Source organism: Bos indicus x Bos taurus, chromosome 5 (genome assembly GCF_003369695.1).
Source record: "Bos indicus x Bos taurus breed Angus x Brahman F1 hybrid chromosome 5, Bos_hybrid_MaternalHap_v2.0, whole genome shotgun sequence".
Lineage (NCBI taxonomy): Eukaryota > Metazoa > Chordata > Mammalia > Artiodactyla > Bovidae > Bos > Bos indicus x Bos taurus.
Genome location: NC_040080.1, coordinates 10,462,769 through 10,599,576, shown reverse-complemented (window position 1 = coordinate 10,599,576; position 136,808 = coordinate 10,462,769). Strand labels below are relative to the sequence as shown.

The 136,808-nt window shown below is 55.2% G+C and overlaps 6 protein-coding genes and 3 long non-coding RNA genes across 15 annotated transcripts in view; 6 read left to right on the top strand and 3 right to left on the bottom strand.

Annotated features, from left to right (window-relative positions):
- GGA1 (golgi associated, gamma adaptin ear containing, ARF binding protein 1) overlaps window positions 1-15,759 on the top strand; it is a 19,648-nt gene extending 3,889 nt beyond the window's left edge. The window contains exons 2-17 of one of the 3 annotated variants that reach the window (XM_027540851.1): window positions 631-715; window positions 1,990-2,065; window positions 2,964-3,062; window positions 4,063-4,186; window positions 4,598-4,698; window positions 5,544-5,624; window positions 6,704-6,844; window positions 6,925-7,006; window positions 8,187-8,294; window positions 8,990-9,091; window positions 11,887-11,945; window positions 12,361-12,566; window positions 12,995-13,188; window positions 14,196-14,365; window positions 14,573-14,683; window positions 14,779-15,759. In XM_027540851.1, coding sequence (XP_027396652.1) covers window positions 631-715; window positions 1,990-2,065; window positions 2,964-3,062; window positions 4,063-4,186; window positions 4,598-4,698; window positions 5,544-5,624; window positions 6,704-6,844; window positions 6,925-7,006; window positions 8,187-8,294; window positions 8,990-9,091; window positions 11,887-11,945; window positions 12,361-12,566; window positions 12,995-13,188; window positions 14,196-14,365; window positions 14,573-14,683; window positions 14,779-14,889 — 1,850 coding nt within the window. In that variant the 3' untranslated portion in view covers window positions 14,890-15,759. Of the gene's footprint in view, window positions 1-630; window positions 716-1,989; window positions 2,066-2,963; window positions 3,063-4,062; window positions 4,187-4,597; window positions 4,699-5,543; window positions 5,625-6,703; window positions 6,845-6,924; window positions 7,007-8,186; window positions 8,295-8,938; window positions 9,092-11,886; window positions 11,946-12,360; window positions 12,567-12,994; window positions 13,189-14,195; window positions 14,366-14,572; window positions 14,684-14,778 lie in introns of all 3 variants that reach the window. The other 2 variants (XM_027540849.1, XM_027540850.1) reach the window with 2 other exon arrangements.
- Window positions 15,760-18,775: 3,016 nt separating this feature from the next.
- Window positions 18,776-21,763, bottom strand: LOC113892256. Its single transcript, XR_003511002.1, has 2 exons — window positions 21,599-21,763; window positions 18,776-19,777 (listed from the first exon to the last, which is right to left on the bottom strand). It is a non-coding gene; the product is annotated as an uncharacterized LOC113892256 (long non-coding RNA).
- SH3BP1 (SH3 domain binding protein 1) lies at window positions 21,673-34,432 on the top strand. The gene is made up of 18 exons (XM_027540848.1): window positions 21,673-22,037; window positions 23,113-23,155; window positions 23,420-23,524; window positions 24,666-24,742; window positions 25,188-25,299; window positions 25,396-25,472; window positions 25,961-26,099; window positions 26,608-26,676; window positions 26,829-26,919; window positions 27,301-27,446; window positions 28,243-28,354; window positions 28,959-29,040; window positions 29,126-29,206; window positions 29,761-29,877; window positions 30,424-30,521; window positions 30,835-31,000; window positions 32,183-32,277; window positions 33,678-34,432. Exons 1-18 carry the CDS (start codon window positions 21,979-21,981, stop codon window positions 34,088-34,090), a joined length of 2,082 nt encoding a protein of 693 aa, XP_027396649.1. The 5' UTR covers window positions 21,673-21,978; the 3' UTR covers window positions 34,091-34,432.
- Window positions 34,433-36,222: 1,790 nt separating this feature from the next.
- Window positions 36,223-41,998, top strand: PDXP (pyridoxal phosphatase). The gene is made up of 2 exons (XM_027540845.1): window positions 36,223-36,866; window positions 40,687-41,998. The coding sequence occupies exons 1-2, from the start codon at window positions 36,293-36,295 to the stop codon at window positions 41,001-41,003; spliced, it is 891 nt and encodes a 296-aa protein (XP_027396646.1). The 5' UTR covers window positions 36,223-36,292; the 3' UTR covers window positions 41,004-41,998.
- A 2,227-nt stretch (window positions 41,999-44,225) lies between these two features.
- Window positions 44,226-51,259, bottom strand: LOC113892252. The gene is made up of 2 exons (XR_003511000.1): window positions 49,901-51,259; window positions 44,226-45,065 (listed from the first exon to the last, which is right to left on the bottom strand). It is a non-coding gene; the product is annotated as an uncharacterized LOC113892252 (long non-coding RNA).
- Window positions 49,936-53,264, top strand: LGALS1 (galectin 1). Its single transcript, XM_027540847.1, has 4 exons — window positions 49,936-50,018; window positions 51,344-51,423; window positions 52,552-52,723; window positions 53,061-53,264. Exons 1-4 carry the CDS (start codon window positions 50,010-50,012, stop codon window positions 53,205-53,207), a joined length of 408 nt encoding a protein of 135 aa, XP_027396648.1. The 5' UTR covers window positions 49,936-50,009; the 3' UTR covers window positions 53,208-53,264.
- Window positions 51,481-55,093, bottom strand: LOC113892253. The gene is made up of 3 exons (XR_003511001.1): window positions 54,917-55,093; window positions 52,133-52,249; window positions 51,481-51,735 (listed from the first exon to the last, which is right to left on the bottom strand). It is a non-coding gene; the product is annotated as an uncharacterized LOC113892253 (long non-coding RNA).
- A 1,591-nt stretch (window positions 55,094-56,684) lies between these two features.
- NOL12 (nucleolar protein 12) lies at window positions 56,685-63,194 on the top strand. Of its 2 annotated transcripts, none has more exons than XM_027540843.1 (6): window positions 56,685-56,857; window positions 58,152-58,257; window positions 58,532-58,580; window positions 59,096-59,238; window positions 60,523-60,620; window positions 60,929-63,194. In XM_027540843.1, exons 1-6 carry the CDS (start codon window positions 56,775-56,777, stop codon window positions 61,092-61,094), a joined length of 645 nt encoding a protein of 214 aa, XP_027396644.1. In that variant the 5' UTR covers window positions 56,685-56,774; the 3' UTR covers window positions 61,095-63,194. The 2 variants fall into 2 exon arrangements, with proteins under 2 accessions (XP_027396644.1, XP_027396645.1); XM_027540844.1 differs by lacking the exon at window positions 56,685-56,857 and adding an exon at window positions 56,971-58,062.
- A 7,033-nt stretch (window positions 63,195-70,227) lies between these two features.
- On the top strand, window positions 70,228-129,328 carry TRIOBP (TRIO and F-actin binding protein). 4 transcript variants are annotated; one of them, XM_027540839.1, is made up of 24 exons: window positions 70,237-70,320; window positions 70,814-70,943; window positions 71,871-72,031; window positions 77,163-77,302; window positions 78,598-78,772; window positions 79,854-80,025; window positions 85,672-88,252; window positions 92,637-92,751; window positions 93,436-94,530; window positions 97,579-97,656; window positions 100,006-100,143; window positions 109,778-109,834; window positions 112,475-112,543; window positions 112,668-112,757; window positions 113,128-113,237; window positions 114,870-115,395; window positions 116,039-116,149; window positions 121,759-121,906; window positions 123,657-123,759; window positions 124,560-124,719; window positions 124,800-124,913; window positions 125,903-125,989; window positions 126,830-126,993; window positions 128,613-129,328. In XM_027540839.1, exons 3-23 carry the CDS (start codon window positions 71,918-71,920, stop codon window positions 126,989-126,991), a joined length of 6,345 nt encoding a protein of 2,114 aa, XP_027396640.1. In that variant the 5' UTR covers window positions 70,237-70,320; window positions 70,814-70,943; window positions 71,871-71,917; the 3' UTR covers window positions 126,992-126,993; window positions 128,613-129,328. The 4 variants fall into 4 exon arrangements, with proteins under 4 accessions (XP_027396642.1, XP_027396640.1, XP_027396641.1 ...); XM_027540840.1 differs by lacking the exon at window positions 100,006-100,143; XM_027540841.1 differs by lacking the exons at window positions 121,759-121,906; window positions 123,657-123,759; window positions 124,560-124,719; ... (2 more) ...; window positions 126,830-126,993; window positions 128,613-129,328 and adding an exon at window positions 116,706-117,657 and having other exon boundaries at window positions 70,228-70,320.
- Window positions 129,329-136,808: the final 7,480 nt, after the last annotated feature.

The window sequence follows — 136,808 nt, the reverse complement described above, 5'->3', positions numbered from 1 at the left end:
CCTTATCACGCCCCTCATGCCTTGCCCTGGGCTATTATCCACGGCTCTTCTCACATGCAGCCCTTGAGCTGTTCCAAGTCATGTCCTCCCCAGCCTGGTACTCCCTCTTGTGCTGCCCCTCCGGGCAGCCTCCCCTGAGTCCCCTCCCCTGGTTCCCAGTTCCCATGACCCTTTTGCCTCCCTCTGTCGCCTTGTACTGAGAACCTAGCTGCCCTTGGCCCACTTCCCAGCTGCGAAGCTCCTTGCGTTTGGAACTACGGCTGTTTTTCCCATACCTCTAGATCTCCTCTGAGAGTGAATTCCGTGAGAATTATGGGGACATTTTAGGAGCAGAATCAGAGGAGGTGTGGTTAGACAGGCGGAGAGGCTTACAGCAGAAGTGACAGTAAGGGAGCAGCCCCTGAGCACTCTCTCGACATGGGGCCCTTTGGGGAGAGGCTGTGAGGGGAAGCCAGCGGCCAGCAGGCCCTCTGTGCTCTGACCTGATGGACGTCAGTGCTGGGGTCTTGGGGCTGTTGGGGCAGGGAGTCAAGGAGAGGCCTTTCCGTGTGCTCAGTCGTACCCCAGGGCAGGAGCTGAAAGAGGCAGGGGTATCCTTTCACCAGGTCACACTAGCCCTCTGTTCTCCAGACAGAGCCACAAACCCCCTGAACAAGGAGCTGAACTGGGCCAGCATCAACGGCTTCTGTGAGCAGCTCAACGAGGACTTTGAGGGGTAGGTGACTTCCCTGTCCTTTGCTCACGTGCTCAGCACCTGCCATGCACCCTCCAGACCCAGCCTTGGGCAGACATGAGGGTGGCTTGAGACTCGGTTTGCATTCTTAATGAGCTCCCAGATTAATGATGGCATCAGGCACTCTGTGCCTGGACCCATTTTACTGGACCCATTTTACAGGTGAAGAAACTGAGGCTCAGGGAACTCAGCAGTTGCCCTAAGATCTCACAGACCTGACGAGGCTCCAGGCTGCCTGACTCGTGCCCAGGCTTGTTTGGGGAGAAACTGCCGGAGAACTGCATGCTCCCCAGTTGGGGTACCCTTTGCTCAAGGCAGAGCCTGAACTGCCCGCATGAAACCCACATGGTGTGCTTGTCAGAACTGTCCGTTGGTGGTGCGTCCAGGCTTGGACTAGACCACTCAGCAGGGACCTTGAGGGGGGACGTTGTTAGCGGGTTCCCAGGCAGTGCTGAAGTTGGGAGCACAGCCCAGCGTGCTTCACCTCCGCTGCACCCCCACAAGTGCAGGCGCTCCACTCAGGATGCCATGTGGACCCTGACGTGCGTGGTCCCCACACCAGCTGCTCGGGCCCGAGTCCCATCCCTTCAGTTAGGGGGTTGCCTGGGTGAGTACTGGATGCCTCTGAGCCTCCATCTCTGCGACTGTAAAGTGGGGGTGATAGTGCTGCCTGCTTCAGGGGGCTCTTAGGGGCTTAGGCAGGAAAATGGAGGTGAGTCGCCTTGCACATTAACCACTCAGTACGTGTTAGCTGTTGCTGTCACTGGTGACAGTTAGGATCTGGTAGGTGATGTCACATTCTCCCAGCAGAATGTTCTGGGCACATTGTCGCGTCCTGCTCCCTGGCTGGGCCCCTGTAGACCGTGGGCATGTCTGTGTTAGGATCGGGTAGGTGATGTCACATTCTCCCGGCAGAATGTTCTGGGCACATTGTTGTGTTCTGCTCCCTGGCTGGGCCCCTGCCTCAGTACTTGTCTGTACAGCCACCCAAGGATATGCAGGTCATAGTTCTCAGTAAAGCCAGCCAAGGAGCTGAGCTCGTCCCTTTCAAAGGTTGCCGCCCTGCGCGCCCTGCCTGGCCCTGCTCTGTTGTGCCAGAGTCTCTGGCCCTAGTCAGTCCGAAGAGGGAGCTGGGCCTTTTCGCATGCCCTGCAGGAGCCTCTGCAGACTCCAGGGCCAGGGGGAAGAGTGGCAGCACTCTCAGGGTGCCTGGGGCTCTGTGACTAGTCTGGCTCTTTGCTCTTCCTTTCCCGCAGGCCTCCACTTGCCACCCGGCTGTTGGCCCACAAGATCCAGTCCCCGCAGGAGTGGGAGGCAGTCCAGGCCCTGACGGTGAGGAGAAGGAGAAACACAGTGCCATCTGTCTCCTGACCATGTGGATGGCACCAGGGGTGGGGTGGGGGGGGAGACTGAGGTTTTTGGGGTCCCATCAGGCTCCTCTTTAGAGCCCAAGGGAATTGAGCCAAGATGGCCTAAATAAGGGTGTGTGCCAGCCTTTGAGCGCCCTATGGCAACCAGTGAACCAATGGGCTGGCCTCCCACCCCAGACCCTGCACAGTTAGGCCTCTTGCAGGGAGGAAGCCCTCGGTCACCTGGTCCGGGGATTCCCAGCTCCGGCTGTCCCTCAGATCTTCTGGAGGCTGAATCCGGGCCCCACTCCAGCCCTGCTGACAGAACACCTGTAGTACATGCATCCAGGAGTCTCCGTGTTTATAGAGCTCCCGGATCATTGCGGAGCCCGACAAGGCCAGCCTGTTGATGGCCTCCAGACACAGGACCCCAGGCACCCTTTTAATAGTCCGGTGTTTGTTTTAACATGTTAGGGTTTCGGTGTTTTTTTTTCCTCTCCTCACGTGTTAGTTCTCACATATGTATGGCTTAGGATGAGGCTGAGGTTGATGGTGCCTATTTACATTTCCAAAAAACCATCAAAGGAAAATAGTGAGAAAGTAATTTACAAGTGGTACTCAGATGTGGCCAGGCCATGGAGGGACTAAGTTAGTGATGTGAGTTGGGTGTCACCAGGCTCTCAGAGTGGCCCGGCCCTGTGTTCCAGGGGTGGTGATCAATCTCAGGGGTCTCTGAACCTCAGAATCCTTTTTTTTCTCAAGTCATTTTCTCCCTTCTCACTGCTGGTCTCTGGACTTTTGGGCCCTGGCTGAGGTGTGGGAGAGAGGCTGCCTCCTCTGACCCACCCAGGGGCCCCCGTACCTCACACCTTCCCCCCCAGGTGCTGGAAACATGCATGAAGAGCTGCGGCAAAAGGTTCCACGACGAGGTGGGCAAGTTCCGCTTCCTCAACGAGCTTATCAAGGTCGTGTCTCCCAAGGTGGGTGCCTCTATCATATGCTCAGACCTGTGCTGTCATGGGGGGTTGAACAGCGAGGATCCCAGATCGAGAGAGGAGGGTGACTGCCCTCCTCCTGACCCAGCACACACAGACCCTTTCTCAAGGTCTCCTTCACACAGCTGAATCCAGGACAGCTGGGCTTCTAGGAAGAATGTTCCAGGCTGCCCGGTGGCTGGCTGACTCTGGAGCAGCTCGGCACATAGGGAGAAATGACTGCAATGAAAGAACAGCTTCCCCAGTGTGGGCTGCTCAGGTCTGAGCTCTCTCCCTGCAGACCTAGCCGTGGCAGGTCTGGGCACCAGGGTGGGGTGCCCTGGTGCCCCCACTAGGTGTCTAGTGGAGGGTGTCCCTGTCCCCACTTACAAAAGTGGCCTCCTGAAGCCTCAGATCTGAGGCCCCAGAGTCCTCCCGTAGGGCACGAACAGGTTTGGTGCCTCTTCTTGGGTGTGTGAGAGCCCACCCCTTTCGCCCGTCCTCACCCAGGCCCGTCCCTTGGCCCGAGCAGCTGAATGACCCAGTAGCTGTTCTCAGGAGTTGATCAGTGTGAAAGCTAGTTCCCTCAGCCGAGTGTACTGCTGGGAAACTGAATGGGGCCTGGGGCCAAACGGTCCCACACCTGCTCCTTCCCTGGTCAGCCAGAAGCCTGGTAGCTCCTCCTCCCTGAGGTCACAATGTTAGGGGTTCCATGAGCCAACCGTGAGTAGATGCTGGGCTCTGGGCCTTTCAGCTCTGCGTCCCCAGTGCTGTCTCTCTGCTGTCACCTTACTGAACAGGTAGGGGACTGGGACGCCCAGGGCCATCTCAGCTTGGGAGCGGCAGGGCCTGGAGCTCTGCCGGGCTGGTCAGGTGGGACATGAGGGTCCTGTAGGCTGAGGTTTTGGAGGGAGTCCTGGGAAGGCAGCCAGGTTTGGGCTGGGGTTGGGGCTGCAGTGAGTGAGGCCAGCCAATGCAAAGCTTCCTCTCCCCCCGGTCCCTGAAGTACCTAGGTTCTCGGACATCAGAGAAGGTGAAGAACAAGATCCTGGAGCTTCTCTACAGCTGGACGGTTGGCCTCCCCGAGGAGGTGAAGATTGCAGAAGCCTACCAGATGCTGAAGAAGCAGGGTGAGGCCCCAGAGGTGGGGGTGACCACCGTCTCTGCTCTGCCCTGGGGCTCCAGCAGCTTCAGGGCCCTGTCAGCAAGATCATGGGTGTGCCTTTTAACTGCTCAAGACCACAGAGTCAGTGGGGCCTCATTATGGCTCTGACTGAGGCCAGATGGGCTGCAGAGAAGATGGGTTTGAGTCAGCCTTCCCCTCAGAGAGTGGCCCCCCATGGAATGGTCTCAAAATAGAGGCTCCTAAGTACACCCTGTGCCGGCTGCTGCTTGGCGTGGTAGTTCAGGAGCAGGCCTTGACCCGGAAAGGCAGCACCAGCGTGCTGGAGAAAGCCTGCCTCCACGCTCCCTCCTACCCTTGCCTGCCCCCCATACCCCGCCCCGCCCTAGCCCCGAGACAGACAGTCTCCCCACTGCAGGGATTGTGAAGGCCGACCCCAAGCTGCCAGATGATGCCACCTTTCCCGTTCCTCCACCACGGCCGAAGAATGTGATCTTTGAAGATGAGGAGAAATCCAAGGTGAGGCTTCAGGGAGGGCCAGAGGAGGACCCCAGGCCCCTTGAGGGTCAGCGGATCCCAGCCCATGGTGGCACTGTCCTTGGATCAGAGGCTTGCACTAAGCACGGCTGTGTGGCGGGTGCAGGCGCCAGGTGTTAAGCCCTTACGCGTGGTGATGCTGCCCGCGCGGTGCCCTGCGCTTAGTACACACAGGCCTGAGCCTGGCGGCCGGGGGTTGGTCTGAGGGCATTTCACAGGCTGATCAGCAGGTTGCCTGTCTTTATGTCTGTGACTCTCAGCAGTAATTTTGCTAGCTTTTTGTTAAAGAAGCATGTGCTCATGGGCAAGAACTTAAAACAGCCCAGAGGTAAGATAAAAAAAAGCTCCTCTCTACCCAGTCTAGTCCCAGAGGGTACCTGCTGTTGAGTTTCCTGTACTTCCTTCCAGAAGAATTCTCTAGCAACATTAATGTAATTTTTCACAGCATTTGTGGAGAACTTATTTCTGCTGGGCACTGTGGAAAGCACTTACATGCAGTGTGGCACTTGTCCCACGGCCACCACGTAAGATTAAGATGTTAGTAGATTCTTTAAAAAAAACAACATAGGATTCATTTATTTTATTTCATCGGCCTCTACAGCATGTGGCATCTTAGCTCCCTGACCAGGGATCGAACCCACACCCCATGCAGCAGGAGAGTGGAGTCTTAACCCCTGGACGGCCAGGGAAGTCCCCACTGTCAGTAGGTCCTTGCCACCCCATCGAGAGCTTAGTGACTTACTCACGTCCCACCTCCAGGAAAAGGAGCCAGCACAGGACCCCAGGCCCAGAGAGTGCCGTCACAGCGGGTCCCTCTCTCTCCGCAGATGCTGGCCCGCCTGCTGAAGAGCTCCCACCCCGAGGACCTCCGAGCAGCCAACAAACTCATCAAGGAGATGGTGCAGGAGGTAATAGCCGAGCCCAGGGCTCAAGGAGGTGGCGGGAGGGGATGTTGAGCTGGGCCACCGAGGGGAGCTGTGTATATGTGTGGAACTCTGCAGTGACCCAGCTAAAGGGCCGTGACAGCACAGAAAGGGCTGACTGAGTCAGGGGACCCTGTGGGCAGAGCCAGGGTCAGTAAGTGCAGAAGAAAGCATTTCCCAGCAGCCGAGCTGACCTGCGCTGGCTTCTGTGAGACTGACTACCTCTTCTATAAAAGTTAGAAGGAAATTAGCTCTTACTGTACTTAAGATAGAGTATGTAAACAGAGAAGGAAGAATATACATGTATTTCATAAGGACGTGTACCTGTGTTGGGGGTGCATGCTGAAATCTTTTTTATTGATAAGAGTAAGTCATCAAAAGAATGCAGTCCAGACACACAGAGGCAGACATTCTGGGCTATCTTAGGGTAAGCTATGTGCTCTGACAACCCAGAGAAAGTCAGGGCAGCCCCTTTCAAGGAGGGCGACCGTATCAGACAGCACAGCACAAGCCCACCTTTCATTCCACAAGGAAGAAGCGTGTGGGGTGAGCAGAGTGGGTGCAGGATAGCAGGGTCCCTTCTGCAGCAGCCTTTCAAGGCCATGAGCTCCCCCCACTTGCCACACACCGACAGACACCTCACGGGGTCCTGGCACTAGTTTCTCTGTTGGTGACCACTCAGGTTCCCTTTCCCTCTCAAGTACAGGCACCTCCTTTCAAGGGACAGACGGAGCGGGAGGGTCTTGTAGAACCACAGGTGTGGATCTAGACCCCAGGCCTCCAGCATCACCTGGCAAATGTGTTGGACTCAAAGATCCCTGGGCCACCCCTGGAGATTCTGATGAGCTTGTGCGTCTAGAGCCTTGGCGAGAGGAGAGGAAAAGTGAACACAGGGTGGGCCAAGGGCTTCTTGGACCAGAGTGCCCTGTCCAGGGCCCAAGGGGCTCTTTGCAGGGGCTGATCCCACACCCATCGGGCGCCTCCAGGGTGGTGGGGGGCAGCATCCTGGCTCAGGTCCGGGCCTGACCCGGGCTCTCCGGGGCTGTTTGCCAATGCCTCCCCAGGACCAGAAGCGAATGGAGAAGATCTCGAAGCGGGCGAGCGCCATCGAGGAGGTGAACAACAACGTGAAGCTGCTGACCGAGATGGTGATGAACCACAGCCAGGGTGGCGCGGCGGCCCGGAGCAGCGAGGACCTCATGAAGGTGCGCCGCCCCCCCCCCGGCCCCCCCCCCCCCGCCCCAGTGCCCCCGCCGGCCTGACCTGCTCGCCCTGCTGCCCCCAGGAATTGTACCAGCGCTGTGAGCGCATGCGGCCCACCCTTTTCCGACTGGCCAGTGACACGGAGGACAACGACGAGGCCTTAGGTGAGCTGCAGTTAGAAGGAGCTACCACTAGGGGGCCCCCCCTCCCTTCTCCAGCAGTGATCTTGGGTTTCTCCACTTTGAGGAAGAAGGAAGCGAAGCTGAGGGGCTGACCCTGAGAAACTATGGGCCAAGCCCCCCCTTGGCAGACATCTCGTTTACTGCCTGTAAGCTGCACAGGAGGGGGAATTGTTCCTTTTTCACAGCTGGGGTTCAGGGAGGGAAGTGGCCTGTCCAGATCATCAGAGTGGTGGCAGAGCCAGGGAGGACTGGAGGCTCTCCCTCCAGACGCTGCCTCCTGGTAAGGGTGAGCTTGAAACCAAGAGCAAGTCCCTCAGGCCTGAGCACCTCCACAGCTGGGCCCCGCGGCCACACGTAAGGGTCTCATCCTTGTTCTGTGCCCCCACACGAGCCGTGCCTCCCGGCAGTGGTCTGCTACCATCTCAGCCCCATTCATGGCCTTCCCTGAGCGCCTCCATGGCTGGGCCCCGTGGCCACATGTAAGGGTCTCATCCTTGTTCTGTGCCCCCACACGAGCCGTGCCTCCCGGCAGTGGTCTGCTACCATCTCAGCCCCATTCATAGCCTCCCCTGAGCGCCCCCCGCATGCCAAGTCCCTGGTGCAGCCAGGAGGCTCGGCCCTCAGCCCCCCTCAGCCCTGCCCCGGAGGACCCGGCTTGCGGCAGACGCGGTTCTAGGCCCGGGGCTATGGCAGTGACCCAAGTAAACAGCCAAATCCCCCAGGAGCTCTTATCCCATGACACAGGAGCCTGAGGGTGTGAGCCCGGCAGTTTGTTGGGCGGTGGTAAGGGGCATGGAGAAGAGCAGGGAAGGAACTGGGGTGTGGGGCCGGGGGTGAGGGAGGGCCTCCCTGAGGTGACGTGGGTAAAGACTGGAAAGCAGGAAAGGGTGAAGCCGTGTGGAGATCCAGGGGTTTCCAGACAGCAGGGCCAGTGTGGGGGCCTGGAGACCAGGGCCTGCGTCTGTGTTGAGGGGCTGGCAGGGGGCAGCCCGGAGGCTGGATGAGAGTCACGGGGTGCCTGAGGCAGAGGAGTCAGGATGGGCTGTCCCCAAGCCCCACGCCCCTCCCACTAGGCTTGGGATGCATGTGGGGCATCCTCCCCACCTCCCCCAGAGGCCCCCACAGTCCTTCAGCCCAGCCCCTCCCCTTCTGCCTGTTCCAGCGGAGATCCTGCAAGCCAACGACAACCTTACCCAGGTCATCAACCTGTACAAGCAGCTGGTGCGGGGCGAGGAGGTCAACGGCGAAGCCACCGCTGCCTCTATCCCCGGTGAGGAGGTGGCGGGAGAGCTGGGAGGGCCCACCGGCCAGAATCCAGGGTGGGGCACTGGTCCCAGAGCTCAGTGGCCCCTTAAGATGAGGGAGGCCCCCACTGGGAGAGCTGGGGGAGGAGTCTGTGCCAAGCCTGCAGCTGCAGGGGAGGAAGTCTGGATGCGGGGCAGAGGGGAGGGGGCTGAGGGTCTGGCAAGGACAGGCTGGGGAAAGAGGGCCTCCCTTTCATTTGACAAATCTGACGCCTCTTGTATGGGCCTGGATGACATCCCAAGGCTTAGTTTGATTATCAGAAGTGCACAGGGAGGGCTTGACACATAAGCATTGCAGCTCAGCTCCACTCCGGGTAAAGCGACAGCCAGGGGAGGCTAGAACGGGCCCTGCTGGGAGAGGCTGGGGGGCACTGCCCAGAAACAGTGGAGTCTAAGAAGGGCTTTAAAGGACGAGAGGCAATCCGCCAACTATGAGGGAAGCAGGAAGTACGTTCTGTGCAGAAGGGACACCACGTGCCAAAGAAGGGGCCTGGCAAGCAGATCCCAGGCAAGGGTAATGTGGCCAGGAGGGGAGCTTGCTGCTCCCCGACCCCAGGGACTCTGCATGTCCTCCACCCGGGGCTGGCCTGACTCTCCTTCCCCACCCCAGGGAGCACCTCGGCCCTTCTGGACCTCTCAGGCCTGGATCTCCCTCCGACAGGCGCCACCTACCCAGCTGTGCCCACCCGCCCTGGCGACCAGGCCAGCCCGGAGCAGCCCAGCACCTCAGTGTCCCTGCTTGATGATGAGCTCATGTCTCTGGGTGAGGAAGGGGCTGGGGCCGGGCCCGGAGTAGGGCAGGCTCAGCTGCAGGTCGGGGGTGATACCCCGGCACATAAGGCAGCTTTCAGAGTGTGGTCAGGTCAGCCTGTTCCTCCTCCTCCTGAGTCCTCTGGAGAATGGGGGAGGGGCATCAGGCCCATTTCACAGCTGAGGAGGCTGAGGCTCAGAGAAAGGAAGGAGATCCCGCCAGGTCCTACTGTCTGGGGTGAGGCTGGCCCCACCTCTGATAAGCCAGCCACACCTAGGCTCTGGCAGCCTAAGGGAAAACAAAGGGACTTCCCTACAGCAGGTTAGAGCCTAGAATTGGGAGCTACCCAGGCAAAAATCAGCAATCTCTTCACCCCTGAGAGGAAGAGGAGGGGAGCTCTAGGCTCTGAGCACTAGAAGCTCCAGGAAAGCTGAGCTCTGTGACCCCCACTGGTCCCAGACCAGGCCTGCAGTCACTACAGGAGGGGTTGGGGCTCCTGAGCCTGGCGGGGAAACGGGCTCAACCCTGGGGCAGAGCAGGGGCACCCAGCCGGGCACACAGTTTTCAAGTTCCCAACTTTCAGGGGCAGCCGCCCCATCTGAGAGCACTGAAGCACGAGAGCCTAGTAGCCATCTCCTCACAGTGGCCCTGATGTTGTGACAAAATAGAGGTAGGTGGTCGGGCTCTGTCACAGGAGACCTTACCCTGTCACAGGGGTCTCAGAGGATATGTTAGGAAAGTGACTTGGAAGCCGAGTCAGACTGAGTTCTCCTGAATTGGTTCTGAGGTAAAACCCACACCTGACGGACTCCAAGAAGCGATGGAGGGCCGGGGTCCCAGTGGGGGCACCCCTGACACACCACGCTGCTGTCTTAGCCCCGCTCCCCTCAGCCCAGGACACAGTGAGGCCAGCACCCCTGGTTTACAGATGCCAGAGCCAGGCTCCCAAAGCTGAGCCTCTTGTCCAAAGGGCCACGGGCTTTGGGTGAGACCCTCCGATTCTGAAGCCTCCCCGGGAGCCTCTCTGCTGCTCTGGCTCGGCCATCAGCCAGGACAGGGAAGCGAGGACTTAGAGTGCGGAGGGGGACAGCAGACCAGGTCGAAGTCTCCTCTGCGGGCCGGTCAGCCAGCACCCCTTCCCTGGGAGGCTCTGACCACAGGGCGTCCTGAGGCCTGCATCAGAATCCCACCACCCGCCCCCTTTGCCTTCGGAGCTGGGGGAGACTCTGAGAGAACTGAGCAGCACTGGGCGGCAGCTACCTGACCTGGTGGTGGGTGTGTGAGCCCAGCCCCCACCCCACCCCTAGCCAGCGGCTTTGGGGAAGCCACCTCCGGGTGAGAGGCTGTGTGTGTGCTCGGCACTTCCTGTCCCCGCTGTCACGGCAGAGCCCTGAGCCTCCAGCTTCCTCTGCTTGCTGCTCAAAGTGAAGAAAATGTGGGAACCAGAACCCGACGTGGCAGGGCAGCAGCCGCCCAGCTCCCCCCTGCTCGGGGCAGTGGAGGAAGCCTGGGACCACAAAGGGGGCTCGTCCTGAACGGTTTTCTGTGGCAGGAAGGGTGCGGGGTGGGGGTGGGGCAGGCAGCACAGGCTTCCCGTCTGCCAGGGAGGGTGTCCCAGCTCCTTTGCATCTGAATTGTCCGATTCGTTAGCGACAGCAGTCCTCAGAGGCAGATGCTGCTGTTGTCTCCTGAGGCGCAGGAAGGTTGTCACCAGCCCGGGGTCACAGCTGAGTGGCAGAGCTCTGTCTGAACGCCAGTCTTCAGGCCTTGCTCTGGTCACATCCACACTCTGGGCTTTCCAGTGGTGTGACCGTGGGCAGGTTGCTTAACCCCTCTGAGCACCTGCTTCCTCATCCCTAAGGGAGGCGTGAGAAGCCTACACCCACCTTTTAAGGTCGCCTGAGGATTGAGGCCCATGTCTGCAGTGCCTGCCTCAAGGGTGTGGGAGCTGATAGTCTCCACTGTTGGCCTTGGTCTCAGGCGTGTCCAGACGAGGAGGCCCAGCAGTTGCGGCCTCCCTTACTTCTGCCCATCAGGTAGCGCATCAGCCCGTTGTTCCATCACTTGAGTCATGTCCAACTCTGTGACTGCCCTTGGACTGCAGCACACCAAGCCTCACTGTCTTATTCACGCTTTGCTACAAACAAGACAGAGGTCAGACTGCCTGGTGACCTACTCCCCTCTACTGACCAGCAGGCAATGAGCAGGCCTTTCCAGAGGGACCACTGCCTTCTTTGCCCCCATCAGCCAACCTTTTGGCACATGCCAGGGCAGACAAGGCCTTTTATGTCTGCCCTGGCCATCATCTGCATGCTGTGCCCAGGGCCCCTGCGGCCCAGCCCAGGGTTGCTCAGAGTCGGTCAGGCTTGGGCCCAGCGCCCTTCTGATGCTCAGAGGGTATCTATCCATCAAGTCAGTCATTGGACGGGCACAGGATGCTGACTCCTGCCACCTGGATCTGTGAGAAAACGGACCTCACATAGTGTCTCCCACCCCCCACGCCAGCTCCCACCTGCCCACTGTCAAACAAAGGCAACCTCAACCCTGACCTTAGCGGTTGAGTCGGCCTCTGAGCAGCAAGAGAGGAAGTGTGTTTGGGCCAGAGAATGGGCCCTTGGGATCTTCAGTTTCTGCTTCTCTCTGCTGAGACAGGGAGGGGGTTGTCCCCTTTGAGCTGAACCTCTTGGAAGAGAGGGCGCAGGGGGAAGGTGGAAGCCAGGAAACCCTGACCTGACACAGAGTCCCCCCAGCCCTCTTGCCTCTGCTCACAAATCCAGCTCCTTTACCTCTCTCTCACTTCTTTGTAGGCCTCAGCGACCCCACACCCCTCTCTGGCTTGGATGGTGCTGGGTGGAACAGCTTCCAGGTAGGAGGGGTTGGGCAGGGCAGCTGGGACAGGCATCCTGAGGGGGCAGGGACGGGAGAGGTGGGCAGGAGGGCCCAGGGCAGGGGCGGTGGGGGTAGGGGGCAGCCATCTCCGGATGGAGGGAGGTGGGTGGGCCCCTCCTCAACTTTCATCGCTTTTCCCTGAGGTCTCAGCCTTGGGTTCCCTTGGGTTGAGCTAGAGGCTTCCCGTTCCTTTCTTGTGACTCTGAGGTCCTTGAAATGGGATGTTTTCTTGAGTAGAACCCCAGATCAGACTTGGCCACCAGTGGCCCTGGAGTCAGGGGCTCAGGCCTGTGGGGATGTTGTCTGTTCCTCTGCTGCTGCTTCCCCAGATGTCACCTGCCAGGAGGGAAGGGGGCCTCAGGGCAGCGCCAGGTGACCCGACACCTTTTCAGCGCAGCCTCACCGCCCTGCATCCTTTGTACACCCAACAGTCGTCCGATAGCATGGAAGCCCCAGCCCCGACTCCGGCCCCCAGTGTGGACATTCGGCCCCCAGCGCAGACACCCCCGCCCGCGAGCAGTGGCCTGGATGACCTCGACCTCCTGGGGAAGACCCTCCTGCAGCAGTCACTGCCCCCGGAGTCCCAGCAAGTGCGGTGGTGAGGGTCCGCCCTACCCAGACCCTCCCCTACCCCGGGCCCAGCAAAAAGAGGCCCAGTGCCGGTTTGGTCAGTGAACGGCATGGCCAGAGCACCACCGCACGCCAAGTGCTGCCCGGGGCTCGGGGACACAGAAGTGACCAGGGCAGGCGTGGAACATATGAGAGCGGGGTCCATGCCCCATTCACACACCCTCCCCCAGGCCTGCCGGCCCCTGAGAAAGACCCAGAGGGCTGCCAGGAAGGAGGGCTCTGAACCCAGGTGGGTGGGGGAGCTTGAGTTGCCTTCTCCAAGGCAAGGAGACCAAGGCCAGAGAGACAGGGTATCTGAGCCAGCCGTCAGGGACCACGAGGACCCCAGCCGTTCCTGTGCCCCTCATCTTCTGGGCCCTGAAGATTCACCTCTCAATGTACCATCCCCCCAATAAGGGAGAAGCAGCAGCCAGCCCCCCGGCTCACACTCCGGGACCTGCAGAATAAAAGCAGCTGCAGCTTGCCCAGCTCCAGTGCCACCGGCCTGCTCCACACCGTGTCCCCTGAGCCCCCCGGGCCTCCGCAGCAGCCCACGCCCACCGAGGTCTCGCTGGCCAACATCACTGTGCCTCTGGAGTCCATCAAACCCAGTGAGTAGGGCAGTGGCGTGGCTTCCTGCCTGCGCCCCACTCCTCCCCCCACCTTGTGCTGTTGGAAGATAGATCGGGGGCAGCAGGTGGGAAGATGGGCTCCCCTCCCAGCCCTGCCCAACTCGGTGGGGGGCTCTGGGTAAGACGCTTCGCCTTCCTAGGACTCAGTTTCCTCATCAGTCCTGGAGTGTCACAGAACTGCATTCCAAACTCCAGGATGGGGAATTCCTTGGCAGTCCAGTGGTTACTGGACTTTGACTGCCAAGGGCCCAGGTTTGATCTAAGATCCCACCAGCCATGCAGTATGGCCAAAAGAATAAATAAACTCCAGGGGACTTCTCATGGGTGGCCCCTGCATCGCTTCCCAGGAAGGGCAGGGCCAGGACACAGCGAGGTCTGGGGGGGGTTTCCCCAAGACCATAGGGATAAAGACTCAGGTCCAAGCCTGTGCTTCTGCCCACGAGCAAAAGAGGGGCCACTTACAGCACCAGACTATGACCAGACAGGAAGACCGGCCAGGCTTCTCAGCGCTGTCCATCTTGTAAGCTCACGATGACAAGGGCAGGCCTTGGGAGCTGGTTAGTGGTGCCAGCGTCTTAGCAGCCTGGAGGACCCTGAACTCAGAGACACAGAGTGACTGTGCCTGGGCTACACAGCGAGAACGTGCCCTCAGCTCCTGCATAGCCCTTCTACTCCAGCATGCCAGGAGCAGCCACGCGGCACTGCGTGAGCCCGACTAGGACTCAGTTCCAGGGTGGGCGTCCTGCCTCCACCATCGTGCTAGAAGTCCACCTGCCCATCTTGGCCCCAGACTATACCCCTGACTGCACTGCTGCCCAGGGTCAAGGCAGCACGCTGGGTCTGGGTCTTTTCATTCATTTCCAGCAGAGCAGTGAGCACCTGAGGTCAGCTGGGTGTGAGGGGCTGATCGGATGTGCTTGGGCTCAGGCTTGGCACCCCGCCTCCGCCCCCTGCCCCCATCAATCTCTCCCCGTCTCCCCTGCCAGGCAGCATCTTGCCAGTGACCGTGTATGACCAGCATGGCTTCCGGGTCCTCTTCCACTTTGCACGAGACCCGCTGCCTGGGCGCTCCGACGTGCTGGTGGTGGTGGTTTCCATGCTGAGCACCGCCCCCCAGCCCATCCGCAACATCGTTTTCCAGTCAGCTGTCCCCAAGGTGACATGGATGTGCCTATCCTCAAAGCAGGGTGATGTGGGGTTGGATGTGGAGTCAGCTCTCCAGAGCAGGGGGTAGAAGGGAACCCAAGGGCAGGGCCCTGGGGCCCTCAGGGTGGAGCTCACAGGAGGTTGGCTTTGTTCCTGAGGGACTGGGGACAAGAAGCCAGGGCTGGCTGTCCCCAATCTGCCCTCCGACCCTCCACAGGTCATGAAGGTGAAGCTTCAGCCACCCTCAGGCACGGAGCTGCCAGCGTTTAACCCTATCGTTCACCCCTCAGCCATCACGCAGGTCCTGCTCCTTGCCAACCCCCAGAAGGTGATGAGGGGCCCGGCTGTGACAGGGTGTGGCCATGGGGTGGGGGCAGCCTCTTCTCCCGCTCTGACCCTCTGCCTTCGCCATCTCTGCTTCAGGAGAAGGTTCGCCTCCGCTACAAGCTCCTCTTCACCATGGGCGACCAGACCTACAACGAGATGGGGGACGTGGACCAGTTCCCCCCACCAGAGACCTGGGGGAGCCTCTAGAACCGAGAAGGCTGGGGAGAGGAGGGGCCACTGGACTGGCTGCTGCCGAGCCTAGGTGGAGGCCGTGGCCGCCTGGGTGTGTTCCCACGGCTATATTCCCCTGGGTCTGGTGCTTCTCCCCTCACCCCTGCAGCCCCCACCATCCTTGCCCCCTCCCCTACGGAGCCAAACCCAGCAGGAGGCTGGGCCTGGGTTTGCACTGGTGGGGACTGTCATCACAGGTGGGAGCCTGGAGCAGGGAGGGCCTACACGGCCCCAGAAGGACTTGGGGTCGTGGGGGAGAAGCATGGCTGTCGGGCAAGGGCCAGGGCCTCAGGCCTAGCCCGGACCCCAGCCTGGGGAGGGGTCCTCCCTGCCTGTCTCTTATGCCTTATGGGAAGGCCCAGCCATAACTTGGGGCCGGGCTGGAGCCGGGACCAGCTCAGGCCTCCTCCATAGGAACCGGGTGACTGTGGGGGTGACGCCTGCACCCCCAGCCCTTTGCACTCTCGGGTTTGTGGTTTGATTCTCTTAGCTTTTCTCTCTGAGTGGCCCTGTGGTCACCATCTCAGGGGGCCCAGTGCGGGGAGCCCCCCACCTGTCCCCCACTCCTGGGGATCTCACTCTACCCGCCTGGCCCCTTTGCTGTCAGGCCTCTGGGTGGGGGGACTATGGGGGTCATGTGACGGCTGGCCCAAAGGTAATGCCCCAGGCGGTGCCCACAGCTGGGGGCTCCCGGGCTCCTGGCCAAGGGAGGTCCTACACTGGAGTTCTTGCGTGTCTCTTTCATTCACTGGGCTTTGTTCACCCACCTATCCATGGGCAGAAGTGGGGTCGGTGCGTGAGTGAGAGCAGGAGTATTTATGGAAATAAAACGTCCATTTTCCTGGACCAGCTGCTCTTCTGGCCCTTCTGAGAGAGAGGGAGTCAGGAAGGATCCAGGCATGCAAGGTCCCCGGGGGCTGCCCCGCAGACTCCTCTGCCTCTCCTGGGAAATAAGGCCACGGTTCCCCTCCTCTCCGCTCCGGATCCCGGCACCGGAAGAGGCCCTGCTCGGGGGCCTGTGGCCACTGCTGAGTCACCAGAGAGAACCCGGGGGGCTGTGGGGGGCCCAGAGCCATCCCAGCTGGAAGCGAGTGGCTGCCTGGGCCTGCTAGGAGCCCCAGCTGCTGCAGACACTGAAGGGGAGGCCCCTGGCCACTCACGACTTCCTCTTGGTGCGTTCAGCCCTGAAAGCACAGCTGCAGTGCAGCACCACCCGAGGCCCCTGCCTCAGCTTCTCCCTCTCGCCAGAGGCTGCTCCCAGGGCGCAGGCGCCACCAACCGCAGCCTCTTCCCTGCAGGGGCCTCCTGCCATTGCCCGGGATAGCACACTCCCCCTGTGTTTTCGGGGTGTTTCTCTTCACTGGGAAGCTGGGGTCCCGGCCTGGGGCGTGGCTTAGAGACTGGCAGCTGAGGGAGCCAACCAACGTGCAGCGGAGCCATTGCAAGGCACCCCGTGGTAGGGAGCCCTCCGCGCTCTGCTCGCAGACATCTGGGGCAGCCTGCTCGCCACTTCTCTTTCCTAGAAGATGGTAGGAGTTCTGCTTTGAAGACTCGAGTTTTCACTTTTGTGTAACCCAGTGTTTCCCAAGTCTGAATTTGGGCGCTGAACACCGTCCTGTGGATACTGCTGGGAAGGGCTGGAGGCCAGTCCAGCCTGTGTGCTCTTTTCCATCCAGCGAATGAGGGCTCTTCTCTGCGCCAGCCAACACTAATCGCGCAGGGCAAGGGTTTCTCCACGGGGAGGGCGTGCTGTCGGCACAGGAGAGGGAGCAAGGCCTCTGAGTCCGCATCTCCAGCTCCTCACAATCAGGAGCCTCCTGTCAGATCTGCTCGATGTGACCACCATCCCACCTCTGGGCCTGCAGACACCCTGATCTCAGGCTCCTGGCTTCCTTCCCGTTCGCCTCCCTACACTCTGGGCAGGAGTCTGCCTAAACACTTAAATGATGCCTCGGAAAGATAATCTCTCCTTGGAATGTTCTTATAAGAAGAATGTTATTCTTTTACATGAGACAAAACCCTGCTCCCTGTAGCATGCCCCTAGGGTCCCAGAAACTCACTCTAGGAGCATGTGTTCCCCAGGCCGTGGAAGGGTTGTTGTGGGCCTGGGCGCCAGCGTGACTGCCAGCTGGGAGCCTGGGAGCTCTGGCTGGCTGTGTGACTTTGAAGAAGGTGCTTCCCTCTCTGGCCTTTAGGTTCCTTGTTTGAAAAGGTGGGAGGGACCCAGTGAGCTGTAAGTCCCCTCTGAAGAATCCTTGGGCCAAAGGGCCCCCCGGCTGTCGACTTGCAGTGACCACAGGGACAAGATCTGTTCAGTCTTTTAGACCACCCTTCCCTGATCCAGTCTACCCATCCAGCTGTCCGTCTGTCCATCCCGCCAAGTGCCTCCTGAACAGCCCTGTCCTCAGACCCCTGAGCCAGGAGCATGGCCACCAGAAGCTGGAGGTGGATGGGAGGTGCTCCACGAGCTTGCATCTGTCTGAGGGGCCAGCAGGGGTGCTCTAATCAGAGGAGAGGACCCTTTGCCTCCACCACCTGTTGCATCATCCTCAAATACAGGGTGTCAATCTAGACAGATCCAGAGCCTCTGGAGCCTTCGGGCTGGGAGAGAGGGACACAAGAAAGTGTTCTTTGTCTCCTCAAGGATGACCCCCACCTCCACCCCAGGAGCAGTGGGACTTCCCAGGCCTCGAAGCCACACTTCCATTTCTGTTTGTGCCGCTGGAGGCAGCTGCTTTCCTAAGAGCAAGCACAGGACACTGCTCATCCCTTCATAGCAGCCAAGAGAGACAGAGGCCGCCACTCGCCCAGAGAGCGTGTTTCTGCTGTTCCTGATGCCCCTGCCCCCATCCTCCACAGGCCTCCTGGCAGGGTTCCAGGCCAGCAAGGTAGATAAGAGGGGAGCTGGCCTAACCTGGTGCTGCCTGAGGCCTGGAGCAAGCAGTCCCTCCCTCCAGCACCGTGAAAATAAGAAACTTGAGGCTCGGGGAGCTTATCCAGTGCCTGAGGGCACATGTTAGGGCCCAAGTGTGACCAGCAGTCCTGGGAAGTGACCACCCTGACTGCACATTACCACCCTCCTCACCCCCCGGCAGGTGCTGTCCCCCAGGGCCAGGGTTGAGGGCACACGCTCTCCAGGGCTGTCAGGACTGTGGTGTGTCCCTGCCCCAGCTCCACCCAGGATTTCCTGGTAAGTCCTTTTGGCTTGAGGGCGTTTTTGGAGCCACAGAAAGACTGCCACCCGCCTAGCTGCTTCGGGCAGAAGCCTCCACATGAAGGGCAGCACCAATCCGGCCACAAACACTTTGTCAAGTGTCTAAAAGGGGATGTTTTTGCTCGGTTCTGCGGCCCCACCACTGACCCCTGCTACCACCACCTCGACGCCAGCCGCTGGCCTCCCTGCCCACATCCTGCTGGAGCTTCAGCAGTGGGCGCTTCCCAGGCCGTTGCAGGTTTTTGCAGACAATCTGCACTGAAGCTGCTGGGCCTCCTGAAGCAGCCACGGGGATTAAGGCGGGAGGCGGGGGCGGGCAGGGCCCAGCATTTCTGGAGTCCAGGCAGTGCCATCTGGCGCAGCAGGAGAGCACGTGGCTGTTTTGGAGCCTGTCAGATTTGCTTCCTAACTTGGCTTCTACCATTTAGCCGGCCAGAGACGTGGGCCAGGAGCCTGGGTCTACTCACCTATAAAACCCCACGATCCCAACCTCACTGGAGAAGGTGCTAGAGTATCTGACAATAAGTGCCATTGTCCCCATGTAGCAGGACACAGAGGGCAAGGGGCAGCTGAGGCAGGAATGGGGGTTAAAGGATCTTTCCGTTCCTGACTTTGCAGGCTGAATAATAAACAGGGTCAGGCACTGTCTTAAGCATTTTACATATCAATTTATTTAACACAACACCCTATCAGGTAGATGCTATTGTTATCCTCAAGTGAGCAAGTGAACTGCCTCAGCTCAGGTCACCCTGCTAGTGAGAGGCTGAGCCCAGCTAGCCAGCTCTGTCTACACCAGTAAGCTCTGTTCCTGCTGTCTCTTCGGGCTGGAAATAAATGTCCATTGATGCAATGTCTTCACTTGCCATTCACGTTAACTGTTTGTTGAGCTCCTGTGACTGTGGCACATTGTTCAGCCCCTGAATTCAGCGTGACCCAGACAAGACGCAGGCCCCCATCGGGAGGACACTCAGCAAGTCATTGGCTGGTGACCTCTTTGGTCCCACATATGCAGTTCTAAAACTATGATCTCAACATTCACTGATTGAGATCTCTGTGTCTGAAAGTCTCTGATGACAACATCCTTCAAAGGAACAGCTTATGCTCCAACTACAAGGGCTTCAAACCTTTATATGAGTGTTGATGATCTGAGTGTGCTCAGGCTTAATTATATCCTAAAATATACCCCTTACCCAGCTAAAAGGTATGGCAGTGCCACCCAGGCTGGACACAGAGGACCCAGGTGCCCTTCCTGCAAAGGCTCTTGGGTTTGGTTGGAGGGAAGTCTGAAGCCCAGAGGGGCGGCCCAGAGTTCAGGTGGCCTGATTATGTGGCTCAGTTGTCTCCACAGCAGCTGCTGCTACAGTCCACATGGACTGAACCCTCCTTAAGCTGGAGCTGGGGGCTCAGGCTCAGGCAAAACTAGGAAGGACAGAGGTACAAGCCAGGACTTGCCCTCAAGGCCCTTCAGAACAGCTGGGGAAGTGATCAAGTCCAGGCCAGTATGGTCTGGGCCAAAGGCAAGGCTGGAGCAGGGTGGGGACCCCACGTAGCCTGGAAATTTCCCAGATGCCAGGACAGTGGCACCTGGTGTCACGGTGCTGCCTCAGGAGTCTTCTGTTTCCTAATTCTGCACACAGCTGGTTGCGACAACTGCAGAGACAGGGGAAACTGAGTCACCATGAAGTCCAGTGGCGAAGGTGGAGAGGCTAGAACTAGAACCCAGACATTGCAAAAAGCAGCCCCACATCTTAAGAAGCCAAGTCTACATTGGACCCTGATGTCTCTTTCCATCAAGGCATTCATCAAGCCCCGCCTTCCTCAAGAATCCCCTCCTGGGGGCCTTCCAGCTGGGAGAAGGGAAGTGGGCAAGGAAACCTAGCCTGGGATTGATCCCGTCATCCTGGCCTGAGCCTTTGATCCAACAACCTCCCAACTTCTGGCCAGGATTCCACATTCAGCTTCCCTTTGCAGCCCCTCCACACCCCGCTAGGGCCTGCCTGCTCTCCCTTCGAAGAGTGGAGGGGCAGCCAGTGTCCAGCGCACGCCCACTGTGTGCCAGGGCCCATGCTGGGCACTGGGAATGTGTTAAGATGTCCAAATCGGAGGCTCTACTCTAGAAGTCCCCTGTCTGCCGACTCATACACAGCAGTGGGTGCTCGAGTAACCCTCGAAGTGAACTGGAGCTCTAACGAGGCAAAGAGCAGTGAGTGAACCAGGACTCTATCTCAGGCCCCCCCGCCCCCCACCCTCGGAGCTCCTGATGCCCAAGGGGTGCAGAGGTTCAGAGTAAGGAGAGCCTGCTGCTACTGCTGCTAAGTCGCTTCAGTCGTGTCTGACCCTGTGCGACCCCATAGACAGCAGCCCATCAGGCTCCCCCGTCCCTGGGATTATCCAGGCAAGAACATTGGAGTGGGTTGCCATTTCCTCCTCCAATGCATGAAAGTGAAAAGTGAAAGTGAAGTCGCTCAGTCATGTCCGACTCTTAGCGACCCCATGGACTGTAGCCTACCAGGCTCCTCTGTTCATGGGATTTTCCAGGCAAGAGTACTGGAGTGGGTTGCCATTGCCTTCTCCGAAGGAGAGCCTACTGTTTCCCAAAGACTCTCATCTTGAGTTTACTAGCAGTTATGGAGCATCTCGCTGGAGAAGGACACGGCAACCCACTCCAGTATTCTTGCCTGGAGAATCTCATGGACAGAGGAGCCTGGTGGGCTACAGTCCATTGGGTCGCAAACAGTTGGACACGACTGAAAAGTGACTGAGCACGCACGCATGGAGCATCTACTATATGTCCAAGTCTGTTTTGGGTGGAGGCTCAAAGAAATAACTACTACTGAGTTTGGGGAGGTCAGAGCATCAGCCACATCACTGCCTCACAAGAAGTTAGGGCAGGGACTGAGGAAGTCCTCCCAGTGAAGGGACTTCATAGATGGAGAAAACTCCATGTGAGGCCGGAAGAGAGCAGGGTGGTAGGGAGCTGCTCTGGGAAGGTCTGCCATGGCTGAAGGAAGGTGAGTACCCCCATGAAAGGGGTGATGCGAGCAGAAACAAGTGCTACAGGAGCAGGCAGGGGTATCTCGTCCACTCTTCCAGGTGGGCAGGGTCGGGACAGCTGACCCACAGGCCTTTAGAGGCAGTGAGGCCAGAGTTCCAGGGACTTGTCCCAAGGCACACTGGCAGCCAGGTGGCCCAGGACGCCAAAGCAGCCAGCCAATCATCTTCCAGCAGGGCCGAGGAGGCTGACCTTTGGCTCCAGGTGGCCAGGGGGTCCTTTGGGAAATGAGGGGCAGGACAGCATCCTTCTGGGAAGCCCGGATGGACCTGTTCTTGGCCTCTGACTCCTAAGTATGGAAGCCTGTGTCTCCTTTAAGAGGGTGCTGAGGTTATTTATACCTTGGCCCGCAGGCCAGTGGGTGGGGCAGGAACCCAGGAAGCCAAGCCGGGCAGGCGCTGTGGCTGGAACGGGCTTACCTGCTTCCCGCCACCGGGGCTGGGCGGGGCGGAGCGGGGAGGAGGGGCCGCGCACACAACCTGTGAATCGCCGGACGGCCGGCGGACCCACACTCGCCGGCACCGGCGCAGGGCGAGGCGGGGGCTGCAGGGGCCCGGAAGACGCGAAAAGAGCGAGAAAACAAACTTGGGAGAGAGGAGTGACCTGGGGGCCGGGGGCGGAGTCGCCAGCGGGGGAGGAGAGAGCGAGCCGCAGCGAGAGCGCGGCTGGCCCAGGAAGCGAGGAGCGCCGCCCACCCATCCGGGGCGAGAGAGGCGCCGCGGGCCGAGGCAGGCTGGGCCGGGGGCTGCCCGGCCCTCGACCCCCACCGTGACCCCGCGGCCTCCAGCCTGCCCCCAAGATGATGAAGAGGCAGCTGCATCGCATGCGGCAGCTGGCCCACACGGGCAGCCTGGGACGGTGAGTGTCAACTCCTTCCTCCCAGCCCCATCCTCACCCTGGCAGGACCCTGGGGAGGCCAAGGACAGCTGGACAGCCACCTTAAGACTGGCCACCTCTCCTCCTTCCCCGGAAAGCCACCCCCACCTCCAAAGCAGGAGGAGCAGGCCCTGGCCTTTGGGGCAGGGGAACCCCCAGCTCTCATTGGAGGGTGGGTGGAGGATCAAGGATATTGGGCCTTCTCTGTCTCTAGGAGCCCCCGAGTGGATGGTCCTCCCCCACCTCACTTGTCCCCTCTGTACAATGGGGGTGTTAACCATCCCTGGTTGCCTGGGGGAGGTGATGGTCGCTTAGGGACCCAGACCTCGGGGGAGCAGAAGACACGGGGTCCAGGCAGCGATGGAAGGAGGGGCTTGCCCTTGTCGTGCCCCTCACCTCTTCCTGCCACCGCCAGCCCCAAGGCCTCCTGCTTCTCTGTCTTGCTTCTGCTTTTCGTAGCCTCAGGTGGAAACATCCCCAAGTCCACAAACCTCTGGGCTGGTGGGGTGGAGGCCGGAAATATAGGGAGCTCCCGGAGCCTGCCTTCTCTCCTCTTACCCCTGCGCTGGGCCCAGGGAAGGGGTCTAGGTGTCCACAGACCCCCACCTATGCAAGCGTGGGCAGCTAGACCACCTTTCTCTGAGCCTCAGTGTCCACCCATGTCCTGGGCCCCTGCCGGCCACCACAGTCCAGAATCCTGTGTGACCAGCAGCTTGGGAGTCTGAGCTTGCACACTTCCCGTTCTTGGGGCCAGCCCAACCCTCCTTTCCCTGGGTCAGCAGAAGACAGAGACTCCTGAAGTCACCACTTCAGTTTCGTCCGCCCTGTCTCAGGACACAGCCCTGGGTGGAGGAGGAAAAGGCCCAGTATCCCATTCCCGCCCCCACGGAATGTGTTCCGACTGGGATTGAGCAGGCGGGCCACCCAGGGCGGCCTGACTGGGAGGGGCATTGGGAGGAACTGGGGTTCAGGTGCCCTGATTGGGGAGGGGCAGCAGGAGGAGGCAGGGGGTTTCCTAACTTGGTCCTGCTCAGCAGAAGCTCTCTCCCCCCCACAGCACCCCGGAGACTGCAGAGTTCCTGGGTGAGGACCTGCAGCAGGTACGTGCCTGGGCCGGCAGCGGGTGGCAGGGCAGGTCCGTACAGGCTGTCCGTGGAGGCCCGGGCGGGGATGCCAGTGGGGGCCCTGAGTTGAGTCATTCCCACGCTGTTGGCCATGGGGTCCCCAGGAGTAGCGAGAGAAAGATAGTTTCTGCTCTGGGGGAGAAGAGGGCAGTGGGGCATGGGGGATGACAACCCCCCATGATCTACAGATTATAGATCTATAGATAGGTTATAGGTTATAACCCCTGGACCCCCTCCCAGGTGGAGCAGCGGCTGGAGCCAGCTAAGCGAGCAGCCCACAATGTCCACAAACGGCTGCAGGCCTGTCTGCAGGGCCAGAGCGGGGCAGACATGGACAAACGGGTGGTAAGTGGGGATCCCAGGGAGGAGGGGCCTGGGCAGGACATCTCGGTCCAGTGGGACAGTGAGGTCGGGGCTGGGGTCTCCCTGCTAGTCTGAGTCTCTGGCACCAAGGGGGTGGAGGTTGCTCCGTCCCAAGGCCCTTCCGGACCCTCATTCATGAGGTCCTATTTCTTCCCCTCCCCTTCTTGACCCCGCCCCCTCAGCACCAATCCTCTGCACCAAAGCCAGGCCCCTGACCACCTGAACATCTCTGTCCAGTCAGCACCCAGAGCAGGTGCTTTCAACTCGGCAGCCTGTGAGGGCTTCCTGAAGGAAGCGGCATTTGAACTGGATTTTGTGTTACTCACTAGTATTAATCTGCAGCCAGTATTTATGGACTGATTACGGCTAGTCTGTTGCTAAGATATGTCTATGCCTTGCCTCAGTGAATGCTGACAACAGCCGTGGGAGGAGGCTGCCTTTATTAGCACTGTCTGCAGCAGGAAATGGAGATGGAGAGGTAGAGTGACTCGTTCAAGGTCACACAGCTAGTATGTGGCAAAACCGAAATTTGAATTCTGGTCTCCCTGACCTAAACTGGTGCTCTCCACAGCACTAGCTAGGGACGTGGGAGGCATGTTTTATAATCAGACAACCGTTCAGGACGGCCAGAGCAATAGGGAGCCACAGGGGGTTTTGAATTCTTCAGAAGCTAGGTCAGCTACAGAGGCCCTGCGGCAGGGGTAAGGGTCTACTCCAAGGCTGTCTTCCTGGCTCCCCACTCTCCCTCTAACTGTGCACGGACCTCAGGCAAGCTCCATGCACCCTGTTTTTAGTGTTCCATTCAGTGATGGTCTTTCCTTTCTGCCCATTCAAGTGGCTTCTGGGAGAGGGCAAGGGAGCCTCGGATGGGTCGGGGCTCTGTGCATGGTCACGCCGAGATGTCACCTCCACTGTGCCTTGTCTTATCTCGCTTCTACTCTCACCTGTGACCGTGGCCCTCCTGGGTTCCTGCCACTCGTGTCCAAGCCCAAGGCCTTGTTGGGGTTCTGCCACCAAGAGACTGGCCATGTGCTCAGACCAGTGGGGTGGGGAAGGGTTGAGGGAAACCCAGCAGGCAGATGTGCACACCCATGCTCATGGCCACCCCTGCCCCTCCCTGCAGAAGAAGCTTCCCCTCATGGCTCTGTCCACCACGATGGCCGAGAGTTTTAAGGAGTTGGACCCCGATTCCAGCATGGGGTGAGCATGGACAGGGCCCTCAGCCCTCACCTGGAGATGCCGAGGAGGGATCTGGGCTGGGAGAGGGTCCCGATCAGAGAGGGCACCCACTGTGGAAGGATGACCAGGCTGGGAAGAAGGCCTGGGCTGGGAACAGTGTCCAGAGGTCAGTGAGGGCAGCCAGGCCTGGGAGGGCATTGGGCTCGGTGAAGATGAAGGAGAGACAGAACAGACAGGAGGTCGGGACTTCCCTGATAGTCCAGTAGTTAAGACTCCATACTGCCCATGCAGGAGATGCGGGTTCGATCCCTGGTCTGAGAACTAAGATCCTGTCATGCACATAGTCAAAAGAACTTTGGAAAAAAGAAGAGACAGGAGGTGATAGGGAGGGAGGAGGCCCTCAGTCTCTCCAGAGAGGGGGTGAGGGGCTGTGGGAGCCCGGGCCCACTGGGTGCTGTGTCCACAGGAAGGCCCTGGAGATGAGCTGTGCCATTCAGAACCAGCTGGCCCGCATCCTGGCCGAGTTTGAGATGACTCTGGAGAGGGATGTACTGCAACCGCTCAACCGGCTGAGCGAGGTGACCCCCCCCCACCTTCTGCCCCCAGCTCCCCCAGCCCCCACCTCTGCAGCCCGCTGACCCCCACCCCCACCTCCTACCCACGCCTACCCCCAGGAGGAGCTGCCAGCCATCCTCAAGCACAAGAAAAGCCTGCAGAAGCTGGTGTCTGACTGGAACACGCTCAAGAGCAGGTGGGAGCCACAGCCTCTAGGGGGGTGGTTCACACCTAGGTCAGCCCATGGATGTGGCCACAGAGCTTCGAGACCCCTGCCCCACTAGGAGGATGCTGCAGGGTTCTTAGGGGTATAGTGTGTGTGCTTGTGCACACACCTGGGGCTTAGGAAGACCTATGGTAATGGTGCATACGACGGGGCCTCTGTGCACATGCTTGTGCCAGCTGGAGGTAACCCCAAAACCTGGGAGAGCCATCAACAACCCTCCAAGAACCCTGGAGGGCCCCCACCCTCCACTCTGGAGGTGGATGGCTAGGATCACCGAGCCCGCCACCAGGGGGGCGCCCCAAAGCACTGCCCCCGCCAAGCCGAGACCCCAGACCTGTGCTGCCCTGGGATTTATGTCTATCAACCCCAGAATCCTATGGGGTCAGGCCGATGGAGGGGCAGTTGGCTCTGGACACGCCATGGGGACAGTGACCACCCCACCTTGGGACGATCCTCAGGCTCAGTCAGGCAGCTAAGAACTCCGGCAGCGGTCAGGGCCTGGGCGGCGGCCCGGGCAGCCACACCGCCACAGCCAACAAGGTGGAGACGCTGAAGGAGGAGGAGGAGGAGCTGAAGAGGAAGGTGGAGCAGTGCAAGGTGAGGGGCACTGGCGGCTTCCTGGGGGCAGGGGTGGCGGGGGTGGGCGCCGTCCCCACTGCACAGGCCACGTGGCTAGGAAGCAGCCGAGCCAGGATTTGAATCCGGGCTGCCAGGCTCCGGGGTCTGTGTACTCAGCCGTTACCTGGTAGCTGCTTCTGTCTGTATCATACCCGTAACACCTGGGCAGGAGGGGACCGGGAGGAGGGCGGGAGGGGAGAATCTTGGTGTGTCGGCTGAGTGAATGAATGAAGGGTGAGTGAATGAAAGAGTGGTGAGTGATACAGAGCACTGGGTTGAGGATATGTGGACACAGAGGAGAGGAACAGAAGAGCCCCTCAAGAGCTTGGAGGGGTTCCCGTGGGCTGGCCCAGGAGCAAACCCTGGCAGAGTGAGAGCAGAGTGGACTCCGGCCCTCCCATACCACTTGGGCAGACCTCTCCCCGCTCCAAGCCTCCCAGCAGGCCGCAGCCTCCCTGGTGCAAGCCCTGCTCTGTTTGTCCCCAAGGACGAGTACTTGGCCGACCTGTACCACTTTGCCACTAAGGAGGACACCTATGCCAACTACTTCATCCACGTGAGTCCAGGAGCGGGCTCCGCCACCCGGAGCTCGGGGGCCACTGAGGTCCCCTGCAAGGTGGTGGGAGGGAAGGGTCTGCGTGTGGCCCTGGGGGAGACTCAACTGCCCTCACTTTCCGCCCCCCGGGGGGTGCTCCCTTGTCCCCACAGCTCATGGAGATTCAGGCCGATTACCATCGCAAGTCTCTGAGCTCGCTGGACACAGCCCTGGCTGAGCTAAGGGAGAACCACAGCCAAACAGGTGGGGACCTGACCCCCACCCCTGTCCCCCACCCTGCTCAGGGCCTGTTAAGAAGCTTGCACTCCATCCCGAAAGGCACTGGGGAGCCCGGGACGAGTTCTGTCCAGGGGAGGGCTCAATGAGATTTGTGATGGAGAGAGTGCTCTGGCAGCTGCAGGCAGGATAGAATTAAGGGGCAGGATAGAGACCTGTTAGGAGGCAGAAGGGAAGTGACGGAGGCCCGGGCTGGGGTGGAGGCAGTGGAGGTGGGCGGATTGGAGACATGTGTGGGATGGTTTCAGGATGTGTCCTGTGGGTGGTCAGGAGGGAGGTGGAAGCCCCCTGACCTGGCTGCTCAGAGGTGGGAGGACCCCGGGCCGCTGATCTGTCTCATCCCTGCAGACCCCTCCCCCTCGATGACGGCCGCCCCCTTCTCCAGGGTGTATGGGGTGCCTCTGGGAATCCACCTGCGAGAGCTGGGCCGGGACATCGCCCTGCCCATCGAGGCGTGCGTCATGATGCTGCTCTCTGAGGGCATGAAGGAAGAGGTGGGGCTCGCTGGGGCAGGTGGGGCAGGAGCACGGGCCTCTCATCCGGTCCCACCCCTCCCACCCATGCCTGTGCTGGGGTGTAATCCCACCATTAGTGCCCAGGTGCCAAGAGAAGGCGTGGCCTCCTGCGGTTGAACTGATGCCACCTCCCCCTTAGTGATGCTCACGTGGACCAGGCCCTGTGCTATCAACCCTTTGTACTCCTTGCTCCGTTGCATTACCCCAGGAAACCTTGCAGGGAGCCCTCCATTTTTGCAAGCCTCACCTCTTGCAAAATCGGCTCCATTTTGCAAGAGGTAGACAGAGGCCAGTGGGTAGGTGTGCCCAGTGGCAGGTGAGAAGGTTGGTGGAGAAGCTGTGGAAGCCACGTGAGGCACGGCCCACGCTGCCCTCATCCATCCTGTGCACCTCGGTCCTGCTAGCACATCGGCTGCTTTCCTGAGGACAGGCCTTTAGGAGGTGGATCACACTTCAAAGACAGACCTAGGCTTCGGGACAGTCCTGCGGGGCCTCTTGTCTCTCCTCCACTCCTGTCCAGACTCCAGTCTCCTCATGACTTTTCCCAGCTCCTCCCAGGCTTCTCGTTTTGCTCAGAATCCTAGACCTTGAGAGTCGAGAGGAGCCATGGACACGGTGGTATTCACTCTGCCCACCAGCCCCGAAGCCTCCCTTCCCCTGGGCTCATGAGTGGGCCAGGGCCTCCCAGGCAGGGGGTCCTTCCCCCACCCCGACCCCTCCATGGCCCCCACCCTGACCCCTCCGTGACCCCCACTCGCCCCCTCTTGCCCCTCAGGGCCTCTTCCGTTTGGCCGCCGGAGCGTCAGTGCTGAAGCGCCTCAAGCAGACCATGGCCTCAGACCCCCGCAGCCTGCAGGAGTTCTGCTCTGACCCCCACGCTGTGGCAGGTACCTGCACCGAGGAGCCCTGGGTGGAGGGCCTTCCCCCAGGGCCCTAGCCTGAAGCTGCCTGAAATGGTCCCACAGTAGTTTAGCTTAAGGCCTGATACTCTGCCAAGAAGACACTTGAGGAGGCATAGGGGTCCTGAACATGGGGTCCATTGTCAGCCCCCCCAAACATGTACGTTTTTCTGGGGACAAGATCACTAGTCTTCATCGTTTTCTCAACAGCTTGTGACCCAAAGAAACGATTCAGTTCAGTTCAGTTCAGTCGCTCAGTCATGTCCGATTCCTGTGACCCCATAGACTGCAGCACGCCAGGCCTCCCTATCCATTGCCAACTCCCGGAGTTTACTCAAACTCATGTCCATTGAGTCGGTGATGCCATCCAACCATCTCATCCTCTGTTGTCCCCTTCTCCTGCCTTCAGTCTTTCCCAGCATCAGGGTCTTTTCAAATGAGTCAGTTCTCTGCATCAGGTGGCCAAAGTATTGGACACCTAGACATGTTAATATGAACAAGAGCTACAGGTTCGTAACATGGAGAGAGCCAGGCACTGGGGGTAAAGGTGGCGGCCCTGGTGGCTGAGTCTAATTCCCTGCCAACATTCCAGGTGCCCTTAAGTCCTACCTGCGGGAGCTGCCAGAGCCCCTGATGACCTTTGACCTCTATGACGATTGGATGAGGGCAGCCAGGTGAGGATGAGGGGCCTGTGCTGGGGAGGACTAGGCTGCAGATAGGCCGCCCAGGACAGCTCACCCGGTCTTTCCTCCTCCCCAGCCTGAAGGAGCCGGGAGCCCGACTGGAGGCCCTCCAGGAGGTGTGCAGCCGTCTGCCCCACGAGAACCTCAGCAACCTCAGGTAAGCACCCAGCCCACCCCCCACCCCACCACCCCCACCACCCCCTCTGCCCTGGCCTCCCCAGCCAAAGCCCAGCTGGCCCTTCAGGGCCCTGGGCTGGAGTCCTCCCACCTTGTACTAGGCAGTATTTCTGAAAATACCTCTTTGATGTATTAGCCATGTGTTTCTAATACTAGACGTTAAATTGAATATATAGCTTGAACCCTGAAGCCATTCCACCCAGTGGCTTTAGATCGCTCCTCTGCCACTCTGTGGTCCCCAGCTAGCAATTTAACTCTCTGTGCCTTGGCGCCCTCACGTGGAAGACATGGAACATAACAGTCCCAGTCCTGTAGGGCAGCTGGGGGGTTCGCAACTTAGTGCCCGCCATGGAGGTGGCGTTCAGTAGGTCAGCTAATGTAACTAGTGAAAAAAATGTTTAAATGTCCCATGTGGTGTTTTTGGTGCTCTTTGGAAACCCTGGGCTGGGAAGGTCTCAGGTCTTGGGGGCATCCATGGGTATTCATGGCCTAAGATATCCGGCCGCTGGTCCAAACCTCCTTCCCACCCCCCAGGTATCTGATGAAGTTCCTAGCGCAGCTGGCCGAGGAGCAGGAGGTGAACAAGATGACACCCAGCAACATTGCCATTGTCCTGGGTCCCAACCTGCTGTGGCCCCCTGAGAAAGACGGGTGAGGGTCTGTGGGTTAGGGGAAGGTGGCAGTCTTGCCCCCCATTTCAACATCTGCTTATTTTCCCCCTGGGCCCCAGTTTCTCCATCCTTGGAATGGGTTGAGCAGCTTCTATTGTCGAGGCTGCTATGAGGATCATGGGATCATGGACCCCACAGGGCTTCAAAGATAGACATTCTGGGTAACGGCTTTAATGGGATGCTTGGTGGCCTGTTGCAGGAGCCAGAAATCTGGTTCCAGCCTCACCCCTCCAACCTTCCAGGGATGAACCTTATAAAGTCACTCTGGACCTTCATTTCTTTATTTGTAAGTTGGAGAGAAACTAGACAGACATTGAGAATTTTGCTTTGGGCATTTGATGAGCTAATAAATAGAGAAATGTGTTATAAACTGTAAAATGAGATGATATGTGAGGGGTTGTAATTCACCTGGCCACGGATGACAGAAGGATTGATCCTTGTGTCCCCAGCACCCAGCAGAGGCCCAGGGAGCTGGGGTCACTAGACTTTGCTAAATGATGACTCACTTTGGCTCTTTTTGTCCCAGGGACCTGGCCCAGCTGGACGCAGCCTCGGTCTCATCCATCCAGGTGGTAGGCGTGGTCGAGGCTCTGATACAGAACACTGACACCCTCTTTCCTGGAGGTAAAACTCCTGTCTTTATGAACGATCCACCCAACTTGGTGCCCTCCAGACTCAGTTTCAGTCCCTGGTAGCCCCGCAAACTCACCAGGAGGCCTGGAGGAAATGGCTTCTCCCCGCTAGCCTCAGTTTCTCATCTGTTAAACGGGGATGATTGTGCCTGCTTTGTGGGATTGCCGTGAGGCCCACCTGGGAGTGGGAAGGTGAAACACAGCCTAGATAACGTCAGGAGAAAGGGAAAGTGGTCCTGACGCCTGGTGAGGCGGGGAGGCCGGTGGAAGCTCTGAAAGTTCATACCTGCGCCCTCTGTCTGCAGATATCAACTTCAACGTGTCGGGCCTGTTCTCAGCACCTGCCCCCCAGGACAAGGTCAGCGACAGGCCGGCTTCTGAGGAGCTTCCATCGATTCCCACACCTACCCCGGCCACTGTCCCGGCTCTCGGTCTGGCCCCTGCCCCGGCCTCAGTGGCTACCAAGGAAAGGTAAGGACTGATAGGTATGAAGGGCCCCTCCCTGGCCCCAAGATGCCCAGCCAGAGGCACTATCTCTCAGGGCATCCAAGAGCATTTTAGGAAATTTATTATATTTTCCTCCAAATACCAGATTTCCCAGTTGGGAGTGGGTGGGACTCAGGCATATTCTTCTCAGCTTTTGATATGTTCCCTGCTGTGTTCTATAGCTCTTTACTGAGCACCTACTCTGTGCCAGGCACTGATTCAGGCCCTGGAGATTTAGGGAACTGAGCATTTTGGAATTTGTAAATACTGTACTTTCCAGCCTTCTCTTTGATCCTTTAAACTGAAAGAAGGGCTGCGTGGTACCATACCGTCTCCTTAGCTAGTGGGTGTTGTTCAGTTATCATAGACTGCTGGGGCCCAGAACATGAATTTCCTTAGATGAAGAAGACAGACACATGCTGCCCTTAGGGCTTACATTCCACAGGGTGGGAGACAGAATCAACCGGAACACCAGTATAATGTCAGCCAGTTATGTGTGCTATGAAGAACAGAACAGGGCTGGGTGGTCGAGTAGGGAACAGGGATCAAGAAAGTGGGGGTCAGGAAGGGCCTACCCAAGGAGTAGCCAATAAAGCAGAGCCAGGAATGAGCCATGGCTTCCTCCTCTGCTTCTCATCCGCTCTGTGGCTTCTAGTGGTCGAAACATCCCATAAAGATCACATGGAGGCTGGGACTTCCCTAGTAGTCCAGTGGTTAAGAATCCACCTTGAAATGCATGGGACATGGGTTCAATCCCTGGTCAGGGAACTAAGATCCCACATGCCACAGACTGAGCCTGTGAGCCACAACTCGAGAGTCTGTGCACCACCACGAAAGACCCCGAGTGCCACAACTAAGATCCGACCCAGCCAAATTAATTACTTTAAAAGCAGGTCGCATGGAGGCTGAGAGCTGAGACTTTCTGCCCCCATCCTGGCCACGTGGGGGACCATGGACACTCACAGTAGCACACAGCAGCCAGGGCTCAGTGGATGCAAACTCTGGCCAATGCTAGAGGGTCTTGTCAGACCCCAGGCCCGGCCACAAGGTGGTGGGGAACAGCTCCAGGAGGACCCAGACTCAGCCTGTTGGCTGCGAGTCTCCCCAGATGCCTGGAGACCTCTGGGAGATGCCATGGCTGACCCTGACCCTCTCCTTCCCTTGCAGGGCAGAGTCCGAGGCACCCCACAGACCAACCTCCCCCAGGGTCAGTCGGAGCCCCCCGGAGGCAGCCGCCCCAGCAGAGGAGACGGCTCGGAGGAGTGAGTTGGCTGTGGGAGGAGAAGGGGCAGAGGGTGGGCAGGGAGAGGGATCAATAATCCCATACTGCCCCATGTTTTCAGACACCCAGGGGAGGCATGGAATCCAGGGGGCTAAGGGCCTGGGTTTGCTGCCTGACACTCTGGGATCAGATTCCAGCTCTGTGACCTTGGACAGGCGACTTCCCCTGTCTGTGCCTCAGCTTCTTCCTCTGTGTAATGGGACAATAACCGCACCCACCATGAAGCTATTTAGATAATTAAATAGGGCTGCCTGGCCCATACTCAGCACCCAGTAAATGCTCCATAAAAGTCAGTGACTGTGAGTGTTGAGGGCAGTGGAGTCCAGTCCCTCAGGAAGCCCCGGAATCACGAAGTAGAGAGGGAGGTGGGGTCTTCAAAGCACAGTGAATGAAGGGGTGGCAGTGGTGGTGGTTAGGTGGTCTCCTTCTGTGCCTCTTTGGTACAATTACACGTTGAAGTGGCCTAAAGTCAGGCAGGTGAGAAGGTCAAGGGTTCAAGTGGAGAATCTGCCAGGATGACTAGGACACTTGAAAGGCCCAGCCCAGGAGGCGCTAGAGTTTTCCACCTGGATGGCAGTGGATGGAGCAGGAAGCTCTGGACCGGCCAGAGCTGGCAGGTCGCACAGGGACCTTCTTACAGGAGGGGGCGTCTAGCTACTTCTCCTGGAAGGGGTGGGGACAGATGGGATGTTAGCTCACCAGAGGACAAGATAAAGGACTGTCACCTGGGCTCATCCTCACGGCAGCCCTGGGAAGTCAAAGCTGTCGCCCCATCTCAGCGATGAAGCAACTGAGGCTCCAGGGGCCAAGTCCCCCAGTGGGTGGAGGCAGAGCTTGGAGCAGAGCCCAGCTGTCCTGGCCCCACCCAGGCCCTCGGCTGCCTTGTGAGGCTGGACTGTGCAGACGACTCCGAGGTGGAGCAGCCCTAGTGGGCTTCTGAGCGGGGGGTGAGAAGGACCCAGCTGGCCGGTGGGACAGGTGGCATTTCTTTATTCAAGAAATATGTATTGAGTGCCTACTCTGTGCCACCCATGTGCTATGCCAGCCAGCTGGACGGAAAATGGCCTCACTTAGTTTGCGTTCTAGTCAGGGAGACAAGAAGTAAGGGAGCAAAATTGAAACTGACAAGATCACTTCAGAGAACATGAAGTCCCCCATGAAGAAAATATGACTGGAAGATATGACAGTAACTGGGGCCGGGTCAGGGAGGGGCCCTCGAGCTGAGGACAAATGTGGACAGAGGCCTAAATGGTGAGCAGCCCGTGTGGACCCTGTTCCCGGCAGAAGGGACAGCAGATAAAAGTTCTTGCGGTGGCATCAAGCTTGGGGGTTTGCCCCAGGCAGTACAGACACCTAACCACCCCTTTCCTTCCTCCACAGCCAAGCGCCCAGCACCCGCCAGGCCCACCATGCCGCCCCCCCAGGTCTCCGGCACCCGCAGCTCCCCTCCAGCACCACTGCCGCCCCCTGGCTCTGGCAGCCCTGTGACCCCTCGGGCTCTGCCCCGCCGTCTGGTTGGCAGCAGCCTCCGGGCCCCCACGGTGCCACCCCCGTTGCCTCCCACTGCCCCCCAGCCTGCCCGGCGTCAGAGCCGCCACTCACCAGCTTCCCCCAGCCCGGCCTCCCCAGGTCTGGCCTCTCTCAGCCCAGTCACTCTGAGCTCACCTACACATGTGGACCTGGGGGCGGCCACTGAGGAGGGAGAGGGCCCTGAGGCTGCAGGCAGGGCCCCCACTGCCCCAGTCATCCCCCCTCAGGCCCGGCCCAGGAGCCTCGCCTCAGAGACCAACTGAGCCCATAGCTCCTCCCCGACACCCCTCAGCACCCCTTCCCTCCCGCCTCGTCCTCCCAGGACACAGCCCTCACCCCTCCCAAGGGGGCGGGAGCCTCCAGCCTTTGCCTAAAGTGCCTTGGTGCCCGCTGGGTCGGCCCCCACGGCAAGAAGGACTCAGGACAGTCCTCCACTTCCAGACCTTTTCCTCTTGGATCACCCTGGGCCTCAGGGGCCCCTCAGCCACCTCTCTGCTCTCTGGCAGGATCCCAGGGGAGCTGCCAGAAGGAAGCAGAGGCTTGCCTGCTCCCACAGGACTTTTTTTTTTTTCTCTTGCCAACATTTTTTTTTTTTTGTAAGGCTAGCAAATAAATTATTTTGGACAAAACTGGAGCAGCTACCCAAATGATAGTTTTCTTTTCTATCCTTGAAATAAAGAAGCCACTTTGATAAAAGGGGAAAAAATTACTTATTCTTTGCCTTTTTTTTTTTTTGTCTTATCTGAAATAGTAACAGCCAACATTTTTAGCGCTTACTCTTTGCTACACGTTGTACTTTTCTATGCATGAGTTCCATTTAATCCTCTTTCAGGGAAGTAAATCCCATTACCTCTTACAGGTGAGGAGACTGAAACTCAGAAAGTGACCAAGGTCACATGGCGAGTGAGACATGGACCTGGCCCACATCTGCTTGATTCCAGAGTCTGTCCCTCACATCCTGAGCAATTGGAGTTTCCTTTTCTTCAAATGTGAAATCACTTTAACAGCTTTCACCACGGAAATGTTGTTGTGAGGATGAAATGAGACACTTGTAAAGACCAAAGCACTGCCCTTGCACACAGAAGTAAGTGTGCAAGGGCAGTGTGAGTGATGGCTGCTGTTGCTGTGTTCCCCCACCTGTGGTCTCTGTTCCCAGGGAAGGCTCCCCGGGGAGCAAGGATGAACTGTCTTCAAACATTCTCTGACCATACTCTGTACCAGACTCTGAGCGAGGTCCCCACTCAGCCCTAGGCCCAGGGAGCTCCTGGGGAAGGGCAGGAGAACTGACAGAATCATGTATCATGGGAGTTTCCTGGTCCAGTGGTTAGGACTCCTATTTCACTGCCAAGGGTGCAGGTTCAATCCCTGGTCGGGGAACTAAGATCCTGCAAGCTGTGTGACGGGGGAAAAAAAAAAGGTCAGGAGCAAAAGCCCAGGGCAATGAGAAGCAGAAAATATAAGCCCCAGAGGCCGAGGGTGTGCCTTTTCTCAGGTCTCTGAAGCTCCAGTTGCTCCTGGGGGTCAGACCAGTCTTCAGAGTCTTCTCAGAGGTTGGCAGACAACCTTAGATTTGGGACACATGCCTCACCAAGTAGGCACCAAGCTGCCTCTAGCCCAGTGTCTCTACATTCTGGCCTCACAGTAGAATCCCTGGGTGATTAAAAAACAAATCAAAAAAGTCAGGACTCACCCAAAGGAATTAAAATCAGAATTTCTGGGGTCCTATCACACGTTTTAAAAAACGTTTATCGAAGTATACACTTAAGATCCACACATCTTACTGTATATAAATTATATAATTTTAAAAATCTGTCTCCTTGGGAACTCTACTGCGCAGACAGGGTGGAAAACCACTGGTCCAGGCCAAGGGCTCCAGCGTCTCAGGGGACACCCTGTGCCTCTCTCCCCAGTCACAACCACACTGCATCCCAGAACTTCTTCCCAGGACTCCGCTCGAAACTGGAGTGTCTAGGGTTAGGAAGGCAGTGAGATTTGACCCAAAGATAACATCTCCTTTAATATTTGTTTTCCTCCTAGCAACCATCTGTCTTAAGCTTGTGATTGGCTGGGGAACGAGGAACGGGCCTTGTTGTTCCATTCGTAACTCCTTATTGGTCAAAAAGGTCAGTCCCTCTCCCGGCAGGCCGCTGAAGCTCTGCGGCTACTGGTCCAGAGGAGCTGAGAGGCGGGACAAAGGACCAGGCTAGGTCTTCATTGGTCCCCCTTCCCTTGGTGGAGCTCGAGATTCTACCCTTTTCGCCAGGCTCCTGTAGCTCCCAGCCCCGCCGCCGCTCCTCTCCGAGACTCTCCCTCCCATTGGCTGCAGGTCAGGCCGTGGCCCCGCCCCCTAGCCCTTCAGGCGCGCCGATTGGTCGCTGCCCGCGACAGGCCTTCTGCGGGCGAGCGCGCTGTGCCCGCGGGAAGAGAGCGGCGCGGCTCCGGTGTGCGGGCAGCCAGCCGGCTGCATGGCGCGCTGCGAGCGGCTGCGCGGCGCGGCCCTGCGCGACGTGGTGGGCCGGGCGCAGGGGGTCCTGTTCGACTGCGACGGGGTGCTGTGGAACGGCGAGCGCGCAGTGCCGGGCGCCCCCGAGCTCCTGGAGAGACTGGCTCAGGCTGGCAAGGCGACGCTCTTCGTGAGCAACAACAGCCGGCGCGCGCGGCCCGAGCTGGCCCTCCGCTTCGCGCGTCTTGGCTTCGGGGGGCTGCGCTCCGAGCAGCTCTTCAGCTCCGCGCTGTGCGCCGCGCGCTTGCTGCGCCAGCGCCTGCTCGGACCTCCGGACACTCAGGGCGCGGTGTTCGTGCTGGGCGGTGAAGGGCTGCGGGCCGAGCTGCGCGCCGCCGGGCTGCGCCTGGCGGGGGACCCCAGCGAGGACCCGGGCGCGGCCCCGCGCGTGCGCGCCGTGCTTGTGGGCTACGACGAGCACTTCTCCTTCGCCAAGCTGAGCGAGGCCTGCGCGCACTTGCGCGACCCCGACTGCCTGCTGGTAGCCACCGACCGCGACCCGTGGCACCCTCTCAGCGACGGCAGCCGGACCCCCGGTGAGCGCGGGGAAACAGCTGGCGGGAGGGGGGGGGGCGGCCTGCGCTTTCAGCTCCATGCCTGGGGGTGAAGGCTGGGGAAGGGGCGTCTCCAGGCGATAGGAGGGGTACTGGAGGGATGTACGGGCGGTTCCCACCCAGCAACAGCCCAGCATGTCTTCATGGCGACATCTGGTATTTCTTGCAGCTTTCTTGCAGCTGCCACCCTGTGAGGGGCAGAAGTAGGGTCCGGTTGGACAGATGAGGACACTGTGGCTCGGGGAGTCACAGGTGCAATCCAGGGCCCTGACTCCCAACCCTAGCCTTCCTGAACCAGCCTGCATGACTCCTGTCATTTTCCCCACCCGCCATCGGAGTGAGGTGGGAGAGTTGGGGACAAAGCCTGCTCCCCTGCCCCGAGGGTTGGAACAGGCGTTTCTGGCGGCAGATTGAAGGCAGGTGTGCGGAGAGAACGGGCGGTGGATGGAGTTTGACCTGAGTTCCAGCTGCAGGGCTCTGTAATCTTGTTAAATTACATAACCGTGGAGCATCTCCTCCCTGGGGGTAAAATGGGAATACTAACCATGTCAGTTTAAGTTTCGCTGAGGAGAGAGTGATCAGGGCAAGTGCTTGCTCTGTAATAGGTGCTCAGATGATGTAAATTGTATCTGAGCCCTCTCCTGTTACAGAGCTTTATGAAGCACCTTGGTGTGTTATTTAGTTTCAGAATTATTCTGGAGATGGAAGTTATTGTTCCATTTCCAAGTTAAAGCAACTGAGGCTAAGAGAAGGGACATGAGCTACCCAAAAGCAAGAAGACCTGAACTTGGCACTTGAGACCACCTTATCCCCAGCCTCTAAACCCCACCCCTGCCATCCAGGGCACTCTTTGCTGCTGTCATTTAGGAATTTCACATCTGCAGAGGAGGCAGGAGCAAAGGAGGCTCCTATATCTTGGAGGGTTCGCATTAGACAAGAGCAGAGGGTAGCAAAGGCTAACCGACAGCAGGGACAACCCGTCAGTCGGCTGAGGGAGGGACAGATCTCCATCACTTTCTCCCTGCTGGCCACTGACTGTATTGATTCCAGATCCTAGGAGGGCAGGGTGAAACTGATGGAGTAGACAGAGTATTATGATGGGTGACAGGGAGGGCCTAGAGCTGAGGAGACCTGGGAAGGCTTCCTGGAGGAGGCATCTTGCAGGACAGGGCTCTCAGGAATGGAACAGGGCTTGGGCCATGGGAGAATCAGTTCCAAGCTGGGAATCTTAATAGTTCTAGGCCTATCTTGGCTTTGCCGCAGACCTACTTGCTGCATGACCACTTCAGTGTCCCCATAAATCCAAGGGGAAAGCGCTGCTCAGGGCTCCCAGCTGCCAGTGGCTCCTGCCTGCCTGAGGCCGTGCTGTGAAAAGTGAGTTTCTCCAGAAGCCTCACAGCTCAGGTGAAGGCTGTGGGTTCCGAAGCTCGCCCAAGGGCTCAGGAGAGATGGAGTGGAGCTGCTGGGGAGAGACCAGGCCCTGCCCAGGTGTGCCCCTTGAATCTCAGCACCCACTTGGCTTTGCCCACCAGCTCTGCTGGTCATTCCCACAGCCAAGAGGGGGAGACAGAGCTCAGCAAATACACCACTGCTGTCCTGTTTGAATCGTGCAGCTTTGTAAGAGGAATAACATTTTAAGTAAAGACCCCAGTATGCATAAAATCTGAAATAATGTGAATTTCACCCCAGTTCCCCTCCCATCCCTATGGGTCTGCTTAATTGTGTGTTTATCTTGTTACCACGTGGCAGTCACTTGAGTCGGCAAATAGAAAGGCCTGCTGTCTTAGGAATACGTCACCAGCAGAATATTCAGGACTCTTGGATTACAGGATGTGGAGAAAACTGGGATATGAAGGTCTGAGGGCAGAGTTGCGTTCAGACTCCCCTGCTGGGATGTTTGCTCCCCCAGAATACGATCTCAGTTTCCTTCACTGCTCTATCCCTGGTGCCTGGCACATAGTTGGGCCTCAGTAATACTGGCTGAGTGAGGTGGGACACGAGGGGCCAAGAGTGATAGGCTCAGACCTGGTAGGAAAGGAAGACGCTGACAGAGCGATGGTCCTAGAGCCGAGACAATCCCTTTGGGATGACTCAGTTGAGCCCTTTCCATTCTGGAAGGAATTCCTAAACAAAGGGTAAATGGCTTTTCCTTCTGACTCAGTTCTTAGGAAACCGAGTGGGCAAGTTCTAGGTCAGAAGTCAGGGAGACCTGCCCCACTGGGTCACTCTGGGCCGGCTCTGCCTTGATCCCAGGGAAGTTCCTCCTCCTCATCTCGGGGCTGCAAGGCTGAAGACACTTGCTGTTTGTGCACCTTCTGTGCCTTTGGCTTAATCATGTTGAATGTCATTCATTGTGAGAAGGGAGACAGGAGGCCCGGAGTGTTTGGAGTCAGACCAGTGGTATACTGATACATCTTTAAGAACCGGAAGAGCCTTGATTTACACTTTTGCCAGTTTCTGTGGTGGTAGTACTCTCCCTGGTGGCCGATTTCAGCCTACCAACATGAGGTCACTTCCCATCGTGGGCTTGGGAAGGAAAGTAAGTACACACCATTCTGTAATATTTCCATCATTGCAGATATAAATAACCTCAAGAGCATAGATAATGGTAAAATAATTAGGCAGCGATGAGTTTTGAGAATTTATTACCTTTGTTTTAAACATTTTATTTAAGTTCATATGAGTTGACTTTAAACAGTGGCTTTGTTTAACTACCAGCTCACAGAATTCCTGAAAAGGAAACATTCAGCACTCTGGAGCCAGTACAGACCGGCCCTCGTGTGTCTGAGTCAGACTTACTTGAATGCATATCCTTTATCTGCCACTTCCTAAGCTGTGCAACCCTGGACAAGTTACTTAACAACACTGAACATCGTCTGTAAAATGGGTATTCACGAGCTCCCGCACAACCCCTGGCACTTTAGAATGTGCTTAGTAAATTGTGATTATCATCATCATCTGTTCAAGGACATTAGTGTGAAGGTAGAACATTCTGGCACAAAGACATACCGATGGGACGGGCACAGTGGACTCATTGTATGGGGCAGGATGGTACTGGGCTGAGAATCAGAACCGTCCTTTTCTCAACAGCCCTCCTATTGTTCAATACTTGGGTGCATTCCACAATTCTGCTTATTATAGTTACTGCAGCCACGGACATCTTCAAGCATGTAGCTTTTGTCTCCAGTTTGAATTCTCGCCTTGTGATCACTCCCAGCGGAGGCAGACTGGGTCAGAGGTGCAAACATTTCTGTGCCCTGCTGTGTTCCAAAAGAGCTGGTGCCAGTTTCCGACAGAACACATTCTTGTCGCAATAACCACAACTGCTGTTGGTTAAGTGCTTTTCCATTTCCAAAGCACTTGCCCCTGTGGTGCCCACAGCGCCTCTTTGAAGGCAGGCATCACTTGGACCCCCCTTTCCAGTGAGTCCAAGGAAACTCAGAGAGATTGGCTTGCCCAGAGATGTACGGCTGCCAGGGTGAAATGGTGAACCACAGGCAGGACTGACTGAGCCAGGCCTGGTCATGTGCAGTGGCTCCATATTCGAGATGGGAAAACCGAGGCACAGGGAGGTTAATAGCTTGCCCAAGAAAAGTGGAGACGGAATGTGAATGCAGGCAGCTGGTTGCAGAATCTATGCCCTTAAGGCCCACACTAAGACTGGGAAGCAGGCGGCCTTTTCACTCACTTCAGCCTGATTTAACCCCCGTGCCAAGCTGCCTCTGAGGATTCCAGTTCCCAGGCCTGGATGGATGCCTTCCCCGCTGCCTCCCGCACTGACCAAGTGTCCATGTCCCTGCAGGCACCGGGAGCTTGGCTGCTGCTGTGGAGACAGCCTCGGGCCGCCAGGCCCTGGTGGTGGGCAAGCCCAGCCCCTACATGTTCGAGTGCATCACAGAGCACTTCAGCGTGGACCCCGGCCGCACGCTGATGGTGGGCGACCGCCTGGAGACTGACATCCTCTTCGGCCACCGCTGTGGTATGACCACCGTGCTCACGCTCACGGGCGTCTCCCGCCTGGAGGAGGCCCAGGCCTACCTGGCGGCCGGCCAGCACGACCTCGTGCCCCATTACTACGTGGAGAGCATCGCAGACTTGATGGAGGGGTTGGAGGACTGACCCACTGATGCAAGCGCAGCCACAACCCTCCCTTAGCCTGTTCCCGTAGGTGGAGGTGATGGGCCAAGAGCTGCATTAAGGGCTACTGGCTCCCGCACCCCAGTTTCTACCCGGGTGGGACTGGAACCCAGGGAAGGAGTCAAGGTCCCCACACCCACTCCTAGCAGTGGCTGGGCACTCTTTGCTATCCCAGAAGCTGCCCCCTCCCCTCTTACTGGTTCACCCCGGCCTGACCCAGCCAGGTAGCCTTATATCCTGCCCTGTGACCTCCCCTTGTTTCAGTCTGGGCCCTGCTGCCTTGTGATCTCCCCAACCCTGAGCACTTCCACCCTGGGGCCGCTAGAGCTTTTCCTGGGTCCTGGCGTGGGGTGCCTGTTGACCAATCAGAGGTCTAGGTAACCAGGAATCATTATTGCCCTGAGCCCTGAATGGACCAATCAGAAGGCTAAGTGATAGTGATGCATTGCTGTTGGGTCCTGAGTGGACCAGTTGGGAGCCTAAGTGACAGTGACCTTCTCAGTTCCTAGGTCCTGGGTAGACCAATCAGGACCCCAGCTAGTAATGAGCCATTAGTCTCTTGGATCCTAAATAGAACAATCTAGAAGTCTGGGAGACAGTGGCCTCTCGACTATCTGGGTCTGACTGGACCAGCCAGGGGTCCAGATTTCTGTTCATAAATAAGGGTCCAAGTGCTGAAGACACCGCTCCTCCACAAAGGGGGCCCTTAGTGACTCTGGAGGCTTCTGTAGTGAGGGCCCCACCCCTCCCTGATCATGGTATCAGACCAGTGCTGATGGTGGCCACAGCTTGGGAGTGGGGCTTTTGTGCCCCCGCCTTGCTATCAGTGTTTGCTGTGCCACCTCTCCCGTGCCCACCCCAGTTATTTATTATCGTGTGCCACTGATGGTGGGGGTGGGGGCTGAGCCTTCCCCCGCCACCTCCACCCCTGTTGTAACTGGTCCTCCCGTACTTAATAAAGTGCGAGTAGGAGTGTCTGTGTGGGTTCAAGTCTGTGTCCAGGGTGGGGTGGGGGCAAGAGCCCCTGCCTGAGCCTGTTCTCCCCAAAACTGGCCCATTCCCTCTGTGAAATGATCCACCCCAGTTCCAGCGTGTTCTCTGTGTAGAGTGGTACCTTAGCTTAATAGCACTTTATGCCTCACCGAGTCTTTTTTTAAAAACATTTTTGGCCATGCCACATAGCATGTGGAATCTAGTTCCCCAACCAGGGGTTGAACTTCCGCCCCCTGCACTGGAAGTGCAGAGTCTTAACCACTGGACCACCAGGGAGGGTCCTCCTCACTGAGTCTTTATATAATAATATGTTTCAGTCCTTCAGGAAATCCAGCAAGCTTGCATTACTCATTCCCCTTTACTCCTTGCGGAACGAGGATCAAAAAGGTGATGTTAGCTTACACAAGGGCACACACCTAGAAAGTGTGACCCCCTGAGTGGGGCCGAAACTTGTGTTGACTCTGGGAGGCTGCAGCCCCGCTTTGTAGAGACTGAAGGGGGAGACAGGTCCTCGCCCTCCTCTAGGAGCTCAGGAGAGATACAGTGCCCACCCCTCCACTGGATTTCAGGCATCCTTCACACCTGGGCTGCTGCTGTGACTGCCCTGCTGGCCTCGAGCTTCCCCAGGGCCTCCTGCAGAGCAGGTGCCCAGCTGGAAGCTGGTTGATGGGCAGGCCTGACTCACTGATGCACTTGTCACTTGAGCTTGCACAAGCCCCTGCCTGCTCAGCCTGTTTCCTCATCTGTAAAGTGAGGGATGGGACTCCAAGGTCTGGAAAATTCTCTTCAGTGTGGTTCTTGGGAAGATGGAGTGCTTGACTGAGTCTGGCTGCATCAGGAGGTAGGAGCAAATGTGCTTTTCTGGTGACTTTTGGTTAAGGCATAAAGGAGTTTATTGGCTGCCCCATGAAGTGGTCCAACACCCTCCAGGTGCATCTCTCTCATCCTGTCACTCTTATGGGCTTTGGATGTGGAAGTGGTTGCAGCCATTATGTGATCACAAGGCATGGCCTGGTATATTTCTCTGCTCTGTGACTCTGCTTCAGAAAAATGGGAAGCACTTGGGGGTATTTTCCCTAGACCTCTAAAAGTTGCAAACCATCAGAAAAAGTCTAAGAACAGCACAATGAATACCATATGGTCTTCACTAGATTTCTAGCTAATATTTCAGGCAACCGATGACACCAATTGACGAAACAACTCCTTCACATTATACCTCCTGATTTCAATAGGTTCCTAGTTTTGCCTCACCCCACCCCCACCCCTGCCTGTTGACTACTTTCTTGGTGAACAGAAACCTGAGAGGTACTTTCTGTTGTTCCTGCCATAATTTTTCCCTCTGGGAGTGGCTTTGAGTTAGGGGCCAAAGCTTAGACTTGCTGAAATAAATCTGAGCTTAGTCTAGCATCAGAGTCCCACAGAGCACTCCCTTTTGATTTCATTTTATCTATTACAGATAATCATAACTACAGGTCTGTAAATTTTACTTTTTTCGCAATTCCTTATGCATCCATTTAGCCAACTCCCCAGGACTTGGAGCCATGTCTAAATTCCACTGGTAACATTTACCTTTATTTAATTAAATTTTTTTTCAGAATGCACATAATTTTTTTGCTTTTTGCCAAGCTGCGTAGCTGGCAGGACCTTAGTTACTCAGTCAGGGACTGAACCCAGGCCCTGGGCCATGAAATTGTGCGTCCTAACCACTGCAGCACCAGAGAATTCTCCTAGGTCTACCTTTAGAGGCAATGCAGCACTGCTGCTCGACCATGGGTGACCACGTGACCACCTAGGACTCAAAGGTTCCTCACCCCTGCCCTTTCATACTTTCTCTTTTCAACCCACACATTTCTATGAGCCAGGGCCTTTGTAGCAAATCCCACTTCTCTGACACACACTGAAAGGGGAAACTGTTTACCCACAGGATACAGTACTTCTGACACCAAAATGTGCGAGGTTTCTACATCAAGCAATTCTCCAGTTTTCTGCGAATACCACCTGGGTGTCCTACAACCTAATTCAATTTTGACACTACCTGGAGTCAGTGCAGACCCCACAGGTTAAGGGCTCAGCCCCCCTAGACTTTCCCCTACTTCAGTGCCAGGCCCAAATGCCAGGTCGTTACCTGTACTCTGATCCACTGGCTATAAATCAGAGGTTCCCACAACCCCCTTCTCAGGTTTGATCATTTGTTACAACGGTTCACAAAACTCAGGGAAACTATGATTATGGGTTTATTCTACAACAAAGGATACGACAAAGCATACCGGTGAACAGCAAGATGAAGACATACACAGGGCGAGGCCCTGGAGGGTACTAAGAGAAGAGTTGCTGTCCCAGTGGGCTTAGGCTGTGCCACCCTGCCAACATGTGGGCGTGTTCACCAACCTGGGTGATCTCCAAACTGTGTAGCTTGGGGATTCCAGTGGAGGGGGTTTATCACGTTGGCATGATAGATCATTAGTCTCTAGCTCCTCTCCCCTTCTTGGAAGATGGGTGGCAGAGCCGAAAGTTCCAAGCTTCTGATCACTGCTTGATCTTTCTGGTGACCAGCCCCCACCTTGAAGCCATCCAAGTGCCCACCAAGAGTTACCTCATCAGAACAAAAAATGCTCCTATCACTCAGGAAATTCCACAGGATTTAGAAGCTCTATGTCAGGAACCAGGGTCATAAACCAGATACACATTTCTTACTATGTCACACTCCCTCAGTTATTTATTTTTATGTTTTGACTGCACCAGCTCTTACTTGCGGCATGCAGGATCTTAAGTTCAGCATGTGAACTCTTAGTTGTGGCACGTGGGATCTAGTTCCCTGACCAGGGATAGAACCCAGGCTCCCGGCATTGGGAGTGCAGAGTCTTAGCCACTGGACCACCAGGAAAGTCCCTAATTTATAAAAGTTTCAAACCAACAGAAAAGGTGTAAGTGAAAGTGAAGTCACTCAGTCGTGTCCGGCTCTTCGAGACCCCATGGACTGCAGCCTACCAGGCTCCTCCGTCCATGGGATTTTCCAGGCGAGAGTACTGGAGTGGGGTGCCATTGCTTCTCCTAGAAAAGGTGTAAGAATGGCACAATGAACACTCATGCCCTTCATCTACATTCCCAGTTGTTTTCTATTTGTCCAATTTGCTTAGTTGCTCTGTATGTATACTGACATTTTTAAACTGGCTTGTTTGAGAGTATGTTACAGGTATGAAGACTGCTGCTGCTGCTGCTGCTAAGTCGCTTCAGTCGTGTCCGACTCTGTGTGACCCCATAGATGGCAGCCCACCAGGCTCCCCCGTCCCTGAGATTCTCCAGGCAAGAACATTGGCGTGGGTTGCCATTTCCTTCTCCAATGCATGAAAGTGAAAAGTGAAAGTGAAGTCGCTCAGTCGTGTCCGACTCTTAGCGACCCCATGGACTGCAGCCTACCAGGCTCCTCTGTCCATGGGATTTTCCAGGCAAGAATACTGGAGTGGGGTGCCATTGCCTTCTCCAGGTATGAAGACAGTTCATCTCAAATCGTTTACACTGTCTGTCCTAAAAGCAGGGGCTAACCGTGGATTGTGGTTGTGCAGAAGAGTGAGGACTGTCTATCTGGCCATAATCCATGATCATACAGGAACCCAGATCTTTTATGATTTCATTGAGCCACTGAATCAATCTGCTATGGAAACCTCCTAGCTCCAGACTGCTTGGTATGTGAATTTTTCTTAATTTTAAAGCAGTTTTTCTTGAGTTTTCTGTTACTTGCAGCCCCAAACTCTCCTGATACACAGGTCCCAAGCACATTATAGAAAACATTAAAATGCATCCACAGCCCCCATTAAATATATTTATGGGGGGGTACTATACATATCTCCAAGGATTTTTATACTTTCATTTTAGACATTATTTAGCTATGGGGATCTAATGTAAGAGTGACCAATCTCTAGGAAGGCTTGGACATGCTTTTGAAGAAGAAAATTCCACCCACAAAATTGCTTTCAAAGGCAATAGTTTTTATGACTAGCAAGGGTTAGGTTTGACCAAAGTAAACATTTATTAACTTCAGTTCTGCAGTCTTAGTATTTGGGGGCCAACACATTTTTTTTCCTTCAAGTCTCAAATATTTTCTAAGCTCTTAAAAAGCTCTTAGCTTCCTCTGAGTCTATAATTATGTCACCCCCCTCCCCACGTACACACACATACCAGAGAACCATTAAAAAAAAATAAAGACTCATGCCTGAGCCCTGGAGGATAATGAAGGACAGGGTCTGGACCTCACCTAGACCTCATGAGAGGAGTGGTGATTCTCCAAAGGCAAGCTGGGGCCTGTGTTCAGAGAGGGACAAACACTAGGTGGGAAGGCAAAGTGACAGAGGCCCCTGTGTTTGGGGAGACGGCTGGCTGAGCACATGCAGCAGCGCAAGCAAAGGCAGGGAGGTGAGAAAGGATGAGCAGGTAAATGAGGAGGTGGGCTCCAGCACAATCTGCTTGGGAAAGTATCTGAAGTTGGGGGCATCCTCCCACTAGTCCTTTCCGACCCTTCATGGAACAGGGGGAAAAGATCACTTCTGAGGTCCAAGAATCCCAGCATCACACTGTTCTTCCCTTGGCTCAGCAGATGAAAGCACTGCAGCCCAAGCTCCCCGTGTGACCCTGGCCAAATGGCCACCCTCCCTGGGTGGTCTCCACATTATTAAATGAAGGAGCTCTGGAGCTGGCTCTGGCCACGCCCACCTTCTGGGGGTGCAGAGGGTACCTCAGGGGGTCTGGTAGCCCTCCCCACCACGGCCAGCTGGAGGAACCACAGCCTTCCTGGGGGCTGGGTGGGAGCCGGCAGCCTGGGAAGAGCCATGCTGGCCTGGATCTCATGTCTGGACAAGCTCAACTCATTTCTCACAGCAGCAGCCAAGGTCCAGCCCGTAGGGCCAGCCTGCAGGATGGAGGAATTCCAGACAGCTGGCTGCCTCCACTGCAGTGAGGCACAGGAGAGTCTCTGGGTGGGGAGGGGCTTGGCTTTGAGGAGTGCAGGAGAGAAAGCTGACTTTCAGCCCCTCTCACCTCACTCCTATAACCCTCCAGGCAGATGGGTAACATCCCCACTTTCCAGGCCTGGATACAGGTTCAGGGAGGACAAGGATCTTGGCTGGAGTTACAGCCCGGTAGCCCCCAAATCAGGACTTGCCCCTCCTCTCCGATTCTGATGTCAGCTTGGCTTCAGGGCCCCAGAGCAGCTTCCCTGTGCAGAAGTTCGACCCAGGTGGCTGCTTCAGGAGGGAGGTGAAGATGAAATGAGATAATGGATGAAAGCGAGGCGCTGGGCACAGGGCCTGACAGGTAAGTGCCGCCACCAGCAGAAGGCCCTGAGACTGTGTGTGGGGGGGGTTTAATGCAGCTTGTCCTTGCCCTCCACCTCCAGAAAAACACGGTCCTTCTTATTTATAGGGGACACTGGACTCTGTAGAGACTCCCCACCAGAGCCTGGGGATGGGGGGACTACCTAGGGATGACGTGGGGGTGAGAGGGTGGCCTCCCAGAAGTGTTGACCCAGGAAGGTGCACTCAGTCTGGAAGAAGATAAAAGAAGACAGCAAAAACCTTCTGAGACTCTATGAACAAAAGAATCATCTATTAAGGATATACAACAGACCTGAACTCTACCTTGCGCTAAGCTTGTGCAAGAGAGCAGGCCTGCTCATGCCCAATTCACAGACAGGCCAACCGAGGCAATCAGGCAGGCCAAATGCCACAGAGGAGTAAAGCAGCCCTCATCCAACAACATACACTTCCTGGTGCCAAACTCCATCTTCCAGGATGTGGGGGAAATGAAGGAGCAGCTCCTGAGGCTCTAAGAGCCCCACCACTGGGGAGTAGCCAGCCAGGCCCACCTGATGGCCGTCACAGCAGGGACTGCATCTGAAGCATCTCTGGCTTTGGTCCAGGGCTCCTCCTGAAATAGCCTCATTCCTTGTCCAGGCAGAGAGGATGTCTGTGGGCCTCAGAGGGCAAGCGCAGAGGAGAGGCAGTGGAACTGGGCACCACCCACCCCTCCCTAATGCGGAGGTTTGGAGGGAGGCCCTGGAGGAAAAAGGGAAGCACTTTTGCTGGTTGGTTTCTGAGGCAGCTGGCTTGGTCTAGGAGGAGGGGTGAGGGGCTCACAGGGGGTGCCACCCAACCTCTCTGGGCCTGCCTTTCAGCCCCGTGCCCTCACCCCTCCTCCTGTGCCAATGTGGGCCTCAGTCTCTGGAGGAAGATGGGGGATGGGGAGGCAGCGAGCTCGGGGCAGGGCCTCTAGATGTGAGTCACCCGTGGTCCACATCTTCTTAGCTCTTCAGTGCTGGTGATTTCAGAAGGGGGACACTGATGTGAAGGAGGTCCTGTTGATACCTCTCTTAGCAAGCCCCCAACCCCACCCACCCAGGGCTCCCCATGCTCCTCTCCCCACTTGGTTTCTGAATGTGAGGTGAGCACCCCTTGAACCCACCCTCAAGTCTGTTGCTACAGTGATTTTTCCTGCAGTCTAAATCTGGCCTCACTACTCAATCTTCATGTAACTTTCTGTGGCCTCCCCAGCACCCTCAGATCAAACAATGCCCACACCCCTCCGTGAGGCCCTTCATGATCCAGTACCATTGGCCTCCCAGCCTCATAACCCCATCTTTCCCCAGCACCCCCCTAAACTCCAGCCACGCCCAGATGCTCACAGTTGCCCAGATGCTCACGGTTCCCCAGACGTGTGCTGTCTCATTTCTGTGCCCATGCTGGAATGCCAGTCCCTGTTTCTTCACCCATCCTTGAAGATCGACCTTCTAGGACTTTCCAGGCAGTCCAGTGGTTAAGACTCTGCCCTTCCACTGCAGTTGGCACACGTTCAATCCTTGGTCAGGGAACTAAGATCCCGCATGCCATGTGGGGTGGCCAAAAAAAGAAAAGACCCACATTCTTCCCATTCTGGACCACCCCACCACAGTGCTTGCTCATGACTTCTCTCAGAGCCAGCATCGTGCTACTTCTTAATTAGGTTCACAGTCAAATTCTGCCCCCAACAGAGAGCTACTTGAGAGCAGGTACTGAGGGCTTCATCTCTGAATCCTCTGAGGCCAGCTCAGGGCCAGGCACATAATAGGTGCTCAGTAAAATACCTGCTAAACGGATGCGGAAAAGAAGTTGTGCCTGGCGTCAGAGGGAGAAAGAATGGAGGCGGGTGCACAGACCGGGGACCCCAGCCTTCTATGGCCTGGCTCACCCTGGGCCTCCTTCCAGGCCTGACCCTCTTAGACAGGCTAGAAGCTGTTAGGCAGGGGCTCCTGGAGGATCTGCAGCAGGGCCCTCGGGAGGGCCAAAGCCTGCGGCCTGAGTCCCGAGCCTGGGCGGCAGCCTCAACCCTGACACCAGCCCAGCCTTTCTTTAGCGCTAGTGAAGAGCAGAGCAGCAGCCGCAATCCCTGTTTCCGAGGGAGGCAGGGCTTTGTGGTTAATGGGTCCTGCGCCCTCTGCAGAGGCGCCCAGAGCGGGCCACGCCCTGGCCCCTGCCAAGGAACAGAGCCTCTCGAATCTCAGATCTTATTCTCGAGGGACCCTGCACCCCTTCAGCTGCCTTCTCTGGGTATCCCCCCAGCTCAGCCAGCTAGCCCTGGCCCTCTTCCAGCTAACTCTTGGACCTAATTCATCCTCAAACTATTTTCCACTGGCTTCCCCCAATCCTTGCCACAGCACAATTTTGGGAAGGGGTAGGAGAATTGGGAGGTGGAGCCTGGACCTTGTGGGAGTGGCTAAGAAGGAATGGGGGGGGCATCTCCACTCCGATTGGTCATCTCTGCTCCACAACGGGCTTCAAAATTCCATTCACTCCGCCTCCTGTGGCCCCCATCCCCTTCCTGAGTTACAATTGGCTCAGCATCCAGGGGGCGGGACTCACCGGGGTCTGGTCCACTTAAAAGGGTGGGAGCGGCCCAAAGCTCATTTCTCCTGCAGAGTCTTCAGACAGCTGGTGCCGAAGTTTCAGGAACATCCTCCTCTCTTCAATCATGGCTTGTGTGAGTATGGGGACCCCCCCCCGCCAACCCTAAGGCCCAGAGATGGTCTGGGGGCTCAGCTGGGGAGAGCGAGGGTAGATCAGGATCTGGGTTCTAATTCCCGTGGTGCGGCCTTGAACAAGTGTCTTTTCTGGGCCTCAGTGGCCGTGTCTGTAAAATGAGGGTAGGGCCACAGTCCCCCAAGGCCTTCTCTGGCTTAAGAAATTTCTGGATTCCCCCAGAGTCTGATAGCACAATTATTTCCGCCAAGGTCTGACTTTTCTGCAGCTCTCTTGAGAAGTGGGAGTGGAAAGGGTGTGGTCGACTGGACATGGGGGCGGGAGGAGCATTTTCTTAGTGCCCAGGACACTGTCCCTTCCCCCTCCTCCACCTCATAGAAACTCCTCTCCCTTCCCCCCCTGCAGCTGTCCGCAGTCCCTGGGCCAGGGCAGAGTCACCCTGTGCTCCAGAGAGCTCTGAAAAGTCGCCAGGATCTGAGCCACGCTGCCTGGGGGTAGCCTGCATAGGTTAGCCCGCTGCAGTGAGTGATTCTGTCCAAGGTGGTCAGATGAAGGTTGGGGGAGAGTGCTCTACAACCCTTTCCTCCAGGCTAGGAGGGGTGTGTATGTGTGATAAGGGATATCAAGGAGCAAGCTAGAATATTCTGCAGGCCCCGAGGGACAGGATTCAAGTTTCTGGCAGGAGGAACCACTCACACCAGTTAAGCTTTGCACTTGAATTGTTAACCCTGAACCAGCCAGAATGCAGGCTCCTACCCCGGGGCCCATTCTCCCTTCTTAGAGGGGTCTAACTGTGCTCCTTAGGGGACTCCCCTCCAGCCCCTGTCCCTCTCTGCACAGAGGGGCTTGAAGGGGATGGTGGACACCGCCCAGCTCCAGGCCTCTTCCTCTCCAGCAGATGTACAGACAGCCTCACTTACCCTCCTTTGCCCCCCAACTCGCAGAGACCCATGTGGAGGCGGGCTCTCTCCATCTATTCAGCGAGGCAGGCAATGGAGCAGACAGCACTCCACCTCCCAGGCTAGACATTGCATCTAAAATCCCCAGGCTAAATGGCAGAAACTTCTAGATCCTGTCTTCTTAGAATCTCAGTCATGTTACAGACAAGAAATTGACTCAGCTGGGAGTAGGGACTTGCCCAGAACCACACAAAGAAGGAGAGCCTAGAACTTGCAGCCGGGTTCCTCAGGCTTCAGGTCGGCCTGGTCAGAGCACCCTAAAAAGGGGACGACCCCACCCCTTCATCCCCACCCACACCTCTAGACGCCCCATCCCGACCCCGCCATTGCGTCCTCTAACCCTTCTGGGCGGGGTCTCGTCTGGCAGGGTCTGGTCGCCAGCAACCTGAATCTCAAACCTGGGGAGTGCCTCAGAGTGCGGGGCGAGGTGGCCGCAGACGCCAAGAGGTGAGGGGGATGAGGGCTTGGGCGGCGGGCGGCAGGGGTGGCTGGCGGCAGGGGAGGCGGGCGGCAGGGGCGGGGGCTCAGCTTGAGGGAGGAGCCGGGCCCGGCCAGGGGCGTGGCTGGCTGGGCCCGGCCCCTCCCTCCCGCGGGGGCAGGTTTCAGGTCCGCGGCCGCTGAGGCAGTGTCTTCTGGATGAGTCACTTCTTCCGCGGGGTCTGGACGCCCCTACCATTGTCGCACCCTTAAACTGAACCAGCTGCGGCCTCGTCATCTACCTCGGCTGGCCTTCCTCTCGCCCCTTGCTGTGGGCGGGGCCTGAGGGGGCGGAGAGAAGGGATGAAAGGGCGTCAGCCTTGCTGCCCGCCTTCGAGATCCGTTTTTTTTTTTCTTTCACTCCTTCCTGAACTCATCATTCATTCGGCCAGCTGGCCTAGTTTCTCCGGAGTCTTGTGACCTTGGGTCAGTCAACCCCCCGCCTTGAGCCTTATTTGTTAATCAGTTCGTGGAGGGGGAAGTTGCTGTGTGAAAGTGCAATGCTGGATCTCTCGGTGACGATGATGACCAGCTGACCGTATTAAAAGAGCCGCAGGTTTCACGCGTACCACTTGTGCCATTCTTTCCAAACCCTCAGAGGTAGGCGTTGCTGTTAGCTCCACTCAGCAAATGTATTATTGTTATTCGTTCATGAGCCCCGCAGTTATTGAGCACCTACCTGCTGTGTGTCACGCATCGTGCTGGGCACCAGGGCTACAGATAGACAAGACGGCCAGGACAGTTGCCTTCCCAGAGGACGCCATCTGGAGGGAGTCTCTGACCTTGATCAAAGGGGCTGGGACACAAATTCATGTCTGCAAGAGTCCTGGCTGTCAGCACAGCAAGACCCTTAAGAGATCCTCTTGGTGCAGCCTCCGCTGTGTAGATATGGATACTGAGATCCAGAGAGGGGCAGGGACTTGCTCAGGGGCGCACAGCAAGGAGGAGGCAGGGACACAGCTGGAATCCAGGTTTCCTGCTTCTTGCAGTGAGTTCCCCCAGCGAGGTGCATTCACACGGACTGGGTGGCACAGACTAGAGGGCCTGAGGGGGCTGTGGCCGGTGGGGGTGGCCTCAAGCCCACCTGTTACCCTCTAGCTTCTTGCTGAACCTGGGCAAAGACGACAACAACCTGTGCCTCCACTTCAACCCTCGTTTCAACGCGCATGGGGACGTCAACACCATCGTGTGTAACAGCAAGGATGCTGGGGCCTGGGGGGCTGAGCAAAGGGAATCTGCCTTCCCCTTCCAGCCTGGAAGTGTCGTGGAGGTGGGCTGGGGTCTGGGGGCGGCGAGGGATCAGGGCACTGGGTGGGCTGCGGCAGAGCTGGGTTGAGTGGCTAGAAATCTAGGGCCCAACCCTCCAACCTCGCTCCCCCTTCCTCTACCTTCCCATCTCTCTGCCCTTCCCTCACCAGTTGTGTGATCCTCGGTGAGCAATATTCCCTTCTCCCAACCTCAGGGCCTCACCCATGAAGCAGGGCTGTTGTCAGGGCCGAGTGAGGAAAGGGCTCTGCGAGGGCCTAGGACCTGCATGCTGCAGCTGTGGCCGTGGAGTCAAGGGTCTCTGTGGGGTCCACATGCTCACTGCCTTTCTGCACCCCTAGGTATGCATCTCCTTCAACCAGACGGACCTAACCATCAAGCTGCCTGATGGATACGAATTCAAGTTCCCCAACCGCCTCAACCTGGAGGCCATCAACTACCTGTCTGCAGGTGGTGACTTCAAGATCAAGTGTGTGGCCTTTGAGTGACATATGGGCCAGCCAGCCCATGGCCCCCAATAAAGGCAGCTGCCTGTGCTCCCCCAATCTAGCCTCCTGTGTGTGTGGGTGTGGAAGAGGAGGGTTCCACCAACTGCCCCAAGCCCTGTCTCTGCCCTTTCCTTCACTTTCATTCACTACCTTGATGCATACCTTTTTGGGGGGTGGGGCTGCGCTATGTGGCTCGTGGAATCTGAGTTCCCTGACCAGGGATGGAACCCAGGCCCATGGCAGTGAAAGCATCTAACCATTGGACCCGACAGGGAACTCCCTTGATGTTATACCTCTTAAGTGGGCTTCCAACCCACTCCATTATTCTTGCCTGGAAAATCCCGTGGACAGGAACCTGGCAGACTACAGTCCATAGGGTCGCAAAGAGTCAAACACAACTGAAGTGCAGGCATACCTCTTACGTGCCACTGACATCTTCTTCCCCTGGGTCCCCTGGGCTGAACAGAAAGCTCGGTACCCAGTAGGGAGCTCAATACTAAATAAGCCCCAGTCACTACCCTCAAACAGTTGCCAACTCAGTGGACCCCAGCACGCAGTAGATGCTCAAAAGGTATTGAATAAATGAAAACAGGGAGAGTCAAGAACAGGCTGATTCATGCCATGGTATCTGGAGCAGCACAGAGGGAGGTAGAGGGAAGAATACCTGGGGCCCCTCATTTGTTTTCATGAGCTAGGAAGCCGTCCGATTTCAGACAGGGAAAAGCTGTGTGCCCTTCTGGGCCTTAATTGACCTCACTGAGCCTGTTTAATTCATGCATATAACGGGGAGGATAGCACGGAGCCTCTCATGGGATTGCTGTGAGGATGAGGTGAGGTGAGGTATGTGAAGGAGGACAAGCATAGGGCTGGCACATGACAACCACGCAGTGGGTAGAATATCCGTCCCTGCCCTACTATCGCGTGAGATCTTATCCCCTGAATCTGAAGGGGAGGAAACAGGCTCTGGGTGGTGACTCCCTGGTCTGTACCAGGCCCAGCTGAGCCTTCTGGGGCTCCCCAATCACCCCAGCTTTGTGGTGCCTGGCCACACCCCTGAATGCTGGAGTGTAAGGGCAACCAGGGTGCCAGTCTGGAAACTCAGGACCCTTAACCCAACAATGGGAAGATGGGCTTGGGCGATGGCCCTGGCACCACCTGCTGGCCCATTTCTGATAGGAGGAATGGGGGAGAGGGGATGCTAGCCCCTGCAGAGAGCCTAGAAATAGAGGCAGGTGGGCCTCCTGCTGCACACAGCCTCTTCTTCCCTGCAGAGCAGAGGATTGCAGGGGACTCACACAGCTCTCCACGAGCCCCTCTGCTGGTTTCCAGAGGATGTGCTTTCCAAGGCCAGCCAGGCTGTGTTACTCTGGAGGGCAAGGCTTCACCCAGCTCCATCATGCTCATTTGTCACAAGAGATGGGACATGAGCTGACTGCTGGGCAACCCTGCACACTGACCACGCCTCTGCCCCCTTTCCTTTCTGCTCCCTCCTGTAGGGCTCCTACCTCCCTGGGAAACAGCCCCTGGGAACTGAGCCAGTGTTCCCAAAAGGCTTAGAATCAGAACCTCAGCAGGCAACCCCCAAACCCCAGGGAAGCCTCCTGAGGTGTGTGTGGGGTGGGAGCTTGGCTAATTTCAGTCTCCAGAACAGCTAGCATCAGCTGTGAAACACTGGATAGGTCTCTTTCCCCCAGCCTTAGTTTTCTCACCTGTAAAATGCGGGCTGTTATTTTCAACTGGCCCCTTTGGGTGGATCACTCCCATCTCAGTGGGTCCGCTGCAGGATACATCTCTATGTGGGCCTCGGAGGATGGAGAACACAGGCTGGGAGCTGCCTTGAGCCACACCCAATCTCCAGGCTCTCTTGGGGCACCCAAGTGGCCACCCAGAGAGAGACAGCTTTGGAAGTCTGGCTGTGGGTGGGGCGCCCTCTGCTGGACATTGGAGAAAGTGTCTTCTTGACTGCCTTTTTCTCGCCCTACTTACTCTCCCTACACTGGCTGAACACACAATATACCAGGACTGGGACTACAACCAGGCAGAGGAAAGCTCCTGGGGCAGATTAGGAGAGAGATCACTGACTGTGGAGGAAAGAAACTCGGCTTGGAGTCAGATAGACCTGTGTTCAAACCCCAGTTCCATAACTGTGTGCCCGTGGACCAGTTACATAACTCCTCTGAACCCGTTTCCTCACCTATCAAATTGCATTAATACTAGAATCCACCTTGTGTGACTGTTGCAAGGATTAGCTGAGATAATGTGGAAAACTGCATTGTGCCTAGCACATAGTAGGGGCTCTGTAAACATTGGTTCCCTTCACCTCTTTTCAGACCCCGTGTGTCCCAAGAGCCTATGAAACTGGGTCCAGAGAAACAATAAGTAGAGTTCTGTCTTTAGATGACAGGGCTCTGCCCTCAGCACCTGCTCTTCTTGTCTGTGTGACCTTGGGTAAGTGACCACACCTCTCTCAGCCTCATTAAAATGGGACTCATATCTCAAAAAAGATAATCATTTAGGGACCATGGCGATCCAGTGGTCCACACTTTCACTCTAGGGGACATCTTGGGTTGGAGGACTAAAGATCCCACATGCTACATGGCACAGCCAAAAAAAAAAAAAGATAATCGTGCAAAGAACTAAATGGCAGCTGCTGTTAATTCTTTGGCTTATTACCTTCATCATCATTTCTATTAAGAAAATGTGCCATCTCTTGCTGTGCCTGAACATAAAAATATGCTCAATGAACATAAAAATAATTTCAAGGAGAAAGTGATCCTAAAGGGAAGTGTGTTAAGACTGTGAGCTAACTGCAGCAAAGGGCTCTCAAGCTTTTGGAGTCTGGGTGGGGTTGCCAGTCCCACATCTATTTCCCTGGAGTAAAGGGGACCTGGAACTCCCAGGGAAGAGTTTGGAACAACGGCACCTGCCCGGGGTGGCGTGATTCACTCTGCGCTGGGAACTTTCGCAGATGTGGCCTCTTTGAGCCCCTCGGGGGCTGGCAGCTCCAACTGGGTGGGCTGCGAGGGCCGACTGCACAGAGATTCCCCACAGAGCAGCTGTCTTCTTACTCTGCACCTGACCGTACGTTCCAGGAGGGCAGAACCACTCCACACACAGGGCAGCAATCGGGGGTGACGCTGCACACCACTTAAGAACGAGCTGACTTTAAGTTACTTCCCCTGAGCCTCCACGGAAGGCCGCTCGCCGGGCATCTTGCTGGGGGTAAGGCGGGGCGGAACACTGCAGCCAAGGCAATGCTTCTACCCAGTCGGGTGCCAAGGATGGCAAGCGGCTTGGCCACTAGTGGCGGTGCAGGGCCAGAGAGACAGTTGTTCATCACCTTGTTCAGCTGCGGGGAGTGGGGAGCGTAGGGGCGGGGGCAGAGATCCCGCCTGTTATACACGAAATAGAGAGGGACGGGAGGAACGCAGGGCGGCCCCTTTAAAAGGCGGGGTCCGGCGAGCGGAACGGCAGAGCGTCGCTGCGGAGCACTTCCGGGAGGCTGTCGGTTCTACAGCCGGAAGTGTCTTTGGTGCGCGGAATACGCGCCGCCGGAGAGTTCGTGCTATGGGCCGCAACAAGAAGAAGAAGCGAGATGGTGACGACCGGCGGCAGCGGCTCATCCTGAGCTTCGACGAGGAGAAGCGGCGGTGAGTGCCAAGGCTGAGCGGATCTCGTTCGGGCCGCCGGGCAAGGCCGAGGCCGGGTATGTCCGCACACGCTCACGCGGAGGGCCCTTCCGGTCCCGCCTTCTCGGCGTGGTGCGGAGCCCTGGCTGGTGGAAGCCGCGGCTCTGGGCCCCCCCAGCCCGGAGGGATGGAATCGCCCGCCCCGCCCTCGCGTCGCTTCTTTGCTCCCCAAGCCGCCTTGTGATGCTGTGTGGGCGGCCCGAGAGCGGGCTTCACCCTCCCCAGCCTGGCGGTCTCACTCGCAGTTGTGTTGTTCAGACTATCAGTCCTGTCGGACTCTCTGCGATCCCATGGACTCACAGTAGACTCAGCTGTTTTGGATGAAAATGATTAGTGAATGAATCATTAGTGAAAATCATTAGTGAATGAATTAGTGGTCTAGCACCACTCAGAGTGCCACCGGGACCTATGGTAGTGGGTCAGCGAAAAGCCTGGTGTTGGGCTCCAGAACAGATAGCAATGGTGCGGCCAGATCTAGGAAGATGAGAGGGACTGAGATAAGATGGAGCGTGGGGAAGGAAGTGCTGGGGCATCGTCAGCAAACTCAGGGAGGCATCAACAAGACCTACAGACGAGTCGAGGGGCAGAGTCCTGGGGAAATGGGTGTTGGTCCAATGGACAGTTTGTGGAGGTCTGGGTGAGGGTGGCCTTGAAAACCCCTCTTGAAGCGGCCTAATTCACTGAGGAATAGAGTTTGCCAGTGAAGAAGGGACCCTCACCGGCTCTAGGTTCAAAGGCTCTCAGCCTATGTCCACCACCTGGCCCTGTTGCTGGCAACTAAGAGCCCAGGAGGGTAGTGAGTGGGGAAAGAGGCAGCATCTCCCTCTCTTTCCCTAACCTTACACTCTCTGACCCCCTTGGGCAAGTCATCTTACCTTTCTCTGCCTCAGTGTCTCCCATCTGTAAATTGGGAATGGGTACCTGATTGAGGACAGGGGAAAAGGGGGTGACAGAGGATGAGACGGTTAGATGACATCATTGACTCAATGGATCTGAGTTTGAGCAAAGTCCAGGAGATAGTGAAGGACAGGTCATGCTGCAGTCCATGGGGTCACAAAGAGTCAGGCGTGACTGAGCAACTGAACAACAATAACTACCCAATATGCATGCTGTTAAGATTACATGAGTTAATATGTTTACATTTTTGGAATGGTGCTTAGCACATGGTGAGTGCAGTATTAGCTTTTTTCCCCACCTTTTCCTGGAGTGAGCCCTTCTTCCCTTGTGTCTTGTTTCTCTTGCCTCTTTGCTGTAGGGAGTACCTGACAGGCTTCCACAAGAGGAAGGTAGAGCGGAAGAAGGCAGCCATTGAGGAGATCAAGCAGCGGCTGAAGGAGGAGCAGAAGAAGCTCCGGGAAGAGGTGCAGAGGGAGAGGGCAGCAGAGTGTCTCTGACTCCCAGGGACTCTGCAGCCTCCCTGGCCCGAATAGGGGCACCTGCAGGGCTGAGGGGAGGGGGCAGGCAGGCCTGGCGTGCAGTTTATGCAGATAGAGATGCCGTGGTCCAGGTGTGGGGAAGGTTCAGGGTAAGATCTCTTGATCTTTCCCTCCAAGCCATGGTCTTACTCATCCTGGAGGGGAGCAGTGTCTGGGCTGAGAGGCCATACTCACCATGTTGCCTTCCCTTCGGTTTCAGCGCCACCAGGAATACTTGAAGATGCTGGCAGAGAGAGAGGAGGCTCTGGGTAAGTCCAGTCCTTGACCTGACCTGGAGAATAGCCAGTCGGTTGAGTTTGTTTATCCCTTGGTGGGTGGAAGGGAAGGGGTACAAGGACTGCAGAGAAGCTGACATCCCTAGCTTTAGGGATCTTGGTGGTGCCCTAGGAGCCAGGGGTGTCCTCAGGTACCTCTAAATGTCAGTGGATCAGAGACCAGGAGGAGACCCAGACCTCTTGGCAAATGGATCCTGAGCAGAAAGCCCAGTTTCTGAGGCCTGGAGGGACTGGGGGTGGCAGCAGCTCCTGGGATCCTGGTGGGGACCAGGTGGTCTGGGGTGTCCCTGGAGCATGAAGGGAGGAGTTGGGTCATTTCCAGCATTTGTCTGCAGGCCAGGCTCTGGAGCCAGTGACTTCCTGGGTGCCACTCTATAGAGTAGAGGGGGCCATTACATTCCAGGGCTGGAGTCAGGGGTGGGGTGTGTGCTGGAGCCTGCTTGCTTGTGTCCTGGGCTGAGGCCTGGTCCTGTACCCACCCTGCACAGAGGAGGCTGACGAGCTAGACCGGCTGGTGACAGCAAAGACAGAGTCGGTGCAGTACGACCACCCCAACCACACAGTCACCGTGACCACCATCAGCGACCTGGACCTCTCAGGGGCACGGCTGCTCGGCCTGCCCACGCCTGAGGTGGGGCTCCCTCCCAGCCTGGGGGAAGAAGGGACACAGGGTCAGCCTGGCTTATCAAGCGGGTCAGTAAGCGCTGGTCCATGTCAAGGATTCCAGTACAAGGGGCTCTTTGCTCTGGGTAACCCTCCAGGGCCTGGACCAAAGCCCTGAACCCTGGGGCTTCAGAGGTCAGCTCTACCATGAGCAGCTGTGGGAGCTTGGGCAGGTTTCTCTGCCTCGCCTGCTTCTTCCTTTCACCAGTACACTGGGGGTCACTGATGATAGCAGCTGCCTTGCTGGGTCGCTGTGAGGATAAGGGTGGTCTGTCCACTAGAAGCCCTCGAGAGCGGCTGGTTGTGCTTGCTACCCCTGCAAGACATGTCTCTCTGCTCTGACCTGTGAGGTGTGAGTCATAGCAAGTTCCAACCAGCATTAAAAAAAAAAAAAAAAGAAACAATATCAAAAGTATCAGAAAGCATCCCAGCAGGTGTTGTCTTATGAAACCTATGTTTCAGTTAAGCTTGTGTCTGGGTTGTGTAGGGATTTACGCACATGTATGTGTATAGTTTGGAGAAGGAAATGGCAACCCACTCCAGTATTCTTGCCTGGAAAATCACATGGATGGAGGAGCCTGGCGGGCTACACCCCATGGAGTCGCAGAGAGTCGAACATGACTGAGTGACTAACACACACACGTGTATAGTTAGTTACCAGGTAAACCACATCCCCTCGAGTGGGTTATAGTGTCTTTAAGTTCTAGAGCCACTGCTTTATTATATCCTTTCTGAGCTCACACTCGCTTTGTGTTTGATGCTTATTCTTCTGTTGTGAAAGTTGCTCAGTCGTGTCTGACTCTTTGAGACCCCATGGACTATAGCCTGCCAGGCTCCTCTGTCCATGAGATTCTCTAGGCAAGAATACTGGAGTGGGTAGCCATTCCCTTCTCCAGGGGATCTTCCCAACCCAGGAATTGAACCCAGGTCTCCCGCATTGCAGGCAGATTCTTTACCATCTGAGCCACCGGGAAGCCCTTTCTTCTGTCTGGTCTGATGCAAAGACCAGTCTTGTCTCCATTTTAGAATTCTTCCATTTGCGAGTGTTGGAGTGTGCCCACTGTGGGCCGTGGCGGTGGAGGACTTCAGAACCCAGCTCTGCCCCATGTCATTCCTGCTTCAGGGCACATGTGGCCTTTCGCCACCTAGAGCCGCCTTCTGAGCCCCGAGCAGGCGTGGGAGGCAGCAGAGTGGTGACTGTTCAGGAGGCTCAGGCCTGTTGATCCGCCACTCCTGTTCTGTGCTTCTTTAGCAAGGGGCCGGGTCTGGGCCTGAGGAGGAGGTGTCATCCATGGAGAAGCCGACCAGAGCCTTACCCAGGAAGTCCAGGGACCCTCTGCTGTCCCAGCGGTGAGCCCTGGCCTGTCCTCCCCTGTGAGCCTGTTCCTGTGGCTGGTGTTGTGACAGTCACCTCCCGCTGGCCCATGGTGGGTGGTGTAGGGCAGAGTGCCTGGGGTAAAGGACCTTTGTCGCTGTGAGCTGAGGAGCTGGCAGGCCCTCTGGGACAGAGCATGCTGCCTGTAGAATGGCATTTGGGGCCTGTCCTGACTTCCCCTCCATGAGCTGGGCTGTCAGGCACCCCCCTACCCACCCTTCCACCCATACCTTATTCCCCAGGGTAAACTGAGGCCCAGGCCTCACCAGCATTCCTCCCATAGGATATCCTCTCTCACGGCCTCACTGCATGCACACAGTCGCAAGAAGGTCAAGAAGAAACGTCTTCGCCGGGCCCAGGACACCACCAAGAAGCCCCCGAGCGCCACTCGTACCAGCAAAACACGGCGCCGCCGGCTGACAGGCAAAGCCCGGCACAGCGGGGAGTGAGCTCGGAGACCCCGGCCAAGCACCAGCCTTGTCAGCAAGGACCTGTCCCGTCTCAGCTGGGCTGTCTCATAACCCAGCCTGCACCCAGGCAATGACTACAGCCCAAGCTTGGGAGGCCAGCACCCCTCCAGCCTGGGGTTTGGACTCCAGAAGGTGCGGGCAGCTGAGAGCTGGCCTCCCCCAGGAGGAGCCTCCGGGGGCCAAGTGTGGGGCGTCTGGCCAAATGTGAACCTCCCTGGACCTTCATCAGATTTGTGAAACTAAGCACACGTGTGGTTGGTTTGTCCCTGACCCTGATGCCGCACACCAAGGGCAGGCGTCTGGGGACGTGGGTCACCCTCGCTGTCCAGCAGTTCTCCCTCTGGGTATGTAAAAGTGGTGCTAGGCCTGGGCCCCCTGATGGGCTGAAGCCCGGCGCCACCCCTGGCAGACACAGAGTCTGCCTGCAGCCCTGGGACGCCGGCCCGTGGGTGAGCAGGGATAGCCTCTGCCTTTTCCCAGCTGGGAGTTGGGCTTGTGCCTCCCCTTGGCCGTGCTGGTCTCCTCAGCTGACATCGAAGGAGTGGAGATGGGGGGTCCGGGAGTATTCTCACCCCCAAACGTGGGCAGCTTCTGTAGGCTTCCAGCAGCTCCCAGACAGCCCAACAAAAAAAGAGTGATTAGTCGTTTGTAAAGAAAATCTCTCTCTCCTCACTGAAAGCGTGGCTGGCGGGTGCTTGGTGAGGGCTGCCGATTCTTTACACTTCTTCCAGGTGCGGCTTCAGAGCCGATGGAAACCAGCCTTGTTGCAGCAGGTGAATGACCTGTGTCACTCACACTCCCCGCTCTAATGACGGAGCTGGGCTGGTGGCAGGGTGTAGGTCCGCCTGCCGCAGGTGGATGTGGTGCGAGGGTGGGCAGCCGGAGCACCTGTTCTGGAGATTCAGACCCTGCTTGCGCTGACTGGTTCCTGTGGCTGTGGACCAGGGCCCAGGAATTTCGGGTGCTGCCCTGATTCGGGGAGCCGTGCCCAGTCCTGACACCAGGACTGCAGAGGGGTGAAGGGTGAGCTCTCAGCCCCTGTGAAGCTGGTGGGCTATTGAGTGTGTGTGAAGGGAATGCAGGTTCCGCCCCTGCACTCAGGGGCTCCTGGAGCCAAGGGGGCAGGGATCTGGGGTCTGCAGGGCAGGCCTTCCCCTTCATTCACCATGGAGGGCCTGCTGGACACAGTCCTGGCCCTGCATTGGGCAGGCGCTCTCCCATCACCATCAAAACCCACCATCTGGGGCTTCCCTGGTGGCTCAGGGGTAAAGAATCCACCTGCCAGTGCTGGGGACATAAGTTCGATTCCTGGTCTGGGAAGATCACACATGCCACAGAGCAACTAGGCCTGTGTGCCACAACTGCTGAGCCCCTGCTCTAGAGCCTGCGTGCTGCAACTAAAAAGCCTGCACAGCAGTGAAGACCCGGTAGAGCCAAAAAAACCCACCCCATCTGGTGCTGGCTGTGCATATCTGAAGGCCACACCTGGCCGTGGGAATGTGAAGCTCAGGGTTTATGGCTGGGAGGCCCTATGACCTGGCTTCTCTGGCTCCTTCCACCTGATCTCCCTGCTGCCTTCCTGTTGTCCTCCCCATGTGGCTTAGGGTGGGGCCACTCGCCTCACTTGGCTGCCTCCATCCATGGCAGATGGCAGGGTCTGTTACTGGGCCATCTAGATGGTTCTGGTACTTGACCCAGGGCAGTGAGTCTCCTGACGCCCTCATGAGCAGGAGCAGAGATGAGCCCGGGGTCTGCACACGTGGCCGGGCTGGGATTTGAGTCGTAGTTCTACTGCTGGCCCACTGTGTGAGCCCACTGCTGCTGACCTCCTGGAACTGTTACCCCACATGTAAAGTGTCATAAGACACCTACCTCGCAGGCCTGCCCGGAGGCTGAAGTGAGGCCACGTGCATGAACCACTTCCCACGGCTCCTGACGTTTTGGGTGCACCTTCTGTGTGCGCAGCTGCTTCTCACACGCCTGACCCTGCTCTCTGTCCCCAGTGCCATAGGGTCTTTTCACAACTTACAATCTATATTTGTAATGTTGATCTGTATTAAATTCTCATCTGTCTCTCTCCCACCTGTGCCCTTTTTTCATCCAGCAGACCAAGAAAGTTGAATCATGGTAATCTTTGTCAATCCTAAGATCAAAAGTGCTGGAGTGAGAACCCTCTGGAGAACTTTCCATGTTCTACCTGAATTCTTCCTGTCACTGTCCATCCGTCAGGCCCTGCGGTTTGGGGCCTTTAGGAGCTTAATCAGGAAAGATTAGATTTAGCTACATATAATGTGAAACAAGATTTTAAAATAACTGGCTTATATAAAGCTAGAGTTTTCAGGTTAACAGAAATGGAAGGCAGCGAGCCTGAAGCTGAGAGGGCAGGCTTTTAGCTTTTGGTTTTGTGTCGTTTTAAACACAGGTTCTACCTCGTGGTCCAAGATGGCTGCCTGAGCCTCAGCCATCATATCTGCCTCTCAGTTACAGAAAGGAAGAAGGGATGAAAGTCAGGTCCCTCCTTTTAGAAACACATGATGCTGGTGCTATTACGCAGGCAGCAAAGGCTTTAGGGCAGGAGGAAGAAGGAACTTCTACCTGTCAGGAAGGCTGAGGAGCGTGGCTTGTTCTGGAGAACCATGTACCCATCTAGGAATTGGGGAGTGTGTTGCTGACGAGGGAATTGGTATTGGGGTGCAAGCAGCAGATTGTCCCACAGGAGCCAGAAATGTTAAAGGGCTGTCTGGAGGGGATCCAACTGTGGAACTAAAGCCATAGCAGAGGCTTATCCGTTGCTGTTACTACACAAGTTTCCTGATGGGTCAGGCCTGTGCTAGTAAAACAAAGCCATGGCCATAGTTACTGGGAGCCAGGCCTCAGCTCAGTAGTAGGCTCTGGTTTTGGGGTAGCCTGATTCTCCCTGGGAGCTTAGGGTGAGGAGGCCAGGTGGAGCCGCCCTGTGGGTCTGGAACTGAGGAGGAGAGGGACTGGATGTCAGGCAAGCCTTAGCTTCCTGTTCCAAAATCCTCTGGATCCTGGGACTTCTCTGGAGGTCCAGTGGCTAAGGCTCTGTGACCCGAATTCAAGGGGCCCAGTTTCAATCCCTGGTCAGGGAACGAGATTCTGCATGCTGCAACCAAAACCCCGTGCAGCCAACTAAATAAATATGAAAAAAAAAATCCCCTTGACCTTGATGTTCCCTAGACTTGAGCTGTTGCCCTCCCTTTGGCTATGTGGATGGTTCTGGGGAGAGGTTCCCAATTCATCCTAGTGTGGGGAGCTCACTCCCTGCGCTCGTGAGCAGGTCCATCTTAGCAAAGTCCTGTTCTGAACAAGCATTTGCCTCCTTCAGACGCTATAGAAGCCCTCCCTTTAGGTGCTCACAGGCTGCCCTCAGCCTGCCCTGCTCTCCTTGGCTCTCAGTTGCCTCCTCTGGGAAGCCTTCCCGACCCCTGGGAATCAGTCATTTCTTCATCTGGGCTCCAGGTACACTTTGTGTTTCTTCCTTTTAAACACTGATCATGTTCTCACTGGGTTCCCTCTCTCCCCCGGCCAGGCCCTGAGCAGAGTGGGAAGTTTGTGTCGGTCATTTCTGTGTGTCTACCCCCACACAGGACTGGAGCCCCTAGGTTTTCAGCCAGTTCTGGCTAGATTACACTGAAGTCAGTCCCCCTCCCCACCAGTGTTCTCATATAATCCTTGAAATAATCTTTCTGAAAATGCTCTTGGCCCTAGTGCCATGTTTGCCTGTCTGCAAGTTTCTAAATCTAGTTTTTGCACCTCACCACAATCATCTCCCTCAGGCCTTTGCTGAAACCTTCCCTGTCCAGTGAACTTTGCTCTCTCCCTTCCCTCTTAGTCACCATGACTGGCAAATAATCAGCTGAAGGAGGATAGGAAACAAATTTATCAAGCGCCTCCAATGTGCTAGTGACATTATCAACTCACAACAGTATTGTGTCGTGGGTACTAGCTCCATTTGACAGATGAGAAGACTGAGTCTCAGATTAAGTACATCAAAAGTTACTGTTAGAACTAATAAGACATGACCCTCACATCTCATGGGAGAGACAGACACATGGAGTTCACCCTGGAGGTCAGGGTTTGATGTATAGGCCTGGGGGTGGGGCACAGAACAGTGAAGAGGTGACGTTGACATGAGTCTTGAAAGATGGTTTGGCCAGGTGGGTGGGAGAGGGGATGGGCAGGCAGGCAGAGAGCCCTTGGGAAGCAGAGGTTGGGGAGGGGTGGTCAGAGGAGAGGAGAAATCGCAGAGGCCTGAAGGGACCAGAACCTTAAGGGTCTCAGGTGTTGAGCTAAGGATCTGGACCCTTATCCGGTGGCCAGCAGGAGTCCCTGAGTTGGGGGGGCAGGGGTTTAGCCTGAGGAGAGTCAAAGTCAGGGATTCATTTGAGAGCAATCTCCCTGATGGCATGGTCAGGGAACACTGAGGGTGTGAGAAAGACTGGAACCAAGTATTTACTGAGCACCATTAAGGAAGTGCTTAGTAAAGTATTACATGCTTCAGTTCAGTTCACTCGCTCAGTCGCGTCCAACTCTGCGACCCCAGGAATTGCAGCACGCCAGGCCTCCCTGTCCATCACCATCTCCCGGAGTTCACTCAGACTCACGTCTATCGAGTCAGTGATGCCATCCAGCCATCTCATCCTCTGTTGTCCCCTTCTCCTCCTGCCCCCAATCCCTCCCAGCATCAGAGTCTTTTCCAATGAGTCAACTCTTCACATGAGGTGGCCAAAGTACTGGAGTTTCAGCTTTAGCATCATTCCTTCCAAAGAAATCCCAGGGCTGATCTCCTTCAGAATGGAGTGGTTGGATCTCCTTTGCAGTCCAAGGGACTCTCAAGAGTCTTCTCCAACACCATAGTTCAAAAGCATCAATTCTTCGGTGCTCAGCTTTCTTCACAGTCCAACTCTCACATCCATACACGACCACTGGAAAAACCATAGCCTTGACTAGATGGACCTTTGTTGGCAAAGTAATGTCTCTGCTTTTGAATATGCTATCTAGGTTGGTCATAACTTTTCTTCCAAGGAGTAAGCATCTTTTAATTTCATGGCTGCAGTCACCATCTGCAGTGATTTTGGAGCCCCCAAAAATAAAGTCTGACATTGTTTCCACTGTTTCCCCATCTATTTCCCATGAAGTGATGGGACCAGATGCCATAATCTTAGTTTTCTGAATGTTGAGCTTTAAGCCAACTTTTTACTCTCATCAAGAGGCTCTTTAGTTCCTCTTCACTTTCTGCCATAAGGGTGGTGTCATCTGCATAATCTGAGGTTATTGATATTTCTCCCAGCAATCTTGATTCCAGCTTGTGCTTCTTCCAGCCCAGCATTTCTTACATGCTTAGCACTGAGCAAAACAGGGTGGTCCCTGCCCTCCAGGGACTTACATTCCCTGAACTGTATCTATGGGGATGGAGACGAGGAGACTTGAAGAGAGATAATAACATTTATTGAGGTACTCACTGTTTACCAGTCCCTCTTTACCTGGTTTAACTCACTGAGTTCTCATGGTAACCCCACAGGGTAGGCAATTCCACTGAGCCCATTTTGCAGGTGAGGCAGATTTAGGTGACCCTCACCCCACCCTGATGTGTGCCAGGACATGCCTTTAGCTGAATTCTAACTATTCACTGTCTCTCTGTCTGAGCTGGGATTTAAGCTGTAGGTGGTCTCTGGCTGGGCACATGTACATCTCCAGGGAAAGACCCAGAACATAAGTATGCCCAAGTCGTGGGTCATTCCTCACATAGGTGATACTCTACTTACATACACTAACACTGCCAGACTGGCTGAAGAAGGCCTGAGAAATGGAAAGTGGAGATCCAGGATCTTACCTCCAGGGGGCGCCACTCACGAGGTCGACAATGTGAAAGACATCCTAGGAACAACGGGAGTCATGCCCAAGATCCTGACAGAGGGAGCCCTCCCTCAAGTATAGGATGACCAGGGAGGGCGTCCTGCAGGGGGTGGCATTTAAATCATCACTTCTTGTTGTTGTTTAGTCGTTAGGTCGTGTCCGACTCGTTTGAGACCCCATGGACTGTAACCCACCAGGCTCCTCTGTCCATGAGATTTCCCAGGCAAGAAAATTGGAGTGGGTTGCCATTTCTTTCTCCAGGGGATCTTCCCAACCCAGGAATTGAACCCATGTCTCCTGCATTGCCCACTCCATCCTGAGCCAGGATCACCTGTTCAGGGGATCTTTACTGCTGAGACGTCAGGGAAGTCCTGAGTCATTGCTGCTGCTGCTGCTAAGTCACTTCAGTCGTGTCTGACTCTGTGCGACCCCATAGACGGCAGCCCACCAGGCTTCGCCGTCCCTGGGATTCTCTAGGCAAGAACACTGGAGTGGGTTGCCATTTCCTTCTCCAATGCATGAAAGTGAAAAGTGAAAGTGAAGTCGCTCAGTCGTGTCTGACTCTTCACGACCCCATGGTCTGCAGCCTACTAGGCTGCTCTGTCCATGGATGACAATCTGTGATTTACCATTCCAGAGACACTGCATGAAAGAGAAGTCCTGAGGATTCATTTGGTTACTCACACAGTGTTTAAAAGCAATTTGACTTAGCCATATTTTAAAAATTTGAGGTTTCATCTAAGTGTTCAGATTTTCAGCTTCTCCAGTAAAAACAAGCCTGGTGGCTTTGAATCACCACTTACTTCACAGGGTAGCCTTAGGCTGGAGCCTGCCCTGATGACCCCTTCAGAGATTCATGCCTTCCTGCCCATGCTCAGTTGGGTCACAGCCCCCTTCATCTCTATCTTGCCTGCTGAGACCACGTGATTCTCCAACAGGCTGATGAGCCAGGAGGCCTGGGATGACCATTCCTGCTTGAATAGTGAGGAAACTGAGGCTCAGAGGGATAGAAGGGATTAGAACTGCCACTTACTGTTCTACTTCCCCAGATCTCTGAAGAGGTTATCTTGGCCCAGGGGAATGGTGTGAACAGAGGGGTGGAGGCGAGCAGGCACAGACACTTTAGGGATCTGAAAGAGGAATGGGAGACTGGGACGAAATGGTGACAAGAGGTGATGCTGTCTGGCTGAGACACCATCATGCCCTGAGCCACCCCACAGAACTCAGAGTGTTTTTAGACCAGGCACTGTCATCGAGGAGCTGAGTCGGAGTTTCCCGTCTATATAATGGGGCTGTAGCTGGCCTTCCCATATCAGGGCTGAAACTACCACTGTCCCCTTCAGGAGGGGGCTTCCTCAAACAGCCCCCTTCACTCCTCCCGACACACCCTTGGCTCCCCAGCCCCTCCTCCTGCCTCCTTCAGGACCCTGACTGCTGCCCGACCCCCCACGGTTTCCCCTGCCTTGGAGAAGTACAACCAGGCAGGCTCCAGAGATGCAGAGAGCCCCTCAGAACAGCCCACCAGCCCTGCCCCCTGATTCTCCCCCTCACCCCCTTATTCTTTCCACTCCAGCCTTGCTGCTTCTGTCCCCGCAGCCTGAAATACTCTTCCCTGGGACCTGCAGGCTCACTCTGCCTTGTCTTCTCCAGGTCTTAGCTAAAAGGTCACCATCTCAGAGCGGCCTTCCACGACCACCTTATCTAAGAAGTGATGCCCTGGGTGGGAGGGAAGTTCAAGAGGGAGGAGATGTGTATATCTATGGCTGATTCCTGATGTATGGCAGAAACCAATACAACACTATAAAGCAATTATCCTCCAGTTAAAAAAAAAAAAGGATAAAAATAAAAGTCCTTCCCCCAAAAAAGAAGTGACTCCCTCCCCACACCAGCCACTTCCACCCCCACCCCCACCCAGCTTCATTTTTCTCCTTAGCACTACCACCAGCCAATACACTCCATGTATTGCTTATTTATCTTGTTTGAGATCTGTTTGTCTCCACTAGAATGTAAGTGCCCTGAAAACAGGAGATTTGCTCTTTTGTGCACTGATGAGTCCTCAGCATATACAACTGACAACGCAGGGGCTCCGTAAGTATTGAACGAATTGAAGTGTCAGTAGTGCCACCCTGAGTTGGCTCCTGATTTTACTGCTTGATGGTGGGTAGAGGGCCATACCTGAGCTTCAAACTCAAACCAAGCACCCACCTCACCCCCAGCTCAGAGAGATCAAGTAACTGTCTCAAGGTCACACAGCCAAGAAGTGCTAAAGGCCGACTACTCCCTGTTTTGCTTACAGTAATTGGGGCTGAGGAGAAAGATCATTATCCTTGTTATGAGATGTGCTTTCCACTTACTCCATCCTGAGCCAGGATGACCTGTTCAGAGGTCCGTCTCTCCCAATAGACAGTGGGTGTGCCCTTTCAGAAGGAGCCACCCTTTGTTCACATTACCATTTCCCTGGTGCCCAGCACAGGCCTGGCATGTACCAGGTACCTGTAAGTGTCTGAAAGAATTAATGACTGAAGGTGCTCTGTAGTGACCAGCAGAGTCCAGACACACCAGGATTTTAGTCTTGGCTCTGCCACTTACTAGCTGGGTGACGCTGATGAGATAGTTAATTTCTCTGATCCTAGTTGCTGTGAAATGAGGACCTTGGCACTGAATCCTTCAGGTTACTACATCCTCACAGATGTAAAGATTTTGGAACAGGAGCTGGCACACAGTTCAGGGTGTCAGCTTGAAAAAGAAGGCATATTTTTTAAAAAGGAGGAGCTGGGCATTTTATGAGTGAGCGCCACATCAATGGAAGTGTGCAAATGAATGTGCAAATAGTTGAAAATTCCTGGGCTTTTCATTTTGTCCTCAACAGTTACTATTTCCATTTTATAGATTAGAAAATTGAGGCACAGAGAGATTAAGTCTCTAGCCCAAGGTATGGGCTAAAGCCAGACTAGGGAACTGCGGCGGGAATGAACCGAAGGGAAAGAGATTAGAAAGATCCAGACCTGCCAGTGCCAGCCGCCCCTAGAGCCTCCTGGGAACCTTGACGCGGATGTTCAGGCTAAACGTGCGGCGGGTCCCGCACTCGGAGACTTCTGGGCGCCGCCCGCCTCCGCCCCGCCTTCTCCCCGCCCCTTGCCCTCGGGTTGTCCAATCCCACACTCTTCATGTAAATGAAGCACCTAGGGAGAACCTATGCGAGAGCGGCAGAGGCGTGGTCTTCGCCCACCTCCCGGGCAACGTTCTGATTCATTGTTAAAATAGAGAGGCTGTGACCCTTGGCACCCCACCCCAGCACCCACTGTGTGTGGAAACCCGAGCCGAGGTCAGTACCGCGAGCGGAAAGGTGAGAAGGGAGGGGAGGCTAGTGAGGAAAGGTAGAGGAGTGAGGGACACGGGGAGGGACTGTCTGACTAGCTGGATGGAGAGAGGTCCAGGGATCCATTCTCCGGGTGGGGCATGCATGTCCGCTGAAGGTTTCTCATTGTATCCACACCTAAAGTGCATTTTAGAGAAGGGTTCTTAATTGGTTGGGGGTGGGAGGAGGAAGCAGGATCGGTGAAGGGCACGTGTAGTTGAGCACCCCACACTCGCCCGCAGGGAAATAAGCAGCGTTCTCGTCTGAGGCTCCTTTATGTGGCGGGATCAGGAAGGAACCGCCCAGACTGGGCAAGACCGATGCGTTCCCCCCACCCCCCACCACTGGGAGCAGGGAAGGACAAGGAGAGATAACGGCCCTGGGTGGATTAGAGACCCCAGGGCTACCGAAGGGCCAGTGGGTGCTCCCTAGCCCCCTCAGTACCCATCTACTTCCCCAGGTCTGATGGTCAAGGAGCCAGGAATCTTCTCCCTGGTTGCCCCAGGGGAGGATGTGAAATCCTCCAGGTCTCCGCTGAGATTGGCAACTAAGGCCAGATCCCCTGGGACACTTTGGAGGAAACTTGACAGGTATGAGCTGCTGACCAGGGGCAGGTAAAGTGCATGTGTGCTTGGGGATATGGATTACTCTCACTCCACTCGCCTTGATGGGGGTGAGAAGAGCATCTTCAAGTCACACTCTTCTAGTGGGGCTCCCCTGCCCACCCCCCCCCCACCCCCACGGCATGGGGTTGGAGCCCTCAGTGGAGCCCAACGGGGAAAGCCCGGTGCTCCTCACAACTCCAGGGTTTCTGTTTGGCTGAGCTCTGCCAGACTTGCTGTGTGACCTTTTGTTGTCTACTTTCATCCATGATTTTGTCCTCAACTCTGAAAATACCTGGCTGGCCACTTGCCTCTCTTCCCAGGGTTTCCCAGGGGATCTGTGTGAGTGGACAGTGTGATCCAGTGTCCCTCATGCCCACCTCTGAGAGTGCAGGAAGACACACAGCCTGGGTTTGAATCCAGTTCAGCCACTGGGACTTTAAGTGAGTTATGGAATCTCTGTGAGACTTAGCTGCCTCATCTGAAATTGGCATTCATTTTATCTACAATGCATGTTAACTGTAAGTCAAGGGCACTGAAACTTTGGAGTGCATTGGAATCACCTAGGAGACTTGTATAAAATGCATTGTATAAATGCCTTGTGTAAGTGTCTTATCTCCAGAGATGGAAGGAACTGGGAATATGCATTTTATAAGCAGCTCAGCTGAGTCTAACGCAGGGTCCTCAAAATACACTTCAAGCAACACTGCAGTAATGAGTAGAAATCACATGTCAAATGCTTGGCAGAGTGCCTGGTGCTTAGGAGGTGCTTAATGAGTGTTTGTTGAATGAATAAAAGAACAGATGAAAGAATTGATGGATAACCTCATTTCCTTGGTCCTTGGCTGTCTGGGATTAAACCGGGGCTGGAGTTCAGGTCAGCTGGTCTTTGCCTCCCCCTGCCATTCTTCCCAGGCCCCACCATCGAACTGAAGGAGCTGCCTTGGCCTGACTCAACTGATATGGAGGGGGTGGCTGGAAATGCCCCCTGTGAACACTTTGAAGCTGATGTGCTGGCCCAGAGCTGCTGTCAGGACTGCTGCCACCCTGAGGAGGCCCACAGAGCAAGGCACCAGGTGGGTAGGCTTCCTGGAGTGGTTGGGGTGGTTTGGGACAAGGGAGTCTATGATGTGGGTGCTTGGCCGGGCCACTAACTTGCAGCTGAGCCCAGACACTGACCTTCCTTGTGGTCAGAACCTCAGTTTCCCCAGTCTGTACAATGAGGCAGTAGAACCACGTTCATGTTTCCCAAATGCCAGTAATTCTCCTTCTGCTCTTACCATTTTTTGCCAAGCCTCATATAACCTATTTCTTGCTGTGTTGTCGCTTCAGTTGTGTCTGACTCTTTGCAACTGTGGACTATAGTTCGCCAGGCTCTTCTGTGCATGGGGATTTTCCAGGCAAGAATACTGGAGTGGGTTGCCATGCTCTCCTGTAGGGGATCTTCCTGACCCAGGAATCAAGTCTGCGTCTTTTATGTCTCCTGCGTTGGCAGGCGTGTTCTTTACCACTAACGCTACCCGGGAAGCCCATTACTTGCTGTATTATTCTTTAAATCCATGCCCTTTTTTAAACTTATACTAAAACAAAAGTTTACATCACCACCACAAATAGAAAACTAGGATCATGTCCTTCATATAGAAGGTTAAAAGGAAAGAAAAGAAAAGGAAAAAGAAAGTCAGAAATGTCATTAAATTCTTACCAGGAAGTATTGTTATAGGCTAAAGGCTCTGAGCTTGGGACTTCCCCAGCAGTCTTGTGGTTAAGACTCTGTGCTTCCACTGCAGAGGGTGCTGGTTTGATCTCTGGTCGGGGAACTAAGATCCCACATGCCAAGTAGGGTGACCAAAATTTTTTTTAAAAAAGGAGTTCTGAGCCTGGGTCCTGCTGTCTGTCTATTAAAAGGGAGACTGGTAGGTGTTAGGCATTATAGATATCCCATACCCACTGAGGGCTTTCTCCTTGAAGGTACTGGAGGAGTGAAAGGGGAGGCATTTTCTCACTTTGTGATGGATGAAGTTTTAGGTTCAGCCCTGGTCTGTGTAAACCTGGGGCTAAAAGAAGCATGGGACCGTGACTCTTCAAGAGTGCTTGACGCTGACCTCCTAATGACTCTGCCATTCCCAGTGCCCCTCTTGAGCCTGGTGGCCGTCTCCATGCAAGCGTTAGGCTCTGAGAAGTGGTCATTATAAGGGAATTGCTGTTCAGCTTTGGAGCCAGGCAGACCAGAGTCCCAGTCCTGGTTTGCCATTTGTGTCACCATGAGTCACTGACCTCTCTGGTTTCACTCTCCTGATGGGTAAGGTGGGGCAACAAATGCTTTCCCTCAGGGCATCCAGCCCTCGTAGCCCGAGTCACGTGTGGCTAATTCAGTACACACTAGCTTCCTTTCTTCCATCTTCCCAACCAGAAAAATAAACCTGGGAGATTCTTTTCTACCTGTCCTGATACTGCCAAAAATAGCTCCCCAGCCCTCAGCCCCAAGTTCAGGAAGCAGATGCTTGAAAGCCCTCTGAGTCCATCTCCCCTGCAGATGACCTTCTCCCAGTGGGTGGGGGGATGGCAAACTTGGAACAGAAGGAACCTGGGTTCAGACATGTCAAGCGCTAGTCTCAGTCCCACTCCTTCCCAGATGAAACCATGGGCCACCTTGTGTGTTCACATGTATTGAAGAGGTGCTTTTTTCCTTCTTTTTCTTTTTTAATTTTATGGATGTACCACATGGTATGTGGGATCTTAGTTCCCTGACCAGGAATCAAACCCTTGCCTCCTGCAGTGAAAGCATGGAGTCTTAACCACTGTACTGCCAGGGAAGTCCTGCAGAGGTGCTGAAAATGTGTCAGGCATTATGCTAGATTTGGGGAAACAGTGCTAAATAGAACAGACAGAGTTTCTGGTTCATGAGGTTTGTAGTCAAGCAAGAGAAATGGAGACAAAGTAATCAGGCAAATAGTTCATTATGGTTGAGATAAATGTTGTAAAGGAAGAGCAAGTGGCATGAGGATAAATGGTGGGGTACTGGGGAGTGTTACTCCAAGTGAATCATATTTTAGCCGCCTGCTGAGGACTATGAGGGCATGGCCAGCAAAGTTGGGGGAAGAGGAGGGAAACAGTGTGTGCAAAGGCCCTGAGGCAAAAAGTAGGAGGCACACTTGAGAAGGGAGAGAAGCCAAGGATGGAGAATGGAGTGCGGAGCTGGTCTCACCAGCCTTGTGGGGACGTTAGACTTTTCCCTGAGAGGCATGGGGAACCACTAAAGATTTTAAACACGGGAGCGATGTGATCAGATTTGCATTTTCAAAAGTCACTATGACTGCAGGACAGCAGAGAGTGTGAGTGACCCAGGTGACCAAAGAGGAAAAGTGCGATTACTCGTATCAGAGATGACAGAGATTTGAGGATGGAGACAAATGGACACATTTCAAAACTAACTGAATAGGAGCATGTAAAGGATTTGGTCACTGAGTAACGTGAGGGGCCAGAGCATGGCTGACTGCTAAGTTTTTTTCCTGGGGCAGGGTTCCTGGGATAAGAGGTTTGTTTGGAGTTGTTTGGGGTGGTGAGTGAGAGGTGCCTGGGGGACACAGTGAGGATGAGGGGGGTTTACTTACTATAACGAGCTCAGGAACCAGACTCAGAGGAAGATAGAGGCTTTCGAGTCATCAGGATCTAGCACTGATGAAAGCCCTGCTCACAGATGAACAGGTTCAAACATGTGGAGTCACGAAATCTGTGGTTAAAAAAGCACCCCCGGCATGGATGGAGCTGTGCATTTCCCAGCGGGATCCTTAATTACACTGCGGAGCAAACTCATTCCTGAGGGGCCTGATACATGTATCACTTGGGGTTAGAGCCAGTTCTGATGTCTTCACCTATGTTAGAAAATGCAGGGACTCCCCTGAAAGTCCAGTCGTTAAGACACCAAGCTTCCAAGGCAGGAGGCATGGGGTCTGATCCCTGGTGGGGAACTAAAGATCCCATATGCCATGGGGCATGGCCAAAAATAGATACATTAAAAAAAAATTGAGTTTTTTTTTTTTTTTAAAGGAAATGCAGAAATGGCCCCAGGCCCCAGAGCAACCCTTTCCCAGAAGCTTACTTCAGCTCCCCTAGGCTCCTAGGCTCTGGATGCATCTCTGCTCTGCTCTCAGCTGAGTCTCCCTGGGTGGGAGGTGCAGGAGGGCTTATCCCTGGGAATCACACAGTCTTGACCAGGTCATGGCCAGGTTCTGGATGGAGGGGTGAGGGGCTGAGTGGGAGGGTCTTGCTGTACGTCAGACTCCACACATTCCTTTTCAATGCATCTCTTCTTAAGTGTATTTAACATATCCTTGATTCAACGCTAATAAAATTCCACTGAATGTTTTTACATTGTTTATGATATTTAATATGTACAGACCAGGCAGTGTTATAAGCCTTTTACTCATATTAACTGATGTAATTCTTGTAACACCCCTAGGAGGGTCCATTAATTACCTCCACTTTATAGATGAGCAAACCAGGCTCAGAGAGGGAAGTCACTAGGCCGAGGTCACTCAGCTGGGAAGTGGAGGCGCCAGGATTGGGCCTGATGTCGGTCTGAGGCCAGAGCCCGTGCCGACCCGCCAGACAGGAAATCAGAGCTGGGGACTAGCTGCTGGGCCTACTCGTGTGGGTGAGGGGTAGTGATGGGGCTGGAGGTAAAAGCAGGGAGCAGGTACCATGACAAACTGGGGGTCCTGGTGGCCCCAGCTGGGCTGGGACCCCTTGACGATTCCCCGAGAGCCGCTCCCTCTTCATTCACGTGGCAAGGTCCCCAGGGCAGCCAAGGCGCCAGGCTGGGCTGCAGTTCTGACACCTCCCGCCACCGGGCGCTGATCAGAATCTGGCTCCGGGGCAGGGGGTGAAACTGAACCCAGCCGGGCGTTCTCTGGCTCAGCTTGGCTCAGCAGACACTCCAGCCCACTCCTTGGCACTGCCCAGGTCCCCGAGGGGTGGCCTCCCTGGAAGCTGGAGACTCTGTGCCCACCCTGGGGCTGTGGCCTCCGCCCTGGTTCTGGGCTCCAGGGTCCCCAGGGAGCCCGTGCCCAGGCCCCCCCGCCTGCCCCTGCTCTCAGGTGAGCCGTGAGGATCGGGTTCCTGCGGTTTCATGTCCTGCATTGTTCTTGGCTGGGCCCCTGCTTATGAAACAGTAATGAGGGGCCCCTGCTCCCGCAGCTGGGCCCTCTAAGGTTTCCGCTGCCTCTGCCGCCGCCGCCACGGCCCAGAGTCAGGGCCTGGGAGGGCGGCAGCGCGGGGGCCTGAGCCGGAGCCCCCCGGGGACAAAGGTGCTGACAGCCGACAGCCACCACCGCCGGAGCCCGCCGCCCAGGTAACCCGAGAGGAGGCGGGGTGCAGAGTGCCACGGCCGCTGTCCCCCCTACTGAGGGAGGGCCCTGCCACCCCAGGAGATGGGGAAAAATGGGGGGGCCGTCCCAGAGGTGAGCAGCCGTTCCCCCCGGATGAACCCAGCACCTGCCTTCGCAGGTGTGGCCCTGCTCAAGGCTGCAGGCAGCGAGGAGCCGGCAGTCGGCTCAGGGGCCCCGTCCCCACTCCTGGGACCCTGACCTTCCAGCCCTGGAGCCCCAGACTCTCCTTTTGGAGGGTGTATCTCTCCTTTTCTCCAAGGTCTCCTTTCCCATCTCTTCCTCCCTTAGACATTTTCCTACATTCTCCGGTCAACTTGATCCTCCCCCTCGGTCCTCATCCATGTCTCTTGGTGACAGAAGACCCTTTGGGATCCTTTTGTGCGCTTCACATCCTCAGGCACACACTCACACATGTGTGCCAACACACACAGGCTTGCTTGTGTACACAAATCAAGTGGGTATGTTGATGCATGTGTTTATATAAACAAACGTTTATGCACTCTGCAAACAGACGCACCAACGTACCCACTGGCCATGCACACGTACGTGCACACGCAAATCCTTGCACACACTGCAGGAATTTACACGAACACATACCTACATACGTGTGCACATGCACACACCCTGTACCTCTGCCAGTCCCCAGCTTGGGTCCCCAGGGGCGCTTCGAGTCTGACAGACAGCTCTCTTTGAGAAGCAGAGATCCCCGAGGAGGAGCTGTCTGGAGACTTCCACACCAGCTGGTGGGGGGAGGGGCGGCGCAGGGGGAGGGGAGCCCCCACGTGGGCCGTGAGCTGCCTCCTCTCCAACTCTGTCTTAGGAGCCTGGGAGGCCTGAGAGTGCTGAGGTGCCCTACTGCGACCTGCCCCGCCGCCGGCCTGCCCCTGAGGACTCGCTTGGCACCCCGACCTCCAGCTGCCAGTCTGTGGTGGGTCCAGGCCGTGGGCCAGAGCCTGAGAGGTGGGTAGGACCCTGGGGCCTGAGGAGGGGTTCCCGGGGTAGGATGCCCTCACCCATCCCTCCCCACACCCCTTCATGATGGCAGCCTGTGATGGCTGCTGGCGTGGGTCACATGGTGCATCCACTTGGCCTGGGCATAGGAGCAGTGGGCATGTTCCTTTCAGGGATGGAGCAGCCGTGTACCCACCCTGCGTGGGCATGGCCCAGAGCCTGCTCACATTTCCTGGTTCCTTTTGCTTTAAAAGATTAGACAGTCTCACACCCAGGGGCACTTTTTATCACGCACCTACCTGACCATACACCGCTCCAGGCTGTCTCCATTCCGGGGCCTCCGTTGGACTGAAGTCCCTCTTTGGGGCCATGGTGCCTTGGAGGGCACGGCCGAGAGCCTTGAAACCTGAGTTCTAGCTTCAGCTCCCTCCCCGATGGGCTGTGGGAACTTAAAAGCAAGTTTTGGCCTCTTTTTATACCTCAGTTTCCCTGTTTTGTTTTGTTTTTTAAAGAGTTATTGAATCACATCAGCATTGTTTTGGGACTGTGTGTTCCTATTTAAAAACAAAACAGTGCTGAATTCAAATGTTTCAGAAAGTCTGGGATAAACAAATTTGAATATCTTTTTTTGCAGGACTTGTCAGAGGTTTTAGTTTGCTAGCATGCATTGTGCTTTTGGGTGGGGAAGGAAGAAGTATGTAATATATTTCAAACTTCTTTGATCACAGGCCTCTTTTAAGGGTCATCACCCTTTTCTATCTCACAGGCTGATCTGTGGGTCACTCTTTGGGGATAAAGCTAGCTCTAACCTACTGGCTTCTTTAAAGCAGGGCTTTCTTTACAGCCCCCTCCCTGATATCCAGACTGGTGGCCCTGTCACTTCCCCTGGAGCCCTGCTACCTCTCAAAGCCCCCCATTAGCCCAGCACTATTCTGTCTTCTTAGTCTTACCGAGCTTGGGATTCTCTCTTCTGCTCCAGGGACATGGTTAGGGCTGGGGCCACAGCCCTGAGTCACAATGCTTTTCTGCCTTTTCCTAGCTCTGTGACCTTGGCCAGTCCCTTGACTTCTGTGAGCCTCAGTTTCTTCATCTGTAAAATGGGAATCATTACACTCACTTAAAAGAGAGGCTTTTGGAGCTAAACGAGATAGGCCCTGTGAAGGGCAGAGCACAGACAGCCCTTGGTGTTAGCTTTCTCCTCCGCCCAAACATGGGCTGTGTGTGTACCTGAGCGGTGGTGGGGTGTTACTCCTTAACTCCTATTACTTTGAGGGATAAAGTCATGAGTCTGTCTCCTCTCCCAGGGGCCCGCCAGCAGGGCTCCTGGCAGAGGGCTTCACAGCTGCCTCCAGGAGCCGGGAACCTGAGGCAGCTCCCTACCTGGAGGGCCTGGCCTCCTCCCCGTGTGGCAGCTTCAACGAGAGCCCTGACTCTGGCACCAGTGAAGCCCCTGATGATACCAGCGACTCATCATTGGTGGTGAGATGGGGGTGGGAGGCTAGGGCAAGAGCAGGTGTCAGCCCTGGGCCAGCCCTGGGATCCCACCCAAGCCTCCAGACAGGGCTGAGCCTCTCACACCAGGGAAGGGAGCCCAGGTCCTCTGCAGACTTAGCCAGCATATTGGGCTGCCCATGGAGGGGCGGGGACTCTGCAGGGCCGGCCCAGGGGGGCTGAAGATCTGGCTATGACAAGATGGAAGCAGGCATTTCAGCTCCCGGTGAATCACCAACGGGCTCCGGCTGCCAAAATCTCTCAGTTCACAGAGGCTGGGATGTTGGGTGTGGTGCCCAGAGCAAGAGTGAGACTGGCCCTGGGCCCTGCCCTGGTCACACTGCTCAGCCCCATAACCAGCCCTGGCATAAATCTCCAAGGATCAGAGGAAAGAGAGCAGGCTGGGGGGCCTGGCAAGGGCAGCGAGGGCGGGGCAGGGGGGGCGGCCATTTAGCCGGGAAAAGAGGAGACTCAGGGGAACTTCCTGGGACATTCAACCCTCAAAGGTCTGTCCTGGGCCAGAAGAGGCAAACTATCCATGAGAACATAAGGGAAAGTGAGAAGATTCAGAATAAAACATCCCAGCCTGTGGGCAATGTCTTGGAAAGTCTTACCACCCCTCTCTGAGGTAGAGACTTTTATGGCCCTGACTTGGGGCAGGAAATCTGAGTCTCAGAGAAGAGAATCGTATTACTTGAGGCCATGCATCTGGGAAGCAGTGGGGCTAGATTTTGAACACCTACTTCTATGGGCACTCTGGAATGTCTCTGGGGTGGGGCCCCTATACCAAGGCCCTGCTGTTACATGGAGTCTGACTGCCCTGGGTACGAGTCTCCTCCCATATAAACCATTTCTCAGCTGAGTGACTTTGGGCAAAGTCTTAGCGCCAGTGAACGTACCTACTGCACAGGGTCAATTGAAGATCCCAGCACAGTCTTGAGTATACAGCAGGTGCTCTTTCAATGTCAGTTCCTCTCCCTTCCTTCTACCCATCTCACGCGGGGAGTGCAGGCCCTGGGCTCTCTCTTTTTGCATTCCAAACAGACTTTCTCCTCCCCTTCTCTGGCAGGACTGGGACACTGTTGAGAGACGGGAGGAGGCCCCCAGTGGGGACAACTTCACCGTGATGATCCCACGGAAGTTTCAGGAGGTGCCAAGGGCTGACGGTGCCCGCAAGGCTCCTCCTCTCCTCACCCAGTCCCCTGTGGGAGGAGGAGACACTGCAGGCCAGAAAAAGGAGGGTAAGTACCTTTTGCCAGGCCAGGTTGGTCCTTAGGACCACAGGTGTGGTGATGGCCCGGGAACTTGGAGCCAGATAGCCAGGTTTCTGGTCACATGGGCCCCTGGGTACATCTTATTTTGACAGCTTAGATCAATAACAGTAACAGTTCCCATATAATTATGGAGCAGACATAATGTGCCATGCAACTTGCTTTAAATACATCATCTCACAACTGGTGGGTCAGGGTCTTCAGGTTGTAAGTGACAGAAACTGACTGAGTGAACGTCTAGGGGAATGACTTCAGGTTTGGCTGGATCCAGGTGTTCAGACAGCATCAGAAATCTGGTCTCTGCTCTGCTTACTTCTGTGTGGGCTTCATTCTCAGCCAGATCCTCCCCTGATGATGACAAGCTGAGCTGCAGCAGTGGCAGGCTATATCCTACCTAATTTCCAACTCCCACAGTAAAAGGGTACAGTCTTCCCTACTGATGTAGCTGTGGTCCCAGGAAGGGTTCTCCCTGGACCCAGCATGGTTCTTGTGCCCAAACTGGTGACCAGGGATGGGATCGGCCCCCTGTGCAAACCTCATGGTCTGAGAGTCAGGGAGAGGAGATGGCCTGGAGGAAATTAAGGTGATGTTTCCAGAGAAAAACAAAAGACGCTGGTCAGGCCAAGCCCACTGATGCCTGTGACACTGGTCAGCCCAGGATGCTGGGCCCTCCATCACTACTGCACTGTGTTGCTTCCGGGCCTGTGTCTTCAGCATCACGAGGATTTGGAAATGTGAGATGGGGCACCCATGTCCTAACCCCACGGGGCAGTCTGGGCTTCCCACGGCCCCTGTAGCATTCAGACATCAAACACATGAGCACTAACTGTGTGTAAGACCTTATGCTAGACACCTTGGGTGTTCAGGGGGAGATAGGCATGGTCTCTGTCCCAGAAAGCTCATCATTCAGTAAAGCAAACAGACAGGAGATCAGAAGCCCTGGACACAGGAAGAGCAGAAACAGCTGCAGAAACAGAGGCAGAGCAGAAAGAGCTTCATTCCAGCCGGGGAAGGACTCAGAGGAACGCCTTCTGGACGTGGCGCTCTAGTTGAGGAAACTGCTGAGTACAGTCTAGGAGTGTGACGCGGGAGTATCCTGGTATGCACAGCTTCAGCAAACAGCGGGGTGTATAGTTGGGCCAAACCATGCAGGCCTCGAATCCAGCCAAGGGGTTTGGACTTTCTTCTTCTCTCTTTTTTTAAAGTGTCTCTATGTCCTTCTTTATTTTTTCTTTCTTTTTTATTTATCTGACGGTGTCGGGTCTTAGTTGCAGTACGTGGGTTCTTCATTGCATTGTCATGCAGGATCTTTCATTGTGGCACATGGACTCTAGTTGTGGCAAGCAGCTTCAGGAGTTGCGGCATGCAAGCTTAGTTACTCCAAGGCATGTGGGATATCAGTTGCCTGAGCAGGGATTGATCCCCCATCCCCTGCATTGAAAGGCAGATTCTTAACCATTGGATCACCAGAAAAGTCCCTGGACTTTCTCCTTTAAGTAGTAGGGAGCCATGGAAGGTTTTTGAGAAGGGGAGTGATGTCCTGAGCCTTAAAAGAGTTTCACTAGGGCAAGGATGCAAAGGATTCAGGGTGAGGCTGCAGGATGAGAAACCAGTTAAAGAGAGTATCGCAGCCACTGTAGTCATAACTGGTTCAGGCACAAATCACCAGCAGATGCTAAATTCCTGCATGAAGGGTTGTTGGGGAACAGGATATTCACATGGCCTCAAAGTATCACCCCTCAGATTACACATTGGTTATGAAGGGAATAGGCATCCTTAGGATGGGAGATCTGGCAGACACCAGCTTAACCAAGTGGTCGCTTGGCATCCTAGCATGGGGCAAATTGGCTGGGTGCCCCTGCGTGACGCACAGGGGAGGGCACAGCATCTTTTCCCAGTTTGGCTGCTAAAAAAAAAAGAATCTATCTCCTGCCTCTAATCCCAACAGAACATCAGACAAACCCAAACAGGGATATTCTGCAAACTAACTGACAGGATTCTTCATGAAAGACCAAAAAGGACTGAGGAGCTATTCTTGAATAAAAGAGTCAGGGAAGTGAAACGCCATGTGTATCCGGGCTTGGGTCCGGGATAGGAAAATAAAGAGCTATGAAAGACATGACTGAGATATGGGGAAGTTTGAATGTGGACTGTATGTATTGCATCCATGCTGTGCTTCCTGAGCGTGAGGACAGAAGCAGACCGTCCTCACTCAGGAGGTGCACATGGAGGGGCTCTTTGGTGGCTCAGACAGTAAAGAATCTGCTTGCAGTGCAGGAGACCCAGGTTTGATCCCTGGGTCGGGAAGATCCCCTGGAGAAGGGAATGGCTACCCACTCTAGTCTTCTTGCCTGGAGAATTCCGTGGACAGAGGAGCCTGGTGGGCTAAAGTCCATGGGGTCGCAAAGAATTGGATGTGACTGAGTGACTAACACTTTTCATGGATGGCTTAGAGGTGAATTGTCATGAGGTCTTTTTTAAAAACTTATTTATTTATTTGGCTACGTGGGTCTTGCAGCACAGAGGATCTTCAGTCTTCACTGCAGCACGCAGGATCCTTCAGTTGTGGCATGTGGGATCTAGTTCCCTGACCAGGGATTGAACCCGGGCCCCCTGCATTGGGAGCTCAGAGTCTTAGCCACTGGACCAGCACAGAAGTCCCTCCTTACGCTTTATGTGCAATCAGCAGCAGTTCTGGTCAGCACCTCCAAAACACATTCCAAAATATGTCTCCTTTTTGCCGTCTCTGCCACTGCTCCCTGATCAAACTAGGGGTTATTGCTGGAGCCTCCTTCAGTCTCCGGCTTTGCCAGGCCACTTCAGTCCATTCTCCCTCCAGCAGCTGAGCCATCTTTAAAAACATTCATCAGATCTTGTCAGCACCTCACCCCCACTGCCCTGCCCTCTCAGGCCCTGGGGAGAGGGCGTGTGGAAAGAAGTGCCTCCCCAGTGTGAATGGCCTGATCCTGGTGGGATTTTGTACTAGACATCTGCTTTCTTGCTCTTAAACACAGGGTAGGGGGGTGGGGGGGGGAACCCTCACTATGTGACCTGCTTGATCAAAGGCAGTCACCGCTGTCTACCTGGTGGCAAGCTCCCAAATTGCAGCAGGAGGCCACGGCCTGGGAGGAATCAGCCAGGTGCGAGATGCTGGGAACACTTTGACATCCCTCTAGGGCTCCTCCCAGTTTGCAGACACACTGGATGGAGCAGGGTGTGCCGAGCCCTGGCTGGCTGAGGGACAAAACACAGATGCCCTGAACATCTGCCTAGTCTGCCCCGTGTGCTCAATAAAGGGGCTGCAGGAATGAAGTCAGATCCTGGTTGGGCCAGGCTCAAAGGATGCACTGGTGAGGGGAAAGGGAAGGAACTGGGCCTGGGGTGCTGACCCAGCTGTGAGCCTCTGGGAGGGGCGGGAAATTCCATCTCAGCCAGCACCCAGGCTCACCGGGAGGGAAGACTCCAGGACGAGGCAGAGCTCAGAGCTGGAAGGTGGTGGGGCAACATTACTGCTCACTTATGGTGTGCTAGGCACAGGAGACACAGCTGTAAGTGAGAAGGTGAGGCCCCTGCCCACAGGGACCTCGGAGGCCAGCGGAGGTGGGCAGAGCCTTGCTGGCCATGGGAAATGCCTGGGTTTTATTCCAAGTGCAGTTGGGAGCCCCGAAAGTGGTTTGTGTGCTTGTTTTTAAATCTTTTAGAATAGTTGCAAAAATGGTACAGAGAATTTCGATTACAGTCTTCACTCGGGTTCCTCCGGTGTTGACATCTTACATAATTATAGCCCGATTATCAAAATTAAGAAATTAACACCGATAACAATACTGTTAACTAAACTACACTGTTTTTGTTGTTTTTAATGTTTATGTGTTTATTTGGTTGTGCCGGGTCTTAGTTGCCGCACATGGAGTCTTTTAGTTGAGGCGTGTGAACTCTTAGCTACAGCACGTGGGATCTAGTTCCCTGACCAGGGATTGAACCTGGGCCCTCTGAATTGGGAGTGTGGAGTCTTAGCCACTGGACCGGCAGGGAATTCCCACTACAGACTTTCTTTGGATTCACGTTTTCCTCCACAAATGTCTCTTTTCTGTTGCAGGACCCGATCCAGAATCCCACGTTGCATTTAATCATCATGTCTTGTGAACTTTCTCCCCTCTGAGATAGCTCTCAGTCTCCTTGTAAGCCGGGGTGGTCTAGCTAGGTTTGCTTTTCGAAAGGATCTCCCTGGGTAGATGATGACCTTGTGCCCAGAGTGTACGTGTTAGAGGGCTATTGTGAAAAACGAGGGAGGCTGAGAGCGGGGAGGTGGGAAGAGGTAGATGAGAGAAGCTGGCAGATTTGGAATGTCACGGGACATCAGTCCATCAGGCAACAATAGGCAAAAAAATTTTCTCCTCGGGGGCAGTGCTATGCCGGCTTCCAGGATCCTAGTTCCGCGACCAAGGGCGGAACCCGGGCCCTGGCAGTGAAAATGCCAAGTCCCAACCACTGGGCCACCAGGGAATTCCCAACGATGAAAACTTTGTCATTCTGTGTGTGGTTCCAGTCCCCTGAAGGGTACTAGAGACTCAGGGTTCAGTGATACCAGCTCAGAGAGCTTGGAGGAGGCAGAAGTTTCAAAGTAGAAGAGGGATTCCTTTTTTGTTCTTTGGCCAAGCCATGCAGCTTGTGGGATCTCAGTTCCCCCACCAGAGACTGAACCCTGGGCCAAGGCAGTAAATTCCAGCCACTGGGCCACCAGGGAACTTCCCAGAAAAGAGGGACTCTGAAGCATGGCCTTTAATGAAGGCAGTCGTGGCCCCGTCAAGATGAGGCCACAATAGCCTTTACTTCTCTTCTGAAGCACCAACCCAGGGACGTACGTGCACAGGGCTGGTGGCTACCATATGCTTGGGGACCAAGGGACTGAGGGGGTGGAGGTGACACCACTGTCATGCTGCCCTTCATGGGGATGGGGGTTGTGAGGGTGTCCCTCCCTGAATAGGGAAGTTACACGAATCCCTTAGATCAAAGCTTCTTCAACTGTGGCGTGCGTGCAGATAGCCTAGGAATCTTATTAAAATGTGGATTCTGATGCAATGTGCCCAGTGCGGGTAGTGGTGCTGAGAGTCTGCATTTCTAGCAAGCCCCTCAGGTGAGGCCATTGCTGCCTGTTCACAAAAGGAAATTTCTGGAGCTATCACACAGGAGTCTCACTGGAAGGGAGGGAGGGAGTTCTGGGAATCCAATTGCAGGAAGTAGAACAGAAATGGAAAATTGTTGGTAGCTGCTATGAGATTCAGCTCTTCCTCTCTGGGCTCACAGAGGCGGTTTTCAAAACTGCTCTTGAAGAGTTTGCTTCTTTTCTGAAGGTCACTATGTGACCTTTGGCTCTACCACCCACCCCACTTTGACCAAGTCCGCCTGGTTTTCAATTTCAAATTCCTGACTTCAGCCTGAGAGGGGCACCTAAGCCCTCCTGCAGTCTGCTTGCTCCTAGGGGCAGAGGTGTGTGAGGACCTCCAAGAAGATGGTGTGGGGTCTGCCCCAGTCATCCATCTTAGGGGACCAGGAAAAGTAGGCTGTGGGAGCCGCCTGGACCTCTCCGCTTGCCTTGAACCTGCCTCCTCTCTCTAGGCTCTGGAGGTGGGAACCGAAGTGCCGGACAGCACTGGGCCAAGCTCCGGGGAGAAAGCGGGTACTTCTCCTTGGAGCGGTCCCGGTCGGTGCCGACCCCGGCCTCCCCCGCGACGCCACAGAGTGGTCCTCGAAGTGCCACCTCCCAGGCTTCCTCTCTCCATCGCTCTGCCCCAAGGAATGCTGTCCAGGCTGCTTCCCCACAACACGGGGCCTCCCGAGCCTCCTCTCCCCACCGAATCATCCAACGGGACAATGCCGGAACCTCATCTACTCAACAGGATGCCCCCAAGACCTCTTCCACACAGCGGAACACCCCCAGAGCAATCTCTCCTTCAAGAGTTGCCCCACAAGACAACCCCAGAACCTTGTCTTCCCAACAGGACACCCCCAAGACCTCTTCCACACAGCGGGACACCCCCAGAGCAACCTCTCCTTCAAGAGCTGCCCCACGAGACAACCTCAGAACTTTGTCCGCCCAACAGGATGCCCCCAAGACCTCTTCCACACAGCGGGACACCCCCAGAGCAACCTCTCCTTCAAGAGCTGCCCCACGAGACAACCTCAGAACTTTGTCCGCCCAACAGGATGCCCCCAAGACCTCTTCCACACAGCGGGACACCCCCAGAGCAACCTCTCCTTCAAGAGCTGCCCCACGAGACAACCTCAGAACCTCATCCACCCAACAGGACGCCCCCAAGACCTCTTCCACACAGCGGGACACCCCCAGAGCAACCTCTCCTTCAAGAGTTGTCCCACGAGACAACCTCAGAACCTCATCCACCCAACAGGACACCCCCAAGACCTCTTCCACACAGCGGAACACCCCCAGAGCAACCTCTCCTTCAAGAGTTGTCCCACGAGACAACCTCAGAACCTCATCCACCCAACAGGACACCCCCAAGACCTCTTCCACACAGCGGAACACCCCCAGAGCAACCTCTCCTTCAAGAGTTGTCCCACGAGACAGCCCCAGAACCTCATCCACCCAACGAAATAATCCTTGGGTTTCCTCTCCCCCCAGAGCCACCCAACAAGACACCTCCAGAGCCTCTTACACCCAACAAGACAACCCTCAAGCTCCTGTTCCGACTTGTACTCCCCAGCAGGGCAACCCCAGACCTTCTTGTGTTCCACAGAACACACCTAGAAGCTCTTCTGCCCAAAGGGACAACCCTAAAACCTCTTGTACCCAACAGGACAATCCCAAATTCTCTTCCTCACGGCGGGGAAACCCCGGAAGCACCTCCTGTCAGGGCTGCACCCAACAAGACCATCCCAGAGCATCTTCTCCCCATCGCTCCTCTCAGCGGAACAACCCCCGGAACGCCTCTCCCCACCGTACTAACAAAGACATCCCATGGGCCTCCTTTCCCCTCCGGCCAACGCAGAGCGATGGCCCCCGATCCTCTTCCCCATCTCGCTCCAAGCAAAGTGAGGTTCCCTGGGCATCCATTGCCCTCCGGCCAACGCAGAGCGACCGGCCTCAGACCTCATCTCCTGCTAGATCAGCTCAGCGGGACTCACCCCAGTCTTCCTCTGGACCCACCCAGCACAACTCACCATTCCGGGCCACTGCCACCTCCCATAACCCAGGCCACCATGGGGCCTCCAGGACCTCCTCGCCTCTGCATCCCACTCCCCGTGGTGCACCCCAGACCTCTTCCGAGCCCCCCCAGCCTCCGTGTGCTGTGTGCATTGGGCACCGGGACGCCCCTAGGGCCTCCTCACCTCCTCGCTATTTACAGCATGACCCCTTCCCCTTCTTCCCAGACCCCCACGCATCTGAGAGTGAATCACCCCACCATGATCCCCCCTATATGCCCCCAGCCGTATGCATTGGACACCGGGATGCCCCCCGGGCTTCCTCACCCCCCCGCCACACCCAGTTTGACCCCTTCCCCTTCCTCCCAGACACATCGGATGCTGAGAACCAGTCCCCGCAGCACAACCCTCCTCAGTTCCCCCCACCTGTGTGTATCGGGTACCGTGATGCACCCCGGGCCTCCTCCCCGCCCCGCCAAGCCCCCGAGCCCTCCCTCTTGTTCCCGGATCTCCCCAGAGCCAGCACAGAGAGCCTGGTCCCCTCCATGGACTCTTTGCATGAGCCTCCTGCCATCCCTGCACCGGTATGCATTGGGCACCGCGACGCACCCTCCTTCTCATCTCCACCACGCCAGCCCCCCGAGCCCTCCCTCTTCTTCCAGGACCCTCCTGGGACGAGTATGGAGAGCCTGGCCCCTTCCACCGACTCTCTGCGTGGCTCCCCAGTGCTGCCCCCTCAGGTGTGCATCGGGCACCGGGATGCCCCTCGCGCCTCCTCCCCACCCCGCCACCCGCCCAGTGACCTAGCATTCCTGGCACCCTCACCTCCTCCAGGCAGCTCGGGGGGCTCCTGGGGCTCGGCACCCCCAGGGGAGATCAGGCACAACTTGGAGAGGGAGGAGTACACCGTGCTGGCTGATCTGCCCCCCGCCAGGAGGCTGGCGCAGAGGGAGCCGGGGCCCCAGGGCAGCAACGGGGGCCGCACCCGCAGCCCTGGCCGCGCAGAGGTGGAGCGCCTCTTCGGGCAAGAGCGCAGGTGAGCCCAGGGCGGGGGCGGCCAGGTGGGCTGGGGAGGAGGCTTGGCAACAGGCCAGGTGGAAAGTCCGCAGGCTTAGGTTCCAGATGAGGAAAGGGTTTAGATCCCCTGCCTGCCACTTACTGGCTGTGTGACCTTGGGCAAGGCACTCCACCTCTCTGTTTCCACGTGCTAGAGTTGTTTTTGACAATTAAATGATAATACGCATAGCCTAGTAGTTAAGAGCAAAGACCAGGGTCAGGCAGGCTGGGTTCAAATCCTGGGTCACAGCCATTCCCCAACCTATGTGATGCAGCAAAGTGATTTAACCTACTTGAGCCTCAGTTTCCTCATCTGTAAAACTGGGACTTTAATACATTAATTTAAATGAGGTCAAACTCTTCGTTGGAGAGTCACAGGTTTATTTTATTTTTTTTCCCACCTTGTGTGAGGGGGGAAGAAAAGAGTCCATGTTTTTTTTTTTTTTTCCTGCCTTGACAAACAAAACTCATGGGTCCCATACATTTCAGAAAACAGAGATGTCAATTTAAAAGTATGGCCAGGAGACTTCCCTGGTGGTCCAGTGGCTAAGACTCTGTGCTCCCAATGCAGGGGGCCTGGGTTTGATCCCTGGTCAGGGAATCAATTCCACATGCTGCAACTAAGAGTTCTCATGCCGCAGCCACGACTTGGTACAGCCAAATAAATACATAAAAATAAATTTATTAAAAAAATATAGCCAGAGCCATATATCTTAAATAAGAGAACCCACAGGATGGCAGACTTTTTGGAAGTTCAATGTTCCTTTTCTGGGACACGGTGACAGCACCTGAAGTCCAGGCATCACACGAATCTCCTTGGTCATTGGCTTCATTTACACGGGCGTTTAAGACCCAGCAGAGCATCTGCTTTTCCACAACCTCAGGGAGGAGAAACATTTCCTCCAGATCCGGCTGAGATTTTCATCAGCAGTTCCAGCCTCATAGTCTTTAAGGGTCAGGGTCTGGAATTAATTAGTTAGGGACCCAACCCCAGTTAGGGTCAAGAGAACCAAAAACATATAGGTCTGAAAGTCTCGAAACTTTCAGTGTAGAAGTCAATAAATTACAGCGTATTTACCGAGACAAAGTTGTACAACCATCAGCACAACCTAATTATAGAACATTTCTATCACTGTAAGGAGCCGGTAATATTTTGCATCCACAATTCCTCTCTTTGTTGTCCCTTAGACAACATTTTCTCTTAGATTTGAATCTGCATGAAAAATCTTATCTCTTCTTCAGATTTCCTTTCCCATAAAGTTTTATCCATTTACTACCCAGGTGACAACCTTTGTGGGCTCCGGCCTCAGTGTACAATACACTTTTTCTTAGTTAGTTTTTTTTTTTTCTAGAGAAGTTTTAAGGGTCACAACAAAATTGAGTGGAAAGTACAGAGATCTCCTGTGTAGACACCGTTCCCACAGGTGCACAGCTGCCTCTACTATCAACATCCCCCACCGGGGTGGTCCATTGGTTACGAGCCATAGGCTTACACTGACGCATTATCACCCAGAGTCCATAGTTCACAGCAGGGTTTACTCTGATGATGCACATTCTGAGTTTAGACAAATGTTTAATGATATGTGTCTACCATCAGAATATTACAGAGTAGTCTCACTGCCTTGCAAACCCCCTCTGTCTTTGACCTTTTATTATGACTCTCTTTTAAAAAAGATTATTTATTTTTTTAATCATTTGGCCATGCCTTATGGCATATGGGATCTTAGTTCCCCCACCAGGGATCAAACCCAGTCCCCTGCATTGGAAGGGTAGAGTCCTAACCACTGGACCACCAGGGAGGTTCCGTAATTCTTTTTGGTCTAATGTCAATTTGCATACGTTTGACTTTATCTGGTAACTCAGCAGGGTCTTTAAACCAAAATTGAATTTTCTTTTTTTCCTACTGTGATAACTTTTAGAGAGATAAAAGATTTGTTGCAGAAGTCTGGAATATGTTTATAGTTTGATTAACCATTTAATTGTTTTTACACAGATTCTTCATTTTATTTTGCTCCCTTTGAAGTAGATTATCTTTTTTAAAAGCTTTATTGAGGTGTGATTGATATATAAAAGTTGTATATTTAACATATATGTTTTGGTAAAGTAGATTATTTACCTTTTAACCAAGGTTTTACAACTCTACTGAGTAATTAACATTTTCCCTCTTGTATGGTATTTTTTCCAAGTAGGAAACCATTTGTCCTCTGAAGATAAAATTTGAAAACCTATTTAAGTATCCGTAAATGGCAGGCTGAAATTCATGAATGGGTGGCTATAAAGCGATACTTTTCTTTTCTCCCATTTATTCATTCAACATATTTATCCAGCATCTACTCTAAGCATCATTCTCATTGAGCCTGGAAATTTTTCCTTAAAGGGTTATGACATTAAAGCATTAGGAATTTTGGCTTGACATCTTCATTTTCTACCCTCTTAATGCCTTTGGAATCTTTTTTTTTTTTTAATTGAAGTATAGTTGCTTTCCAATGTGGAATCTCTTGTCTTAGAATCATATAAGCATTTCCTAGTCTCTTAAATTCAAAACAGAGCCTTCACAGAATTTGCTAGACTTGACAGCTGTTGTCCTTTAATACACTCTGCAAGTGGAAGAGCCCATCCAAGCTTTCAAAGGAAATGTATTTCCTTTGTCGCCTTGGGTGCAGCCACACCAACCCTCAGGAACAGGTAGCCCAAGGAGACACTGTTGCTTCAGCATCAGAAAGGCTGGGTCTCGGTTGAAGGCTCAGAATCTTCTTGGTCTCTCCATCCCGCATAGGGGGAACATCTCAGAAGGAATACTCATTTAACACACTGAAGTTTATATGGAAAATGCCCTCACTCGGGACAGAACACACATTTTCCTCACCAGCCGCACAGGGTCTTTGCTGCCATTCTCCCCACCTACTCAGCGTTGGGGTTTTTACTCCACAGAGGCTCCTGGTTCTAAGAGAAACTCACTCTAAGGTTCAGATCTCACAGAGCAAGGAAACTCTCTCGCTTCAAATTGGATTAAAAATCAAACCTGATTAGGCAGCCTTCAAACTCAGAAATACTCCAGAGTGGGGAACTTCAGTTCCCTGTGAGTCACATGCCAAGAAGTGCTAAAACAGCAAATTAGTTTATGGATCTGATTCTAATGACATTGACAAAAGCCATAACACAAGAACAAAGCCCAAACCCATAATTGTTTTATTCTCCAAACCTCTAGTTTCAGCCTAGTCTCCAAGCTAGAGGCAGACTGCAGAGCACAGGTCCTTGCTCAGACCTGAGCAGAGATTCCTCTTCCTGTTTTGCTGGCTTGGTCAAGGTCAGCACCTGGTCATCTTTCCCAGGCTCTTCCTGGTGTGGTTTAGCCACCAGAGACAGTTTCATTTGTCAATTTAAATGAAGTCTGACTCTCAAACCCTCTTGCAATAAATATCCTAAATGTCAAGTGGAGTGGTTAGGTCTTATATATGGGAGGGGAGAGATGCGCCCAGATTCTGTTCAGTGTTCCTACACTCCAACAGAGACGTCACGTTAAATGTTAATAGCCATGGCTACCAATTATTAAGCACGACAACTAGCTGAAACCAGGGACTTAGGGGTTATCTTTGTTGGATGTGGCGACAGTGCCTAGAGTCTGGGTGTCTTAGAAATGACATTTGCATGAATGGTTTTATGTTGGCCTTTCTGGAGTTGTGGAGCAGAGGGGATATTTCATTCTTCTGATTTTGCTAAGAGCACTTTTACTGACAGCTAGGATGGCTGCAAACCTGTTAGTGGTAGGGGGAAAACAGGTGGGCCTCAGAAGTCCAAAATTTACCATATGGGCAGGAAGAAGGCAAAAAGAATAGGATATGGCGGCATATGACATTATGCATCTCTGATCGCCACCTCATGGCTTGCGGGAGATGAGGTCAGATAGCACAAGTGCCTGGCACCCAGGAAGTGCTCCATAAATGTTTGCCATTAAGATCATGTGTGCGCAGTGCTTGGCACAGTAGGTGCTGAATAAATCTTAATTCCCACAAGGACCAGTTGAGACTATGTGGGTGAGCTGTGGGCCACTCATGGGGTAGTGGCCAGAAAGGAAGCACTGAGTGAGACAGGAGGTGGTCTAGGCCAAGGTGGAGCCCCCTACTTTTGCTCACCCCTTTTCTCACTTCATCTTCACAACAGCCCCGTGAGGCAGGTGGACTACTATCCCCATTTTGCAGAAGGGGAAACTGAGGCCCTGAGAGGCTCCTTCCTCACTCCAGGCCCTTCATCTAGCTTGCAGTGGGTCCCTGAATCTGCCACTGGGGGCGGGAGTAGAGGAGCTGGGGTACCGGGAGTGGGACAGCCCCAAGGGCCCTCAGAGGGGCGGCTGCGTTTGCTCATAGGAAGTCCGAGGCACCGGGGGCCTTCCAGGCCCAGGACGAGGGGCGGTCGCAGTGGCCCAGCCAAGGTCAGAGCCAACTTCTCCGAAGACAGTCCAGCCCTGGCCTCAGCAGGGAGGTGAGCACGGCCAGCCTGCTGGGAGGCCCCTCTACCCCCAAGGGGTGGGCCATTGCTTCTCCTCTCCCCCAGATGCTGGGCGGGGGTCCTGGGAGGGAGGTTCTTTATGAAAGGGTCAAAGCCCCAATCATGGGTGTCCAGCTCCTCTCTCTCCCAAAGAGTCAGCAAAAATGAGGCAGACCCCAGTTCATCCATCTTGAAGATGGCCTCTGCCCTCTTCCTTCATTAGGCATCTACCAAGTTGGGAAGTTTTCAGGGAAACTTCCCATGGGTCAGTCCAGCTCTACAGGCTGTCTCTTCCAGGGTGGGGATTTGCGTGTTTAAAGTAGCTCTTAGGTGGCAAGGCCCACCCAGGGGATGGGGTGTTGGTGGTGCAGATTCTGGCCCTGGAGAGCCCAGGTTGGAATCAGTATCTTGTGTGGAGGGGTGGTGGGGGAAACTGGAAAGTGAGCAGCTCTTCTTTTTGGAAGTGAGGAAGGTGGGTGAGAGGGAAGGGCTGACACCCTCAGGAAGGGATTTCAGGGGCCCTAGGTACTCTCTGACCTGCTTTAATCCAGCCTGCTGTGAAGAGAGAGCTTGCAACTCCCCTGAGGCCTGGCTGGGACCCCAGCTGCCTGTCCTCCTAGACAGACCCCACCCAGCCAGGGGCCTGGAGCCTCACCCACCCCTTCACCTCATCCTCAGGTAACCAAGTCCCCTGCGAAGCAGGCAGAACCAGCCCGACGTAGCCGCACAGAAGCCCCTCATCCCAGGAGCCCCGAGAGGCGGCCTGAGGGGGACCGGTGGCTCCAGGGGTCCTCGCCTCCCCTGAGGATGTCAGCCAGAACTCCTGAGAGGGAACAGCGGACACAGAGACCCCTGGAACGTGGCCGGGTGGGCCCAAGACAGCCCCTGGGAGGGTGGCGGAGTCAGGAGGAGCCACCAGGATCCCAGGGCCCGCACAGATGCCTGGAGAGAGGCTGGCGCAGCCAGGAGGAGGGCCCAGGCCTGGGAGGCTGGCAAGGACTCGGGGAGTCCAGCCGGGGGGCTGCCAGAGCCCCAGAGGCAATGTGGAGGGGCCTTCCCAGGGAGTCTGAGAGCTGGAGCCTGCTGGGTGGCCTCTCTGGCCACAGGTGGCAGTCAGAGACCTGGGAGGAGCCCCTGGACAGGGGCTGGGGCAGCCTACAGGAGCTGTCCAGTCCTCACCAGCCTGTGACCCCCCCGGAGAACTCCAGGGCAGGCCCAGGGGAGTTCTCGAAATCCCAGAGGCCTGAGACATTACCAGCCATGGGCAGGGGCACCGAGGGAGCCTGCCCACACTTGCACGGCTCCGAGAGGCGACCTGAGTTTGACTGGAGGGACCTGGTGAGCCTTCTCGGGGTACCCAGGGAGGGGACGTGGAGTCGCTCGGAGGAGCCGACTCTCACCTCCCATCTTCCACGGCTGGACTGGGAGGGCCTCCTGGAGCTCCTGCAGGCCCAGTTGCTCCACAAGGACCCAGCGGGACACTGGGTTGGCCCTGGCCAGGCTTCCCCAGGCACTAAGGGTACCCAGGAGCTGGAGCAAGACCAACACAGCCAGCCTGAAGGAGGAGCAGGGGCTGCCCTAGTCAATGGATATGACCCCGGGCAGTGGCCCCAGAGCTCCGCTCAGCCGTCCAGCCCCACCAGCATCTCCACCCAGTGGCCAAAGACCAAAGTGACAAGCGGACCAGAGTCCTCAGCTACGACTGGTCTGGAGGAGACGAGCCAGTTGGGGAGCAGGAGCCCTGCAGAGGACCCCAGCTTGCCACAGCGGGAGGTAAGTCAGTCTCATTTCCAAGGGACAGCCTGAAAGTCAGCCCCACCTGACACAAGTCTCCCGAACGGTCACCCCTCAGCTCCTGCACACCGTCTCCCTCCTGACCAAAACCTGTCCCTACCACCAAACTGCAGTGATAATACCCAGCCCTTTCTTTGAGCATTTACTAGGTGCTAAATCTTGATCTGAATGTTTTATGGTATTTTCCTCATTTACTCTCCGCGGCAGTCTGATGAGAAAGGCAATATTTACAGATAGGGAGTCTGAGACACAGAGAGGTTAAGCCACTGAGTGGCTTAGATCACACAGCTAGTAGGGCTTAGGGTGGGGGTGGACCGCAGGTCTGCTCTGTGCAGATCACCCTGAGGCCTCCCACAAGATGCACTGACCAGGGCCTTCTCCCCTTCTGGCCCTACGATACTTGGTTTGTGTTGCTTTCTGGTGGCCTCTACCTGGCCCTGTCTGGGACTGCACCCAATGTGGTCACGTCCCCTCCCCACGGCAGTATTCCAAGTTCCTTAAAATCCAGGACGGCTTCACTTACCCCTCTCTGGCCCCTGCAGCGCCTCTCAGGCACAGGGAAGGAGTTGTATAAATGCTTATTGGTCTGAGCTCACTGCTGAGACAGCTGCTTCAATGGGGGCCTGTATGGAAAGCAGGCCCAGTGCCTGGCACATAGTAGATGCCCACCAAGTCCCTGCCTTATCTCTTTGGCCCAGGGGCAGGGTCACAGAGTCAGTGCTGCCCCGAGCGTTTATTTGAAGATGGGAAGGGTCCTAGAGACCAGAACCCTGCAACCTGGCCTCAGCTCACCAGGGATGCAGCATATTTTAACACCCAGCTTCTCTTGGTCCTGGTCTTCAGTAGTGTGGGACCAACTGCTCCCCCGACAGGCACCACTGGGGCAATGTGGAGGTTCCTGCTCCTTTATCCAAACTCTCCTCATCTCCATGATGTGCAGCCCCATGCTGCCTCCTCCATGGACGACAGGGGAGGGTTCACGGTGTGTCAGGACCTGGGCTGGGGGCTTTACACACTTTGCCATGCGTGCCTCAGATAGATACAGTGCCCAGACGCATTCAGCATTTGCCGTGGGTCACACATATATGTGCTTAGTTGCTCAGTTGTGTTCGACTCTTTGTGACTCCATGGACTGTAGCCTGCCAGACTCCCCTGTCCATGTGGATTCTCCAGGCAAGAATACCGGAGTGGGTTGCCATGCCCTCCTCCAGGGGATCTTCCCGACCCAGGGATTGAACCCAGGTCTCCCGCACTGCAGGTGGATTCTTCATTGTCTGAACCACCAGGGAAGCTCATGTATAAGGCGAGAGAAATGGGACCAAAGTATTGACTCCAAAGCCCAAGGTTGCTTGTTTGGTTTTTTATAGCTGTTTTACAGTGTTGTGTTAATTTCTACTGTACAACAAAGTGACATAGTTATACTCTTTTTAAAAAACAACTCACTTAAAAAATCATTTTTCTTTCATTTTTTTTGGCTGTGCTGAGGCTTCGCTGCTGCACGGACTTGCCTCTAGTTGCAGCGAGTGGGGGCTAGTCCCTAGTTGCAGGGTGCAGGCTTCTCATCGCGGTGGCGTCTCTTGTGGAACACGGGCTCCAGGACGTGTGGGCTTCAGTAGTTTCAGCGTGTGGGCTCAGAAGTTGTGGCTCCTGGGCTCTAGAGCACAAGCCCAGCAGTTGTGGTGCACGGGCTTAGTTGGTCTGCAGCATGTGGGATCTTCCTAGATCAGGGATCGAATCCATGTCTCCTGTGTTGGCAGCAGATTCTTTACCATTGAGCCACCAGGGAAGCCCTCCCTATATATATATATATTCATATTCTTTTCCATTCTGGCTTATGAAAAGATATTCAATACAGTTTTTTTGTGTTATACAGTAGGACTTTGTTGTTTATTCTATATATAATAACTTGCATCTGCTAATTCCAAACTCCCAATCCTTCCCTCCCCACCTCCCTCTCCCCTTGGCAACCACAAATCATGCCTGTGAGTCTGTTTGTTTTGCAGATATGTTCACTTGTGTCATACTTTAGATTCCACATATAAACGATATCATGTATTATCTGTCTTTCTCTTTCTGACCTACTTTGCCTAGCATGATAATGACTAGCTCTATCCACGTTGCTGTAAGTGGCGTTATTTCATTCTTTTTTAATGGCCGAGTAATATTCCATTGTGTGTATGTACGTGTATGTTCCTTGTTCAAGTCTCAGATAGGTGCTCTGTCCGAGATGCTTTTCCTGAATACTCACCCCACCCCTGGGCTGGTGATGTTTCCTTTCTGGGCTTGGTAGTTCTGCTACTCTTCATCGGGTCATGCTCAGTTGTTGCCATTTTTCCTTAAAAAACATGAGCTCCTTGGGGGCAGGAGCTGCACCTACTTTATCTCCATACCCCCAGCCCCTAGCCCAGGGCCTGACACAAAGGAGGAGCTCAGCTCAGTGGCTGGTTGACCATGAATATATGGATGCTTGAGGGCCTACAAGAAACAGATTGGGGGTGGGTAGGTCAGTGGGTAGATGATGAATGAATGATAGATGACAGATGTGTGAAAGGGTAATGGATAAATGATATGTGCTGGACAAATGAGAAAGAGATGTCAGATGGATGACAGATGGGTGGGTGGATGGATGGATGGGTGATAAATGGAACAGATGATGGGTGCTGGATAGATATAGCATGGATGGGTAAATGTTGTAGAATATGCATGATGGATGGTGAATGAATGTTGGCAGGATGGGTAGATGGATGTTGGATGGATTAAGGAAGGATACATGGATATAGGATGGATGAATAGATGATGAGTTAATTGAGGATGGATATATTGGGATAATAGATGTTGGATAGATGAGTAGGTAGATGATGTAGGGTAGATTTTAGATGGTGGATGGATATATGGACCAATTGATGTTGGATTCTAGATGGACGTTAGATGGATGGATGATGAATGGATGGATAAGAAGTTGGATAGATGGATAGAACCTGGGAAGGGAAATACCCTAATCGAAGCTATGTTCCTTCTTATCTCCAGTTCCAATCAAAGGAGCCTGAGGAATCAGAACGAAGCAGAGGACAAGACTCACTGACTGATCAGAAGCAGGCCGATTCGGTAGTTGGGTCACTGGGTCATGGGTGTGGGTCATAGGGAGGGGAAGGGAAGGGAAATCAGGTAGGAGGTGGGCTGAGGTCCTGAGATGAGTTCTGGAGTCATCCAGACCAAGGCTGGCTCTGTCATGGGGTCACTGAGAAGAGGGGCTCTAGAGGAGCTGGGCAGCAGGGCTACCTTCTGGCTTGGAGACCTGGGTGGTTGGATGGTCCTGGGGTCAGAAGCCCAGGGCTCCACTTTCGACTTGCTAGGATGCCCTGAAAAGGTCACTGCCCTTCCCTGGGCAAATGGCAGTTTGACTCTGATAGTCTCGGAAGGCAAGGTCCTCCTGGGTCTGGAGGGCTGGCCACCCTGGGAGAAAGGGTAGGTTTCCAGGAGCTGGAGCCAGAGAGGCACTGAAGAGGGCTAGGGAGGTACAGAAGTCAGCTGGGCCTGGAGGATCTCCAGGGTCCCGGGCGGGAGAGATGTATGCAAGTGGTGGGACCCGCCAAGGCTGCTGGGAAGCCTGGCTGCAGCTGGAGCACATGCTCTGCCCCGCCCCTCCCCAGGACCTGCCAAACAGACTGTTTTCATCACCCTCAGCCTCCAGAGAGGTGAGGTCAGAGCCGAGGGCCTGGGGCAGCGGGAGGCGGGAGAGGAAGACCAGGCTGCTTGGGGCCAGCGCTTCTCTAATCCTGTTGTTCTGCTGTTTCTCATGCTGGCTCCTGAAAAGCCGGGTGTGACGGGGTGAGGGGGTGTCTGTCTGGCCTTGCTCCTAGTCTGAGCTGGGGGGATTCTGCCCGACCCCTGACTGTTGGGCAGAGGAGGAAACGAGGGGCAGGGCAGTCATCCTGGATCATATAGCCCACCGGTGGCGGAGCTCAGATTAGGACCTGGGACTCAGAACCCCCTACCCAGGCCTCTCCCTGCTCCCCCCGCAACACCGCTTCCCAGCTCTGCCCTGATTGCCTTTGTGGCCTCGCAGAGTAGAAGCAGCATGCTCACTGCTGAGTGGGCCATCTGTGAAATGGGAGGTGATGGGGACTGGTCACTAAAGGTGCTTCCAGTTCTCCCAGGGACTCCGGCAGCTTTGCTCCTCCTCTTTCTGTGTTATTTCTTCACACTTCCTGGGACCAGAGTTTTGTGAACAAAGAGGAAATAGAAATATAGTGGTCTCCCTTTAGGCTCCATGAAATGGGCCTGCCCCAGCAACCCAGAAAACCTCTCAGTCCACCCCCAGGAAGCGTAGACTGGACAGAATGACAACTGCCTCATTCATTCATTCATTCGCTTGCATACTTAGTGAGCACCTTCTATATGCCTGTGTGTGCGCCAGAGGTGAACTGGAGTGCCATCATGGAGCCTACGGTCTAGTGGTCAGGGCTGTGATGGGGATGTGGTGCAGGGTCGGGGCTGTCCTCCCCCACAGTGTCCTCTGGACATGTGCTTTGATGCTTCATGTCCCACATCCAGAGAATCTCTGGATACTGGGGACTTGGGACACCTGGGTTCTGTCCTGCCTGTGCCAGTAACCTCCTCTGTGACTTTGGGCAAATGCCTCTGCTTCACAGGGGCCTCAGTTTCCCCAACAAGTGAAGGTGAAAGTCGCTCAGTCGTGCCCAACTCTTTGAGACCCCCATGGACTATACAGTCCACGGAATTCTCCAGGCCAGAATATTGGAGTGGGTAGCCATTCCCTTCTCCAGGGGATCTTCCCAACCCAGCGATTGAACCCAGGTCTCCTGCATTGCCGGTGGATTCTTTACCAGCTGAGCCACTAGGGAATCCCCAAACAAAGATGACTCCAAAGCGGGTGCACTTGGGGGCTCTGCTGGGTATGACTGTAGATGTCTGGGACTCGTTCCTTTCACAAAGGTGAGGAGAGTAGGCAGATGGGGGACTCGGGGTTAGGGGACACTTGGGTGACTCCTTGGCTCCAGAGGACTGTTGCCATGGGGAAGAGGGACCCAGAGTTTCTCCATCTTTAGATATTTCAAGAGAAGCTGGAAATATGTAGTTATGTGTTAACCTCTTGATTAACACTGGAACCTAATGCAAAATAATCTGAAAACCCTATGCGGGCTGAACACACATCTGTGGTCTGCATTCCTCTCCTGCTGGCTCCCTGGGGTCCAATTTGAGGGTGGAGAAGTGCACATTCCCAAGGGTGCTGAGCCCCCAGAGCCCTGCCAACCAATACCTCACGGGTGAACGAGTTCACAAGCTCTTTTCTCGGCAGTTCTGGGATGGAGGAAGATGGCAACTCTGGGCCTGTGAGGTGGGCGTGGCAGCATGGGCAGGGGAGGCTGTCATCAGGGACTCCCCCATCCCACCAAAGGGACCTGGGGGCCAACACTGGACCCTGTTTGACAGGCAGACAAGAGGCCAGCAGAGGGCAAGGCTGGGAGCCCACTCAAGGGCCGACTGGTGACCTCATGGCGGATGCCCGGGGACCGTCCCACGCTGTTCAATCCGTTCCTGCTGTCTCTGGGGGTCCTCAGGTGGCAAAGGGTAGGCTGGCTCCAGTGCGGTGGGAGGGGTGAGGGTGGGAGAGAGAGGGGGAGGGGAGGGAGGAGGCTGGTGTTAGGCAGAGGAAAACCAGTAGGGGCTGAGAGGGAGAGATGTGGGACCCGCACTTGAGAAAGGAGAGCTGGAAGCAGAGCCCTGAGCTCCCTTGGTCTCTGCGGTGAGGGGCCTGTCCCACCTGCAGGACTGGGCTGGGGCCGCTTTCAGCTTGCAGGGTGAAGGGTGATGGAATAATCCACACAGCTGAAGCTCCCAATCAGCATATAGGCCAAGGGCAGCCAGGCTGGGAGTGGGGGAGGGGGAGAGGGAGAGAGGGCCTGCGAGGGGCTCTGGGATTGCAAAGTGTGTCTCAGACCTGGGCCTGAGCCAGTTGCACAAACATCTGGCATTACGTAACCCATCCTCTACCCAGAGAGGGCTGTAAACACTCAGGCCTCTGGTTTGGGGTTTCCTCAAGAGCGAGGAGAGGGGAGGGGAGGCAGCTGAGATTTGCTCTCTCTGGCCCCTGCATCACGGTGGAGGGAGCAGGCCTGGCCACCTCCAGGGGCCACAGGCTGGCTTGTGGGCTCTCTTCTCTCAGTGACAGGCTGGTTCTTGTACTCTGATAAGCTGGGGGTCTAGCTCTAAGCTGGGCACATTGCTGCTGCTGCTGCTAAGTCGCTTCAGTCATGTCTGACTCTGTGCGACCCCATAGACGGCAGCCCACCAGGCTCCCCCGTCCCTGGGATTCTCCAGGCAAGAACACTGGAGTGGGTTGCCATTTCCTTCTCCAATGCATGAAAGTGAAAAGTGAAAGTGAAGTTGCTCAGTCGTGTCCGACTTAGCGACCCCACGGACTGCAGCCTACCAGGCTCCTCCGTCCATGGGATTTTCCAGGCAGGAGTGCTGGAGTGGGGTGCCATTGCCTTCTCCGAAGCTGGGCACACTAGATGCTGTAATTAGACACAGTGTAAACTCAGGGAGGTGAGGTGGACTTGCCCAAGGGTGCATGGCTAGGGTTTAGAGGAACCAGCCGCTTGCTGATTTTCCTCATTTCTTGATGAGAGCATGGCTGCAGCCAAACTCACCAAGCCTCAGTTGCCACATCTGTCTAATGGGAAAATAATATATATATGCCGATGATCAGGGCTGTGGGGAGGACTGGCTCAGAGACATCAGGATGTACAGAGGTGTGAGGGGGTGGGGTGGGGGGCAGTGTCCAAACACTAGCTTTCCCATCTGCTTCTTCTTTTCTTTTTAGTATTTAAAAAAGATATAGCTTGGCTCAGTTTATTTATTTTTGTTTATTTTTTGGCCACATGGCATGTGGGATCTTATTTCCCCAACCAGGGATCAAACCTCTGCTCCCTGCAGGGGAAGCGTGGAGTCATAACTACTGGACCACTGGGGAAGTCCCCCATCCACTTCTTCATTTCCTCTCTGCTTCTCTATGGGGGTTAAGGCACAAGGATAACCAAGCAAACATGGTTATCTAGGCAGGGTGGTATCTTTAAGGGGCGGGAATTACCTTATCAGCCCAACTAAAGGTCACTAACACAGAGTAGTCCAGCAGGAGGGAGCAGGTAAGTCCTTGGTGGGAGAGCAGGGGAAGAGAAATGTGGAAATGGACTCTGGGATGCTGCTGCTGGTGATGATAACCAGCATTTATTGTGCACCTACTATGTGCTCGGCTCTGTGTTCAGTGAGTGGTACACCTGATTGCATTGAATCCTCGCCCTTGGGTGTAACAGGTATGGTTCACATTGTCCATTTCATAGATGAAGGAATGAAACTCACTCGTTCTAGGTCACACATAGGGGAGAGCTAGGATTTGAAGCCTGCTCTAGCCAACCTCAGAGCCCACCCTGTCCCTACCACCTCCATGCATCTGTGTCTCCTTGCAGAGTCCTTGCAGCCCCTAGAGGCTCCGCAGATTTTCCCCATTGGACAGATACAGCAATTGAGGCTCAACGAACTGGCAGCTCTTCTCTCATCCAGGGGTGAGGAAAATCAGGAGCTGAGAGACAGAACTGCTAGTGGAACCACCCAGACAGTTACTCAGAGCAGCATTAAACATCTCTCAGGCTGGATAGTGAAATTAGTCCAAGGTCAAGAGCCAGGAAACCTAAGGCTTGAGTTCTGTCTCTGCTCCTAACTGGTGTGGCTTTAGGCCATTGTCTCCCTTCTCTGAGCCTCATATTGTTATCCTCAATAGAAGAATGGTCTGAAACTGGATAACCCCAAAGCTCTGTTTAAGAAGTCACTCCTGGGTCCCTAAAGCTGTACCATCCCTCTTACCAGGGCAAGTTGCAGTAAGGCAGTCATTGGTTCACTTGTGCATTCACTCACTGGACCAACATTTGTGAAAAACCTGATATGGGCTGAGGCCCTGGGCTTTACATGATATAGACGAAAACCACTCTTCCTGCCCACAGGGAGCTCACAGTTTGTAAGGACACTGACATAGAACTGGTCAGGACACAGTGTGGTCATCACTTGAGTTGTAGAGTATACAGATGCAGGGAGCTCTGGACACGGAGATTCTCAGTCTGTGCTGGGGGCACTCTGGCTTCCTTTAGACTGAGACTTGAAGGGTGAGGAGGAATTTTCCAGGCAAACAAACATTTGGAGGGAGGGGAGGGAGAGAGTGAGTGTGTGTGTGTTGGGGCATAAGAGGACAGGAAGGGAAGTGTTCCAGACACAGCACAGAACAACATGTGCCATTAGGGAGGCACAGGGGACCTGGCTTATTCTGGGACATCCTGGTGCTTGTGCAGCCCTAGCACGTGAAATGTGTGTGTGTCTAATGATGAAGGACAGCAGGCAGGGGCCATATGATAATGAGCACTGACTGCTGGCACAAGAATGTACCTCTCAGCAGTGGAGAAGTGTTGAAGAACTCTGGGCAGGGGAGTGTTCTAATCACTGTGTTGAGGGTACTGGAAGAGAGTCCCGGGGGCCTGGAAACCAGCAAGGAGGCTGGTGCTGTCAGGTGCCCAGTGCCCATGCCACTGGGCAAGGGTGGTAGCTGAGGTCTTCTGTCCGTTCACTCACTCTCCCAAGGACCAAATAAATGCCTGAGTGAGGTATAGGGGTAGGATGAGACCACTGCTCAGCAATGCCAGAAGGCCAGTGTCTAGGAGGACTTATCCGTGGTCTCATTTCTCAGGGTGGAGAGAATTCCAGTGGGAAATGCTGGGAGAACTTCAGCTCCCTGGGCCTCCACTTCTTTAATTTGTGAAATGGGGATAGTAATTATAATCATGACAGAAATAATTTCTGAACCCCAAAGTGAGATGGCAGAATCACTGAGATGGTAATTATTCCAATCACCCTATGTCTTACCTAAGGAGAACTAACTAGGGATAAAGGGAGTGTTCTAGGTGCTTTATTTAAATAAACACTTAATCCTTACAGCAGCCTGTGAGATGATAGCATCATCTCATTTTACAGAAGGTGAAGCTGAGGCACAGAGAGGTTAAATACTTTGCTTAAGGTAACACAGGGCTTGAGTCACAATGCTCCATAAGCCATTCCATGCACTTAGCAACAAATTCCATCACAGTCCCTCCTCAGCTGTAGGCTTAGAGGAGCTCCTGCAGGCAAAGAACCTCTTAAAAACCACCAAGTGCTTTGGGAAAGAGAAACAGTCCACACCCAAGAACACAAAATGAGGTTCTTAAACAGAGAAAGACTCCCTGTGAGGAGGGGGCATTTAAATGGGAAGGCCCTATGATTCCAGAACTCACTTTGCGCTTAGATTGTGCTAAGTTGCTTGGCTCTTTGTGACGCTATGGACTGTAACCTTTCAGGCTCCTCTACGGAATTCTCCAGGCAAGAATACTGGAGTGGGTTGCCATGCCCTCCTCCAGGGGATCGTCCCAACCCAGGGATGGAATCCGAGTCTCTAGTGTCTCCTGCATTGGCAAGCGGGTTCTTTACCACTAGCGCCCACTCTTACTTGTTAAGAACCCCCGCCTCTTCTTCCTGTGTGATCTTGAGCAAGCTGGCTCACCTCTCTGAGTCTTCATTTTCTCATTAGTAAAATGGAGGCAAGGACACCCCCTTGTCGGGTCTGTGGTTAAGGACGAAAGTCCATTACATAGGTAATGAGCCAGGCTGGGCGAGTGGGACACGCTGAGTTGGTAGTATTGGGTGCTTTGCCCGCGTCGTCACCCAATCGAGGGGCAGAGCCCTAATGGACCCATCGCTCCCGTCTGGCGCCTGGCGACTGGGTCGGGGGAACCGTTGCTGGGCGACGAGGGTGCCACACCCCGCTGCCCCCACCCCGCACTCCCGCGCAGCGGCCGGACGGAGTCACCTGCACGCTGGGCCCTTCCTTCCTCCCAGCACGCCCCCGGGGCCAGAGCCCGGCCCGCCCTCCGCTGCCTCCGCCCCCTCCGCTCCCTCCGCCCCCTCCGCCCCCATCCGCCATGCCGGGGACCGCCCCTGCTCGCCCGTCCCGTCGCAAGAGGCCCCGCCTCCGGGCCTTTCCCGCTCTCCCATTGGCCCGCCTGCGGCCCCCGCCGCTGTTTGTCCCGGCTACCCCGCCGCCCATTGGCCATTCCGGATCCTCCCAGGAAGTTTGAAAAAAAAAAAAAAAGTTTTATGGGCGGATGGAAGGGGCCGGGGCAGCGCCGGGGAAGGGAAGGGCCGGGAGGAGCGGCGGCTGGCGGCCGAGAGGGGCGGCGGCGGCGGCGGGATTCCCGCTCCGCTGAGCCCAGCCCGAGAGTCCTTTCCACCTTCCTGCCTCCTGCTCTTGCCGCCCCTGGGTGCCGACATGACGGTGAGTGCCCCCCCCGCCAGGGGTGCAGCCCTTCTGCACCCCCAGGCCGGGAGGAGAGCGACAGCCGGAGCCAGAGCCGCGCCGCTCCCCTCTGGGCAACCCCCTCCGGCCGCACGGGCCGGCTGTCCTGCCTCACCTGCCCCCGGCCTCACTTTTCCGAGCCAGGAGCCCGGTCAACCCCTACCCCTAGAAGATGGGAACTCTAGCTCTCAGGCACCACCCCCTAACTTTTGCAGGTCCAATCATGGACAGATTCGGGGTGGCCCTTTCCCCTTCTCTTCTCCAGCTCCCTTTAGTGAAAACCTGGTCTGATTCCCCCAAGTTGCGCCAGATTCTTAAGGGTCTCCCAGGGTTCTGGGTCGCGGGAGGAGCGGAGATGGGCCTAGCCCGGGTCTGGGTCTCGCCAGGGGCTGGAGAGAGGCGCTCCCTTGGTTGGAATGGGTCTCGCTGGTGCGGGTCTGGGAAGTCTGTCCGGCCGTGTGGGCGCTGGGCGCAGGTTGGCTGGGTGAAAAGAGGCCTCTGGAGCCCATCCTGGGACTTCTGAAGTAGCAGGATACCGTGCTTTCCCGGACTTGCCACTTCGCAGTGGCTCTGGGACCTTGGGTGGGGCAGGCCAGCCATTGGGAGTGAGGAACACGGTGGCAGGGATTTGTCTTTCTCTTGGGGATAAGTCATACCCAACCTCTATCAGTACTTGTACCTTAATTATCATATTGCGTCTCATAGCTGAGTTCACCGATAGCCCCGTTCCACAGTGTAATAAACTGAGGCTTGGAGAGGGGCGTCGGTGAGTTGCCAGAGGTTACCCTGAGTGTAAGGGAAGGAGTAGCCCTTTTCCAGGTCACTCTGGCCCCTTCACTGTGATGTTCTGGAAGGGAGGGGCAGGAGTGCTTTTGGTTTCTGGCAGGCGCCTTAGGGAGGCTCTGACAGCCTGGTGAGGAGAGTTGGGGGCAGTTGAGCAGCGTGGGTGTGCGCAGGGCCCCTGCCTCCTAAGTGCGATGACCTGCTCACTGCCTGGACTTCCTCAGCCTCTGCACATCCTGCCACCTCTCTGCTGGCCCTTCCTGTTGTCAGCAGCCTCCCCTCCCCTGTCAGGGAGTAGAGAGGGATGTGGGGGGAGGAGCTGAGTCAGTGTCTTCCACCCCACCCCCCCATCCCCGCCTTAGGCTAGTGGAGAGTGGTTGCATTGCCTATGGGGTGCCTGCCAGGCCCTGAAACTGGGTGCTGTCACATTACCAGCTTGGATCCCTGCAGGTTGATGGTAACTCCCGGTCTAACCCGTGAGGACACTGATGAGTTCACACTGTAGGTAGTGAACTTATGTGCCCTGGGTGACATGGCCCGGCCCTGGCTGAGCCAGAATTTGTAACTTGGTCTGTCCTAGTTTTGTCTCAGGATCGGATAAATGTACATAGTTGCCTTTCCTGGGGAAGCACATGCTGAACTCAGGTAAGGCTGCCAGAAGCAGCATGTGGGGGCCCATCCCTGCTGGTGGGAAGAGGCTTCCCGAGGGAAATGACTTCCTGGGACTATAGGACTTTGTCAAATGGAGAGGGATTGTGGGGGGGGGTGTACAGTGTGGACCAAGGCTGGTGGCCGTATTTGGGGAATGAAATGGTGAAAACATAGAAAAAGGACTTGGGAAGGAGGGCCTCAGAGGCCAGGAAGAGCAGCTTGGGCTTGTTCAGGGGCACTGGAGAGTTATGAAAGGTTATGGAGCAGAGAGGAGGCTCGTAATGACCTTTGACAGTGTTTACCGGATTCATCTTGGCTGCTCTCAGACCTGAGCCCACTCCAGGCTAGTATCCTGCCCATTGCTTCTTCACATCCTCTTCCTCTCTCCTGGCCCCATCTCCCTGACTTCAACCTCAGAAATCTGAACGAGCAAGTGGCAAAGGTGCTATGAACGTGTCAATGCTTAGAGGCTTCAGGAAGCTGGGCCTGGAGTCAGGCTCTGCTCCACCTTCTTTTGCCTTAGCTGGGTGCAGCCTTCCCCCTGGAGCCTCATCCTCAGCCGCTGCCTGGCATCAAATTATACACCTGCTCACTTGTTTATTGTCTCTCTCCAGAGTTCCACCAGGCAGGGGCTGCATCTCTTGTTCACCGCTGATTTCCTGGTGTAGAACAGGGCCTGGTTCAAAAAAATAAGAGAGAGATGAAAAGAAAGAAGGGAAGAAAGAAATTTGTATGAATGTCCCGAGTCCTAAGATCTTGTCGGGGGGGGGGTGAACAGCGCGTGTCCCTGATGGAGTTGCTTCTGGTCTAGCCTTGAGGGATAAGTGAGTGGCTTCAGGATGATCACAAATGCCACAGAGGCCCTGGGAAGTCATCTGGTGTGGTGTGTACTGGGAAAGGTGCCTCGGAGGTGGCAGTGAAGCCAGGTCTCAAGGCATGAGAAGGGGTCTGCCTGGGTGAAGGAGGTGGAGGAGGCCTTGTGTTTCAAGCAGAGGACATAGGTGTGTGTGGAGGGCCCCAGTCCTGGTGTGTGGGGGATCAGAGAGGAAGTGTGATGACGTAAACCATGGGGCCCCCTAAGCAGGGGTGAGGCCAGGCTGAGGCTTTCGTGCTGTCCTGAGGCAGCCGGACCTTGTTCTGAAGCCGTCCCTGAGGCTTTGAGGCAGGCCTGTGACACTAGGCCTTTGGGAGCAGGTCCCCTGCCAGAGCGCGCACACAGGGGGCGGCGTCCATGGTCCAGGCTGGCTTGAGGCACAGTTGACCTGTGGTCAAAGGAGGGAGGGCTGCTGTGAGGTGCTATCAGTGCTCCGGAGGGGAAAAAAGGGGGAAAGGGAGCTTCCTGCAGGTGGAGGGAAGGTATCTGGGGCTGAGGAGCCATGTGTGAAGTTACAGGGGGCAGGGAGTTAGGTTCTCTGACCTTTTGACCCTTGGGGGCTTCCCAGGTAACTGCAGGACCTCGCCCGCCAGAAGGTTTAAAAACTCACACTGGTGGCCTTCTCTCCCCAAGGTCACCATCCCATCTCATTCCTGATAGTGTGTGGGTACCAGTGTTTCTGTGTGTAGTTTCTCTCATGGAACTTGGGGGAGGGCAGGACCCCCCCCCCCATCATTTGCCACATCAAACATCTGGGCTCAGGGAGGGGATGTGACTTAGGAAGGTCACTCTGCTTCCCAGGCAGCCCTCGGGGTCCCAACCTGTCATTCCTGCCCTTCCTCAGCCTCTGGAAGCCCATGACTCTCCCAGCCCCAGCTTGGCTGTCTTATTGGCTGGGTGGTCAGCTGGTCCTTCCTGGGGAGCTCTCCCCAGGTCTACACAGTGATGCCAGCTCTGTGGTCCATCCTAAAAAGCCTGGCTCCTCAGCTGCCAGGAGGTGGGGTGGGAACAGCCCCCAAAGCACAGGAATTTAGATCAGGGAGGTAGAGGAGGGTGGATATTTAATCAGCAGGTTTCCCCTGGGGTCACAGCATGCCAGGCCCTGAGGCCACGGGAGGCCCCTGTCTGCACATGGATCCAGATGACTTGGTGGCCCTGAGCATGGCTATTGGTCTTCAGTCTGAGCTTAGAACCGCCCTGGGCAGCTTCTGGCCCACGTGGGGAACAGGGCGGGGAAGAAGAGAAAGCAGACAGGGCGTACACAGCCTGGGGTTTCCCAGGTCTGAGCAGAGCCCGTGTCCCTTCCGTCAGACAGGTCTGCAGGGAAGGGCATGATGCAGGGGTTGGGCCGCCAGCCTGCCGAGATCCAGGGGCCTTGGTCCCAAGGCCATGGCTGAGGATGGCTCAGGAGGTCCAGGCTGCTGGCCCAAGCCCCTCTCAGGCCTCTTCCTCCACCGGAGGAAGAGGAAAATGGGGCTTCCTCAGAGGAAAGCGGGTCAGGGCAGGTGGCCAGGTCAGGTGGCTCCAGTTTCCAGGTTTCCAACCGTTGTCACCATCCACCCCGCTGAGCCATGCCACCCGCTCCCTCCACGCAACCAGACACCTTGGCCCGGTGGAGCTGTGATGCAGGTGCTGATAGGTGGGCTCAGAGCCATGGCAACAGGTGGCAGCCTCCTCCCTGCCGGCCAGCTTGGCCCACCAGCGAGCAGGAGCTGAGACAGCAGGGGGATCGGGACTTAGACAAGAGAGAGAGGTCTCCCCAGCAGGCCAGGAGGGTCTGAGGATTGGCCTGGCCAGAGAAAATGCGCAGATGAGCAGTTTTGTCCTCTAGGGGCTAGGCCGGGGGGACCTAGCTCCAGGTCCCTATGGAACATGCTACAGCTGGGAGCCCCCAGACCCCGGGGCCGTGCCCCCCTGGGCAGCACTCGGCAGGTAGGACTTGCCAGAACTGAGGTACCCTCTCCCCGGCCCTTCCAAGAGCTGGGGGCGCCCAGGGGGTCTCAGACCACACCCTGGGCCTGGCTCCATCTTTCAGGGTCTCCAGGAGACGAGGAAGGGCAGGGCTGGTTGGATCACGGGAGGGTTATTGGGTTGGGGGTGGGTAAGATCATTAGGGCATTATCTGCCTGGGCCTCAGTGAGAGGAACTGGACAGTTCACTCAGCCCTGCTGATCTGGCCTGTCCTCTGACCTCTGTAAGGGTTCCTTGTTCCAGGCAGAGTTCTCTCCCCTCTCTCTCTCCCTCTCCTCCACACTCAGGTGAGGAAGCAGGCTGGCCAGGGCGGGAGCTTGGAGGTCTGTGGTGGATGGCCAGTCACCCAGCCCACCTCTCAGAGGTTGCCAGATGTTCAGGAAGGGGACCAAGGCTGCTTCAGTGGCTGGGAGCCTGCCTGGATTTGGGGGGTTATCTGGGTCCTCAACCCTCCTTCCTGGCTTCCCAGGACTCTTATAGGACTTAGAGCAGGTAGGATGAGCCCCTTTGGTTCTCGCTGGGCCTGACTCACCTGCCACCCCCTCTCCCCATAGCCCGATCTGCTAAACTTCAAGAAGGGATGGATGTCTATCTTGGATGAGCCTGGAGAGGTAGGAGGGCTGTGGTGGGGTGGGGTGAAGGGTAGGGGGTGGGCAGTGGGGTTGCTGCAGGGCCCTGTAGGGTCCTGGGGGCTGCCCAGGTGGCTGAGCAGCTTCCCTGGCCTGTCCAGCCATCTAGAGACCCTGGCTTCTGGATGGAGGGGTTAGAGGGTGAGGGCCAGAGTGGGAACCCTGAGGGGGACGTTTCTTGTCCTGCTGGAAAGAAGGCCTTGGGCTGCGGGGTGGGAGGCCAGAGGCTGCTAGTCATCTCAGTTTCATGAAGCAGCCTGCAGTATGTAAAGGTCACCAGGATGGTGGCCTCCTGGCCCTTCACGCCCTGCACCCCATTCTCTCTCCTCACCAAGAGCCCCTAGGCCCTTCCACCTCTTGATGACCCTGGCTGGGTATCTGAGGGTCTGGAGTGGAAGGGTTCACAGAGATCATCCAGCCTGAGATGTATACAGATTCCCAAAGGCTCAGCCATGCAGCAGCTCCCCCCAGCCCTGGGGTGGGGGCTCAGAGTACATTTCTTGAAGTCTCACCAACCTGGGGCCCCAGTGAGTCACAGCTTCTTCCAGCCTCAGTGGCCTCATCTGTGAAATGGGCATGCTGGGTAGTGAGAATTCTTTCCAGGCTGGATAACAGTCACAGAGGTCAAGCACATAAAATGTTCCACAGAGCCCTCAGTGCCCGCTTGGGCCTCAGCTAATCACCCTTCCCTTTCTCTACTGTGTGCATCCTTAGAGCCAGAAGGGACAGTAGCTTTTCACCATTCTACCCTTCTGGCTGCCAGGCTGGAGGTGGAGCTGGCCTCCTGCCCACCCAGCCTGGGAGGGGACGTCTCCCTGCCCGGGTCCTGCATGCGCCCGCAGCTTGGGTCTGCATGCAGCCCGCATGCCACGGAGGGCTTGAAGCCAAAGGGAATCTCATTGTATTCCCTACCCACATGCTTTATTCCCTCTAGCCCACAACCTTCTGAACCCGCTGCCTGCTTGCCAGCCCCCTGGTGGCTGGGCTCCAGGCTCACACAAGGCCGGGCATCCCGCCAGTGACCCTTCCCAGCCTCCCCACCCAGGGTCTCTGGAGGGCAGAGACTATGAGCCCCACCCAGAACTGGCCATTACTCATTCTCTTTCACAGGGTTTTGGAATGTCCGAGCTGGAAGGGCCCTGGGAGTTCAGCCAGCCCGACCCCGTGGTACACAGACAGGAGACAGGCCCGCAAGGGCTTTGATCTCTTCCAGGCCCAGCAGCACCTTGGGCAAACCCAGGCCTAGAACCTGGGGTGCCTGAGGCCCAGAGTTCCGGCCAGTTGCCATCCCAGGCAGTCGTAGACGAAGCCTGGAAGGGCCTAAGAGATCTTTGGGCCTGAACCCCTGCCCCACTTGACAGAGGAACAGTTGTCCTGTGTGTAGCAGCTCGGGTCACTCAGAAGAACAGCGTGGTTCTAACAGAGCAAGTCTCTCAGAACAATCCTCGACACCCTAGTGCCTGACCACACGCCAGGTGCCATGAGAGACATTCCGGGGAGGGTTAGGAATCTCTGACCTCACCAGGAGGCTTAGGGACTACTTAGCCCTACTTTACAAGTCAGAAAACTGAAGCTCAGAGAGGTTGAGACACTTGACTAAAGACACACAGCTAGCAAGGGATGAAATAGCTGTCACCCAGGTCTCTTGGATGCTGAAGTCCTATTTCTCATGGGAGGCCAGTGTGGAAAGAAGTAGAAAGTATCATCCTGGCATATCCTTGAAAACTTAACCATCTTCTTGAGGAAAGAAAACCAAGTACTTGAAGTATTAACAACCAGAGCTTGGCGATGCGGGGGAGCTGTGGAGGACATGGGCTGACCCTGGCAGTGGGTGGATCTTGACTGGCATTCCAGTGAGTGGCCAGAAGCCCAGACGTGAGCTGAGCTTGGCACTTTCATATCAGGCTGTTCTGATGCCCCCACCCCTCTCCTACATGTCCTGCCAACCTAACCCCATCTGCAGCAGAGAGAAGCATTGCAGAAAGGTGCCCACATCATAAATGTACAGATAATGCATTCTCATAGCTGCACATATACGTAACCAGCACCTAGATCAAGAAACAGAATATGACCAGCTCTCAGACACTTATCCCTGGGCCCCCTTCTGGTCCTCTCTGGGAGACTTGTCCTTGGCTGTTGGGGTGATCGATCCAGGAGTAGCATATGGAAGAAAACTCTTGAAGTCCTGGCCCCTGGCTTGCTAGGCAAATGCCCTTACCCAGGTCACAATCCCTTCCTGGACTGCACTGGGCAGGATTTGCGTATAGGAACCTTGATGATCTTGGCGGAAAGGATCAAGAGGCCTATGGAATTGTCAACAAATCAGGGAAGGGCTCTCAGAAAGAAAGGGAGGGTGTAGTTAGTGAAGAGAAGCCAACCCATTTCACAGATGCTGCTCCCGAGGCTCAGAGAGGGAATGGAGGAGCTAACTACAAATGTGGATTTTGTGACTCTGCACTGTCCCCTGACCCCCACCCCTCAGCCCAGCTGGTGAGGGTGCCAGGCACCTGCTGCAAGCCGAACAGTTGACCTGGAAGCACCCAAGATGCCTGTGGAATGATGCACAAACACACACTCATTCCATGCCCCCGACCCTTACTCACGGCCATCTCTCCTTCGCAGTGGAAGAAGCACTGGTTTGTGTTGACCGACTCAAGCCTCAAGTACTACCGGGATTCCACCGCTGAGGAGGTGAGACAATGAAGTGGGAGGGCTCCTTCCCCCATCAGGTTCCAGGGGCCCCCTGGTAGGGGGTCAGGGGGTTCAGGGAGGGATCCCTGGAGTCCATGGACCATCATGAGCCCTCCTGCTGCAGGCGGATGAGCTGGACGGCGAGATCGACCTGCGCTCCTGCACGGACGTCACCGAGTACGCGGTGCAGCGCAACTATGGCTTCCAGATCCATGTGAGCCTGCGGGCTGCTGCGGGCGGTATCCCTGGAGGGCCCCCAGAGGAGGCGTGGGGGTGGAGTGTGGCTCACCAGACTGGCTCCCATCACTCATTTCCCCAGAGACCTTGTCCTCAGAGCCAGCGAGAAGCTCTGCTGCCAACACCGAGCTTGTCTGGGGCAATCCCAGGAATCACTGGCAAGCCGATTCGAATGTTGGAGAGACTGTGGAGGGGATGGGGCTCTTCCAAGGCTAGGAGGAGAGGGTATGCATCCTCTGCTCACCTCCAGGCTCAAGAGGAGGGAAGGGCACCTCCCCGGGGCCCAGAGTGGGGAAGGAGCAAGGAAGCTGGCCAGGTGGCAACCTACCTGTGGGGTGGACTTGCAGACCAAAGACGCTGTCTATACCTTGTCGGCCATGACCTCGGGCATCCGGAGGAACTGGATCGAGGCTCTGAGGAAGACTGTGCGTCCCACCTCAGCCCCAGATGTCACCAAGTATGTGCTGGGCTGGACTGGGGACTTCGGGGAGGCGCTTACCATCCCCCCAGCCCTGCATCCTGAATGGGTGTCCAGTGCTCGCCTGAGGGCCCTGGGCCTCAGTTTCTCTGCCAACAAAATAGGGAGGTGGGGGAGGGGGCAGTGGGTATCTGTGGCACTCATCCAGAAATACCTTGAGCTTTGGAGGTTGACTCATCCCACCCTGAAAGGGTGGGGAGAGGCCTCGGCTCTTTGGAGAAGTGCCGCTGAGTCAAAGGGCCTGTGAGGTGGCTGCTTGTCTGTGTGCCTAGGGGGCTGTGTCTGAGCCTGTGTCAGGGAGAGGGGATGGCTACTTAGTCTGGGTGGGGGACTCACTCCCTGTGGAGGTCGCTGTGGGGAGAGGGGCGGGAGGGTTGAGTGACCTGGTGGTAGAGCCCCCACACAGTATAAACCCCAGATGTGGGACTTGCCTGGCAGTCCAGTGGTTAGGACTCTGTGCTTCCACTGCAGGGGGGCATGGGTTCTATCCCTGGTGAGGGAGCTAAAAGTCTCCCATGCCACGCAGCACACCCAAAAAGTAAATAAAAATAAATTTAAGTAAGCATCTTTTTAAACAAACAAACAAAAAGCCCAGATGTCTCTGAGGGTCAAAACTCTGGCTGTTGGGCAGCAGAAACTGAAGCTTGGTATTGAGGGGGCACGGAGTGTGTGTCTGCCTGCCCAGCCACACCCTGGCTGGCAACCTTAGGCCAGTTGCTGTCTGGACTGAGATTCAGATTCCTCACCTGTCACGCCAGGTGTCGTGTGAGGATATGCACAGAGGCGCTTTATAAACTCTTGCCCACTGTGCAGCTGGACTATGGTTTGCTGTATAGGCTTCACTGCTATAGCAAAGAAACCCCAAACACAGGTTCATGCAAGGGAGAGGTTTATTTCTCACTCCAGCCCAGACCTGGTGGGGCGGCTGTGCAGCCCCTAGCCCCCAGCCTTGACTCTGGGCCAGAACACTGCTCACATTCTCACAGGTCCAAGCCAGGAGCCAGGCCAGGGCACACCTGGTCCTTTGAAGGGTGCCGCCTCTCACTTGCACTGGGCAGAGTGGTCACATGGACACTTGTAGCGGCAAGGGACACTTTAGTTTCTGGCCAGGTGACCACGTACCCAGTGTTGCTATGGAAAAAGTGTTGTTATGGAAGAAGTTGTTATGTGTCTCCACAGTTTGTGCCTGTGTAGCCAGAGGCCACTGTTCACCTCACCTGCAGTGCCCCTGGGCATCTCCCCTATTCCACTGAGCCTCTTGAACCCAGGGCCTTGTCTCCCACCACACCCTTAACGCTGATGCTGCCATCACCATTCACAAAGGCGTTGCACACATTCACTCATCTAGTCCTCACGTCCCTCCTGTAAGAGGCATTGTTGTCCCATATTACAGGTGAGATGACTGAGGCTTAGAGAGGGCGGCCAGGTTCCCTGGAAGTGGCCGAGCTGGGATGGTTCCCAGGATCTGTTAATGAGGGAGCGGTAGTTCTAACCTGCTTCCTCCACTGGGGTCTGTCCCCAGGCCCCGACGCGCGGGTCACACTCCAGAAGTGCTTGTTTTGGGACCAAGCAGGCCAGGTCCCACCTGACGTGGCTCTGCTGGCCCCCTAGGCTCTCGGACTGCAACAAGGAGAACACGCTGCACAGCTACGGCACCCCAAAGGGCTCCCTGAAGGCAGGGGAGCAGCGGGTGGGCTCTGAGGTCATCAGCCGGGGTGGCCCCCGGAAGGCAGACGGGCAGCGGCAGTTGCTGGACTACGTGGAGCTCTCCCCGCTGACTCAGGGCTCCCCACAGCGGGCCCGCACCCCAGCCCGCACCCTCGACCGCCCAGCCAAGCAGGAGGAGCTGGAGCGGGACCTGGCCCAACGCTCCGAGGAGCGACGCAAGTGGTTCGAGGCCACGGACAGCCGGGCCACGGAGACACCGGCAGGTGAGGGTCCACGCCGGGTCCTGGGCGCCCCCCTGACCGAGGACCAGCAGAGCCGGCTCAGCGAGGAGATTGAGAAGAAGTGGCAGGAGCTGGAGAAGCTGCCCCTTCGGGAGAACAAGCGGGTGCCTCTTACTGCCCTGCTCAACCAAGGCCGCGGGGAGCGCCGGGGGGCCCCGAGCGACAGCCACGAGGCGCTGGAGAAGGAGGTAGGCGGGCACGGCTGGCCTCTGGGAGCCTCCTCACCCCACCAGCGCCCTTAACGTCCCTGCACTCATGCTGTAGCGTTAGTTCTTGCATACCTACGGTGACTGGGGAGTTCACCCCTGAGCCATGACACCAGATGCCTTGTAAACTGGACTTCTTTCCTGGACCTTGGGGATCTTTTGTTTTTGTTTGTTTTTCCCCATCTTTGTTCTGTCCTCAGCAATCCCAGAGAAGGGAAGGGGGAAGAGAAGGGAGCGACCGTTTATTGAGCACCTTCTGCATGCCAAGCCTTGTACTAGGCCCTCCTTACTTACATTGGCTCATGCAGTCCTCACCTGGTCACATGGCCGTTTCATGGTCCCATAGGGTAGACCGCCTCACTGTTTCTCTGATGGGAAACTGAGGCTCCAAGAAGTTTCCTCCCACCTGTATAATAGGTAAATATCTGTGACTGTGGTATCTTGCTCCCAACCCTGTTAAGCCTTCTTCTCTAGGCCAGCGCTCTCCTGGGTCCCTGACCTGGCCATCCAGGAAGCACCTGGAACGTCCCCCTTGCCCGTGTGTCCACACCAGGGCCACTTCATCCCGCCAGCTCCATTCCCCTTTTAAGACCCTCACTGACCTTGCCTCCCCCCATCCCCGTAGGTCCAGTCCCTTCGTGCCCAACTGGAGGCATGGCGTCTCCAAGGGGAGGCTCCTCAGGGTGCACCCAAGTCCCAGGAGGACGGCCACATACCCCCTGGCTACATCTCACAGGTAAGGCCATGGAGCTGTTGTGTTGGGGGTTGGGGATGGGTTTCTGGTTGCCGTGTTTTGAGAAAACAGCTGATATTCTGGGAGCCCTTCCTATACCAGAGTGGAACCCGGGTGAGGCCTTTGATGTGCACCATCTCACTTAATCTCCCCAGAGGGTGGACGTGAGGACTGTGCCCATTTTGCAGACAAGGCCACTGAGCTATAAGAGGGTATGTGACTTGCCTGAGGTCAACTGGCCTGCAGATGTCAGAGGTGGGATTTGAACTTGGGTCCAGCTGACTGCAGAGCCCATGCGTGAGCCCCCACGTGACCTTTTGTACTTAGACTCCCTTCCTCTGTACTGCTCTGGGGAAGAGGGGCCTGATGGAGCATGGGACCCCCAGGGGGCAGGCTCCTGGGAAAGTTAAAGTCACTCAGTTGTGTCTGACTCTTTGCAACCCTATGGACTATCCAGTCCATGGAATTCTCTAGGCCAGAATACTTTAGTGGGTAGCCATTCCCTTCTCCAGGGGATCTTCCCAACCCAGGGATCGAACCCAGGTCTTCCACATTGCAGGCGGATTCTTTACCAACTGAGCCACCAGGGAAGGCTAGGCCCCTGGGAGTCGCTCCCTAAACACTGGAAAATCCTGCCGGGCGGAGGCCCTGAGCAAGGTGGTCTACAGGACATGAGTGCCTCCAGTGGCCCTCGGGGGACGCACAGCCTGCCTAGGACAGCGACTCAACAAGGGTTGATTTTGTTCCCCTGGGGACATTTTGGCCGTGTCCAGAGACACTTTTGATTGTCATGTCCGGGACAACTAGTTCTCCAGAAAAAAATACGTGTGCGTGTACACACTGACACACTTATATATGTTTATTGTAAATTTTACTGATACAGAGCATGTTTAGTGTGCAACTTACAAATAAAAAATACGTCATGCTTCTATTGTGAATTCCATATTGCAAATTGATTTTTCTCAGAGTACTGTTGTTGATTTCTCCAAATGCTCGTATCCACAGCAAACTGACAAATGAGTGTCGTTCTAACATGAATGTTGGTTGGCATTTTTTTGTGTGTGAATGAGTATGACAGCCAGATATATGCCTAAACTTTACTTGGTCAATGTCATGAGCAACTTCTTTGCTGAACTGAAAGATACTTTACTGTTGAGACTATTTGAAAGTATTCTTTTGAGGACATTTCTTGGGATTTTGTTCTGTGTACAATGTAGCAGTCTGAGCTAGTGCACATTTTGAAGTTTAATCTGTACTGTGAGCGTTAATAGCTTTTTCTCATCATTTGGTTAAGTCTGGACAATCAACAAAACAGTAAATCAAGCTCTGATTTGTAATGTTTACCAGTTTCCATGGTGTAAATATTTCTGCTATGGCTGATGTCCCTGAACAGAGTTGGGAAACTGCACCGAGCATCATGTGGCATTTCCACCCTGCAGATACAGGACATGTAAATAACCTCAGAGCATAGCTAATAATAAAATGCAGTGACATAATTAGGAGGTAATGAATCTTGAGTATCAGCTTTGTTTTTTAACACTTACTTGGTTTTGTCTGCACTGGGTGTTAGTTGCTGCTTTCAGCCTCTTCACTGCTGTGTGCCGGCTTCTCTCTTGTTGGAACGCACAGCTTAGCTGTCCCTCAGCATGTAGGATCTTAGTTCCCCTACCAGGGACCAAACCCGTGTTCCCTGCATTGGAAGGCAGATTCCCTGGACTGCCAGGGAAGTCCCTCAGCCTTGCTTTTAATGCAACTAATTATAATTTCCGATAACAGCTATGCTAAATAGCTGCACCACAGAATTCCTAAAAATTTGACAATTGCTGTTCCCCAGATAGCACACCCTTGTCTGAAGCAAAAAAAAAAAAAAGACGGCTGGGGTCCCAGGCTCTGGGCAGGGAGGCCTTCTAGAGATTCCGAGGGAGCGTGGGGCTCTCAGGAAGTGTTCCTGGAGCTGGGGGTGGGAGCGGGGGCTGAGGCAGGAGGGCGTTGCCGCTGGGTATTCATCAAGGAGACGCCCACTGCCGAGGTGAGAAGCTGGGATCGCGACCCACACACCTCAGGAGGTTTGGGGTCTGGGACGCGACATCAGGAAGGTGGGGTTAGTATGCAGGGAGTCCTAGCACTAGGAGCTAGGACGCTGCTGAAGGAGGGGGGAGGGAAGAGGGTGGGGGTGGGGAGGGGAGCTTCAGGCTGGCCCACTGCCTCGAGGAAGGCAGAGGGGAGCTGGCCAGAAGCTGGGGCCACCGTGCAAGGCCAGGGGCCATCTGGGGCTGAGTGGTTCTGGAACATTCAGCTGAAGGGAGACCAGGGCTGAGGGGAGTTGGGGGTGTATTGTGGAGGGTGAGCCTGGGGATCACCTGATGTGGGGAAGGGGAAAGGGAGGGCCCAGTTATTGTTAGGGCTCCCTCGAGGCCAGAGGAAGGTGGGGCATCTCTAGATAGAGGGGCCAGCACCACCACCTGAGGCCTCCAGGCACCTCAGAGATGCCCCCTACCCACCCCAGAGGGCTTCAGACTGAGCTTGGTGGACCCCTTGGACACCCCAGAGGCTGCCTTTTTTGGGTGGGTCCATCCACAGTTGTTGGCCCTGGAGCAGCACTGTCTTTGACTATTAGAACCTGCATTAATTTCCCTTGCAGGAAGGTTTCTGTCACTAAAACAAAGCTGGAAAAGCACTGCTCTGACTTCTCAGGGTACAGATGGGGAAACGGAGACCCAGAGAGGAGGCGAGTCCTCCAAGCTGGCAGCAGACTTGTGTCTGCAGTCCTGGCTTCCTGGTCCCCAGGCGCCCGCTGGGCTCCCCAAGGCTGTCAGTGTTTCATCCTGTTAGATTGGGATGGGCAGGGGTAGCAGGTGGAATGGGGGGTGAGAAGGGCATAATGGGGAAACAGCCCAAGACGGGGTAGGGGAGGGTACCCAAAAAGAGGAGCTGAACCGTCTGTGTCCCCTCAGGCCCCAGGGGAGGCAGCTGGAGAGTCAGTGGACCCTAGTGAGGTGACAGCAGGGCAGGGATTCCCAAGCCTGATATCTCAGGCCAAGGGGGTGCCCCCCTTCCAGCTTGTGGGGTTTGCTACTGCAGGACAGCAGCCAGGGGGCCTGGGGCTTCAGTGCCTACTGCAGTAGCGGCCACGGGCACTTTACCTACTTTGATCCACATCAGTGGTGGCAGCCATCACACTTGGGCCCTCAGAAAGGCAGGTCAGAGGGAGCAGCGCCTGGCCTTCTAGGAGCCCCTCCTCATGGGCTAGTGCCCACCTCCTGACAGCAGCCTCTGGACGCCGTATTGACTGCCAGGTCTGCCGGCCTGATGGGGCTCTTTAAGAACAGCAATCCCATCTCCTTTAGGCTCCTGTCTCTACAGGTGGGTGATCTCTACAGTGAACGCTGACTTAGCTCAGGGAGCCTTGAGAGTTGGTCTTATGGGGTCTGTATTACAGATGAGGAGATTGAGGCTGAAAGAGGGGAACAGGCTTGTTCGGGTTCACTCCGTGGTACAGCCAGGACTAGGACCCAGTCTGTGGAACTCCCAGGGCCATGTTCCATTGCCCCACCTGAGGGGACACACAGAGGCTCAGTGAGACAGGTGTCCCCTACCCACAGCTCGGAACACCTGGATCCTGGAGACCTGGCCCTTGTCCTTCCCCAGACTGGCCCATGCAGCCCCCCAGATGTGGCTGCTGGTGTGGTGGGGGTCATCCTCCGTCCCCAGCCGTGAGGTGCCCTGTGCCTTGGGGGAGGACTCAGCCTCTTATCTGCATCGGGTCTCTTATCTGTGCCTCCTGTTTCTCCCTTGGCTCTTCCCCTTCCCTTTTGAATGATCTTAAACATATATTAATCATGTAAGAAATTTGCTTACATTTTCAAAAATAATTTCAAACAAATCAAAATGTTAAAAACAAATGTGTGAACTCTCCTCCCCCTACCTGCTTCCAGCCCCAGGGGTTACCTTGGTTACCTTCTAAGCATATCTGTATAGTTTTCTGTTGCAGCTGTGATGAATTGCCAGAAACATAAGTAACACAATTAATCATCTCACAGTTCTGTAGAGTAGAAGTCTAACGTGGGTCTCCCCAGGCTATTAATAAAATCCAGGCATCCATGGGATCTCGTTCCTTTCCATAGGCTCTGGGGAGGCTCCATCTCCTCACCTTTTCTAGTGTCCAGCAGTCGCCTGCATTCCTTGGCTCATGGTCCCTTCCATCATCTTCAGAACTTGTGCAGGAGAGTCCGGTCCTTCTCTCTTCCCACTGGGCTCCTGCCTTAGTCCCCTCTCCCTCTCCCTGCTCTCCTGCCTCCTCTTCCACATCCAAGGACCCTGTGATTACTTTCGGCCCAGAGGATAATCTAGGATAATCTCCCTATTTTAAGGTCAGCTGATTAGCAATCACTAGTCTCCTGGGCCGTGTAAGGTAACACATTCGCTGGTTCTCGGAGTAGGGCGTGGACATCTTCGGAGGGTCATCCACTCTACTTTCCAGGGTAGCCTTCTATACCTTTTTCTGTGGCCTTATGCACAGGTACTCAGACCTACAGCTCTTAAGTGTTTTTGGTCCGTGAATGGGGTCACACCACGTGTATCATCAGAAACCAGCTTTCATGACCTAACTTTCGAGACACCTTTCCACAGCAGTCTGCGTGGGCAGCTCTGTCTTTTAACAGCTGCCCAGATCCTTTGTAAAGTGCAATCCCATAACTTATTTAAGGGCTTTCCTGTTAGGTACTTACCTTGTTTCCATTTTTCACCTGTTACCAACCTGGCCGCAGGCGATACCCTTGTCTAAGAGTCTTTGTACATGCGTGACTTTCTGTGGGGTCATTCCTAGGAGTGGACCTGCCAGGTTAAAGGGTCATTAAAATTTGATGACACCACCAAACTGCCCTTCACACACCCGGTTGCAGCTGACTCTCCCAGCAGTGGGTATTATCAGTCATTTAAAAACTTGCCGGTCTTGTCTGCACAGCCCCATTTTGTGCTAAGTCATCAATTTCAGTTTGCTTACTCAGCATCTGCCACAAGTCAGGCCTGGCCTAGACCCCAGGGACTCTGAACTGTATCAGATCTTCTTTGTTTGGTGGGTGTGGGGGGTGGGGATTTATAATCTGGCAGAAGCAGAGCCTTTAAAAACAGGGGAGAGGCTGACCAGAGTCAGAGCTCGGAGGATATTTAAGCCAGGCTGCAGGCCAAGTGGATTACCCGGGAAGAGAAAGTTGTAAAAGAAAGTTCCAGGCAGTGGGAATAACATGAGCTAAAGCTCAGAGGTGTGAACATGCCATGAGCTGTTTTGTTTTTTTTCTTTTTTAAGTAACTATGATGTTCCTTGGTTGGGGAGGACTTAGGTTGAGACCATCAGGGTTGGCAGACACTGGAGCAGGGATTTGCTCTGCAGGATGGGAAGCCCAGAAGGGTTTGAAGCAGAATGACAGGCTGGGGGTTGTGGGTGGCGGGGAGCAGGGGCAGATACAGGCTGATGATGCCAGGGTCTTGAGGGAGAGGTGGTGAAGCCTGGACCAGGGCAGGCCTGCCCCCGAGGCTTCTTGCCTCAGGCTGGGAAAGGGGCACTACCTGGGCCATGGGGGCAGCCCCGTGATGTCCTGGCCTCCCACCTGCAGGAGGCATGCGAGCGCAGCCTGGCAGAGATGGAGTCTTCGCACCAGCAGGTGATGCAGGAGCTACAGCGGCACCACGAACGGGAGCTGCAGCGGCTGCAGCAGGAGAAGGAATGGCTCCTGGCTGAGGAGACAGCGGCCACAGCCTCGGGTGAGGACCCTGGGCAGGAACGGCACAGCAGGGCCCGGCCCCATGAGCCTCCAGGCTGTGGCTCCTCTTGACTGGAGGTCTTTAAATAAGAGATGAAGGTCTGGTGCCAAACTTGGGGTGAGGGGTCAGGAGCCCCTAGATATGGCCTCTAACCCTACTTGCAAAGGGGAAACCAAGGCAATAATTGATTTCTCCCTACACACAGACCATGGGTTAGGGTTAGAGTCTTCTCCTCAGGGGCCTGTGGCTACTGGGAGGCCCACGTCAAGCCACATACACACACACACTGAGCTGCAGTGTGTGTTTGTTTTCCACAGCCAAAAATCCGTGCCATGTGCTGGGGAGAGACTGGTCAGCCGCAGACCCTGCTCTTCTATGAGCGCCGTCTCACTGGGCCAGTGGGCTGGGGCCAGTAGGCTGGACCCAGGGGAGAGCAAGGCAAGGTGTCGTCGGCATTTAACCAAACCCTGTTACACACACGAGCAACCTTAGTCCTTGCAGTGCCCCAGGGAGTGAACCCATTTCACACATGAGGAAGCTGGGGCTCAGAAGTTAGCAACTTATCCCAGATGACATAGCTTGGAGGTATCAGAAGATGGAGCTGGAGCACAGAGCACTCTGACTACAAAGCCATGCTCTAAACCCTTCCCTCTGCTCTTCCAAGTCAGGAACAGGTATACCCAAGATTCTGGCCAGCTTTCCCTCTCTGTCCCCTGCAGACCTGCTGTGTGTGTCTGGCACATCCTAGACACTTCCATGGGGTTTGCAGAATAATAGAAATGATGAAAGAGGTCATGTGATTTGGAACTTGCCACCTGCCAGTGTTCAAGAACTCAAACTGAGGGCCCCTCGTCCCAAACCCTGGGGTCAGTGTGTTTTGCATTTTAGGAAGATAACCCAGGATATCCTCCCCCAGCAGGGTCTGGGTTTCACCTTGAAATCTAGCACTAAGATTTTGCAGTGAAATTTCTGTGTTGCTCTTAAGTGGGATAATAATGACCAGAAATAGCCTTGAATCTGTTCAGGTTGGGGATTGCACCAAAAGAATTATGAAACACTTGCAGTGTTCAGAGCTTTTGGATTTTGGAATTATGGATAAGACTATGAATGAGGACTTGTTTAATCCTCACAACAGCACTGTGTGAGTGTGGAAAGAGACTCAGTCCTTGGGGGCTTGCAGACTGAAAATAAACCAGTGGGGGCCAGTGTCTGAGTACTGCCTCTGTGCCAGGCATTGTTCTATTCTGCATGCTCTACGCACATCTCCCAGTAACCCATGAGGAAAGGCGTTTTTTGTTAACCTTGTTTTATAGATAAGGATTCAAGGCACAGAGGGGTTAGGTCCCTTGCACAAAATCACACAAATTTGTACCGGCCACAGAGCCAGTGTTCTAGACTATTTGGCTGGGCCAGGCAGATGGACCTTGTTAAAGAACCTTCCAGGCTCTGCAGGGAGGACTGTGTGTAGTCCTATCCAGAAATCATGAATAACAAGAGGTACTGGTGGTCAGACACTGAAGTGTCTCCCCAGCAGAGTCCTTCAGACAGGTTCTGTCATCCTCCTGTGGTAGACAGGCTCAGAGAGGTTGAGCAGCTTACCCAGAGCCACTCAGTCCATGACACAGCCCAGCCCAGCACTCTTTGCTTATCACTCTCTGCTCCTGTCTCCACGCGGAGTCCTAGAGGAAGTGGAACTTGTTGCTCCTGACCCCTCCCCAATCTCCCTTCTACCTCTCTGCCCTGCTTCCAGCCATTGAAGCCATGAAGAAAGCCTACCAGGAGGAGCTGAGCCGGGAGCTGAATAAGACACGGACTCTCCAGCAAGGTCCAGATGGCCTCCGGAAGCAGCACCAGTAAGAGGGTGATGGGGCCCTGCAGCCTGGGGGCAGGGCCTCCCTCTGAGCCAGGGGGCCCAGCTGTCCACTCTGCTGGTTATGAGTGAGGGACCTGTGCTGAGACCCCTGGGCAGGGGACCATGTTAGTTTGCCCCCAGCAGAAATTCCTGTTCCAGTCATGTGGCGTAGGGAACAGAAGCGGTAGGACCCCCCACACCAGTGCACACAACTGTTCTCAGGCCCCTTCTTGTCTATCCAGTCTCAGTCTCCACTCTCTCTTCCCCTCTTTAGTGTCCCCTAGAGCTTGGCTTAGGGTCTTCCCTAGTGGCTCAGATAGTAAAGAATCTGCTTGCAATGCTGGAGACCCGTGTTCAGTTCTTGGGTCAGGGAGATCCCCTGGGGGAGGGCATGGCAGCCCATTCCAGTATTCTTGCCTGGAGAATCCCATGGACAGAGGAGCCCTGCAGGCTACAGTCTATGGGGTCGCCAGGAGTCGCACACGACTGAGTGACTAATGCACACACACAGAGTGGGGCTACAATAGAAGCCGGTAGGTGTCCTTCCCTGTCAGAGCACAGCTCTGGAATGCTGGGGCTATAGAGGCGTTAAGAGATGGGCTTCTCCAACCCACCCCCCTCACAGAGGAGGCATCTACAACCCGGAGAGGCTGACACACCAGTTCACAGCCCCACAGTGGGCTGAAGGCAAAACTAGGGCAAGAATCAGAAGTCCTGAGTGGCTTCAAGTCTGCATGACCTGACCCGGCTTGGCCAAGGGCCGGAGAACCCGGGCCATCCTCCCTGACTCTACCCTGGCAGGTCAGACGTGGAGGCGCTGAAGCGGGAGCTGCAGGTGCTATCAGAGCAGTACTCGCAGAAGTGCCTGGAGATTGGGGCCCTGACGCGGCAGGCCGAGGAGCGTGAGCACACGCTGCGGCGCTGCCAACAGGAGGGCCAGGAGCTGCTGCGCCACAACCAGGTGGGCCTTGGCCCCCGGGGGTGGGGGTGGGGCGTGGGCATCCTGGCCCCCCCACACTGACCATCCCCCACCCCTCCCAGGAGCTGCACACCCGCCTGTCCGAGGAGATTGACCGGCTGCGCAGTTTCATCGCCTCTCAGGGGACGGGCAACGGCTGTGGTCGCAGCAGTGAGCGGAGCTCCTGTGAGCTGGAGGTGTGCCCACATCCCCCCACCCTGTGCCAGGCCTCCTAGCTGGGGCGTGGGGCCTGGGCCTGGGGAGGGTACCCGGACAGGCTGGGTCTGTCCTGGGGAGAGGACAGGGCAGCTCGGAAGGAGGCCTGCTGTGCACCCAGCACTCCTGGGTCAGCTGGGTGAAAGCTCTCCACCTGAGTCCTATCACCTACCTGCTGTGTGACCGTGGCAAGTCACCTCACCTTTCTTAGTCCTAGTGGCTCATTTGTAAAATGGAGCTAGCCCCTCCCTTACTGAGAGAAGCCAGAATGAGAAAATGTATATGTGATCCCAGGATCACCCTTGTCTTTGGTTGTATTTAACAAAAATTTGTACACAGCTTTACTCTCTGCCTGGCATTTCTATAAGCCCTTGTATCTGCTAAATCATTGAAGCTTCTAGCAGTTTTATGAAAAAGATGTTGTTGCTCTCCCCATTTTACAGTTGAGGAAACTGAGACACAGGAAGGTCAAGTACCTTGCCCAGGGTCACATGGCTTGTCAGTGTGGGAGCTGGGATTTGAACCAGGCAGCCTGGCTCCAAAGCCTTAAGCTTTTAAGTCTCCCTCACCCTGCTGAACCTGTCTCCTTCTCGGTCAGGTCAAAATAGCAGTACCTGCTCATCAAGGTTTGGGGAGGTGTTAATGAGGAAGCCCAGCCCTCTCTAGCTCACAGTAGGGCCATACTGTGGCTTCTTTCCATGATCTTTGCCCTCAAGTTGAGGGCCTGGTGCTGTGTTGTGACCACAGCAGGGGTGACCATAAGATATCCACTCACATGGTACAGATGGGCTGAGAGAGCAAGGAGAAATCAGAGAGGGCTTCCTGGACGAGTCTTCCCCCAGGGACCCTGGTGCAGGTTAGGACCTGCCTTCTAGGGGCCCAAAGCAGAGAGAAGTCAGGCTTTGGGGTGTGGTGGGCCAGGGTAGCTCTGGACTCTGGCCCCAGATCAGCCTGGAACCTGTGACCTCAGGTGCTGCTGCGAGTGAAGGAGAACGAGCTGCAGTATCTAAAGAAGGAGGTGCAGTGCCTCCGAGATGAGCTCCAGATGATGCAGAAGGTGAGTCCTGGCCAGCTGAGGTGCCAGAGGGGTGGGGAGCCCCTGGATCCAGCTGTGCCCTCATCCTGTGATCACCTGTTCTGTGTCGGCCACTCCTGGCCTCATCAGGCCCTCCCTGTGCCTCCCCCATGTAGGGGTCAGTATTCCCATTTACAGACAAAGAAACTGAGGCTAAGAAAGGGTAAGTGATTTGCTCCAGGCCACCGTTGTTTTTATTGGGTTGGCCCAAAAGTTCTTTTGGGTTTTCCCATAACATCTTATGGAAGGGACCTGAATGAACTTTTTGGCCAACCCAGTATTTAATCAGAAAATATTTATTGAATACCTACTATGTGCTCAGCACTATACTGGGTACTGGGTGACTTGCTGTGGACCAGACCAAAATCCCTGTCCTTGTGGAGTATGCATTCCAGTGTGGAGTATGCGTTCCCAGAAACCTGTTTCTGGGAGCTGGGGGACTGAGATTTGGGGCCCAATCTGACCCACCCTTGGTGCCGTGTCCATGTGTCTTTGACAACTCTCTGTGTGTTGGTGGTTCTGGGAGACTCCTGGAAGGGGCCCAAACCCTGGGCCGGGCTGACCTGCCCTCCCAGCCACTCACTTGCGTGTGTGGCCTCGGACAGAAGCTTCACCACCCTGAGCCTCGGCTCTCATCTTAAATGGGATGAAAATGATGCTGAAACCTGTGTCACTGGGTGGAGCAGGGGAACCTTCTGGGGAGGCCACCTAGAGGGAGAAAACCAACCGGGGGCCTTGGAGGGGCCTGGCTGTTTGTGCCGGCAGGTGGGCAGGGCCAGGAGGGAGGGCTCCCTGCCCTCACAATGCCTCCCCGGCCCTCAGGACAAGCGCTTCACCTCGGGAAAGTACCAGGACGTGTACGTGGAGCTGAACCACATCAAGACGCGGTCGGAGCGGGAGATTGAGCAGCTGAAAGAGCACCTGCGCCTCGCCATGGCTGCCCTGCAGGAGAAGGAGGCTGTGCGCAACAGCCTGGCCGAGTAGAGGTGGGCCCCACGGGGTGGGCACTGCGGGGCGCGCAGGGGGAGGCCGTCACAGGCGCCAGGCTGGAGGTGTGACCTCAAGGCTCGTCTGCACCTGAAAGCCTGCGCTGCCCCCTGAGCCAGGGCACTTCCTCCTCCCAGCCTCCATTTCCCTATCTGGATGGGGGGACAGTGACGCTGGCAACTCGGGGCCATCCCGGGGATCCATCCGACTCTCCCAGAGGCTGCTCTGTGAGCTGGAGCGCGTTTCCTTCAGAGGTGGGCCAGCCAGTTCAAGTCTGTGATTATCGGCCCTGTCCCCGCCATGTGACAGTGGAAGCTTCTTAACACAGAGCCACAGCTGCAGCCCTGCACCGTCCACGCCCCTCCTCAGGGCTGGCAGTGCCCTAACTGATCAGCCTGGCTTGGGTGGCAGATCCGGTGTGGGTGTGCCTACCTCCTCATCAGACCCAGCAGCACAGCTCGCTGGTGTGTCTGCTAATCGCCCACAGGTTCCTTCCTCTGAGCTTCACACCCCAGACATCACTGGAGGCCATGTTCTGTCCCACTCAGTTTCACAGTCGTCCCTGACTTAGCAGGGTCTGAGACTTTTTTTTTTTGGTTGCACTGGGTCTTAGTTATAGCATGTTGGATCTAGTTCCCTGACCAGGGATTGAACCCAGGCTCCCTCCATTGGGAGCACAGACTCTTAGCCACTGGACCACCTGGGAAATCCCTCTGAGCTATTTTTATGATGCTTTTCCTCCTGCCCTGTCTACCTGGAGCTTCCTCTTTGTAACACGTCCTTGGGGACTTCCTAAGGCACTCGGGAGAGGCCACCCTGTGGGCCAGGCATGGGGAGAAGCCCAGAGGAGCAGGTCTGGCCCAGCCTTTGGGGTTGAGAGGCTTTAGAAGGGCCTGCTGGTCACATTTCCCTGGCCTTAGCCAGATCCCCTTGCTCTGTTTATTGAATTGAAATGTAGTTGATTTACAGTGTTACAGTTTGCAATGTTACTATAGTTTCTGGTGTATAGCAGAGTGATGCAGTTATATATACTGGGTTGGCCAAAAAGTTTGCATTTTTCTGTAAGGTGTTATGGAACAAACTTTTTGGCCAACCCAATAGAAATACAGATATGTTCTTTCTCAGAATTTTTTTGTTATATTTTATTATAAGATATTGAATATAGTTTCCTGTGCTATACAGTAGGACTTTATTATTTATCTATTTTATATATGGTAGTTTATATCTGCTAATCCCAAACTCCTAATTTATTCCTCCCCCACCCCTACTTCCCACTTTGGTAACCATAAGTTTGTTTTCTGTGTCTGTGAGTCTGTCTCTGTTTTGTAAATTCCACATACAAGTGATATCATATGGTATTTGTCTTTCTCTATCTGACTTATTCCACTTAGTATGATAAACTCTAGGCACATCCATGTTGCTGCAAATGGCATTATTTTATTCTTTTTTATGGCTGAGTAATATTCCATTGTATTAATATATGTATACTTTATCCATTCATCTGTCGATGGACACTTAGGTTGCCTCCATGTCTTGGCTATTGTAAATAGTGCTGCTGAGAACTTTGGGGTACATGTTTTTTTTCTAATTAGCAGACTCCCCCAATCTTGTCTTCTAGGTCCTCGTGGTCCAGCCCACTGCAGACCCCCCAGTCCAAGGGGACCAATCGCCTTCCTTCTCTGCTGGACGGACGTCAGAAGCCAAGCTTTCTTCCCACCCTCTGTGGGCTCACACCCACGTGCACTCACACCCACCACACACATGCACACACACACATACACACACATAGCAACACACACACATACACATGTACACTTTCTGCGTATCTGAGCGCGCCCCTAGCACTGGGTCTTACCTTGCACCTTCTTCAGGATTTTATATGTGAAGAGATTTTTATATAGATTTTTTTTTTCCTTTTTTTCCCCCAAAAACACTTTATACGTTTTAAAAAGCAATTCCTGGTGGCACATGCCTCCAGCACCAGCCCCCACTCTGTCCCCAGCCACCTGCTTGGGCTTCTGGGCCTGTCTCCCCATCTGGGGTCTAGCGGAGGCCTGGCAGTAGCTGTGGCAGGGTGGACTCGGTGGGAGAGGCAGGGAGCCGGCCACCCTCTTCCTACCCTACCTCCCACTAACTACTTCCTGCCCTGGGGGGGACCCACTCCCTGGGACTCTGGACAGAGGGACAGATGGACAGAGGGAGCCGGCAGCTGTCCCCACAGCCCTGCCCCCTCCTGTGAGGGGGTGCTGGGCATGGATCTGTGGGAGCCGCCCCGTGCAGGCATTTCTCTCCTGCTCCATGAGCCTTCTTAACTTAATAAAATGTTCTGGCAGCTCTGGTGTCCTGGATGGCCTACACAGGGTGGGTGGCAGAGGTTGGGGGTTCTTTTTTTTTTAATTAGAGGATAAGTACTTTACAATATTGTGATGGTTTCTGCCATATATCATCATGAATCAGCCATAGGTACATGGGGGTATATAGGTATATCTATCCTATATATGTAGTCCGCCAGACTCCTCCATCCATGGGATTCTGTAGGCAAGAATACTGGAGTGGGTTGCCATGCCCTCCTCCGGGGGATCTTCTTGATCCAGGTATTGAACCCTTGTCTCTTACATCTCCTGCATTGGCAGGCAGGTTCTTTACTACTAGCACTACCTTGGAAGCCCACGTAGGTATATAGAGAGAGAGAGAGAGAGAAAGGCATCCCATATGTCCCCTCCCTCTTGAACCCCCCTCCCACCTTCCTCCCCATCCCACCCCTCTAGGTTGTCCCAGAGCACCAGCTTTGGGTTCCCTGCATCATACAGAAGACTGTCTCTATGGTCAGGGTTTCTTAAAGTGGCTTCACCACCCATACCCTCCAGCACTCCACCCTTCCTAAAGGAGTAGCATGTGGGCTTCTGAGGGTGGGGTTGAGAATCTGGTTTCTCCACCAGGCTTTGCAGCTCCACGTGGGGTTTGCAGGCCAGCAGGAGCAGCTGTGGTACCTGGGAGCTTGTGAGAAACCCCAAGTCCAGGCTCCGCCCTGACCTCCTGAGTCAGAATCTGCACTTTAACATGCGCCCCACGCCCCGCCCAGGGATCAGGGGCATCTCATTTTGAGAAGCCCTGAGTGGGCACTGGGCCAGCCTTGGAGGAAGGACTGGGACCTGAGGCTTTGCCCATGACTGACCTTGGTCAAGCCATGCCCCTCTCTAAGAGCCTTAATTTGCTTCTCCATCAAATGAGTATTTTTCAATCCCAGTCCCATGTTGACGCTGTGCCCAGAGGTTTTGTCCAGCCTGGCAGGCTTAGGGGCGGGGAAGTAGAAGCAGTCACCCCAGGCCACCACGCTGGGGGCCTCATCTCTGTTGGCTGTTGTGTTGATCGTGGATGGCCCCACCTGGGGCTGGGAAGAGGCCCCCTTTCTGAGATGCCATCAGTCCAGCCTGGCTGTCCAATTTGCAGGGCTGTGGCGAAGGTGATGAAGACAAGGCAGCCTCACCCCCTGCGGCTATTCCCATCAACCCTTGGGGGACCTCTGTGCTGAGCACTGGGTGTGTAGAGTTGAACAAGAACTGGCCCTGCCCCCGACTGAGGCCACAAAAACAGGTCACATAGGGTTGGGTTCTAGAAGGCTGTGGGAACCCAGGGGAGGCCCCCAGCCCACAGGTGGAAGAGGATTTTGGGGGTGGTTTTGGAATATGACTTTTCTAGATGGAAAAATGGGTCCATGGAGTCACAAGAGTCAGACTCGACTGAGGGACTGAAAAACAACAAGATGAAAAAATCAGGAAGGTTTTCCAATTCCAAGGGGAAAGCATGAGCAAATGCCCTGTGAACCTCCCTAGTGTGTTCAGGGAACCCATGGGGGAGCAAGCTTGTGGGGTGTGGGGGAAATGTGCCCCATTCCCTTGTAGTGATGGGCTTAGGAATGGGCATGGGATATAGTTCCAGCCAATGAGATGGCCCAGGAAAGTCTTGACTGGGGTGGAGGGATGGAGCAGATCATCCTCAGAGGTCTTCCTTACTCTTAGGGGCACAAGGAAGGGAGGCCTCTCCTGACCTTTGGACAGTGCTGGGTGAAGTCCCCATGTTGCCACCATTTTAGCTCATTAATATGCTAAAGATGGTGGAACAGAAAGAAAGAAGAACCAGAATCCCTGAGCCATCAAATCACCCAGGCTTGGTGCTGCCTTGATTCAGGACTTCCCGTCTCATGGGATAAGAAGCATGCCGTGGGCAGCCCCAGTAACCAGATAGTTGAGTCCAGGGCCCTGCCCATCCTCACCAGGCCCTGTTGCCCCAGACCAGCCCCTCCTGGACATCATTCTAGCCCATCCCCTGCCTCCGTGACTCTCTCAGTCCAACTCGGGCTGCCCATGTGGCACCTGGGCTGTGGCAACACCCTCCCCACCAGCTCCCTCCCACCCCACCCTCTCCGCAGGCAGGGCTTCCCAGACAAACTAAAAAATCAGGCCAACCTATGAACAGGTGCCCCACCTCAGCTGTTGAAAAACAATGAGATATCCCTCCCCACCCCACCCCACTAGAATAGCTCAAATCAACAGAACTAACAATACCAAGTGTCTTGAGGATCTGAAAAACGAATTCTCACACAGGGCTGGTGGGAGTACTCTAGGTACCAGCACTATGAGGAACTGTTGGCAGTTTCTTATAAAGTTAAACGCACACCTACCTGTGACCTCGCATTTCCACTCCTGCATGTACACCCAAGAGAAATGAGTGCTGAGGTCTACAAAATGACTAGTACAATAATATTCATGTCCACCTTACTCATAGTAGCCCAAATCTGAAGACAGTACTCATGCCTGTCAACAGTAGATTGAATAAATGGTGGCATATTCATACATTAGAATACAACAGGGAAATAGGAGAGAATTACTGCCACATGCAACCGCACAATGAGTCTTCCAGACATGATGTTAAGTGAAAGAAGACAGCCACAAAAAGGCCCACGTTGGAACTTGCCTAGTGGTCCAGGGGCTAAGACTTCAAGCTCCCAAGCAGGGGGCCCAGGTTTGACCCCTGATGAGGGAACTAGATCCCACATATTGCAACTAAAAAAAAAAAAAATAGATCCCACATGCTGCAATGAAGACAGAAGATCCTGCATGCTGCTCTAAGACTTGACGCAGTCAAATACCTTTTTTCAAAGAAGGTCCATGTTGTACAAGTCCACTTATAGAAGTTCAAGAACAGGCAAAACGTCACTATGGAGACAGTCTTCAGAACAGTGGGTTCCTCTGGGTTCCTGGTGTGGTACATGGACTAGTGGTAGGCACAAGGGAGATTTCTGGGGTGCCAAAAATGTTCCGTATCTGGACCAGGGAGGTCACATGTAAAAACCTACCTCGTTGCACACAATGATTTGTGCATTTGACTACCTGAATCGTGTCTAGTTTTTTAAGAAATCCAAGTTTCTAGCAGGTGCCCAGGTGAAGCTCCTAGTAAAACCGCAATTACCTGTCACACCAGGAATTTGGCCAAAGCCACATGGTTTGGCTGCTAGGTCTGGTCTCCTCAGGCAGCCAAGCAAGTGCTGTGGAAAGAGCACAGGGCAGGGTATCAGACACACCTGTCTGGGTTCAAACCCCAATTGCTGCCTCCAGCAGACTACATGAACCTCACAAAGTCACATCCCTCTCTGGGTTTATTTCCCCATCTCTCTTTTTCCCCTTAGAACAGGGGTCCCCACCTCCTACACCATGGACCCTTTAGGAACGTGGCTGCACACCAGGAGGTGAGCGGCAGGAAAGCCAGCGAAGCTTCCATCTGTGTTTACAGCCACTCACCATCACTTGCATTACCACCTGAGCTCCTCCTGCTCAACAAACTCAGTCAGTGGAATGCACTTGAATCAACTCCCACATCCTTGGAAAAATTGTCTTCCTACAAAACTGATCCCTGTTATCAAAAAACTTAAGGACCCCTGCCCTAGGCATGCAAGCACAGTGTCTTTATTTATTTACTTAGGCAGAGTCTCTCAGCTTGTGGGATCTTAGTTCCTTGAACAGGGATGGAACCTGTGCCCCCAGGAGTGGAAGCGAGGAGTCCTAACCACTGGACCACCAGGGAAGTCCCTATTTCCCCACCCTCTTAAGTGGAGATGATAGTGCCTGCCACAGAGTTATTCAGGTATTGAATTACCAACTGTTTCAATGATCTATAAACTTAATGGTTTAGAAAGTTTTATTATTACCACACTTGGTCCTGTGGGTAGACTGGGCTCAGCTGGGCAGTTCTCTTGCTGTCTGATCTGCAGTGGCTGTCAGTAGTGGCAGGGCTGGAGTTTCCTGAATGGTCACTGGGGTTGGCCATCGTAGATGGCTTCTTCACTCATATCTGGGCTTCAGCTGGGATGGTGGTGATAGCAGAGGCCATTGGACATCTCTCTTTCTTTCTCTATGTGGTCACTTCATATGGCTAGCTTGGGCTTCCTCACGACACGGCAGTCTCCAGGCAGTCTGTAGTCTGACTTCTTACATGGTGGTTTACTTCCCTAGAGAGTTTCAAATGATGCTGGAAGCATCTACATGCCTCTTAGGACTTAGGCTTGGAAGTGCTGTGACACTGCTTCCATCACATTTGTCAAAAACAAGTCATAGGGCCAACCCAGATCAAGGGAGGGGGACAACACCAGGGCATGAGTGCTGGGGGGTGGTTCACGGGGAGCCAGCTTTTTCCTCTGTGTTCCTGCTTCTCTACCTAACTCTCCAGCTCCTCTTTCTCAGTCTCCTTTGTGGAATTCTCTTCTGCTATCAGCCCTCTAATGCTGGGGTTCCCCAGTGTCTGACCTCAGCTCTCCTATCTTCTACACGTTCTCCTGTGACAAGCTTGCTCTCTGTCTTTGATCTCTGCTACTAGCTGCTACTGCTAAGTCACTTCAGTTGTGTCCGACTCTGTGCGACCCCATAGATGGCAGCCCACCAGGCTCCCCCGTCCCTGGAATTCTCCAGGCAAGAACACTGGAGTGGGTTGCCATTTCCTTCTCCAATGCATGAAAGTGAAAAGTGAAAGTGAAGTCACTCAGTCGTGTCCGACTCTTAGCGACCCCATGGACTGCAGCCTACCAGGCTCCTCCGTCCATGGGATTTTCCAGGCGAGAGTACTGGAGTGGGTTGCCATAGTCCTCAGCTTTTGTCTGTCTCCAGTCCAGACCTTTCTCAGAAACTCCAGGCCTGGGCAGCCTCAATCTCAGGGCTGCTATCAAAGTCCTGTCTTCCCTCCAACCTACTCCTCTTCAGTTAATTACAAGAACGTGCGGTCAGCACAGAGGATGCAGCAAATCCAGCCTGGGAGGTCAAGGGAGGCTTCCTGGAGGAGGTGGCCCTGGAGCTAAGCCAGAACTAGCTAGAACGTATTCCAGGTCAAATGAATACCATGTTCAAAGGCACTAGATGGGAGAAGAAGATCTATATATATATATGGGTCACTTTGCTATACAACAGAGATTGGCACAACATTGTAAATCAATTATACTTCAATAAAAATAAATAAAAATTTAAAGGCACTTGATAGGTCTTCCCTGGTGGTCCCGTAGTTGAGAGTCTGCCTTCCCGTGCAGGGAACATGGGTTCAGTCCCTGGTTGGGAAACTAAGATCCCGTGTGCTGCATGGCGTGGTCAAAAAAAAAAGATACTAGATGGAAAGAAAAGTCCATTCAGGGACAGAGCAGCTGTATGTGGATTGAGGTTGGCATATATAGAGGGATCCAAAATGAGGCTGGAGGAACAAGCCAGACCTGGAATTCAAACTGCAAGGAGGGTGGGTACCATGGGTCCAAGCTCTAGCTGCATTCTTAACCCAGTGGGGAGCCATTGGGGAGTTTTAAGTGGGCACTGCCCTCGTTCAGGATGAGGATCTGGGCAAAGATGGGAGTGTGCACAACCCCTTCAGCACACGGGGTTGGTGAAGGCTCTGAGTTGGCCTTAGGGGTGGCATGTAGTGGGGGTTGGAGAGGAGAACAGGACCCCAAGGAAGAGCAGTAGGTAGGTTCCCAACAGCCCCAGGGAGTGAATGCTTTGAGAAGCGACTGGCTGACGGGCTGGGAGAAAAGGCCCATTAAGGGCCTGTTGGATTTCCTCAGGCCACAGAGAGTGGGGAGTGTGTGTGGGACGGGGGCTATGGGGAGAGGACAAAGTTTTGTCATTTCCTTACTACCTTCACTCTTTACACCTTGTCAGACTTGATTCTGCCCCTCAGCTCCAGGGACCCACAGCTCCTCTGGGAAGAGCGGGGCAATGTCGCCTCAGAAGGCACTGGTGATGCAGCCCTTCCCTTCCGCCTCCTCTGATGCCTGTGGGAGGCAGGATGAGGAGCAAGGAAGAGCTCAGGTCGGCGGTGGGGGCAGGGGAGTAAGGGGCCCAGAGAGTCCTTCAACCGTATCCTAGCTCCTAGGCAAACTTGGGCAAGTTATATAAATTTTCTGTGCCTCAGTTTCCTCATATGTAAAATGGGAATAGTAGTACATCCCTCTCAGGAATGTTGTGAAGCTCAAAAATGAGCCAAAAGATGTAACATGGTGAGAAAAGTTCCTGGGATCTAGTAAAATCCAATAAAAATGTTATTGCCGTGATTGTTATTGTTATGGGATGGTTATAAGGATTAAATGAAATGATGGAAGTACAATGCATGGCATGGGGCCCACAATTCAGTATTTCAAAAACAGGAACTATTATCTTTTATTTGTAGTCAGAGGTTAGCCGACTGCCCCTGCCCTTTGCCATTTCCAGGAGATCTGGTTGAACTTGGTCCAAACCCCAATTCCATGGCCTTCGAGAATCCAGGCCTCTTTAGCCCATCTGGCAGGTTCCCACTTATCACTTGTCAGGGCATCCTGAGACTTCTCTTTCGGGGGGGTGGGGGTGGTGGCAGGGATCTGTTGCCATGTCAGCCACGCCCTTCAGGGGCTCTGTGATAAATCCTCTGGAAAAGAGTCCTGCTAGTGAGTTCCAGTACTCTCACCTGGAGAATCCCATGAACAGATGAGCCTGGTAGGCTGCAGTCCATGGGGTCGCTAAGAGTCGGACACGACTGAGCGACTTCACTTTCACGCATTGGAGAAGGAAATGGCAACCCACTCCAGTGTTCTTGCCTGGAGAATCCCAGGGACAGGGGAGCCTGGTGGGCTGCCGTCTATGGGGTCGCACAGAGTCGGACACGACTGAAGCGACTTAGCAGCAGCAGCAGTGAGCTCTCACCATCTCGTCCCTGTGCCCTCTTGATCCCAACAAGTAGGGGCACCTGGCAGTCTGGGAGGAGCCCACCTGGCTGTGGGGAACTGCCTGCTCCTTCTGCTTATCTTTGTCTCCAAGCCCATGATTCGTTCTGTGTCCTCCCCTGTCCCAACAACTGGGACCTGAGTCACCCTCTTCCCTGGTCCCCAGCCTCTGGTTTTTCCCTTCCCATCCAACCCACACCAGCGTGGGTTTTCTAAAACAGAGATCTCCCTTTGTGAAACCCTGCCCCGAGCCCCTGCTGTCCTTAGGATCGAGCCTTGGCACATGAGCCCCTACCCCGGCCTCCTCTCCCTGCCCCTTCAGGACTGCTGGGCTCTGGGTTTCCACTCCACAAAGGCACCTGCAATTCTCAAGTGTGCCCACCCAGGCACCTGTCTGTCCTCACCCTTCATCTCCATCTGCACCTGCCACTTCCTGCCCCTCCCTTGGTAGGCCCCTGGCAGAGTCAGGACACAGATTAGTCACCACTCGCCACCTCCAAGAAGCCCGCCCAGATTCCCTCACAGGGAGCTAGATGCCTGCTCTGGCTTCCACAGCCCTTCCACCTGACATGTTCTCTCCACATGGCT

Coding starts and splice junctions, on each gene's coding strand:
- SH3BP1 (XM_027540848.1), top strand. CDS start 21,979: ATGATGAAGAGGCAGCTGCATCGCATGCGGCAGCTGGCCCACACGGGC. Junction 23,525..24,665: donor CAGACATGGACAAACGGGTG/GTAAGTGGGGAT, acceptor CCCTCCCTGCAG/AAGAAGCTTCCCCTCATGGC. Junction 29,041..29,125: donor GATTGGATGAGGGCAGCCAG/GTGAGGATGAGG, acceptor CCTCCTCCCCAG/CCTGAAGGAGCCGGGAGCCC.
- PDXP (XM_027540845.1), top strand. CDS start 36,293: ATGGCGCGCTGCGAGCGGCTGCGCGGCGCGGCCCTGCGCGACGTGGTG. Junction 36,867..40,686: donor CGACGGCAGCCGGACCCCCG/GTGAGCGCGGGG, acceptor ATGTCCCTGCAG/GCACCGGGAGCTTGGCTGCT.
- LGALS1 (XM_027540847.1), top strand. Junction 51,424..52,551: donor GTGGCCGCAGACGCCAAGAG/GTGAGGGGGATG, acceptor GTTACCCTCTAG/CTTCTTGCTGAACCTGGGCA. Junction 52,724..53,060: donor AGCCTGGAAGTGTCGTGGAG/GTGGGCTGGGGT, acceptor CTGCACCCCTAG/GTATGCATCTCCTTCAACCA.
- NOL12 (XM_027540843.1), top strand. CDS start 56,775: ATGGGCCGCAACAAGAAGAAGAAGCGAGATGGTGACGACCGGCGGCAG. Junction 59,239..60,522: donor TCGGCCTGCCCACGCCTGAG/GTGGGGCTCCCT, acceptor GTGCTTCTTTAG/CAAGGGGCCGGGTCTGGGCC. Junction 60,621..60,928: donor GACCCTCTGCTGTCCCAGCG/GTGAGCCCTGGC, acceptor TTCCTCCCATAG/GATATCCTCTCTCACGGCCT.
- TRIOBP (XM_027540839.1), top strand. CDS start 71,918: ATGGAGGGGGTGGCTGGAAATGCCCCCTGTGAACACTTTGAAGCTGAT. Junction 92,752..93,435: donor GCCCTGGCCTCAGCAGGGAG/GTGAGCACGGCC, acceptor CCTCATCCTCAG/GTAACCAAGTCCCCTGCGAA. Junction 124,720..124,799: donor AGCTGCTGCGCCACAACCAG/GTGGGCCTTGGC, acceptor CACCCCTCCCAG/GAGCTGCACACCCGCCTGTC.